The sequence below is a fragment of the Xenopus laevis genome, chromosome 7L (genome assembly GCF_017654675.1).
Source record: "Xenopus laevis strain J_2021 chromosome 7L, Xenopus_laevis_v10.1, whole genome shotgun sequence".
NCBI lineage: Eukaryota > Metazoa > Chordata > Amphibia > Anura > Pipidae > Xenopus > Xenopus laevis.
In genome coordinates this window covers 62,654,998-62,799,176 of record NC_054383.1, presented here as the reverse complement: position 1 = coordinate 62,799,176, position 144,179 = coordinate 62,654,998, and the positions used below count along the sequence as shown (strand labels likewise).

Here is a 144,179-nt window from a genome sequence, read left to right as displayed (position 1 = left end):
CGATGTAGTAGAGCGTGTCCCAAAATGGCCGCCACGGGAGTCGGCTATCAAGCCAGGGATCTCAGGGGATAAAAGATGCCAGAATCGTCAGGTAACCCTGCGACTGCGCTGTTAGTAACGTTGTCGTGCTGTTTACAGCCGGTTCCTTACAGGATGTGGCAGATGGCTCTTGATTTCGCTCGCTAGTTTATGGAGCTCTGTAAAAATGCAGCAGCTGCTTGGGCCCGCCTCCCGGAAGTCCATATGAATATAGAAAATATATATATATATATATATATTTTTTTTTAATTAGAGTTTTCATTTTTGTTTCAAATACTGTAAAATACAATACATTTTTTCTGTATTTTTTTAATATTACACAAAAATCAAATGCAGTATTTAACATAAAGAAAATGGGCAACAAGTTGGGTTTAAAGTTATATGTTTATTATTTTTGTATAAACAAATGTGAACACAACAGTTATGTTTATTGTTTTCTTTAACTGTTTCTAGTTCTTCCAATTTTTTGTGTAGCTCTGTCCTGCTAGGAAATCAATACTAGCCAACAGTATATAGTTAGAATCTTCGAGAGACCCTCTTTTGCCATAGACATACAAACAATTATGTAGAGTTTTTCTAAGGCTGTTGATCCTATGACGAAAGAGATGATAAACTTAGTCCCTAACTGATGGCCCGAGGTGCCCATGGTTGCCATATTTGTATAAATTTGCTATGAGTCCCTGATAGAAAGGAGGACAAGTTGTCATTTATCATTATCATTGCCGTTATATGTGCTTTTAATTTCGGAATTGAAAGTTATGGAGTTCTCCACGATTTAGCAATCAGTTGTTCAGCTGCTGTGAGTACAAATGTGCATGGGCATCCACAAATAGTGGCAAGGGGGAGAGTTGCCATCCCCGGACTTGTACTTAATAATAAATTACATTTGCTTGATATATATATATATATATATATATTTTTTTTTTTTGTTGTTCTTTGTTATACTGTATGAGGACATTTCTTATGATTCCAATTAAAGAGCTGCCACAAGGGCTTTAACTGCCAAGCATGTACCTAGTACATGCTTGCAGATATGGCCAGTTCTCTCTACATCAGTGGCTTTAGCTGCCTCTGCAGAGAGTTAGCAGCATTGACAGCCCCCTGGGCAACGAGGCTGGGGGGCTGTCATTTCAGTCTTGCGACAGGATTGTCGAAGGGCTGACTTAAAGTCGCAAGAAGCAGCATGTGCTGCACTTAAAGGTTTACTCCTACTTGTTCTTGCTTCCTCCTTCATCGGTGATGCCCACACCCTTCCTGCTTGCCGAGACTCTGCGTACATGCTGCTCCAGGACTTCTCCAGCCATGAGATTGTCCTTCCTGCTCCAGGAACTGTACGTGGCCTTCATTTACACACTACACACACATTTATACATTCTTACACACTCATTTTAGTAAAGATTATTTTTATTTTTTTTATTTTGCAGACAAATACTCAAATATGCACTTATATACACGTATATATACACTTACACACTGTCACACAACTTTTAGAAGTGTATAAACATGGATACACAAAAAAATTCATTTTACCAATTTGTGTTTTTTTTAACCCTAAAAACTGTTTATTTTGGCAGTGTGACTATTGGATAATCTTAATATTTTGGCCTGCAATTATGCTCTAATTATGCTGTTGGATCAATTATTTTGTTATTTTATTGATTTACACAATTTTTGTGGTTTTATTGCAATTTTATCCCTGCATTATTGTTCCTTATGTATCTTTAGCATAGTATAGTATGTATAGTCTTTTTATAGTTTGAGGGTCTTACGGCACATAACATACAGTTGGGGCTCTGTTTTCAGCAGCTGAGTTGGCGAGCGTGAAAATTCATATGCACGTTTTTTATTTGGGGTCTGTAATTACCGTATACTTTGGTAAATCTATGCATATTGGGCATCAAACTATTTAGTAGACCTCTGATGTCCATATTTAGGGTGATTATTCTTTGTATGTAAAACACTGTGTGAAATTTTTAGGCGATTTTCAGAAATGTTGTAAAAACCTCTACATTTAGAAAAGCTTTGCAGTTTGGTAATTTGGTGTAGAAAGACGTCTTTATCTTTGTTGGATTTGTCAGAATGTGAACTTTCCAAAAATGTATGATTTTGAGATGTCGCAGCAGAGAAAATCCATATGCACTATTTTTATTTGGGGTCCATACATGCCAGCTGCTTTGGTTTATCTATGCATCAAACTGTTCCATAGACCATTGGCATCTATATTTGTTTTACAATTGTATGTAAGAAATTGGGATAAATACGGCCAATTGCAATATTTTAGGTGATTTTCAGAAATGTCATTAAAACTGCTGCCTTTAGCGTAGCTTTGCAGTATCATAGTTTGGGGTAGAAAAACATAATTACCTATTTTTGATCCGTCAGAATGTGTACTTTCCAAAAATATATGGTTTTTGGGATCTTTGTTCTGTTAGGAGGGTCTTGTGGCACATAATATGCAGTCACAGGGCTTTGTTCATAGAAGGCGAATCGGCAGTGGAGAAACTTCTCATGCACTATTTTTATTTGGGGTCCGCACATGGGCATATTGGGCATCAAACTGATCAGTAGACCATTGGCGTCATTACTAAGGGTGTTTCCCAGTTGTATGTAAGAAATTGGGTGAAATAAATGCAGCCAATTGCAATATTTTTAGGCGATTTTCAGAAATGTCGTAAAAACCTCTACGTTTAGAAAAGCTTTGCAGTTTGGTAGTTTGGTGTAGAAAGACGTCTTTATTTTTGTTGGATTCATCAGAATGTGTACTTTCCAAAAATATATGAATCTGGGGGGTCTTTGTGCAGTGAGGAGGGTCTTGTGGCACATAATACGTAGTCACAGGTCTTTGTTCACAGAAGGTGAATCGGCAGCGAGGAAAATTCATATGCATTATTTTTATTTGGAGTCCGTACATCTCAACTGCTTTGGTTTGTTTATCTATGCATATTAGGCATCAAATTGTTCCATAGACCCATGAAGTCAATATTTAGGGTGTTGTCCAGTTGTATGTAAGAAACTGGATGAGATAAATGCGGCCAATTGCAATATTTTTAGGCAATTTTCAGAAATGTAAAAACTGCTGCCTTTATTGACAAATTCAGGTTTGCGGCTTGATGCTTTGGAGTAGAAAGACATTCATACCCAATTTGGATTCGGGGAATTGTGTACTTTCCGAAAATATGTGGCTTGTTTGGATGAACGTACTTTTTTCTACCGTTGCCCCCCCAAACTATGTAAATGTGTTGATTCTGCAGTACCTGAAATGACAGACCATATAGGGGTTTTTCATTTTGGGCCTCTATATGCCACGTGCTTAGGTAAACCTATACATATTAGGCATAAAACTCCAGGACCCCAGGCTTATCATATTCAGGGTGATTTTTCATGATACCTAAAAGTATGTGTGGAAATACGATGATGCAGTGTGGAAATTTTAAGGTGATTTTTGGAAATTTCAAGGTGATTTTTGGAAATTTCACCAAAATAGCCATTTTAGGAAAGGTTTGCGGCTTGGTGCTTTGGAGTAGAAAGACATGCATACCTAATTTGGATTTGGGGGATGTGTACTTTCTGAAAATATATGGTTTTCTGGGGTGGACGTACTTTTTTCTACCTTTGCCCCCCCAATACTATGTAAATGTGTTGATTTTGCAGTATCTGGAATTACAGAAATGATAGCTCAAATGGGGTGTCTACATTTTGAGGCCCCTATATGCCACATACTTAGGTAAACATATTGGGCATGAAACTGTTCAGTGGACTCCTGCCAATAATATTTGGGGTGTTTTACATTGGTACCTAATGATGTGTGGGAGATATGATGCTGTAGATTGGAAGCTTTCAGTCATTTTTCAAAAAATGTACCAATTACTATAAAAAATTACAAATTTAGGAAAGAATTGCAACTTGGTAGTTTGGCATACATATATATATTTACCCATTTTTGATTTGCCAGAATCTGCTCTTTCTAAAAATGCATAGTTTTCTAGGGTAAACCTACTGTTAGTGAAGTGTTTGGCCTTGAAATCAGAAGTATGCCGTTTTGTGGTGCTTTGGAAAATTGGTAGTGTACTGCTTAGAAATTTTGATCTATACAAGTGAGAAATTTCTATAAAACGATATATATTTGGAAAGGCACGTTCAGGAGACATAAACCTTTCCAAATCTGCTGTGTTATCATACAGAAAACACATTTTATTTCTGATATATGTGATTGTACTATGTAAAGCATGATTTTTTTTTCATTTTATTAGACACTTAGAAGCCTATGGGGCAAATTCACTAAACTACGAAGTGCCTAACGCTAGCGTTAATTCGCCAGCGTATCACATTTTCGTTTATTCGCCGATTCACTAACGGACACTGGCGTAAATTCGCTAGTGTTACTTCACACCCTTACGCCTGCCGAATTTGCGCAACAGAAGTAACTACACAAATTCACTAACGTGCGGATTTTTCTGAACGCTACCTTTTACGCCAGACTTCCTTTGCCACCTCAGACCAGGCGAAGTGCAATAGAGTAGATAGGGATTGCTTCAAAAAAAGTAAAAAAAATGTCTAAGTCCCTAAAAACGCTGGCGTTTTTTAATTTTTTATGGGTGATAGGCTGAAAAAGATCAAAAATTTTTTAGGGGCTACCCTCCTTCCCCCCTACATTTCCTAACTCATGGCAACTTAACTATACAGTGGGGACATGTGTAGGGCAAAATAAAAATGTAATTTGCTGTTTTGAAGGTTTCCCAGGCTTGTGTAGTGCTGCTACATATACCTCCATTGTAACTTGAATTTGGCGCCGTATGCAAATTTGCGTAGCGCTGGTGAAAATACGCCTGGCGAAGTGTGGCGAAGGGACGCTGGCACAACTACGAAGCTTTGTGAATTTGCCCCCATATCGTTTTACATAAGTGGAATTACACCAACATTGTTTTCCTGGGTAAACTAAAAGACCCCCCCAGGAAAGGCCCTTAAAGTGAAAGAATACATAATATCTGGCAGTAGATGTTTGCATTTAGGCCAAATCAGCTGGCAGGGAAAGGGTTAAATCCCGGGGTTAGCAACCCTTCAAAAATGGACCAACCCTAAAGCTATTCAGCTAAGTTTGCTGCCTATTCTCATGCAATTCTGTCGTAGCTCTGCCCCTTCCCTCAATAAGCTTCCTGCATCTGTGTGAGGAAGAAGAAAATCAGAGCAGGTGGACATATGACAAAGTGTGTGCGTTGTGTGATAGTGAGTATAAATTAACTTGTGTATAGATAGCTGTGTAAATACTTATTTTCACATTATAGGTGCAAGTTAGGTGTTAGTTTGCCCACAACCAGAGGCGGGCCCACACTGGGCAGGCACCCTAGGCAACCTGGGCCGACGCTGCGCCTGCTGAATGTGCGCATGCGCAAGTTGACGCCAGCGCGCATGTGCAAGTTGACGCCGGCGCGCATGCGCAAGTTGACGCTTGTTAACGCCAGCGCGCATACGCAGAAGCGGTAATCGGCGTGCGCACATGCGCAGAAGCATCAATCGCGTGCAAGAAGACAGGGAATGAGAGGACCGGACATGGGGTACGCAACAGAGCAGGTATGTGCCTGGCGCCCCCCAGCTTTGCGCCCTAGGCACGTGCCTACTCTGCCTACCCCTAGTTCCGGCCCTGCCTACAACCATTTTCCCTAGGACATTTGCCATAAAGCAGATTCACCCCTTCAGTTCCTTGTCCGTCTCATTGAATCTTTTAACTCAATTTGCTTTTCATATTTATATTGATATTTTCACTCTGCTGATTCACCTCTCAGTTTCTAATACCCTTATGCCTCCTCACTGCTCTTTATATTTGTATAGCTGTACATATCTATAATAGTATATTTATAATATTAATATATCTATATATTTGAACCTCAGCCCCTCTCCTGCTTCTGTCTTTCTTCGACCTCTTTGTTTTTGCTTTAAGCCCACCTTTGCCTATTCCTCCCCACAATGTAAGTACTGTATTATCATGCCTTCTATTTTGATCTTTTAACCCTTTGCCTTCTAAACCACCACACCAGACAATAACACACTAGTTAGTGTCAGCACACAACAGGGCAAAACAGATAATCCTATCTATTTCATTACAGAATATAGCACACAATACAACAGCATTAGAAAGATTTTTGAAAAGAATATAAATATACTCAGAATAGATTGGGCTTTTGATGAAGTTTTGGATAAGGGCTACAAAACAGTAACTCGCCACACACGTACAATAGGCAACCAGTTGGCCCCTAGTTTGCTTCAAGTACCCACTACTAATATAGGTTGACTCAACACCATAGGCATGTACAAGTGTGGGGCAGTTAGATGCCTTACTTGTGCACATGTCAAAAAAACAAAAGTATTCACCTCTAGTGTTACTGGACATGAATACACCATTAAGTGGCACAGAAACTGTAACACCACATTTGTAGTTCATCTTTTGTAATGCAGAGTTTGCCACATTGGCAGACTCTGCTTGTAGATGAAGTCGCGAAGCCCCCTCCACGGAGTTCTTTTTTTATACTAGTGTAACAATAAAATAATCAATATTACAAAAATGACAGAATTTGGTCATTATCCTAATTGTGGACATATACCAAAATAATGGCACTATGCCCAGAACTGTTTCCATGAGAATGACCACGAGAATGAAAATAATTGCTGTATACCTAAAACTATAACCATGTGAATAAGATACAAGAAGGAATTATTATATTGAAATAATAACAAAGTAATAGATGGCTACACGCCCAGAAACATGACCATGAAAATGGCCATGTTTATATGTTTACGAGTTAATTAACTCCTGCTGTTCCCTTATTCCAACCAATGCTAATACATCCATATAACAACTAAAGAGCCATATTGGATACACTTGATCACACTCTCATTCATACATAGCATGCCATGTCACATTTGTATCACACCATGTAGCCAAACATTTTCAGGAATGTAATCGGGGGATGTTACCAAACTAGCCATCCTGGGCATAGATAAAGTAGTGAGTTGGAAGACGGGGTGGAGATATTATACCTAACTTACTCCGTTTGGAAACAAAATGGATTTTCCATTTACAAAGCAGAAGACCTCTTGGTCTTAATAGTGAGTTCGATGTCACATGCTTCTTTAAATAATCAGTGTTTTTCAGTATACTATATTGTCATATTTACCTACACTGCTGTAAAAAACTGTAAAGCATATTACTCCTCCTGATCTTAGTAGTCCTATGGAGTGTGTCAACTACCATTTTGACCGATATGTTTCTATTTGAGTATAATAATACATGTATTAACACTCTATACTCAAACCTATAGTGAAATGTATATATTATGTTCCCTGACCTCTTCATTAAATATGAGATTTGAGAAAACCTTTTCTCAAGTTTCTGTGCTATTAACTTTTTAATAGGGATGCACCGAATCCAGGATTCGGTTCGGTATTCGGCCAGGATTCTGCCTTTTTCAGCAGGATTCGGACGAAATTAGGATTCGGTTCGGTATTCAGCCGAATTTTTCATAAAGGATTCGGGGGTTCGGCCGAATCCAAAATAGTGGATTCGGTGCATCCCTACTTTTTAATACAAATTTTATTGTATAATTTTCATTGTAATTCTTCATTAATTTCGTTCAAACACTTATTTTTTCAGTTAAAGTTTAAATTTTCACTTTTTCAATTTCCTGTCATGTTGTTTGTCTTATTTTTTTGTCATATTTTTTATTTTCATTCATTGATTTTCACATTGATTTTTTCATTATTTAATTTTCTTAGTTTCCTTATTTTCTTTCTTCAAGTTTCGTGATTTTTTTAATATATTTTAATACATTGGCTAAGTTAGCCTTTACTATGTAACCTTCTCATGAATATATAGTAGACAAATTAACCTGTATGTAAATAAGCATTTAAACCACTATATGTCTCCTTTGATTGTGTTAAGAGGCAACATGTGTCGTTGTTTTTTGTGATTGGTTACAGCCCCTTTATATTCTGTGTACAGGGGTGTGCCATTTAGCCTATGAGTAAGTGCCCCAACAGGCATGAAACGCATTAGGTCCCAGTCTAACATGTCCTAATACTAATAAATATTTTTTTTTTTTTTTTTTTTTTTGCATTTATTGTTTACTTTATTTTTTGGAGGAACTCACAATTATTGGAATGAAATAATACAGCTTTCCCTTAGATAACAGAATGCTTAAACATAAATTCTACACTCCTAGAAAGTAGGTTGTTGGTAGCCAAAGTCTTCCTGCTATCTTTACTTTAAAAAGGTGATTAATAATCAGTTTGTCCACTCTCAGTCCACAAGAACATTTTTATTTCTCATGAATGTAAGGCACTGCTTTGGTTATGCACAGACTAGCAAGCTGGCTATGTTATCTGATGGACTGACTCTCTTTGCTAAAGGTAAATGCCAAAGGTACTGATGTGACTAAAAAATATGGCTGTATTAGTGCACAATAATGTGTGTGTAGGTATAATGCTGGCTAGCTTTGTAAAATAGCAAAAAGTCAAAATGAAGATTCAAAGAGCACCCTTGGCCCTTACTAGACTAGGGTTTAAAAAAATACTCTTTAAATTATAGACAGTTATGAAAGAATTCAAAATAACCTTGCAACCTGTGTGTTGTTTGGTCTCTTATACAATTCCTGCGAATGCACTGAATACAGTTAAGCTGGCGATACACTGCAATATACTCTCGCTTTGAGAGGTCACTAAATGAGCATATCTAAGGCTGATTAGGCCACCCACATGCTGGGCCAAATTGGAACGATCCAATTGATAGTAAAGTGTCAGTAACAGAATGAGAATGCTATACGTATGCAAATTGTACCACTTTATATATTACTAGACATTAAGCCCGTTAAATTAACGGGCGCTAGAACATATGTAGTCAAACATTTATAAAAACAGAATTGTTCTAGTCTAAAAAAAATTCGCCAGAGACGGTCCGTGGGGCACATGTAGGGTTGCCACCTTTTCTGGAAAAAAATACCGGCCTTAGCCCCGCCCAAAGCCCCATCCCCATCCCGCCCAAAGCCCCACCCCCAATCCCACCCAAAGCCACACACCCTGTGCCTAGCAAATTCTGCTTTTTTTTCTGTAGGTGCCAAAAGCGTTCTACCTTTTTATTTGCATGTGCTGCATTCTCTTAAGAAGTTGCAACCTTTTACTCCATCTTGAAACATAACCCTGTATTCCCTCACTTGCTAAACACCATCCAACCCCTTCTTATACCTATCTAATGAATCAGTATAACTATCAGTATAACTGTGGGTGGGAGTATAACAGTGCTGTTAGGAGTGATAGTTATGGCATAATTATAATCTAGTGGTAGATTTCCCAGTAGAAAGGCAGAAATGCACCTTGTGTGGCAATGGCTGATTAATGCTAATAAAAAGGTATAACAATGTGCAGGCTCCTCCACAGCAATGTGAATTTCTCTAAAGCAAGCATAAAAAAAGCTTAATGACAACTGCATTTGCCATTCTTAAATACATACTGCCCACCAGTTCCTGACAGCCAGCAGTCCAGAATTCCACATTCACTTTTGCGCAGGCTTCAGTCAGTAACCAACCACGCCGTCCATTTACTTAAGTAGAATTATTGCCCAAGTACACAGGCAGCCCACCGCAGCCCAGAATCGCCCACTGTCCACACAGTCACTCGGTTTCCCAGGCTGTTCTGTTCCACACAGTACTGTTCTGTGTACTACTGTGTGTGTCCGCAGTCCAACTTCCAACTGAGCCAGCCCAGCACAGCCGTCAGCCGCACACACACTCGGCTCTCCAGTCCCCCTGCAGAGTCTGCGAGCGGACACCGCCCACACATTTCGTCACTACACGCTGAGGAATTTGGAGCAGCAGGGAGGGAGGAGGGAGCAGCCAGGGAGGGAGGAGGGAGAAAAGCATTGTAGATTCTGAAACCAAAATATTGGTACAAGTAATTTGTGCAATTCCTTTGTCTCCTCGCCCCCCCGTAAAATTTTCTGTGGACACAAATGTGATTTTCTGGAATAACCATTAGTATTACTGTAGGTATCCACAATGAATTTTAAATGAAATAACTCAGATGAAGTTGAACTGCAGACTTTCAGCTTTAATTCAGTGGGTTGAACAAAAAGATTGCATAAAATGTGAGGAACTAAAGCCTTTTTTTTTAACACAATCACTTCATTTCAGGGGCTCAAAAGCAATTGGACAATTGACTCAAAGGCTATGTCATGGGCAGGTGCGGGCAATTCCTGTGTTACCGTATATACTCGAGTATAAGATGACCAGAGTATAAGCCGAGGTACCTAATTTTACCTACGAAAACTGGCAAAACTTAAGAATAGAAAGGCTATATTGGACTTTGCTAAAAAAACATCTAAAAAAGCCAGCACAGTTCTGGAAAAACATTCTTTGGAAAGATGAAACCAAGATCAACCTCTGGAGAAGGTGTGGAACAGCTCATGATCCAAAGCATACCACATCATCTGTAAAACATGGCTGCCAGTGGCACTGGGAAACTAGTGTTTATCGATGATGTGACACAGGACAGAAGCAGCCAAATTCATTCTGAGGTGTTCAGAGACTGCTCAAATCCAGCTAAATGCAGTCAAATTGATTGGAAGGCGTTTCATAATACAGATGGACAATGACGCAACCCAGGAGTTTAAATTAAAGTGGAATATTCTTGAATGGCCAAGTCAGTCACCTGATCTGAAACCAATTGAGAATGTATTTCACTTGTTGAAGACTAAACTTTGGACAGAAAGGCCCATAAACAAACAGCAACTGAAAGCCACTGCAGTAAAGGCCTGGCAGAGCATTAAAAAGGAGGAAACCCAGAATCTGGTGAAGTCCATGAGTTCAAGATTTCAGCAAAGGGTTTTCAACCAAGTATGAGAAATGAACATTTTATTTTCAGTTTTTTAATTTGTGCAATTACTTTTCAGCCCCTGAAATTAAGTGATTGTGTTAAAAAAGGCTTTGGTTTCTCACATTTTTATGCAATCTTTTTGTTCAACCCACTGAATTAAAGCTGAAAGTCTGCAGTTCAACTGCATCTGAGTTTTATTTAAAATTCATTGTGGTAATATACAGAACTAAAATTAGAAAAAAACTGTATATGGGTCATCGTTCCTTCCTCTCCATAGTTCCTAAAGCCAACCGAGGATTGGGATGGGAACATTTTATGTAACCTGAAGGAGTTACAGTAAGTACCATTGGGTAAGGACTTTATATGAGGTTTCAACTTGTCCTACATTAATGGAAAACTGTTTTCCATTTCGCTACTCTCCAAGTTCTACCCCATCAGAAGCCATTTTCCAATATCTTGCACTGATGAGATTTAACAAGATTGAAACAGGCTGTCTGCAAGTTTGCAAACCTATTCATGAGGTTTTTGTAACATAACACATAGGGGCAGATTCACTAAAGGGTGAATTTCTGTCGCCAGCAACCACTTCGCACACACCGCACTACTTCGACAGGTGCAAATTCGCTACCACTACTCTAATTCACTAATATGTGAAGTTGCACCCTGGGTGCAGAACAATGGCGACTTTTCGCTTGCGTTACTTTGGCAGTGCGAGCATTTCATAGCGAAGATGCGCTTGCGTTCGTTTGTGCCTAGCAAAATTTCACTAGTGATCTTGCACTTAGGTCAATTTGCATACGGCGGTTAATTTAATGTTGTATGGATTTAATTATTTAATAATAAATGTTAGTGCAATTGCTTGAAGTTAACACTTTTTTTTACAAATGTCCAGGGAACCTTAATAAAGACAAGAGAATTTATATAATGCCCTAAACATGAGCCCAGTGTAAAATGAATGTTCCATGTGTTCCAAATGTCTGGAGAAAACCGGTTACCCAAAAAAAGTTTGTTAGGCAATCCCGTTTAAAAAAAGGAAAAGTCGCCAGCGTTTTTTGAACTTTAATGCATTTTCGGCACAAACTTATTTTGAAAGGGTAGATGTAAAAGCTGTCATAGCAAGCAGTATTTATAACTATATGTGGTTGAGGAACATTCTGTGTGGACAATTCTGTAGAATAAAAAAGATTTGTAGTGAGAGGGAAGATTGCATGTCAAACACACTGGTGCACATTTACTTAGGGTCGAATATCGAGGGTCGACCTTCCCCATAGGCTAACATTGAGGTTCGGTAGGTTTTAGGTGGCGAAGTAGGGGATCGAAGTTTTTTTAAAAAAATGGTCGAATAGTTGAACGATTTTTCGTTCGAAACGTTTGATTCGAAGTCATAGTCGAAGGTCGAAGTAGCCAATTCGATGGTCGAAGTAGCCAAAAAAAACATTCGAAATTCGAAGTATTTTTTATTCTATTCCTTCACTCGAGCTAAGTAAATGTGCCCCACTGTGTGTAAACATTGTGTATAAATATACTACACTATAAAATTCTGGGGTTTTTTTTTTGCCCTTTTCTAATTTTTCCTTTTCTTTCATTGATTTATTTTCATCTTTTATTATTTTTTTATTATTATTCTTTTCTCTCCATATATGTATTTGTTAAGACCTGGGGGTATTCCAGGGAAATTCTGCAACTCTCCATTCATTTCTATGGGAAAGATAAAAGAGTATTTATCAATGGGTGAAAGTGACAGTTCATACTTTGATAAATACGCCTTTCAAAATCCAATAGAAATGAATGGAGAGTGGCGGAATTTCACTCTAGAGGACTGTGGTGATCTCTAACTTCACTCTTTGATAAATGTACCCCCTGGTCTGATTGTCTTCTAAGATGGGGTATTTCAAATTGAGAAGGACTATAGCATTTGCAAAACACGAAGAAGTGGGAAGTGGGTGAATTCATACGCTTTTATATGCATTTACAAATAAGTACAATATGTTCATAAGCAATATGCATTTCATCATGTATAACAAAACTTCACCAGAAAGGGCTCTTTTTCATTACATAGTTACATAGTTCAGTTGAGTTGAAAAAAGACCAAAGTCCATCAAGTTCAACCCCTCCAAGTGAAACCCAATATCCATATGTACACACCCACTCACACTGACACCTGCATATACGCACACAGCGCTGCCATCAGGGGGCACAAGGGGTACAACTGTACCGAGCCTGGGCCTGAAGGGGGGCCTGGATCTACTGCACTTTTTGAAAGAACTGGGCCCCCTTGACAACTCCGAAGTCCCGAACCGCCAAAAAGGCGAACAGCCGAAGTCCCAAAGCAGAGGAAAGCCCGAAGTCATGGAAACAGCCGACATCAGCGAAAAGACCCCAAGTCACAGAAACAGACGAATTTGAAGTCCTGAAGCGGCGAAAAGACCAGAAGTCACGAAAACAGCCAAAATTGTATTTTAAAAAATATTCTGTGGGGTCCCAATTTTTCTTTACTTGTATAAAAAAACTTTTATGGGGGGCCCTGTTGCCAATGTTTTTTTTTAACTTTTAGGGGGGCCCTGACCACTAATTTGTTTAAAAAAAACTTTTATGGGGGGCCCTGGTGCCACAGTTTTTTTTTGTAACTTATAAAGGGGCCCTGACTATCAATAGCTTTTTATAACTTGTGTGTGGGGGGGGGGTTAACGTTTTTAGCACTGATGTCTGTGTGGTGTTTTAACTGTAGTGTGGGTGGGATCTGGGGTGGGGCTTGGGGGCTGGGGTGGCGTGATTTCTAATGGCGGCCCTGTACTCACATAAACTATAAACACCAATATGTAGACTAATTGTAGATTAAATTTTAGCCTATGATATTATGCTTGTCCAAAACAATCAATAAACCTGTTCTTGTCCTATAGATTGAAGATTTCTTGGGTGAAAAGGCAGATTATGATGAAGAAGCTGAAGAAAAGAGATATTACCGGCGCAAGAGACTTCTTACAGTGAAAAGTGTTGTGTTTGCAAGCCTTGGAGCTGCTCTTACATATGGAGTATATTTAGGTGCGTCAACATTATCGGATAAAGTTTTTAAATGGTTTATACTTTTAATTTTTTCACTCTATTCAAACTGATACATTAACTTATATATGTATATGAGGTGTCGGGCAATTTTATTTTATTTTGTAAATTTGAAAGAGTACTTATGTATCAGTCTGATTCTAAATTTATATCAGTCTTGTGTTACTATTAATTATAAATTACAACAAAAACATTTTCTCTTTTAATTAGCTTATATTTTAGGTTACCACAAGCAGTGTTATACATTGTTTGACTGTTCTTTATGATAAAAGTTATGTTGAAGCATATATAAATAATTACAAATACCAAATGGTGCAAGACCAAATTTGTACCCCACTACCAGCACACCCTGTAATTATTCAATTGTTGTGTGCCAGTAGCAATTTGTATGTGTGTGGTATTATAAACCATAATGCATAGTGAATGTGTTTAATGCAATTGATTTGTATTGAAAATATTAGTTACTGAGTGTAATAAGACTGCATATCACAGAAGCTTTCTTTTACTCTTTACAGGACTTTTGCAGATGCAGCTTATCTTACATTATGATGAAACTTACCGTGATGTGAAGTATAGTAACATAGGTCTGCAAGACATTGACAGTAAGATGCTAATGGGAATAAACGTAACACCTATAGCTGCACTGCTTTACACCCCTGTTCTCATAAGGTCAGATATATTCGTTGCTCTTTATAATGTAGTAATCACTGTAAATATCCTGGGGCATGAGTCTATTAGTAAGTGCCCCGGCAGGCACGAAACATGTTAGGCTTTTGTGTTTCTTGTCCTAATTAATGTTTTTGCAATTTTTAACTATTTTTCTTTGATTTTCTGGGATGCCCAAATTACGCTGCTTTGGTCAAAATTTTGCAATGGGGTGAACTGTGGAAGCTTTCCTCAATTTCTTATTTATATTTATCAGATGGACTTGTTTTATAGTTGGAGTCACCTATGCTTGTTGCGCTGACATGTGGCTGAGTATATTGCTCCCACTTAACAAACCTGTGTTTCCATGGCAACTGCTAACTTTTAAGAATGCCTCACACGCTTTTGCCTACCCACTATGTTAGCATTACCATTGCAAACCATTCCCTCATTCTGTTCCTGTCTCCCCTGATATCAGTGTCGCCTTCTCAACCTAAAGCTTCTTGGTCTGTCTTAGCTCTCTACAGTTGCGGCTCTGATTGGGGGCACTCCTTTACTTCTGCTCCCGAAGTCATAACTCTGGTGTTTGCTGGGTCTCTGAGTCCTCTAGCCATAGCTAAACAACATGCAGCACCGTGAGCCTCAATGCTCTGTGACTAATACATCAGAACTACTGCTATTCCGTTCTAATCAGTGGCCATTCTTGCTGATGGGGGAAATATCAAGGACATTTCAGGTTCTGTAAACCCTGCATGGCCTGGGTTGTAAACCCTAAGAAAAATGAATGCAATGTCATCCCTCAATACAATGCAATACAATACAGCAGTCCCTCGATAACCAAGTACATTTAAAAAGGAGGCAGAGATCACTATTCATATTTGATATCATATCCTGATGAGGCCTCCAAGCAATCCCCAATTTCACAGGACTCTGATATTGATGCATCTCTATCAGACACTGACAGTTTTCAAATCCATTACACAGAACATTGACACAGAGTTGGAGTGGAAAATAATCTCAGACCTAGCTATGTCAATGCTGCAGCTATTTGTAGACCGTCGCACACTGCAGCGAATCCAGCAAATACAACTAAGTTTTGGACCCAAAAACTTTTAAAAACTATGCACAGGATTCCTTCCTACAAGCAGAACCTAACCACATTGCATCCACCTTGGATTTCATAAGTGACTCTTTTATGGAAGTATGACTGGTGGCCAAGACATCCTCCAATCTGGTAGTAGCACACAGGGCCCTCTGGCTTTGAGTGGGAGACAATGCATCCAAGGGAAAACTCTTATCTCTCCCATTTTCAGGGGATAACTTTTTTGGCCCTGAGGTGGAGAAGCTTATCACTAAAGTTACGGGAGAAAAGATCACATTACTCTGGCAGTGAGTCAAAAGTCCATTTAGGATGACCGGGCAATTAAAATTGTAAGGGAAGGGTACAAGAAACCTTCTGCTTCCCTCCCCTCCTGCAGAGCATTTGTGCACTCATTAATTCCCCTGCAACCCATTAAAGAACTATCAGGGGGCCTATCGGCTCCCAGTGTGAGAAGTCCGGACCAAGGAGGAAGCTTCGGGTAAAAAGTACAAGTTCAGTGGTATCCAAAGGGGTCAGACGAAAGCATAGTCAAATTCAGGCAAAGGTTCAAAAGGCAGGCAGCAAGAATCAGAATCAAGGTCAAGGCAGAATTCAGGAATCCAGAAAACAGCAATTTAGGTATTCCGTGATCTGGAAGTTCTTTTATTTTCAATTTTCTTGCCAGGCGTGTGATGTCATCAGGCGGCGGGGTGCTCCTGACAAGAACGAGCACTCTTTTCAGCGAGCACCTGGTCACAGTCATAGCCATCAAGGCCACTTCAAAAAACCTAGTGATACATCATGCACGACAGGTGCTTCTTTAGCTCAGATGACTCATCAACCTAAAGTATATTGCCCTCCTACCAGTACAAAAAATCAAATTCATCAGAAAGATCTTCAACACCAGGGAGCAGACAATCGTACTTCCAGAGGACAAAGTAATCAACTTTCAAATCTCAACCCAAAGATTCCTGGCCCAGTCAGGAACAACAGGACCATACTCTCACTTTCATATGCAGTGGCATTTCTTCTCAAGTTATACATGTCAACAACTCAGTCCCAGCTCACATGGTTTACAAATATGACCAGCCTCTCCCAGGGTTACCTCTGGTCACTGTCACCATGGAAAGTGATCAGCATGGATACCAGCCTGACAGGGTGGGGTGCAGTTATGAACAGATGGAAAACAAACCCCAGGAGAGAACAAACCTACGTATCAACACCCTGGAGCTCAGGGCAGTGCTCCTAAAGTCCACTCCAGTCCAATTCCAATTGGACAATGTCACCATGGTAGCTTATCTCAACCACCAGGGTGATACCTCGAGCAAGTGGAGATGGCAGAAGAAGGTGTACAATTTGGAGGCCGATTACCTTAGCACAAAAACAGTAGGTCAGGCAGAGTCGTCCCTTCACCCAGAGAACTTCCAAGTCGTGGTAACCAAAATGGTTTGCCTAGAAAGAGACCTCATGGTGTTGTCCCGGGCGTCGAACGCTGGTGACTTTTCACTAGCGTTACTTCAGCTGTGCGAGCATTTCATAGCGAAGATCCGCTAGCATTCATTTGTGCCTAATCAAACTTCACTAGTGATCTTGAACTTAGGTCAATTTGCATAGGGTGGGAAATTTAAAGTTGTTTGGACATATTTATTATAAATGTTGCTGCAAATAATTTAAGTTACTGGTTTATATTACTCATGTCCAGGGAACCTTAAAGGAATTGTGTAAAAATAAAAACTGGGTAAATAGATAGGATGTGCAAAATAAAAAATGTTTCTTATATAGTTAGTTAGCCAAATATGTAATGTATAAAGACTGGAGTGACTGGATATCTAACATAACTGGATATCTAACATATCTAACATAACAGAGACTTGAATGGGGACCACATGGGTCATATCTGTTGCTTTTGAATCTGAGCTGCTTGCTGAAGATCAATTGCACACTCACTGAACAGATATGTACCATGTGGCCCCCTTCAAGTCGCTGACTAGCTCAGCGTTAGAGAGCTGAAAAGCAGGAAGTAGTGTTCAGGCTAACTATGTTAGAAACATTTTTTTATTTTGCACAGCCTATCTGTTTACACAGTTTTTATTTTAACGCTGAACTATTCCTTTAATAAAGGCAAGAGAGTTAATATAATGCCCTACACATGAGCCCACTGTATAATGAATGTTCCATATGTTAGCAAATGTCTTGAAAAAAACGGTTCCCCAAAAAGGGTTTGTTAGAACTTTTGCAATCATGCTGAAAAAAGGAAAAGATGCCAGCGTTTTCTGAACTTTGATGCATTTTCGGCTCACAGGATATGATGTTAGTGACAGAAGATTGAGGAAGATCTAGCTGCTTTATAGAACTTTGCCTGGTCTGAGGTGGAGAAGGCAACTCTGGGAATGATGTAACGTTCAATAAAATCAGCATTTTAGTGAATTTTGTTGTTACGTCTGTTAGCCAGAGCAAAAAGTTGCCTGGTGATAGAGTGCGAATGACCTTTAGCGACGGTCTGTTTCGCTAGAAAATTGGCGCCTCCGTCTGTTAGTAAGTTGGCAATATCCCTGCAGGTGGCAATGCTGGCGAAAAAGTCGCTAGTGTTAGCCACCTCGCTCTTTAGTTAATCTGCCCCATAGACTTCAGTCCTCTTCAACACTTCCAATTCCAATGGGCCATACTAGAGGTAAAACATTTTTTAGGTGGCTCTTCATATCAAACCTCCTTACAGGGGGATCATGGGATCTCAACCTAGTACTTCTGGCTTTGCAACGTGAACCTTTCAAACCGATGAAGTCATGCGAGATCAAATCACATGGAAGGTAGCCTTCCTATTAGCAATATGCTCTGCATGCAGAGTTTCAGAGCTACAGGCCTTATAAATCAATGAGCCATGGTTAGTATTCCACAGGGATAAAGTTGTTCTCATAACTTCTCCCACATAATGTATATGCCCAAACTGGTCTAAGTGTTTCATATTAACCAGGAGATAGTGGTTCCAACCCTGTGTCCAGAACCAGAAAATTACACAGAACAACACCTTCACTCCCTGGATGTGGTATGGGCTCTTTGAATATATGTCAACCATTCCCTGCTACTCAAGAACAGCCTCCAGGCTTCTACCTGCATAATCGCTCAATGACTCAATTGCCTACAATCAGGCCAAAAAACTACCACTCTTGTGGGTGCAAGCCTGTTCTACAAGAGCAGTTAGCATGTCATGAAATATGGTTCCCTGGAACAGATCTACAGGGCAGCCACTTGGTCCTTGTTGCACACGTTCACCAAATTTTACCGATTCCAACACATTTGGGAGAAAGGTGCTTCAGGCAGTGGTTACTGCACAATCTTAATTCCCTCCTTATCTGGGTCAAGACTGCTTTTGAAAATCTGCACTAACAGGATGGGCCGCTCTGGGAAAATAGGATTTTCTTACTGGTAAATCCTTTCCCCCTGGGACATACTCTCAGTGCAGTAAGTCCCTCCCCTTTTTCCTTTTATGGTGGTGTTGGTGGTTTGGAGTTGCACGGTTACTGTTATCGGTTGTTATTGTCATCTATGCTCCCCTGTCACCCTAGTTCTATCTTTGTCACAAGTGGGAGGAGAAAATCAAGTGGATAATAGAGGAAGGCGGAACCATAGTTCTTATTCTATTGTCCTGCCTCCAGATATGTCCAGGTTAGACCCCAGATGTCTACACTGAAAGTACAGGCCCAGGTGAAAAGGTTTTACAGGTAAGAAAATCCTGAATAACTCTACTGTTTGCTGCTGAGGAATAATTTTAGGGGCCTTGATAGCTATACCACTTTACCTGGAATGTAGGTAATAATTTGAATATTTTTTCTTTTGTCTCCTGTAGGTTTTTTGGCACAAAGTGGATGATGTTTCTCTCTTCTGGGATTTATGCTCTGTTTGTTTCTACCAATTATTGGGAAAGATACTACACGCTTGTCCCTTCTGCTACTGTCATTGGTGTAATGATTGTTCCCTTTTGGGCTTCACTAGGCAATTATATTACCAGGTAAAGTTGTAAGCATACAGCTGAAGACACTGGCTCTCATTACAAACAATATTCAATGTTTCAGTGAAACATGTTTTATTTATTATTTTCGGTTCTGTCACACAACAGTATGTTTACGTAATGTGATCCAAATGTGATAACACGATTTCATTTGGAAATGTCACAGCTATTCAAGTATGTCATTTATAGATATAAGGCATATATATATATATTTAATATATATATTAAATATATATATATATATATATATATCTCGCACTCACAGGTCTTACAAAGAAATAACGGTGTTTATTAGTCAAAAATAGGAACTAAAGGCTAGCACTCTAGCCTTTGTGACGAGAAAGGCTAGAGTGATAGCCGAAATGTTAGTTCTTATTTTTGACTAATAAACACCTTTATTTCTTTGTAAGACCTGTGAGTGCGAGTTTCCTTCTGTTATATACTTATCTTTTTGGGCTTTATTTGCACCCATGCAACTTACACCTCTGCACGAGTTGTGCCGGCATCCAGACAGCCATATATATATATATATATATATATATATATATATATATATATATATATATATATATATATATATATATATATATATATATATCCAGGTGCCAACCAAAAAATATATAATTAGTAGGAAATAAAAGTAGGGAATCTGCCGTGAGTGCTTTAATTTTTTTTGTGAGTGCTTTCATTCCCTACTAATTATAAATATGTAATGCACTTAATACACATCAATGTTTCTAATCATGATGGTGAATATGTTAATTATGTTTAGACTCACATATAATCATATAGACTCACATATAGTCATGTTTATTTGATTTATAGTAATATGAATACACTTAGGCCTACTCTACATAGCCGAGTAGGAGTAACACTGTTGGTTTATGGTACACATTGCATTTAAGAATTATAGGTGTAGGGGGTACCTTTATAATGCTACACTTAGCATGAGGGCTACACACACTTAGAGTCCACAGTCCTTGGTTATATGTATAGGAGGAAATTGATACACATGCCCTAATAGTTATAATAGCCACACTTGCAATTTATGGGTTAAGTTCACACAGTGATACTAACTCTAAGGGTTCCCTGAAGGTGAGGCAACACCCTTAAAAGATATTCATTTAGAAGCTTGGCCCACACCTGATGATTAAAATATGTGAATAACCGCAGGGACTATTATCCCACAATCTGAGTGGTAGTTTTAAATATTAAAAAAATAATCATTTATAAAATAAATATTATAAATGATGAACGAGTATCCACGCAGGCCTGTCAATCTAACTAAATTTTAAGATATTTCTTGCAACAGTGTTTAAAGATACTCTGAACAATCATTTAGTTATGGTGTTACTAAGTGGTTGAAACATAGTTACACAATATCTTGTTTTTATGTGTAGAATGGATACATTGTTTTAAATGTTATTGTCTATAGCTGCTATTTTTTTATGTGCTTTGTAGACTTTTGACTTGTCTGTATAGAATGAGCAATATATATATATATATATATATATATATATATATATATATATATATAAATATATATATATATATATATATATATATATATATATATACAATTTTTTTTTCCATTTTTCCATTGTACTCATTGTTGCCAATTTACTTAATATTTCCGTTCATATTTGTTTGTTTCCCAAAATTTTTAGCTCTAAAAATCATAGACTATGCTAATTACTTTAAACCATGAAAAATGTGTACAATTACACTAATACAAAACTACGCCATCTAGAAGTCAATTAAATTTGTCCTTTTCCAATTGTTAGGCTGTTTTAATAAATGACTTGCAATTTGTGGTTTAAGAGTGGGGGGCGTGCCTGCAGCTCAACGTGTGCAGATGTGTTTCAGAGCGCTCCTCTTCCAGGGCCCTCAAAATCCAAAATAAAGCTCAAAAACAGGCAAAATTGGCAGGTACACAACTTGCAAACGAAGTAGAAGATGCATGTAATCCATTACCATGACAAATACAAGAGCTGCAACAGCTGGCGGCCAACTGTATTGTGAAAGCAGACAATATGGAGAACCAGATCTGCTGCAACAACTTCTGTATTCTCATATGCTTAACAGAGCATTCAAGGGGGGATAAGTCAGAGGAATTTGTAGAGGCCTGGCTGACAGAGACACTTGGCAGCCTCAAGTTTTCCTTCTCCTTTGCAATTAAACGGGTGCATCACTTACCTACCAAAAGCCCCATGTCCCCTGATTGCCAGACTCCTCAATGTGAGAGACTGGGACATTATACTGTCCCTGTCCAAATTTCACAAATGTAAAAAGTGCCTAAGAGCTGTCAAATTGGATTATGCCATGTTATTTCCTGCACGTCTGAGAGTCACCACAGATGTACCTAATTTTTCACTGCGCTGCAGGACCCCCAAAATTGGCTTGGAATGTGCCTGCACCAACATAGACTGGAGCAAACTCCAGGATGCAGGCTACAATAAGAAGGACCTGGAAGAAGAAGGATCTACAACCAAATTCTCAAGCTTGCCTAGTGTGCTCCTGGCACCAGAACAACCTACATCCATCACTGTCTCACATGAGCCAAGTGGCACCCACTACACCACCGCTGCCAAGACAAAGCCATTATCATACAAGGCTTTTAGCATAGCTGTGACTGTCCAATAGGGATGTAGCGAACTGTTCGCCGGCGAACTAGTTCGCGCGAACTTCGACTGTTCGCGTCCGCCGCAAGTTCGCGAACGTCGCGCGACGTTCGCCAATAGGCGTTCGCGTCAAAATCGGTCGCCCATTCGACCATTCGATCGCTAAAATCGAACGATTTTCGTTCGATTCGAACGAAAATCGTTCGATCGAACGATTAAAATCCTTCGATCGTTCGAATCGAACGATTTTCGGATGATCGAAGTTCGCGAACAGTTCGCGAACAGTTCGCAAATTATGCCGGTGTTCGCGAACGGCGTTCGCGAACACATCGGCGGCGGTTCGCTACATCCCTACTGTCCAAATGCGGTCCCAAAATGGAAGAGGTCCCCAAGCCCCACCCCAGATCCCTCCCACACCACGGTTAAAAGACCACACAGACATCAGAGCTAAAATGGTAAACCCCCCCCACACAAGTTATAAAAAGTAATTGATGGTCAGGGCCCCCCTATAAGTTAAAAAAAAACATTGGCAAGGAGGCATATGCGCGAGACTGACCTGGCATGACGTGCTAGTGAAAGCTCTGCTCCTGACCTACAGACAATATGCTATCCTTCAAGGGACTCTATATGATGAAAAATACATAATTATGTGCACCTACTCACCAACAGACGACCCCTTTTGAATTCTTGTTTCTTAACAAACAAGCAATCTTCTTTATAATCAGACAGACTGATATGGGCAGGAGACTTCAATCTCCCTTTTAATTCAACGATGGATAGGTCACAAAACACACCAAGTCCTTTACCAAACAAAACTTCCAAAAAAGTTGAGCAGCTTCTACAAACAAATGGGCTAATGGATACCTGGAGAGATGCAGAAGGAAACAGGCGTGACTACACCTTTTACTCACACTCCCATAATAGCTATTCCAGGATCAACTACCTCCTATCTAAAAGAAAGATGCAGCAGCTTTACGAGACTCCCATATTTTACAATGCACGTGGTCCGACCATGACATGGTAGAAACTGATTTAAAACTCCAGATACCCTCCACCACCCACCCAACATGAAAATTAAATGACAGATTACTAGCGGATCCAGAATGCATAAAATATATATCCCAAGAAATGAAAAACTACTTTTAGGAAAACACACAAAACTAGGAACAACATGGGTAGCTTGAACATGGGTAGCATATAATGCATATATTAGAGGATGCTAAATCCAATATGCCTCAAGCAAAAAACGGAAGAGAATGGCATTACAGCCCCAACTAGAGAACGAACTAATAAGTCTAGAACAAGCAAACAGGGCAAACCCTACCATTAGGACACGTCTGCAAATTCAAGAAAAGAGACAGAAACTGAGAGCATGCCAGATAGAAAAGGCCATACTTAAAACGAACCACAAATTCTACCTTTATGCAAATAAGCCAGACAAAATGTTGGCTAACCTATTGCGCATCCAAAACTGCCTACAAGCAGTATATAAGATTAGAACAATGGATGGCAAGATCTCCTCTAATCCTGATACAATAGCCAAAACATTTGCTTCCTACTACCAGAAACTTTATACAGAAATAAAAAATGGGAAAAAAGAAAGGCTGGAATCCTACCTAAACAAATATGCACCCAACCCAATTAGCCCAGAAATTAAAAAAATGTTAGACAGCGAAATAACCCACCAAGAAATAAAAGACACAGTCAAACATCTAAAAAGGGGCAAAGTACCAGGATACACTAGTCTTTACTACAAAAAAATCCAAAATAAACTTATTCCTCAACTTCACGAAGTTTTCAAACATATCACTTTGGGTTTACCTTTACCACGTGAAATGAATGAGGCAAAAATCTCTGTGATTCCCAAACCCAACCGAGACTCATTATCCACAAAGAACTTCCGGCCAATCTCACTACTCAACGTAGACATAAAAATCCTAGCAACCATAATGGCCACAAGATTGAACAGAGTTTTAGCTACAGCAATCCCCAGGGACCAAATTGGGTTTATCCCGTCACGTCAAGCACCGGTTAATATAAGAAAAATCCTCAACTTAATAGACCAAGCTAACAAATCCAAAACCCCTGTGTGTTTGCTTGCTTTAGATATAGAAAAAGCGTTTGACATGCTGAACTGGTCATATCTATTCTCCATAATAGACAAGATGGAACTAGGAACCAATATAAGCAACATGGTCAAAACCTATTACCAAAACCTAAGAGCTCAAATTAACTTAACTACATCCTCTTCACCTGATACCATAGACATCCAACGTGGCACGAGACAAGGATGCCCGCTCTCTCCAGGATTGTTCACTATAGCTATGGAACCATTAGCCAGAGCCATCAGACAAAATCACGACATCAAGGGTATTACAGTGAAATTAAAAGAATACAAGCTTTCACTTTTCACAGATGATCAACCTCACCAGTCCTCTTATATCTCTACCAAATCTTTTCAAAACACTACAAGACCTAAGTCTTGGCTTAAATATCAATACGGAAAAATCTGAAATGCTACCCTGCAATATACCCACCCATACAGTAAAACTGATAGAACTAAATTTCAACTTTACCATACAAACAGGCTACCTAAAATACTTAGGAATCAAATTGACAACAAACTTAAAGGAATACTGTCATGGGAAAAAAAAAATTTTTCAAAATGAATCAGTTAATAGTGCTGGTCCATCAGAATTCTGCACTGAAATCCATTTCTTAAAAGAGCAAATAGATTTTTTTTATATTCAATTTTGAAATCTGACATGGGGCTAGACATATTGTCAATTTCCCAGCTGCCCCAAGTCATGTGACTTGTGCTCTGATAAACTTCAATCACTCTTTACTGCTGTACTGCAAGTTGGAGTGATATCACCCCCCCTACCCCCCCCCAGCAGCCAAACAAAAGAACAATGGGAAGGTAACCAGATAAAAACTTACCATTAGCACCTGGTCTAATCAGACTTCTCTACAAAACGATGACTCAACCCAGCAAACATAATGTGAAACTCCTTATATATGAAAAAATGGGAAGTGGATTTAGGATCTTCACTCACAACAAAACAATGGACATTATGCAGTCTTACAGCCAATAAAGGCAGCACTTGTATCTCAATTCGAGAAACTTCTATAAAGTTACTGCATAGAACCTACCTAGTACCAGCCCTCCTACATAAAATATATCCCTCCTGTGATAAAAACTGGTTCAGGGGATGTCAAGAAAAACAATGAAACACATCTGGTGGTCTTGCAAAACTGTTTCAACATTTTGGGACTCAGTAGTTAATCTTCTATCTAGGGTACTTTATATAAATTTTCCCAAGGATCCCTTTACATTACTATTAGGGAGAAAACCAGCCAAATTTACTAACGCAGCACACAAATTGAGCCAACACAGAGGGGCAGATTTACTAAGCTCGAGTGAATAGTTCGAATCCAAAAATATTCGAATTTCAAAGTCATTTTTTGGGTACTTCGACCATCGAATTGGTCAAATTTGATCGAATTGAATATTTCGAAGTAAAAATCGTTCAACCATTCGATAATCGAAGTACTGTCTCTTTAAAAAATCCTTCGACTCAATACTTCGCCAAATAAAAGCTACAGAATTGAATGTTAGCCTATGGGGACATTGTAGATAGGTTTTGGGCACTTTTTATGATCGAATAAAAATCATTCGATCGATCGCTTAAAAACGTTCGAATCGTTTTGGTGTGAAAAGGGGTACAACCCCTAAATTGCCCTTCACATAAACAAACAAAGGACATATCCCAGTCACCCACGAACACACTTGTTGGACACTGAATTTACAGCGAAAAAGATTGTTGTTTTTTATTTTCTTTTATTATTGTACTTTGATGAACTTTTTCTTTTCCCTCCCTCCCTTCATTCCTTTTCTTATAATTTAGACACCGAGGTGTATGATTTTATATTTGAAATATGCTTAATAAAAATTTCAGTTTAAAAAAAACATTAGCGCCAGGGCCCCCCTATAAATGTTTTTTTTCTTTTAAAAACATTGGCACCAGGGCCCCCTTACAAATGTTAAAAAAAACATTGGCGGGGGCGGAGCTTGGCGGGACTGGAGATGGTCGCACACTAGGTAGAGCTCCGTGCACATTTAAGATTAAAGCCTGCTAAAAGCTGACAGTAGAGCCTCCATTTGCACCGGGCACTATTAGAGGCAACAAGGTACCTGAGTGGCATGGGCAGAAGAAACACAAAAAACTCGATGGGCACTTTATCGCCGTTTCTGAATCGCAAAGCTTCGCACCGCGCTGGGAAGGAAATCCAAGATGGCGCTGATCAGTCTTCTAGTGCGTCAAGTTCCCCGAGTCACACATCTAAAGCAGCAACGCTGAAGCAGACGGAGCAACTGAACATGGCGGACACCTATCCAGATATACAGGTGAACCCTCTTCCTATTCCACAGACAGCAATCACTGCGGACATTTTATCTGCGCAGCTCGAATCCTTACATGATAAACTATCACATAGCATCACAGCAAAAATCAGTAGTGGCTGAGCTCAGACGGGAAATCTCATCCCTGGGTACAGATAAATTAGAGAACACCTCAGATGAGATTATACACAAGATGACATATTTAGAGAATGAAAATACCTCTTTAAGAGAAGAATTACATCTTGTAAAACTGCTTCAAGAGGACTTGGACAATAGGGAGAGGCGCCAAAACCTGAGAATTAGGGGGTCCCTAACTCCATCACAAGTCAAGACCTTAGGGCCTATTTGAGAGGCCTGTTCTCAGCGATTAACCCTGATCTTCCACCGGAAGCATGGAGGATGGACAGAGCTCATAGAGCCCTGGGGAATCCCCCAGCAAATTCCAATCTACCGAAAGATATAGTGGTGAGATTGCATTATTTTGAAAGTAAGGAGTCCATCATGTTAAAACTGAGCAACCAATCCCACTATACACATCAGGGAGCTAAGATCCAAGTTTTTAATGACTTATCCCTGCTTACACTCTATAAAAGGAGATCAATGAGACCAGTCACACAGAAACGGAGGGAAAATCGGATTCCATACAGATGGGGCTTTCTTTTCCGTTTGATAGTCAACCACGAGGGTTCTCAGTTTATCATCCAGGATCCTGACAGGGCCTCCCAATTCCTACAGCATCTGGGACTAGATAATGATGATATCCCCTCGGGCCTGCATTCCCCGCAACAACAACAGAGCCGACTATCTCGTGGAGCACGGTGTCACCAGGACCCAGACGGCAACAAGGATCTCCACACACCTTTTCGGTGCCTCTTACTCCACAGAAGGAGCCCACCTGAATTTCATCAGATCCACTACAGAGCTGAGTCCCCTACCAGTTGAGAGATCCACGGGGTTGATTTACCAGAGGTACATTGAGCCCATATTTTCTTTTGGGCCACAAGTTTTTTTTTTCTCCACCGTTGTATTTCACAGTTCTATTTGCCATTATTAATGAAAACAGTTATGTTGCCAAAACTGGTTTTTGGGAGGAAAAGGAGCACGAGCTGGTGAGACTTTTTTCCTGATCTTCCTTCTTCTATACCCCACTACGGGTCAGGCCTGCATATTATCTATTCTGGGCCTATTTCTCTGCCGGCCAGATTGGATAGAAAGACCGATTGGACCAACGATAAGTTTGAAATTTGATGGTTGTTTAATTTTTTTATTTTTATTTTTTTCTTATGGGCACTCTTCAGGTATGCAAGGTGGTTCTGGCTTTACATGTGGCTCCCCTTCTTTGGGTATGTGCTAACAGTGGGGCATATGTGTTATTGCAGAATTTTGTTACCCGGACGGGTTCGCACCCAGATAAGCTGCAATTTAGGCACTAAAATGGCTAAAATAATATCATTAAATGTCAATGGGTTGAACTGCCCATTGAAACGTAATCTCCTGTATAGGGACCTTAAATCCTCAGGTCCCAGTATTATCTTCCTTCAGGAAATGCACCACCGCAAAACAGATCCATGGAGAATTCAATCCAAAGATTTTCCGTTAATCCTGAGGGCCTCAGGACCACAGAAAAGAGCGGGTGTGGCGGATCTTATCCACAGACAGGTGCAGTTCACTGTGCAGCATACGGTTGCGGACCTGCAGGTCAATACAGACCAGGTAGGGTTTAATCAATACAGACCAGGTAGGGTTTGTACTGGGCAGAAGGGTGGGTGACAACATCAGAAGGGCTGCCAACCTCATAGATATAGCAAACAGGAGAAAAATCCCACTGTTAGTTCTTAGTTTAGATGCCGAAAAGGCCTTTGATCGCCTTAGATGGGATTATTTGTTTTTGATATTAAGGACTATGGGCTTCCAGTGCTCTTCACTCCCTTTACTCCTCTCCACAAACTCAAATTAAACTGGCAGGCATCCTCTCGGTGCCTCTTCAAGTGCGGAATGGGACCAGGCAGGGCTGCCCATTATCCCCGTTACTTTTTGCCATCAGTACTTAACCCCTAGCACAAGCAATTCGTCAATGTCCGGACATCAAAGGCATTGAACTCAGGGACAAAACATACAAATTGGGCCTTTACGCAGATGATATTTTACTTACGATGACACATCTTTTGACCACTCTCCTAAACCTTCACAACATATTGTCAAAATATGGCCAGATCTCGGGGTATAAAGTAAATAATGATAAATCTGAAGCTTTACCTAGTTTGCAATATCTACAGTTGAGACATTTGGCCCTATCCCTATGCCCAGATGGTTTGATGCCAGAAAACAACCTGGTGGTGCGTATATGTAGGGGGGCTACTCCCAGAAAAAATTAATTTCGCAATGGTATTCACTGTTTAATGAAAAAAATCTCACCACTGCCCGCCATACATATATGAACAAATGGGAAGAAGCTCTGGGTCACCCTGTGGATTAGAAACTTGGCATAATATCTGGGAAAATGCAACTAAAACTCCACTTTGTATTACTTTGAAAGAGAACATATATAAGATAATGATGGGCTGTTACCATACTCCCTCCCTGCTATATAAGATGTTCCCACTGACAACTTCCCCAAATTGGTGGAGGGGTTGTAACATGGAGGGGACATTATTGCATGTGTTCTGGTCCTGCCCAGGCATTCAAGCATATTGGACAATGGTGCGAATTTGGCTACAAAGAGTGCTCCTTCTTGACATACAACTTGATCCTTTGATCTTTATAGTAGGGAAAAGAGTCCCCAGCCTTAAAAATCCCATGCAGAAATTGGTGAATGCTTTGCTTACTGGGGCAAGATGTGCAATTGTGGGGAAATGGAAATGTACCCATCCCCCAACTGAAACAGACTTTTTGGAAAGAGTCCGCTTCATCAGGAGGATGGAATACCTAACGGCACTTCGTAATGATACAGTGGGCAGTTTCAACAGGATTTGGTCTGCTTGGGACTCTACTCAGATTGTATAGGGGCCTATCGGAGCTGATCTGGCCAGGTTTAATCATTTGGTCGTCTTTTCTTTTCAGTGCAACTCCCATGTCCAAACGGAACAAGATCTTGGATGGAAAGGGTCAATAAAGGGGGGAGCCACAGCCATAACTATAGCCACCAATATTTCAGCACAAATTTCACAGCCATACCTTTGTAAAGGACTTGCCCAAGGAGGAGTTTTTTTTTTTTTTTAAATTTGTTTTACTATTTGTTGGTTTACATTTTCCTTACTTATATCCTGAGTTAGCTGCCAATTCTTGAGTATGGATGGTTTACCCATAGCCCTGGGTTAATTGCTTGAGTATGTTTTTCCCTGGTAAAGATAAATGCCTTATGATTGTACCAATTATGTGAAGTAACACAGGTTTATTGGATGTATAATGTTGGTTATATTGTAAATGGCAATGTGGAAATCCAATGCTTTATGTAAAAGAAAATTTGAAAATTCCAATGCTTTATTGTAAATGAAAATGTGAAAAATCAAAAAGGAGAAAGTTAAAAAAAAATAAAAAATCATTGGGGCCCAGAGAATATTTTTTTAAAAAAACATTGGTGGCAGGGGCCTATAGGATATTAAAATAATACATTGGTGACTAGTGTTTTAAAAAAAAAATTTGTGGCTTCCAGTCTTTTTGCGGCTTCGGGACTTAGGCTCTTTGGGACTTTGGCTGTTCAGGACTTCGGCGTTTTGGGACTTCGGAAGAAGCTATTGTTACTATAGTTACTTTGGTGAATCTTTATTTCATCCCTCTTCCCCCTCCTGACCTTTTTCTTTTCACGCCCTCCATTCATTCCTTTTCTTATAATTTATACACCGAGGTATATGATGTTATATTTGAAATATGCTTAATAAAAATTTCAGTTGAAAAAAAAAACATTGGAGTCAGGGCCCCCCATAAAAGTTTTTTTTCTTTTAAAAACATTGGCACCAGGGCCCCCCTTACAAGTTAAAAAAAACTTTGGGGCCCAGAGAATATTTTTTTAAAAAAAACATTGGTGGCAGGGGACTATAGGATATTAAAATAATACATTGGTGGCTAGTGGTTTAAAAAAATTTGCGGCTTCAGGACTCCTTTCGTGGTTTCCGGTCTTTTTGCGGTTTTGGGACTTCAACTTCAGCTCCTTTCATAGTTTCCAGTTTTAATTGCGGATCTTCGGGACTTCGGCTGTTCGAGACTTAGGCGGTTTGGGACTTCGGAAGAGGTGGTGCGGCTTCAGCGCCGTCAAGACGCCGTCAAGAGGGTCCCGGCTATTTCGAAAAGTGCAGCACAGCCGGGGGGGGGGGGGTCCTGTACAGCAGTACCCCCTCTCATGGCCCAGATGTTGAGCCCTGCTATTGGGTCACACCCCACATACACCACTGTTTTGAATTATGGGTTTAATTTAATTGGGGTAGAAGGGGAAATGTTACAAATGTATTGTATGTTGATTGGTTTATGCTAAGTGTACTTGCATAGGGTGGTATACTGAATGTTGAATGCAGGTGTAAAAATTCTTAGCTAGAATGTAAGGGGGCTATACTGCCCGAAAAAAAGATGGCCATAGACCTTAAGATTATTGACCAATTTTCATGCAATCCGACAAAACCGACTACATATCATTAGATTAGCTGGCACCGAATAATCATGCATCTAAAGATTTTCATCCGACATCCATCAAACATCAGAAAATTGATTGGTCAGGTTAGAAAATTTTCATTGGTCACAGTGAAATTTATACATTGTCCAATTGTTTGCATGGCCAAATAGGCAGCTACCCACAATTTCCTAGCTTAAACTAGACAATATCACTTTAAATGGTCGTTTTTGTTGATGGACAAATCATGCATTTAAACGATCATTTTGGGTCATACTATGGGTATGGGACCTGTTATCCAGAATGCTCAGGACCTGGGGTTTTCCGGATAATGGTTAGATTCTCCAACCATGGCACCCACATATAGAGAATTAAGAGAAAATAGTTTTTAGGAAAAAAGTCAGTCCTTTAGGTTCAGCCTCTCTTGCCGATCTTCCCACAGTCTCTCGACTTTTTTCCTAAAAAACAATTTTCTCTTAATTTGTGTATTACTCTCAACAAGGAAGGATGTTAGCCTATCTCCATAGGCGCTGATCTATATACAATTTTTTGGACACATATAGAGAATTCTATAATTTCCTCCAAGGCTATAACAGAGGTCATAGATTTCTTCCCCAACTGCAGGGCCCCAAGGGCAGACTGGTTGCCAATAGAACTGTATAAGAGGAGTTCCAAAACTCTACCACCGTACCTATTATGTAAGGTGTTTGCATATGCTAGGCAAATAAACAAATTACCTTACTGTACTGTATGTATGAAGTGGTTATAGCCCTAAACTAGTAAAAGATCTCCTACTATCTTATTTTAATAATAACTTGACAATATTGAGTAAGTCTTAGCCAGGAGGTTAAGAAAAGTAATCACCCAGGTAGTGTCAAGGCTATAACAGAGGTCATAGATTTCTTCCCCAACTGCAGGGCCCCAAGGGCAGACTGGTTGCCAATAGAACTGTATAAGAGGAGTTCCAAAACTCTACCACCGTACCTATTATGTAAGGTGTTTGCATATGCTAGGCAAATAAACAAATTACCTTACTGTACTGTATGTATGAAGTGGTTATAGCCCTAAACTAGTCAAAGATCTCCTACTATCTTATTTTAATAATAACTTGACAATATTGAGTAAGTCTTAGCCAGGAGGTTAAGAAAAGTAATCACCCAGGTAGTGTCAGCAGACTAAACAGGCTTTATATCTTCTAAAACCATTGCCCTAAATACCAGGCGCCTGTTCTTAAATATGACTCTTCCCCATGAAAACAGTGGAATCAGGGCAATAGTGGCATTCAGCATAGCAAAGGCATTTGATACAGTCAAATAGCCAGATCTGTGGAAAAACTCTTACAAACTATGGCTTTGGTCTCAATTATATAAATCTGGTACAGCTCCTGTATGCCTCCCCACCACCTCCCTATGGGTGAACTCTTCCACCATGCCCCCCCTATTACCCTCTCAAAGCTTTGGGTGTAGGCACAGGTAAAGGCTCATACCAGCGTAGGAGCTGATTAGCCACATTTGCCATTAGCCTAAGCCTTGATATCACTGTCTCTCTTATCTCACCATGTGTGATGATGTTTATAATTTTGTGGATAAATATGATGAAATCTCTGCAGAGAATACTAATAAACCAATAAACCTGTTGCATTTAGCACCATTATCTATTTTGGTGTATTTTTATAAAATTCTAAAAGTAGTTAACACATTTGTAAAGGGACATTTGTAGTACTTGGTGGGAAATATTTTTAGAGTGATTATTATGTGTGTTCTCTTTTTTACACCCAAGTTAATATGTGCTCATTTAATACAATTATATCAACAGACTAAACTCTGGAGCGGTGGCATAAATACTTATTAGTTTCTAACAATACAGACACTGAGATGAAATTGAATATTTTTTTCCAACAGTCTAAAATGTGGCATTCTATGTGTCTGTTGTACACAAAGCATATAAGGCTATCCTTATGTGTACCTAAATAAATTACTTTAGTTTTTTATATGCCTCTTTGGGAGATTGCTTCTTGAGTGCCTGTCTTTATCTTACATCTACATGGTTTTAATAACACTCATTCTATGTTTTTTACTTTAAGGGCTAGGCCACACGGGAAGATTTCAGGGAGATTGGTCGCCTGGCGACTAATCGCCCCGTGTTTGAGGCGTCTAATCTCCCTGAAATCTTCCCGTGTGGCCTAGCCCTTAGCAGACGACTTTAGCGCTAGCAGGTGCAAGATACCAGCAAGCCATTCAGGGAGATTAGTCGCCTCAAAGACACGGCGATTAGTCGCCATGCACCAATCTCCCTGAATCTTCCTTTGTGGCCCTAGCCTAAGCCTATTCACTCTTTTATACATAATTGGAGTTTCTGTTTTCTAAAATGTGAATGTCCTGATTGAAAGTTCTATAAAATACTTGGCAAACCAAACAGATGAAAGCCAGCTTGCAGTCTGTTAAAGGAAAACTATACCCCCCAAACAATGTAGGTCTCTATTAAAAGATACTGAGTAAAACAGCTCATGTGTAAAACCCTGCTTCATGTAAATGAACCATTTTCATAATAATATACTTTTTTAGTAGTATGTGCCATTGGGTAATCATAAATAGAAAATTGCCATTTTAAAAAATAAGGGCCGCCCCCTGAGATCGTAAGATTCACTGTGCACACATACAAACCACATGTTAGGTCACATGAGCCAATTAACAGACAGAGTTCTGCCTTTTGCTTCCTCACTTCTTCCTATTACAGTTAGTGTTGTAGTATTTCTGGTCAGGTGATCTCTGAGGCAGCACAGATAGAGTCATGAAATGGTGGTTCAAGGCAAGAGATGTAAAAGGGCAATATTTATGTAAATATATATTCCAGTTTGGTAAGATTCTTTAATATGTCATTCAATTTGATATAAACTATCTGTTGCTTAAGTATTCATTTTGGGGGTATAGTTTTCCTTTAAAATACTCACACTTGACTGCTATAGGCAGTATCTGTGTTCCAGGAAAAGTGCTAAGTTGCCAATATCTATTTGGCCATTGTTTATACCTTAAAGGACAGTATACAGCACTTTTCAACATTAGCTCAATGGATAGAACATGTGCCAAACATACTCTTTGCCAAATGTTAATATCTATGGTTTCTGTTACTTCTGGCACTAAAGAATAAGGCCATGGCCTAATATGTAATAAAAGGCACTAAGTTTGCCCAGGAGCAGTAACCCATTGCAATCAATAAGATGATTGCTTTTAAACAAGTCACCAGTAAATGATACCTGCTGATTGGTTGCTATGAGTTGCTGTTCCTGGCCAAACTTAGAGCTTTTTATTACATAACCCAGGAATATTGTCACACCCAGTCTGTTCTCTGCCGCTCTTCTGCTAACTACCTGCAACCTGCTTGCTCTCTCCTGCTGCAGTGCGGACCTGATTTCTCTAGTTCACAAATCTGCACCTGTTTTTTTTCATTTGTTTTAGTCAGCGTCAGTGTAGGTCGAACAATAAGTTAATTAAAGGTGAACTGGTATAATAGGTAGTATACCATCAGAAGTATACATTTAAATAGCCAGGACACCTAAATGTGTCCTAAATTTAATTCCAGTGTTTAATTCCAGTCAGTATCTGGCATCAGATTTGGTGCTCACTTATAATCACTGGGCAAATTTGCTCCTGTGCAGTAACCCATGGCAACCAATCAGATGTTTGCTTTCAGTGTTCAACCTGCAACTGGATGAAAATAAGCTAATTGCTGACGGTCACAATGGCTTATGCCCAGGTGCAAATTTGCCCAGTGTTTATAAATGAGCCCCAATAAAAATATATAAAACTCTGTTGAAGTTATATAGGTATGGGAACTGTTGCGCAAACATCCAGAAAGCTCCGAATTACGGAAAGGCCGTCTCCCATAGACTCCATTTTATCCAAATAATCCAAAGTTTTAAAAATAATTTTTCTCTGTAAAAATAAAACCGTACCTTGTACTTGACCCAAACTAAGATATAATGAATCCTTATTGGAAGCAAACCCAGCCTATTTGGTTTATTTAATGTTTACATGATTTTCTAGTAGACTTAAGGTATGAAGATCCAAATTACTGGAAGATCCATTATCGGAATACCCCAGGTCCCGAGCATCCTGGATAATAGGTCCCATACCTGTACTATTAACATTTTCAAGTTTTCATTTTGCAAAGCCTTATCCACTTAATAGTATATCTCAAATTCCAATCATGCATATTAAAGGGGTTGTTTGCCTTTAAATTAACTTTTAGTATGATGTAGAGAGTGATATTATGAAACAATTTGTAATTGGTTTTCTTTTTTTTAAATTATTTATGGTGTTTGAGTTATTTAGCTTTTTATGCAGTAGCTCTCCAGTTTTCAATTTCAGGAATCTGGTTACTAGGGCCTATATTACCCGAGCAACAATTCAAGGATTTGAATAAGAGACTGGAATATGAATAGGAGAGGGCCTGAGTATTATGATGAGTAATAAAAAGCAGTAATAACAATACATGTATAGCCTTACAGGGCATTTGTTCTTAGGTGGGGTCAGCAACTCACATTTGAAAGCTGTCAGAAGAAAAGGCAAATAATTCAAAAACTATAAAAAAATTAAGGCCATTTCGTAAGATGCTTAGAATTATTTATTCTAACATACTAAGGGGTTTATGTAATAAAAGGCCCTAAGGAGCAGGAGCAGTAACCCAGCAATTAGCATTTACTGTTAACCCATTTAAAAGCAAACATCTTAGTGGTTTCTATGGGTTACTGCTCCTGGGCAAACTTAGTGACTTTTATTACATATGTAGGCAAACGTTAATTTAAAGGTGATCCACCCCTTTATTACATTTCAGTCAGTTTCAGTCAGTTTATATTGTTATATTGATATATGCCCTTGACTAAAACTCTGTTATAAATTTTGCTATGAATCTTTGCTTTATTGAGTATGTGGATCCTATATTGAATATATTTTATACTTAAAATAGGCAGCTTTGTTATGTCAGTTAATAATATGTAAACAAAGGTAAGGCAATGGGGCACACCAGTAAAAAACAAAGCAAAAAATGTTATAACAGTGGACAGTAAAACTATTCTTTGCCTTTTCAGGATGGCTCAGAAGTATTATGAGTTTGTGAACTATAAGGAAGAAAATGTGCGTGAGCAGCGCAGGGCGCCTCGGGGGGCTAGCCACAGATATATTATTATATTTCAGAGCATCTTCTACTCCATCTTCCATGTAAGTCTCTGATTACAGCATGTCTGTTCAATATAAGTTGTTTTTCTGTTGTGTATTTTTTATTGTGTTTTCAAAGAGGATCTCAACATCCCAAAAGGATGTGAAAGTAATCGTCTGAACACTGTTACAATTTACATTTAATTTCTATTTCTTTTCATTCATTAATGTCATGCTTTTGGCAGTAGCTCTTAGCACATATGGCTGCTTAGACTGTTAAATGACTGATTCTAAATATTTAAAATGTAAATGAGGGAGATCAAGAAATGTGCATAAAGGCATCCAGATATACCACCTGCATCCTCCTTCACACCCAATACCCTTCTCTGAATGATGTACATGTTAGCGATGACATGCAGTAAGGACAGTGCTGCTCTCTGCCTGCCAATGCTGCACTCTCTGGATTAAAAAACCTGTGTGAGGTACACAGCACTGTCATTACCCCAGGCAGAAGTGCTCTGTGCATGTGCACTACGGGGCACACTGCGGTGTTCCATAGTGCTCTTGCATTTGTGCCTGGGAAAAATATTCCCCCACTTAGTCTCTGGTAGGAAAGTGTTTTAGCTTGTGTACCAAAATATGCATAGCAGACTACAGGCCTACAGAAAGCTGGAGCCCTTTTAATGTTTTTGTCTTTCCTTTCACACAGATGAGCTTTGTACTGTCTCAATTACCAGTACATTTCTTCCTTAGCAAGTTCTTTTACTCATACAATCACACACTGTTCAACGTGCGTGACTGTGGTGAGTGTCCATTTTTCTTGCTAAATATATAGAAACCTGATTTTGACTAAGGTTTATCTACTAACTATTTATTCTTTACTCTAACAAGGAGCTGCCATTCAGCATGGGATCCTTCCGAATTTCAACTTGACTGTACTGCATACTTTGCCTCCAAGCCTAAATCTTATCTATGTGGAGAGTGCTCTTATGGGTGCTGCACTGGTGTCGATGTTGCTGGTAATAAATATGTATAGGAATTGATTGATTAAAACAATGAGTTTTATTAAACAGCGGGTGACTTCTTTCCTTTTTTGTTTATCTCAAAAAGATTTTGTTGCTCTGCGGTTCGGCTTACCGCCCTACAGAAGAAATTGATTTGCGCAGCATTGGATGGGGAAACATTTTTCAACTGCCCTTCAAACATGCCCGTGACTATCGCCTGCGCTGTCTAGCACCATACTTTTTTTATAGTGGCTTTGAAGTCCTTTTTGCCTGCACAGGATTTGCTCTGGTAAGTGGCTGCTATAATAACCTTGAATAAGAATCTGGATCATATTAAAGGGGACTTGTCACCATAATAAATCATTTGAAATCCTTTTCTATCATGTTAGTTGAGCAAAACAAACTTTATTTACACACTATAAAAACTATTTAAATGTTATTTTCTTCAATCTTGAATTACACAACCAGCAAGCAGGCCTACTCAATTTTGCCAAATGTTAATATCTATGGTTTCTGTTATGTCTGGCACTAAAGAATAAGGCCATGGCCTAATATGTAATAAAAGGCACTACGTTTGCCCAGGAGCAGTAACCCATTGCAATCAATAAGATGATTGCTTTTGAACAAGTGACCAGTAAATGATACCTGCTGATTGGTTGATATGAGTTGCTGTTCCTGGCCAAACTTAGTGCCTTTTATTACATAACCCAGGAATATTGGAACACCCAGTCTGTTCCTTGCCGCTCTTCTGCTAACTACCTGCAACCTGCTTGCTCTCTCCTGCTGCAGTGCGGACCTGATTTCTCTAGTTCACAAATCTGCACCTGTGTTTTTTTTCATTTGTTTTAGTCAGTGTCAGTGTAGGTCGAACAATAAGTTAATTAAAGGTGAACTGGTATAATAGGTAGTATACCATCAGAAGTATATATTTAAATAGCCAGGACACCTAAATGTGTCCTAAATTTGTCTTTAATTCCAGTCAGTATCTGGCATCAGATTTGGTGCTCACTTATAATCACTGGGCAAACTTGCTCCTGTGCAGTAACCCATGGCAACCAATCAGATTTGCTTTCAGTGTTCAACCTGCAACTGGATGAAAATAAGCTAATCGCTGACGGTCAATATGGCTTATGCCCAGGTGCAAATTTGCCCAGTGTTTATAAATGAGCTCCAATAAAAATATATAAAACTCTGTTGAAGTTATACAGGTATGGGAACTGTTATCTGCAAAAAATTATCCAGAAAGCTCCGAATTACGGAAAGGCCGTCTCCCATAGACTCCATTTTATCCTAATAAACCAAAGTTTTAAAAATAATTTTTCTCTGTAAAAATAAAACCGTACCTTGTACTTGACCCAAACTACTATATAATTAATCGTTATATTATACTTATCCTTATACTATTTAAATGTTATTTTCTTCAATCTTGAATTACACAACCAGCAAGCAGGCCTACTCAATTTTGTTTACATTGTTATTAGAGCAAGCTTTGCATTATCATGCCAAAATTTTGTTTATGTGACAGAATACCCATGCCAAACACAGGCTACACTATTATAGACCATGAGGAGGGGTGGGAGGAATGCAGTGACATCTAGAAATTGCTGAATGAAAAGTTAAAGTAATGCATAGAGATGGGGCAGGCAATATATGATTGATAACTCAGATATACATTTATAACAGTTATGGGTGTTTTAATTTAAAAAAAATGGGTTTCATGTGTATTTCATTTTATTAAACAGCTTTTTATGTCTACGTGAAAGGTCTCCTTTAAAAAATCTGTTTATTGTGAGCTGAAGAGGTTCTTCACCCTCCCCCCCCCAATGTTTTTTACATGATGAAAGATCTAGTTCTAATCAGCTTTCTAATATGTATTAATTAAGAGTTACCAATGATTTTAAAGTTATTTGTAAAGGCATTTGCAGTTAAAAGCAGTGTTTATGCCATTATGTTCTCTGTAACAGGATTGGGTTAATCAGTTTACTGAACTGCAAGAATTTATTTTCGAAGAGATGCAGTCTTTCAGGTGCAAGTGATCTTTTCTTGGGTGCAATTAAACTGAACCAGTTGCTAATTCAACCTATACTTATTATAATTTATCTTTCTATACAGGCCTGCTCCTATTCATATTCCAGTCTCTGATTCAAAAATAGCAAACAGACCATGCACAGAGCTGTCAACACCCCCTATTTTTTCAGGAGTTACCAGATTTTGGGCTCAGTAGCCCAGTCTTCCATCACTGTTAAATGTTCCTCACCATTTCTGAAGATTTTACATGATTTCTGACGATCTGATGCCAAAAATCGAGTGCAGTGCGGAATCTGTGGCTTCAGAAGAGGTTTTACATGTGACGTCATTTCACTGACGTTACTTCCTGATTGGCAACATTTTTGCGGATCCCCTGGATCTCAAATTTAGAAAGTTGACAGCTCTGCATGCACCCTAGCAACCTGATAGCTGCTGAAATTCCAAACTGGAGAGCTGCTGAAAAAAAGCTCAATAATTCAAAGGCCACATACAATACTACTACTACTACTATTATTATTAATAATAATAATAAAGACCAGTTGCAAATTGTCTCAGGATAGTGTAATGTTGTTCCATTCACTCCTTTTTGGTTTTACTGCATCCTACCCATGATAGCATAATGCAGAATATTTTAAGAAATGATGATGGAAAGTATACATTTATTACACTTTACTAGATAGGAGCACAGTAAATTGGACTTGTGATGAAAGTGTACTATAGAGATAAAGCTGCAGCACTCATTTTACAAAGGGTAAAGAAACAGTAGCACCAAAAAATAAAAGTAGATAAAAAAAAGATAATGTACTTTTGCTCTGCACTGGTAAAACTGATCTGTTTGCTTCAAAAACACAACTTGTTTGTGTATATAAACAAGCTTCTGTGTATCAGTGGAGGCTTTTGAAACAGGGCTAAATGGGATAGGTCAAATGGCAGATAACATAAACTCTGTAGAACACTATAGAGCGTATCTGCTATGTAACCTGAGCCTTTTCCTTTGAATGGCTGTTCTGCCAGCTTATGTACATACTGCTATATAAACATAGTAGTGTTTCTGAAGCAAACATACCAGTTTTACCAGTGTAGGGCAACAATACGTTAAATTTTAATTACTTTTAACCACTTTCCTTTTTGGAGTTACTGTACCTTAAACTGCACTATAATGTCATCATCCCATTGACAATGCATTTCATTCATTAGTAGTTGAGGTTTATCAGTATTTGGAGTCAGGATTGAATTTTTTCCCCCTCTGAGACAAATTGGAGAGGCTACAGAATTTTTTTTTTTTTGCCTTCTTCTGGATCAACTAGCAGTTAGGCAGGTTAATATAGAGTTAAAAGGTTGAACGTGATGGACGTTTGTCTTTTTTCCAACCTAACTTACTATGTTACTATGTATTACAAATACATGCTCACAAAGTCTCCTGTGACCAGTACTTGGTCTTAGGAGAATACAACATCTAAATCTGATGATGTTGTTCACTTTTAATTCTGTACCTCCCTATATGATTGTGCACCCAGGTAGAGCATCAAAGCAAATCATTTTTTTTTTCATATGCAAATATATGTTTATTGAGACATAATATTTGACAATTCTGTAAATGACCTGCTGTTACATGTATCACATTGCACAAATAAACACTATTCCAGTATTTGCAGTAATACTCGTCAATACACAATACAAATATACATTTCGTCAATAAACAATATAAATGTGTACCAAATAAACATGGGGAGAAGGAAAGGGATAAGCAAAATTGAAATCATAATATTACAATAGAGTCACCAAATAAAATGATAAGGCAAGGCATTCATATCTATATAATGTAATCTAATATACAGAGTGGAGTTCTCTAGGCGTGACTATTCACTGGGCGAGTGTATCCCTTTTATTTTCTATAAATTGCATCCAAAGGAACCATATAGCCGCAAATCTCTTATGAGTATTATGAATATGTGCTGTCAGCTCTTCCATTCGATAAATCTCATTCACCACTTTATACCATGCCTCTCTAGAAGGTGGTAATGGACTTCTCCAGTGTATTGGTATCAGTGACTTTGCTGCCATCAGCAGCTGTATCAATAATTTATTGGAGGAGTCATAAGACCTAATCTGATGTAACAACAGTGTGGTCGAAAGGGGATTTTGGATAGTTGGTTTCCTTTAAAACATAATTGCCTAATGCTTAATCAACTTGTTCTTTTTGGGCTAATATCTGCCAACAGCTGTTAAAAGTCAAATTGCATCTGCTAATATCCTTACCTTTGATATATATTTCATTAATAAACAGTATCCTTGATTATTGTATCATAAAGTGGTAATTTCCCTCTGATGTATATATTTTTTTTTAATTTTGTTCTGTCCTATTTAAACATACTTTGCCATTGCTATTTTCTTCTGTCAATTACTGTTCTATATTTTTCATTCCCTTTCAGTGTTATGGTGTTTGCTCACTTGGTTTGGAAAGCCTTCCCTTTCTTCTTACTGCCTATGGCATTTCGGCCTCTATCTCTTCCTTCCTTGCCCTCTGCATGCTTCGCTTCCCAAGACAGATTCCCTTGGTAGGAGGAGCCGTGCTACATAGTTGCATCTTGATTGGATTGTTCTTCTGGAGCCCAACGCCAAAACTGCAGTCACAGAAACCCCTTCTGTATTTAGTGGCTGTTCTGTGGGGGATTGGAAGTGGACTGAACAAGAGCGGTCTCAGCAGTAAGTGTTTTGGTCAAAAGACTTGAATAATAGTTAAGAACCAGTAGAGAGCAGTGTGGTCCAACTTGTGTAGTAGCGAGGACTGGAATTTTTCTGGCCTTTATAGTGGAGGGTCGATAATGGAAGCCAGTGTTGAACACTTCCTGTTTTTAAACTACACCCACTTTAAACCACACCCATGTTGCCACATACCATTTTAAGACCATATCCACATTAATGGTGGTAGCATAACGAAAAACCAAATGTATGGTGCTCACTGCAAAATGTAAGTCATATTAAAACATACTCTTAAATCCATATGTCTCCTCCCCTGTGGATAACACAGCAACCCCCCAGTACTTGTGTGCCCTTAGGGCCCCCTAACGACAATTTCCAAATGCTAGCAAAACTCCTACCAGGCTCACATGCCACAGGTAGCATAGGGCAGACAGAGAAGGGCATACACAGGGAGCATAGGGCAAGCAGAGTATGGCACTAATAGGCAGAGTAGGGCAGGCAGAGTATGGCACACACAGTGAGCATAGGGCAGGCATAAAATGGCACATACAGGCAGCATAGGGCCGGCAGAGTATGGCACACACAAGGAGCATAGAGCAGGCAGTGTATAGCACATACAGGGAGCATAGGGCTGGCAGTGTATAGCACACACAGGGAGCATAGGGCAAGCCAAGTATAGCACACACCGAGAGCATAGGGCAGGCAGACACAGGGAGCATAGGGCAGGCAGAGTATGGCACACACATGGAGAAAATGGAAGGCAGAGTATTGCACACAAAGGGAGCATAGGGCAGCAGACAGAGTATGACACAAACACAGAAAGCATAGGGCAGACAGAGTATGGCAGACACAGGGAACATATGTCAGGCAGAGTATGGCACACACAGGGAGCATAGGGCAGGCAGAATACAGCAGGAGACAGGGAAACCTATCAGGACCACTCTAAGATGAACAGTTCCTACTGTTCTACATACAGTGACACAATGCTGGTACCCCTTTGTCTGAGGTGTGAATAGCCCGGGATTTGTTGGGGCCAGTTAATCTCAGTACTGATACATTTTAAAGATTACACTTGGTAAGCAGTCACAGCAGGCAGACTTTCATGTGGAGGGCCAAACAAGGGGGGGGCACCACTACTGCAGTAGAGGAATGGTGAATACAAATATGCGGAAATACATAGGTTTTACAAACTGTAAAGCTTTATAAGAATCTCATACAACTTTGATAAGGAAATAATAAGAATTGGTGCTGACTACAGTGCACATGGACATTACTGAAGCATATCATACAGTTATATACCATTTGGATGTGTTATATTTGTTTTAATGAATTAAGAGTCTAAGGATAGACTCCCCACACTCTCTCAGATGTAGCTACAGCTCCTCTAGCTTTATAGGTGAGCTTCATGGGAGGGAGGGATACATCTATTAATTGTCTCCAGAAAGTGAAAGATGGAGGAGTATGCCCCATCCTGTACATGTTTTTTTTTTTTGTAAATCATTGAAATTGATTGAAAAAATGATAAGCAGAATCTGTAGGATCTTCCCACTGATCCTTGTTGAGACCAGGGATAACTTCCACCCAGATGTGTTAAGATTGGTCTAAGGCTGGTTTAATGGTTTCCATAAACTCTTTGTATATCCTAGACCAGGGCTGTCCAACGGGCGGCCCGCAACCCCCCTTATGTGGCTCTCCACATCAAAATCTGCCTGCTGTGTCTGCTTACCATATGTAATCTTTAAAAGGTATCACTACAGAGATACACTGGTCCCTGCATTGTTTAAACCTCAAATTCACACTCTAATCCCCTGTATTGTTCACACCTGTGATGCCCCTGCATTGTTCACACCCTAAAGCCCTGTACTGTTCACACCTGAGACCCAGGCTGAAACTGCCCACATTGTTCACCTGTTCACACCTTATTCAAAATGCTAATGGTGCACCAGCACTGTGTCACTGTATGTAGTACAGCTTAGTGGTCCTGATTCCTGCTCTGTTCTGCCTTACATATGCTCCCTGTGTGTGTCATACTTTGGTATTTGTTCTGGGGGTTTATTAGCATTTGAAAATTATTGTTAGTGGCCCCTAAGGTGTTTAATCATATGCTGGGGTACTGTATTAAACACAGGGGAGGAGGAGGCATATGGATTCATGGTTATGTCTTAATACGACTTAGCTTTTTTTACATATGAGTGACATCCTTGCCAGGGCAGGCACAAGGTAGTTTGGCACCCTAGGCAAGAGCTTCAATCAGAGCCCCCCTGTCCAGCATTACCATTATCTTACCATGATGGTTTTTAAATAAATAGAGCAAGAAAGCGCAAGAACAACACTTTTTCATTTATATTACTGCGCCCCCTGTACCAGCAAGCCCAGCAGCCATCCATCATACAGCCCTCCTGCAGCCATATTGCCCCCAATCTTTAACTGTGTCAGCAGCAGCCAAAAAGAAATTTGATCACATCATATTGCCCCCAAGTATTTATGTACCTGTGCCAGCGCCCAGCAGCAACAGCAAACATTTGGCCCCCAAATCTGTACCTGGCTGTGCCAGCAGGAAGCTTCACACTTTACAGTAATCAAAAGAATGTCTTGAGTTCACTGCAACTGTGCAAGGCTGAGAGCAGCGAGAGGGAGCCACACCAAGCAGGCCGCCAGCTCTCTGCCTCTCTTTGTCATCCAACATATCAGTGACGTCATTGACGCGTATACGCACGTCGCGGTACACCGCACAGAAGGAGCTATTACTTGCCGGCAAGAAGGGGAAGGAGATGGATTCCATCCAACTGGGTGACCATGATTACTGAAACTAATTATTAAATAAACACTTGAAAAAAACGAAAAAATTAAAAAAGAAAAAAAATCCCCTTAAAAGTGCGCCAGTCTAAAACAGGGAGTGGTCTAAAACAGGGAGTGGCTAACACTGGCTTCCGTTATCGGCCCTCCACCATGTAGATTACCATAGAAGTTGGACAGTAATTTAGCTGGGGATAGATTCTAAAGTCACTTTTACCAGTGTAGGTGAAAGGATTCGATATTGTGCCTGGAAAGCATGTCTAAGCTGCTGATATCTAATGAACTGAACATGCTGGTTAGGAGACTGGTCTGGCATGTTTTATATTTGAGTAGTTGTGTACTGGGAACAAGGTCAGATAGTATTTTGAAGCCCAGCTGCAGCCCATTATAAGGTGAGGAAGGAGCAAGTTGCACCCACAACAGGAGGAGCGGTGATGTGGCAAAGGGTGACCAAGAAGTTTCATGGCCATGGACCAAGCTCTGTGTGATGTATTCATAGTGTCAGGAAACGTGGCCATGTCTGTAGGGTGTCTATAGGAGTAATTGCCAAGGCCCTCATTGGAATATAAACTAGAGGCCTGGAGGGCTGTGTTGGGGTTTGATGTGAGGGTATTATATTATTGTATAGAGAAATATTTTGCTGGGGCACTTACATCTTTTGTACCTAATATCGAGGATGACATGACACTGCAAGCAGCAACACTTTCAGAAATGTGATAAACGCTAACTTTATGCCTTACCAAACTTTGGAAGTTTGCATTAGAAAGACATATTTACTCATTTTAGATTCATTTGATTGTACACTTAAAGGGAAACTCCAGCTTCCAAACCAAAATTCGATAAAGAGGCCCACATAACACAGAAACCCCTAATATACACATCACAGTTACCTGTTTCTTCAAAAAGTATGAATTAAATGCCATTTTCTATGCTGAAATCCAGCTGTTTAACAGTTCTTCTCTTTCTGCATCATTTAAAATCCTGACAGGGAAGGAGGCACCAAACATTGATGTTACAAATTGTAACAACTTTTCCACAGCTTACAGACAACATGCAGGAACTATATAACCCACAATGCATTGCACTGTGATGTTCTGTTCCTTATTGAAATTACGTGTGCAGAGAATTGTGGGGTTTGGAGGACAGATGGCTGCTGATACAAAGTAACAGTAGTCAGCCAGATCAGCAGGAGAGCAGGGGGCTAGGCTTAGGGAACTGTTCCAAACCATTAAAAATCGTGAAAAGTCTGCATATTTTTTAATTGATGTATATAGCAAAGTTGCTTGAAATTATTTTTACTTGCCAAAAAGCTCAAGTTATGTTTGCGTGGAGTTTCCCTTTAAAAATATATGGCTATTTGAGCGAATATATTTTTATGCCTTTTACAATGCATAAAATGCAAGCAATGTAATGATTTTTGCAGCAGCTAAGTGAGAGCCATGATGATTTGTATCCTTTATTTTAATTCTGGGAATGGCTACATGCCACATACTTGCATACTGGTTATCAAACTGTTCAGAAAACCTGTGGCATTCATCATTAAGATGTTTCACCTCTGCACCAAAAGTAAGATACTGCAAACTGTAAATTTTGAGGTGATTTTCAGAAATGTCACACAAAGGATCGCAGTTTGGAATAGAAAGACATAAAATACTGTATATTGTTTTTGGAAATTAACTTACTTTTTGCACCTTTTACCACACATAGGATGTAAGCAATGCATTCATTTGTCATGACAATTCATATGCATGTGCATTTTTGTGGATCCTTTATATTAACTCTCATATTGTATTTATTCTTCTTTCAAATCGAACTGTACCCCTAGTTATTATAGGTATGTTTTATGAAGATAAGGAGCGACAGGACTTTGTGTTTACAATTTATCACTGGCTTCAAGCACTTGCAATATTTATTGTGTATCTGTGGTCTTCGATTCCTGTGACGGTAAGTAAACAAGCCACTGCTGTTTTTTTCCCTTCAAATACAGTGAAGTGTAAAGGAGTGAATTTACAGGGGTAGTAAACAGAATATAATTGAATAAAACGTTTTGATTTTATTTATGCAGGATACATTTTGAAAGTGCTAAATATTTTATATTGTTGCCAAGCAGGATCTCAAGAGCTATAACTAGGAACCAGGTGAATGTCCCAGTCAAAGCTCTGATCTTAATCCACATAAAAATATGTGGGTATTATGATGGTGTATTATTATGAAGTTAATGAGCACAGACCATTTTACTTGCCAGGGCTTACTGCTGGAAATTCCAAGGCTATAAGCTTAATTATATGCCTATGTCACCATGGGTGTGACTTAAATAGCTGTGTTTCACTAAGCTGAAGCAGTGTCTTGACATTTTACAGGTACAGGATATGTTATTCAGAATGCTCGGGACCTGAGGTTTTCCAGATAAGGGATTTTTCCATAATTTGGATCACCATACCTTAAATCTGCCAAAAATAATTCAAGCATTAAAGCAAACCCAGTTTTGCCTAGTCCTGGCCATACCTCTCAATACAGACCAACTGGAAATGGTGATACAAATCTAATACAGTGCCAGATTTTAAGTCTTTTTAAATTGGGGAGCAAAGTTGCTTTGCACAGGACTAGTGAAAACTGGGGATTGGCATTTTCACTGGTTAAATTAACATATTATGCCCATTTTTTTATTTTTATAAGGTATTCAGTGCATTTTAATAATAATAACACTATTTTTTATTGCTTTTATTTGCTCCACCTTGCACTTTCTAGGCTAAGCTGGGCATCATGCTCGCCTCTGCATTAATCTCTGTTCTTTCCTATCTGTGGATGGAGCATAAACTGAGCTGCAGGGTGCCCTTTCGTGTTCCTAAAATTCCAGCCCCACGCCACAAAGTCAAAGGATACCGCTATATGGAGGAGGAAAACTCAGATGAATCTGGATCAGAGGGTGAGGAAGAACAGAGTCATGGTGGAGAAAGTGAAGAGGAAGATCAAGCAGGTCCACGCTGCAGGCAGCCAGGCAAGAGGGAATGCTATGAACAAGCAGTGGGAGACGATGAGTAATTTTGGAAACCAAAAAGATAAAAAACTGGACTATTTGTCATTTACCCTATATATACTAAATTGGTCCACTGGGTGGCACAGTGGTGCCGTGGTTAGGATTGTCACATTGCTGTACTTGGATCCTTGGTTTTTAGGGTCACTCTCTGGTTTTCCTTTCACTGCGCAATTAGATTAATTGAGTTGTAATTAAAGGTCAAGTAATGTCATAAAGTGAAAAAATCTAAATATATATTTTTTACATTTAGTATTATGTATTTGTTTCCCCAGCACTTACAAATATACTATTTCTTGTCAACAAATATCTTGAGAGGCTTTTTTACCCAGGTTATCTTTTATGTGCCCTTTAGTCCTGTTTCAGCTTGAATGGCTGCCTCTGTGTCTGCACAGCAACTTATAGTAGCATATATGTACATGTAGGTATGTTTTTCCCCAAATCCAGTAAGTAAAATCACTTCTTAATGTTTTTAATAAATTCCTTAAATGCTGTGTTTGTGTGAGTCTAAAATGGTATTTAAATTTATAATTATAGTTCTAAACCATAATGTGATTTTCAACTTTCATATTCTGAGGTTGGGTACCTAAAATTACAAACTCTCTAAATGTATCAAACATATTAATAATGTATATGTATATTAGACCACAACGCGTTGATGTCTAAATTTGTTATAATGCAATAAAGCATTGTTTTTGCTACAATCATTACTTCTGCCTTGAGTGCTTTCATTCTCCACATTTTGTATTGTTTCTTTGTTAGCACCCAGCTTGTGCCATGTGTCTTTTTTCAACCTAAAGTACTATGAAATGGTGTAACCATTGCATTGTACCATAAAACAACGTTTCTTAGGTAATATCACTTTTGTATTCATAACATTCATGTATTCATGACATCCCCATATTCAGTCCATCCCAGGTACCTGCATTATCAGTTCCTAAACCAGTGAAACCAACAGATCCAGACATGTACGTAGGGATTGTGTTTGAGACAATAACTGTATATCATGGCTCAGTCAGACACATGGCCATGGCAGCATTAGCAACTTCATACCATATAACAACACAATCTTCAGCAAATAAATCTGAGCTCATATTAGAGAATGGGTAAAAAGAGAAAGAAAGAGCAAAGAAAAAAAGCAACCAATGAAGTTAGTGACAGCTATCAATAAATACGTATAGCATATATTTATCAAAATCCAAGCAGCATTGTTGCTAAGAATATGGCAAGCCCATTGCAAAGATATATTGAACAGATAAAGGTGTGATCAATAGATAACATATATCCTAGTCTAGGATACATATAGACAATATACTATTATGTAACATTTCAATGGAAAAAGACTGGCCAGCAGAGAGTTCATTCAGTATTTCAAAATTGTCCAGACTAATAAGTAATTTTTAGAAAACAGTTAATCTTATTTAAACATTTAGGTGCAAGAGTATTCAATGGGTATATCCATTTGCCTTTCCTTTGTAGGGCAGATAAACTCCTTTAACCCCCCTTACCAAGGGAAGGCAATAGCCGAGCACTTGAGGGATGGGAGGAGTGGCCCTAGTCCATGAAGTGTCTGGAAACAGATTTGTCCTTGTCTACATGGACAAATAATATAGATTGAAAAGTAGAAATGATTGAACCAGCATGTCTGAAGTTCTGTCCCTTCTTGTATCCTATAATTGGTGCCTGATAGTCTTGCAAAGTTTTAGCAGTTTCCACAATACGCAATACAGTTGTCCTTCACAACCTGTATGGCAGCATCCACACTTGGAAAAAAATGGAATAGAAAAGGGGGAAGGGAAGAAGGGGGGGAAGATGCAAAGTTGCATCCATCAATGAATGGAATTAATGAGCAATTCAAGCCATGGGGGTAAAGATGCTGTTGTAAAGCTTATATAGTTCCAGTATAGTTCCAGTTGCATCCATCAATGAGTGGATGTGGTGGGCGATTTAAGCCCAGACGCTGTTTAATTTTTCATCCTCTGGTAAGATAAGCGAGCTTGTGCAGTGTCAGTTGCGAGTTAAGAATTTCTTTTTATCAAGGAACAGAGGAGATGGGCTCATCTAGTGAAGGGTCACTGTCTTTTGGCATAGACCAGGAACAGTTGCATTAGGTGTCTAGCAGGTCTGGACTGGGAGTCAAAATAAGCCCTGCCATTTCAAGTACATAGAGGCCCAACCAGCCGTCAACCAGCCCACTGAATAGTGACTTTCTATGGCATTGTACAGCAGCCCCCACAGATTGCCAGTCCGGGCCTGGTGTCTAGTATGTGTTCTGGGCACAAGGGAATCAAGTAGATGCAATAGGCATGTGGCAGGACTGAGCATCTGTGGGAGGGCTAATTCTGGGGCCATGAAGTTAAGTTATTGTCTGGACATTGGGGTTGCAGTAGATGTGATCTATGTGGATTTTGCCAAACTGTTTGATACAGTGCCCCATGAAGTACTACTTTCTAAACTGACTGTTGGTCTTAGTAAAGCTATTTGTACGTGGCTAGGTAACTGGCTACAGGGTCATGTACAGAGGGTGGTAAGGTTCTTAGTGAGGTTTAATAATAAACTTGGCTGTAGCAAGCAATGTCAGTTAGCAGCTGCAAGGGCAAGCAAGATTTTGAGCTGTATTAAAAGGGGCATATATTTGCAGGAGGAGAGTGTCATTCTTGCACTTGTGCTGGCAAGGCCCTTTGTAAAATATGCTGTGCAGTTTTGATCACCAGTGTTTAAATGGGATATTATTGAATTAAAGAGAGTCCAAAAAGGGCAACTAAGCTGGTAAAGAATTAGGAAAGTCTTAGTTATGAAGTAAGACTGGCCATGTTGGGGTTGTTCACATGGAGAAGAGCGCTTAAGGGGGAATAAGATAGCTATGTATAAATATACATAAAATATATCTTAAAATAATCTCTTTAAAGCTTTTTTTACCAGTGGGTCATTCCAGCTGACATGAGGGCATCCATTCCGATTAGAAAAAAATAATATTTGGAAAGAGTTTGTTACAGTGAGAGTTGTTGTGAAGTTGTAGAATTCTCTCAATAAATCAGTTGCAGATACATTAGATAACTTCAAGAAGAGGTTGGATGACATTTTAGCAAGTGAGCAAATACAGGGATATTCAAAATAGTTCTCAGTACAAGTATGGCACCTGTTATCCAGAATACTTAACACATGGGGTTTTCTGGATAAGGGATATTTTCATAATTTGGATCTCCATACCTTATAGGGGTGGGTAACTTTTATTATGTTACAGAATGGCTAATTCTAAGCAACTTTTCAATTGGTTTCCATAAATTTTTTTTTATAGTTTTATAGTTATTTGAGTCTGCAGCTTTCAATTGGGCGTCGCTGATTCCCTTTTAAAATACAAATGTAAGGCTACAAATGTATTGTTATTGTTCCTTTTTATTATTGATCCTTTTATTCCTGTAGAGTTTATCCAGGGATTAGTCCGATTGCCATTTTGGAGGCAGTAAGGATTTTCCCCCCTCTGAGGCAAATTAGATAGGCTTCAGATGTTTTTTTTTTGATCAATTAGCAGTCAGGCAGGTTTTACCTAGACAGAAAAGGTAGAACTTGATGGACGTGTGTCTTTTTTTAATCTTACTATGTTACTATAATTTTGGGTCTACTGCTTACTAAGGGTTGCTACAGGTTGTCTATAATTTCTTACTAGTCATCAGAATCCACTTGTACTTTCAGTATTTTCATAGTTTTCTTAAAATAAAGTGGTAAATAATCAAGAGCCCTCATGAAAGATACATAGATCTAAAAGATTATTAGTGTCCCTATAGTTTTTTTATAATTTCTGACTTGACAATCAAAATCGTAAAGATGGTTAACCCGGGCAAATAGGCTTTTCTCTTTGCCATTTGCCATTCCATGCAACAGATTATCATGTGACCCTGCACTTTACCATGCAACCTGATTTGGATAAGACAGTGTGGTATATTCCCTCTATATAGTTTGTATATATTAACATTTGTTTGTCCCTGATATGGAACAACTTGGTTGAAAGCCCAGGGCCATAAAGGTATGCCCCTGGTATCTTTCTCTTAATTAAAACTTGCTGAGCACTTAATTGACTGGTGGTTGCCATCAATCAGTGGCAGAACTACAGAATGCAGCAGGGCTCGCACCCCCTCAGGGTCTGCCGGTGGTTCTCGCAATTGGGAATCCTCCGAAATCTCTGCTTCCAGAGGGGGTGCATAGCCTGCACCAGGGCCCCATGCCTTGTAGTTCCGTTACTGCCATCAATAAACTCTAGCTGGGATAAGTTTAGGAGCCCTGCAGATAACTCATTACCGTGGTGCATCTAACTCAAAATGTATTTGCAATGCACTTACTGTATATAGTTACATTTTTATTTAGGTTGAAAAAAGCCAGTAGTCCATCGTGTTCAACCCCTCAAAGTTATTCCCAGTGCACCCCCCCCGTACATATGTTAACTGTAGATCTTGATATCCACTGTAGCCTTGGATATAAATGCATTGATGCATTCTGCTATCCCAACATGACTTGGCAGGGTGTTCAACAACCTCACTGCTCTTATTCAAGGTAAGATCTTTACAGGGATTTATAAAATGGCAAAAGTATATGCTCCTTTTCAATGCAAGACAACACTTTATACATAGGCAAGATGCATCAAAGTTTTACATGCCAACATGGGCGCTCCATAGAAGAGCTCCGCACCAACCGAGCACCACAGCAACGGGAAATCCCGCCACCAATCTGCTTAACACCGGGGGAATCTTCCTCCTGAAGCTACCGGCAAAAAAAAAAGACCCGACACAGTCAGCCTGCTCCACCATGACAGCTACAACACGGCGGGGTGCACGTGGCTGCTGCACACTTGGCTTCTCCCAGCACAACTGACCTGCCGCGGCAGAGACTGCAAGGGATTAAGCTGCCAGACCTGAGCGAACCACTGACCTGGCGATTGTCCTTAGGGTCTGATAAGGCCAGATCTGAATCCGGATCTGCAGTTTGTTGAGTCATAGGCCCGCTCCCATAAAAATGTAGGGACCTTAAGGGGCTAAGGGCCCCTCCCCTGAGCCTCATGGCTAGAGATACGGGTTTTCTGCCTGAATTTTCCAGGGACAGAGCCTTTGGATTGGTGCAGCATGGCTGATCCCAAAAGGAACCACAAGATGGTGCTGTGCAACCATATAAAAGGGGATGCCATGTGCTCTGTCAGACATTACAGTTTTAGGTTACAGTGATTGCTGTTATCTGCTTCAGAACTTTGTTTCACTTTGGACATAGTGACAACACCGGCAACATGTAGGCTTTCAGTGGAGTGCAATATGCCTGCCAAAGGCTGGGCAGGATCCTCCAATGCCTGGATAACTCAACTAAGATGGTTTGGAGTTTGGATGCCGGATTTCTGTATTCACCTTTGGAGATGGGTGAGAGATGCAGTTCAGCATGGATGTCATTTTGTGCTTGCGCTATAGATAAGTCTGGATGCCTGCTTCATCTCTATGTGAGTCTACCTGGAATGGCAGAAAAAGAGGATCCAGCGATTTCCTGTTTATGGAAACAGGCTGTTTGTGAGCCTGCCACGTGGGAGCAACTCTTTCCTGTGGGAAAGCATGTGGGCAGGTAGCGCTACCTAGAACTGTACTTTTTTGGGGACAAGGGATGGAACTCTTGGGCTGCCAAAAGGAGTGGTGCGGTACTTTGCCTGGCGGGGAATCACCAGGACTGGACTGCAACATGTTCTAGGGTAGTGGGTCATGCTTTAAATGCATTTATGTGTGAAATGTTACCTTTTACTTCTCCTTTAAAATTACACTTATTTTATATAAAGTTATATTGTTATATAATAAAGTGTGTGAGTGATTTGTTTCCTAATGGGAATATCCTCAGGAGTATTCCAGGACCCCATTAGGTGGAGGCACTGCCAGAGAAGAGTTTTCCCAGTACCTTTCACCTTGCAAAGGGAACTCAGGACCCGAGTTGGTAAGCTGGTACAAGCTTGGCACCAGGGGGGTCGCCAAGAGGGTGTTACACAAGCTAACACAGGCACGGTCACTGGCACAGAGGCCTCGCAACCCACTCTGCAACGGAAGACATCCTAGATGAAAAGGCTATCTGTAAAGGAGCATACACAGGCCCATATAACACCAGCCCCATACACTTACAGAGGCAAATCCACGCTCCGAGTCAAAAGTCAAAACTGCACAGTCACAGTCAGGGAGGCCAAAACATAATCACAGTTCCTGAAACTAACATACAGGCCTCATAACCCACACGGCAATGAAGGATGACCTAGCTGTTATGTTTTGGTAGCCGAGGATGAGTATATCAGTGCTTTATTAGCAGGCTCATGCAGCCATTACACAAAAGTAAGCAACTCTAACACCACAAGCTGTATTGAAAGTATGCATAGTATAAGTCTTGAGCACAGTGACATCTACAGGCCATTTGTATAAACACCACATATTCCCCCTATAGTAGGAAAGCATTTGGACAACTATTATAAACAGCAACAATTAAACATTATGCATTTTAAAACAATATTATACATTCTTCACATCACAAAGTCCTTGGTCCATGCAGGTAGTTTTCTGAATCTCTCAGTACGCCTTATAGGTTCACTTTCTTCAGGCATATTGCAGTTGACATCAGGAGTAGGAAAATGTCTTTCATCAAATGGAGCTTCTCCAAAGTCATTCCTAACAGGAGCAAGATGACTTGCATTCCATATGCGTCCATCAGACAGTTCATATGTGTATGGTCCTTGCTGACGTCTCACTTCAAGTGGTGTAGTAAATTTAGATTGTCCTTCTTTCAGTAGTCCTGGATTCTTAATTCTGACTAAAGATCCAGGCTGAAAGTGTACTTCTCTGGCACCACGTTTTCTGTCAGTATAAGCCTTGCATTGCTTGTTGACATTTGACAATGTCAGCAGTAGATGATTTTGTAGGCACAGTATTTTGTGGAAGTTTGATGTCTGCAACATATAACTTAGTGCGCATCTGTCTGCCATATAATAATTCAGCTGGAGATGATTTGGTTTTTGCATGGCATGTTGCTCTGTATTATGTAGGAACTCTAATAAATCAATGTTGCTAGTTACCTCAAACAAATGCAAACCAAACTTTCGATCGAAACCTTGTGATGCACCTCCGCCGTGCGTGCGAACGTATCAATCCACAAAATAAAGTTTTCCAAGGAACGATCCAGACTGCAGGATTAACTGCTCAATTAGGTGTTTATTGTTCAACACAACATGTTTCGAGTCTCAAAGGACTCTTTGTCAAGTGTATGATGTGTATACACTTGACAAAGAGTCCTTTGAGACTCGAAACATGTTGTGTTGAACAATAAACACCTAATTGAGCAGTTAATCCTGCAGTCTGGATCGTTCCTTGGAAAACTTTATTTTATGTAGGAACTCTGTTGTAAATACTTTCCAAGATTCCTCAGAAGATTTGCTGTCTGTAGTGTTTCTTTCAGACTTCTGTTGAATCACTTGATTTCTTTATTTGCTTGTGGGTAATACACTGAAGATTTCCTATGCACAATATTCCTCTCTCACAGAAATAATTCAAACTCAGATGAGACAAACTGTGGTCTGTTGTCTGATATTAACTCCTTTGGATTACCTTCTTTGCTGAAGACTGTAGACAGAAATGTTATTATTGTAGCTGATGTTATATGAGAAACAAGTGTAATTTCTGTCCATTTACTGTAATAGTCTATCCATTTTTATCCATGCTGAATTAGGCAATGGTTCTGGCTGAAGTGATGGTGTGATAGCTGTTTTGTCACGATTCTGACAAGTAACACAAGAATGAATCGCAGTTACCACATCGGCAACCATTTTAACTTTGTGTACAAATCTGGCTGTGTGGCAGGCATTGGTGCTGTAATAATGGGACCATCAACTAATTGTAGGTTTAATGCAGCAAAGAGATCCCTTCCAAGTATAGCAGTACCCTTATTCACAATGTAAAAGTCACATTTTGCAGTATTTGATTCAAATTGTACAGTCACTGGCAAGCAACCAAGCACAGGGATTGGATCCTTTAAGTAACTGACCAGTATCAGGGCAGGTGCAACAAGCGGACCTTTTGCAAAGTTTTTCAAGAAAATATCCTTTGGTAGTATAGAAACAGCTGAACCTGTATCAAGGTTAATAGAGTGTCCCTTGTCAGCAGTATTGACACTGACAGTGCATATAAACTTGTCTGGAATAAATGTACCAGCTTTATCCACACTTAATACTGTGACATTTGTAGTAGTGACTTAATGAACATCTTTAGTAGAACTACGGCAGATCTTAGCAAAATGTCCTACTTTTGTGCATGTGCGGCACTGTACAGCTTTTGCTGGACATGTAGCATAATTTGCAGTGTTGAACCACAGCGAAAGCAGTATTTTTTATTTGTACTTGCTCCACAGTTTTGAAGTGAATCCCTTTCCTTAGCACTGTATTTTGCCTGTGACTGTGCATTATTAGGTCACAATTCTGCTCTAGGAGCAGTCTCTCTCTAATGCGAGGTTAGTTTGTTTTTTCCACTATTTGGTCTATTAGCATTTCATCTGTTAGATTCCCAAAGTCACAGGTAACAACCAGCTCAAAGCTGCTACAAATTGTTCTGTGGATTCGCCATTACACTGTCCACGTTGGTGGAATTTATATCTTTCAGCTATTTACATTTACTCTTGGCATGAAAAAGTTCTTTAAAGCAGTAAGTTTCATCAGGTAATGGTAATGTATAGAATATCCCTCTGCTCCCAAGCAGTGAATAAGTAGCAGCAGAAATCTCCCCTTGGTCAGCAGCAATAATGTAATTTTCAAACATACGGATCCAAGCAGTAAAAGGTATGGTAGGCCATACACCACACTAGCAATAAAAGCTACCTATAAAAGGGCCTACATAGGTCGATATAATAATAACCTCATAAATTTACATAAAGAGGCAAATCCCTCTAATTGGAGACATTCTCTGGCCAACTAATCGGCAAATCACCCTGTGATTATATTAGACCATAGTCTTTTAGTGACCCAACAGCAAGTCACAACTCAACAAAAGCCAGATTGGTAGGTTAAATAAACCTCAAAGGGGTCCACGAAACAAACACTCAAAACTACCAACACAGATGGACTCATTTTTCTCCAAACCCAGGCCCGGATTTGTGGAAAGGCCACCTAGGCCCGGGCCTAGGGTGGCAGGATTTTAGGGGGGTGGCATGCTGCCCAACCACACCCACATTGGTTCAAAAACACTGGGGATGCGCTGGAGATACAATCATTTTTTAAATTTCCCGTGTGCCAAGCCCCATTGCTCCAGTCCCCCTGGAGTGGACAGGGGCGATGAACGGTAGTGGCCTAGGGGCGCCCCCTATGTAAATCCGGCCCTGTCCAAACCCACTCAACAGCCTACAGCAGAATCTGAAATGACTTCAGACGCTGAATCTACACAAAACCCATTGGATGATTCCCCACCAACTTCCTTATCTATATGGGCCCATAAAGAACAGGATCTGCTACAAAGAAACTCAGTTTCTGAGTTGGAGGCTACCTCAGATAAACTCATGAAGTCAATCTCAAGTGAAATAAAGGAACTGGGCCAAAGTACTGATGCCCTGAAAAATAAAATGGACAACACTATCACAGTTCTAGACGGCCATGAGTCTGACATTATCAATCTCAATAGACAAGTAACAAACCTCAATTATCACTAAGGCACTATTGGTGCATTTATGGGGCCCCTATACCTCCCCTGCTTCTGGTACATTTATTACAACATGGCAGGTATGTGTGGCCTGCCCCATTATTGCTCTCAGCTTACACAGGAAGAGGGAAACATGAACAGGAGTGAATCATAAGACAATGGCAAAACAGCAGGAATGCCCTTAACCAAAATGGCCACACAAGCAGGTTACTACAATAAGAATAGCCATATCACCTAAAATTATCATATTTATGTTTTGCATACTTTTCTTTCACTGCAGCATTATATTTCTCAGCCATTTGTAAGAACTTCCAATCATGAATCTGTAGTGTTTAACAGCAGCCCTTATAGGAAATGTTTGTTCATGTTTATTACTATGCAGCACAAGAGACATTAGAGGGCGCCCTCTATAGCAGGCCAGATACTATGCCTTAGGGATGATGCAACCATGTGGAGCAGAGCTGGCAACTTCTCATCTTGTTTGTTATATGGCAATAAGCTTTGTTCTTATTGGCTCATGAATGTGACTGACAGTATTCATTCACAGAATGGATATTTTATCTGTTTTGTGAAACTGAGCTTTCATTTTGTGGAAAGAATTAATCTGTTATTTTAAAATCTTGCTTTTTGTCACAAATATCTATTTTGTCATTCAAATCTACCTTGTCATGCACTAGTTAGTTACACTATTATATAATATGTCCAAGTTTTTTTTACATTATACATTCTGTAAGTAACTTTGCACATAAGTGCGTCCATTGTGACAGTCAAGAGGGGAAGTAGGGGACAGAAGGGTAGGTGGGCTGGTCCACAGTTTGTCCAAAACAGCAAATTCGCCGTTTTGGCTGAAGATGCTGGGGAGGAAAACTTCGAACTGGCGTGTATGGAGCAGGCTGACTCTCGGAGCACCCCGGGAGGCAGTGGCTCTAATACGGGTGGTGGGTGTGCAAGGAAGGAAAGGCAGGTTCTAGTTATAGGGGATTCAGTTATTAAAAAGGGTAATCTGGGATAGGGTAATCTGTCGCAAGGCCCCTACATGCCGAACAGTCTGCTGCTTGCCTGGTGCTAGGGTTTGGTATGTGGTGGAACGAGTGGACAGATTATTGGGAGGGGCTGGGGAAGACCCAGCGGTTTTGGTACACATAGGTACCAATGACAAAGTCCTCAAAAATTATTTTAAAAAACTAGGTGCAAAGCTGAGGGCGAGGACTTCCAAGGTAATTTTCTCAGAGATATTACCTGAGCCACGACCAACACTAAGGAGACAGCGAGGGAGATTAATGCGTGTTGAAAGAATGGTGTAGGGAGGAGGGTTTTGGATTTTTGGGGAACTGGGCTGATTTCTCGGGTACAGGCTCTTTGCTAGGGATGGGCTGCACCTCAGTGATGATGGGGCAGCTGTTTTGGGAGAGAAGATGGCTAGACAGTTGGAGGAGATTTTAAACTAGGTGTGGGGGGGGGAGGGTTCAGTAAAAGATTCAGTGGAAGACAGGTTAGATGAGATAGTGGGCAAAGAAAGGGAAAATGGGGGAGGAGATTTGGCTGGGGGTACTGTTAAGGATAGGGAGGACCACATGTCATATGTTCAATATGGTACCAGTATTAAATGTATGTTTACAAATGCAAGAAGTCTGACTGGTAAAATGGGAGAGCTGGAGCTGCTGGTGTTGGAAGGAAAATATGATGTGATTGGTGTGGCCGAAACATGGCTGAATGAGTCGCATGACTGGGCAGTAAATATCAGTGGCTATACTTTGTTTCAGAGGCAATAGAAAAAGGAGGAGGGGTATGTCTGTATGTTAGGCAGGATTTAAAAGCTCATATAAAGGAGGAGGTTATGTTAGAAAATGAGGGGGCAGAATTCGTATGGGTGGAGTTCTTCACCAATTGTAAAGAATCCAGAAAATTAATTGTAGGCGTATGCTATAGACCCCTAATGTAAGTGAGGAGGAAGAGACAAAGCTCCTAATGCAAATAGAAAAGGCTGCTAGTTTAAGTAAAGTAATGATAATAGGGGATTTTAATTACCCAGATATTGACTGGATTAACAGTACTGCTAGATCAGTTAATGGGAACAAGTTTATAAACTTATTGCATGACAATTTTTTAGCACAGGTTGTTGAGGAGCCTACCAGAAAAAATGCTATTCTTGATTTAGTGATCTCAAATGACCCAGAACTTATAGCAAATGTGCAAGTCATTGAACCCCTGGGTAATAGTGACCATAATGTTATATCTTTTAATGTCTGGTGCAAAAAACAAAAATATACTGGAGCAACAAAAACCATGAATTTTGGAAAAGCTCATTTTAGTGCCTTGAGGGCTGCCCTATAGAGCATTGATTGGAGCAATAAGTTTTCAGCTAAAAACACAGAACAGAAATGGTTGTCATTTAAAATTATATTAAATCATTACTGTTCTCAATTTATTCCCTTAAGGACTAAACGTAGAAGCTCTAAGAATCATCCTGTGTGGCTTAATACAGAAGTAAAGAAGTTAATGGGAAAGAAGAAAAAGGCATTTAAAAACTACAAATCTTTAGGGACAGAAGCTGCATTTCATGAATATAAACACTGTAATAAATGTTGTAAATCAGCAATCCGGAAGGCTAAGAAAAGAAATGAAGAGTTAATTGCGGTGGAGGTGAAAACTAACCCTAAAAAGTTTTTTAAATATATTAATAGTAAAAAGATGCAGGTTGAGAGTGTTGCTCCATTAAATAATGGTACCAGTATGGTTGTAACAGATACAGAAAAGGCAAATGTGCTAAATCAGTTCTTTTCTTCAGTGTATACAATAGAGGAGTCTGAGTTCCCAGGCTCACTTTATAACTGCATGAATGGTTCAGCTCAATCTAGTCAGTGGCTGACTCAGGACATGATTCAAAAATCATTAATACAAATTAATGTAAACAAGGCTCCAGGGCCTGATGGCATACACCCCCGGGGGTTCTAAGAGAGCTTAGTTCAGTTTTAGACCAGCCCTTATTTCTGATTTTCTCAGATTCACTGTCATCTGGTATGGTGCCTATGGATTGGAGAAAAGCTGATGTTATTCCAATATTTAAAAAGGGATTACGATCTCAGCCTGGCAATTATAGGCCAGTAAACTTGACATCTGTGGTGGGCAAATTATTTGAAGGCTTGTTAAGGGATCACATTCAAAATGTTGTCCTAATGAATGGCATTATGAGCAACAATCAGCATGGCTTTATGAAGGATAGGTCATGTCAGACGAATTTGATTGCATTTTATGATGTGGTAAGTAAGATTCTGGACAGTGGGGGGGCAGTAGATGTGATCTATTTGGATTTTGCCAAAGCGTTTGATACTGTGCCCCACAAACAACTGCTTTCTAAACTAAGGACTGTTGGGCTTAATGAAGTCGTTTGCACGTGGATAGGAAACTGGCTACAGGATCGGGTACACAGGGTGGTTGTTGATGGGACATTCTCTACTTGGAGTAAGGTTCTTAGTGGGGGCCCCCAGGGCTCAGTATTGGGTCCACTTTTATTTAACTTGTTCATTAATGACTTAGGGGAGGGTGTTGTAAGTAATGTATCCGTGTTTGCAGATGACACAAAATTATCCAGCTCGATTAATTCCATCCAGGATGTGGCATCCTTGCAACATGATCTTGACAAACTGGCAATCTGGGCAGCTAAGTGGCAAATGAGATTCAATGTTGATAAATGTAAAGTCATGCACCTGGGTTGTAAAAATATCTAAGCCACTTATACCCTTAATGGGACTGCACTAGGCAAATCCATTATGGAAAAGGACCTTGGAGTCCTTGTAGATGATAAACTTGGCTGTAGCAAGCAATGCCAGTCAGCAGCATCAAGGGCAAATAAGGTCTTGAGCTGTATTAAAAGGGGCATAGAGTCACGGGAGGAGGGGGTCATTCTTCCACTGTATAGAGCACTTGTAAGGCCCCATCTAGAATATGCCGTACAGTTTTGTCTCCATCACTCAAACAGGACATTATTGTATTAGAGAGGGCACAGAGAAGGGCAACTAAGCTGGTAAAAGGTATTGAAAATCTTAGCTAGGAAAGACTGGCCAAATTGGGGATGTTCACGCTGGAGAAGAGGCGCTTAAGGGGTGATATGATGACTATGTATAAATATATAAGGGGATCATATAATAATCTCTCTTTATTTACCAGTAGGTCTTTCCAGCTGACACGAGGTCACCCATTCCGATTAGAAGAAAAGAGGTTCCGCCTAAATATTCGGAAGGGGTTTTTTACAGTGAGAGCTGTGAAGATGTGGAATTCTCTCCCTGAATCAGTTGTACAGGGTGATACATTAGATAGCTATAAGAAGGGGTTGGATAGCTTTTTAGCAAGTGAGGGAATACAGGGTTATGGGAAATAGCTCAAACAACTCTATTTTCTTTTATTAAGGTTTCCCAGGCTTGTGTAGTGTAATGTATTTGCTGCAACATATATGTCCATTGAAATGCAAATTAGCCGACATTAGCGAAACTTCGCTTTGCTGGTTGAATTAATGCTAGTGAAACTTCACCATCGTTCGGCGCCCTGGACGCATTTTAGTGAATTAACGTTGTCCCCAGCTCTGGAAAAAAAACCAGATGAGACACCCGGACAATTGTCAAAGATGTATCGGGAGAATACATGCCTTTAAAGTGTCTTTCTTACCTAAATTGCTATACTACTTTAGGGCACTGCAAATCCCAATCCCTGATCATGATCTTCAAGCCATGCAGAGAAAGGTATTTCAATTCATTTGGGCAGATAAACATCCCAGAATCACTAGACAAACCGTGGACAGGATTAAATGCCAAGGAGGTCTAGTCGTCCCTAATTTATTTTACTATTATATAGCAGCACAACTGGTACCCCTCATACATATGCGTGCATCTATACCACCTAAATGGGTAACAATGCTGAAATATCAACTACATCCAGTTACCCCACAAGCATTACTATGGTGCCCTGCAGTAAAATGTCCAGAAATGACAGATTCCTTCCTAAATCATTCCCTGAACATCTGGGATAAATACAAATACCCAGCCAAACTTATCTCAAATTCCTATCCAGCAGCACCGATTCTTGGCAATCCTTTGTATCCCCCTGGTTTATCCCCCACATCTTTCCAAAGGTGTACATCTAATGGTTTCAAGTCTATTTACAATTGTTATTCTATAACCTGGTCCTAAAACCTGGCTCGCTATACAGAAAACTCATAATTTCCCCCTATCAGAGGTATTTCAATACTAACAAATAAGCCACTTTATACATACCTACAATAAGGAATAAACGCCTATAACCCCCACCTACTTCAATTACTCCTTGATACACAATCCCAAACCCCTCTGTCATACGTCACAGCATGGGACATGGATCTTAACACTAATATAGATAAAGAAACCTGGGACAAGATATGGGAAACTACAGCCCACTGTTCTAGAAATGTTTCACTACTGGAAACTGCATATAAAGTTCTCACATGCTGGTATATGGTCCCTTATCATTATTGTTCCTGTAATTGTACTATAATGACTATATAGAAAGAGATAAGTGTTCAGGCCTGGATTTGTGGAAAGGCCACCTAGGCCTAGGGCAGCAGGATTATAGTGGGGCATGCTGCCCAATCACACCCAAATTGGTTCAAAAACACTGGGAATGTTCTGCATATACAATAATTTTTTAAATTTCCCATGCACCAATCCCCTTTGCTACAGTCCAGATGATGAAAGTTTGCACGTATAAAGGGGAGGGGACAGGGGCAACAAACTGCAGTGGGCCTAGGGGTGCCCACTGTGTAAATCCGGCCCTGTAAGTGTTTTGCTATACCCCCTTTTTTCATAGTTCAAGAATAGCTAATATTAACAGGTTGTATCTCAGGTAAGTCCTACAACTGTGAGACCACAGAAGTATTTTTTATTATAATGTACAGGCCCTCACTAGTCCGAGATAGGACCGATTCTATCTTTACCTTTCCTTTTCTTTTTCATTCTTCCTTTTCTAAGCAAATAGCTGACAATTTAACGTGAATGTAACAAATGCTTATCTCTCTTATTATGATCATATTTTATTACAAGTAAAATAACTTTGTTTATGTAAGTCTTGAGTAATCTTATTTCCATTGTAAACATATCTTATGTCTTATTACTAGGGATGTAGCGAACGGCGGAAAAAATGTTCGCGAACATATTCGCGAACTTGCGTCAAAAATGCGAACGGTTCGCGAACGTCGCGAACCCCATAGACTTCAATGGGAAGGCGAATTTTAAAAGCTAGAAAAGACATTTCTGGCCAGAAAAATGATTTTAAAGTTGTTTAAAGGGTGCAACGACCTGGACAGTGGCATGCCAGAGGGGGATCAAGGGCAAAAATGTATCTGAAAAATACATTGTTGACACAGCGCTGCGTTTTGTGCTGTAAAGGGCAGAAATCACACTACATTTCTAAACTTGTGTAATAAACTGCTTTAAAACGTCCGGCGTCTACATGCCAATCAAGTCGTGTAAAGGTTACAGCCTGTTCACACGCAAAGACAAAACGCGGCGCTTACTGCAACGCAAAAAAACGCAAAGAGCTTTCATGAATGATACCGTCAAGTGAGCGAATAATAGTTTTTAATTACTAGTTGCTTGTCACCTCCAGGATGTTCGTCCTGTTGGTGGCAATATTTCTGTAGTGGTGTGTTTAGCAGTCACCATGCTTGTGCGCACGTGCACGGTCAGGCAGAGGTAATTCAATGTACAGTGAAGTGAACCAAAAAACACTGATTCTGCAGTGTGGGCCCAGTTTTGGTCTACTTTATTGATCACCTGCGGTGACCATAAAAGATGCGATTTTGCCACTGTTGCAGAACCCTGAAAATTAGGCATGTGTACTTTCCTGAAAAATTATGTTTTTTTTGTAGCAGCCACTGAAGCACAGAGGCCAGAAAAATATGCCATATGAATGCTAAAAATATAAAAAAAAATTGTCGCAGCCACTGAAGCACAGAGGCCAGAAAAAATATGCCATATAAATGCTGAAAATATGAATTTTTTTTTGTCACAGCCACTAAAGCACAGAGGCCAGAAAAAATATGCCATATGAATGCTAAAAATATACATTTTTTTTGTCGCAGCCACTGAAGCACAGAGGCCAGAAAAAATATGCCATATGAATGCTAAAAATATAAAAAAAAATTGTCGCAGCCACTGAAGCACAGAGGCCAGAAAAAATATGCCATATAAATGCTGAAAATATGATTTTTTTTTTGTCGCAGCCACTGAAGCACAGAGGCCAGAAAAAATATGCCATATAAATGCTGAAAATATGAATTTTTTTTGTCGCAGCCACTGAAGCACAGAGGCCAGAAAAAATATGCCATATAAATGCTGAAAATATGAATTTTTTTGGTTGCAGCCACTGAAGCACAGAGGCCAGAAAAAATATGCCATATAAATGTAACGGTGGCAGAGGGAGGAGGACGCTAAAGGACAGCTGTGTGTGGAGTCATGCGGCGTGCAGAGAAGGACAGCTGCATGGGGAGTCAGAACAAGTCTTCCGGCGTGCAGTAACCCTCCGAGATCCATGCCTCGTTCATTTTAATAAAGGTCAGGTAATCCACACTTTTGTGATCTAGGCGAGTTCTCTTCTCAGTTACAATCCCTCCTGCTGCACTGAAGGTCCTTTCTGAGAGGACACTTGAGGCGGGGCAAGACAAGAGGTTCATGGCAAATTGTGACAGCTCTGGCCACAGATCAAGCCTGCGCACCCAGTAGTCCAGGGGTTCATCGCTCCTCAGAGTGTCGATATCTGCAGTTAATGCCAGGTAGTCCGCTACCTGCCAGTCGAGGCGTTCTTTGAGGGTGGATCCAGAAGGGTTCTGGCGCTGCCTTGGACTGAAAAACCTTTGCATGTCTGACGTTACAGAGTGGCCAAAGTGCATTGTCCTTGCAGGTGCGCTTGTGGCAGGATTACTGGCACCTCTGCCCCTGGAATGTTGATGAGTTCCTGAAGTGACATCACCCTTAAAAGCATTGTACAACATGTTTTGCAGGCTGGTTTGTAAATGCAGCATCCTTTCGGACTTGTGGTACGTTGGTAACATTTCTGCCACTTTATGCTTGTACCGAGGGTCTAGTAGCATTGCGACCCAGTACAGGTCCTTCTCCTTAAGCCTCTTGATACGGGGGTCCTTCAACAGGCATGACAGCATGAAAGACCCCATTCTCACAAGGTTGGATGCAGAGGTATCCATCTCCGCTTCCTCGTTATCAAGGACTATATCATCCACGGTCTCCTCCCCCCAGCCACGTACAAGACCAGGGGTCCCCAAAAGGTCACCACAAGCCCCCTGGGAAGCCTGCTCCTGTTGGTCCTCCTCCTCCACAAAGCCACCTTCCTCCTCTGACTCCACTTCTGACACCTCTCCCTGCGTTGCAGCAGGTGCCTGGGCTCGTTCTGGTGATTCCGACCAGAAATCGTGCGCTTCCTGCTCCTCGTCACGCTGGTCTACAGCCTCATCTGTCACTCGTCGCACAGCACGCTCCAGGAAGAAAGCAAAGGGTATTAGGTCGCTGATGGTGCCTTCGGTGCGACTGACCATGTTTGTAACCTCTTCAAAAGGGCGCATGAGCCTGCAGGCATCGCACATAAGCACCCAGTAACGGGGGAAAAAAATCCCCAGCTCTGCAGATCCAGTCCTACCACCCAGTTCAAACAGGTATTCATTGACGGCTCTTTGTTGTTGCAGCAGACGTTCAAACGTGAGGAGCATTGAATTCCAGCGAGTCTGGCTGTCGCAAATTAAACGCCTGACTGGCATGTTGTACCGCTGCTGAATGTCAGCAAGGCGTGCCATGGCTGTGTAGGAACGTCTGAAATGGGCCGACACCTTCCTGGACTGCCTGAGAATGTCCTGGAATCCTGGGTACTTCGAGACAAAACGTTGGACTATTAAATTCAGAACATGTGCCATGCAGGGCACATGTGTTAAATTGCCCAGTCTCAGTGCTGCCAACAGATTGCTTCCGTTGTCACACACCACTTTTCCGATCTTCAGTTGGTGTGGGGTCAGCCACCGATCGGCCTGTGTCTGCAGAGATGACAGGAGTACAGATCCGGTATGGTTTTTGCTTTCCAGGCACGTCATCCCCAAGACAGCATGACAACGGCGTACCTGGCACGTCGAATAGCCTATGGGGAGCTGGGGGTGCACAGGTGTGGAGGAGGAGGACCCAGCAGCAGAGGAGGAGGAAGCAGAGGAAGAAGACGAGGTAGAGAGCGAAGGAGGAGTAGAGGTGGTGGCAGAACCGCGTGCAATCCGTGGCGGTGACACCAACTCCACTGTTGTTGTTGAGCCACGCATTCCCTGCTTCCCAGCCATAAGCAAGTTCACCCAGTGGGCAGTGTAGGTGACATACCTGCCCTAACCATGCTTGGAGGACCATGCGTCAGTAGTCATATGGACCTTTGCCCCAACACTAAGTGACAGAGATGCGGTGACTTGGCTCTGCACATGGTGGTACAGGTGTGGTATTCCCTTCTTGGAGAAAAAATTGCGGCTGGGTACCTTCCACTGCGGTGTCCCAATTGCTACAAATTTGCGGAAGGCCTCAGAGTCCACCAGCTGGTATGGTAAAAGCTGGCAGGCTAAGAGTGCAGACAAGCCAGCTGTCAGACGCCGGGCAAGGGGGTGACTCGCAGACATTAGCTTCTTACGCTCAAACATGGCCCTCACAGAAACTTGGCTGGGGGCAGATGACTGGGAACTGGTGGTCAAGGTGGAAGGCGGAGTGGAGGGTGGTTCAGACGGGTCAAGGACAGCAGAGGTAGAGCAGTAAGATGCTGGACCAGAAGGAGGGTGGCTTTTAGTTTGTCTGCTGCCTTTGAGGTGTTGCTCCCATAGTGCTTTGTGCTTGCCGTTCATGTGCCTTCGCATAGAAGTTGTACCTATGTGGGTGTTGGGCTTCCCAAGACTCAGTTTCTGACTGCACTCATTGCAAATTACAACGCTTTTGTCAGAGGCACACACATTAAAAAAATCCCACCTTGCTGAGCTTTTTGAAGCTGGCAATCTGGCGGTAACAGTAGAAGTTGGCGGCAATGGTGGGTGCGTTGGCCGGCTGACCACAGGTGCCGATACATGTTGTTGCCCTACTGTTCCCTGCGAGCTGTCCTCCCTGCTTCTTCTAAGTCTTATTCTCCTCCTGCCTCTCTGACTCTCCGTCTCTCCATCTGAACTATCCTCCTCTTGCTCTCTTCTACTGGGCACCCACAAAACATCAATCTCCTCATCATCATTCTCCTCAGATGCATCAATTTTTTCTAACAGCTCACAGAAGGAAGCAGCAGCGGGGACCTCCTCATCACTCATTATGTCCATCTCTGTTGTGTTGTCTGCCAGAATTATATCTGGTGTAACGTCCTCATCTCCTTCATCTTCTTCTGCCAATAATGGTTGCGCATCACTCAGTTCAAGAAACTCATGTGTAAATAACTCCTCTGACTCCAGTGAAGAAGGGGCGCCGGTGGTGGAGGAAGTGTTACGTGGGGTGCCCATAGCAGAGGAGGATGAGGATGTTGTGGCAAAGTTAGAAACGGTAGAGGATGGGGTGTGCTGTGTAAGCCAGTCAACTACCTCTTCAGCATTTTGGGAGTTCAGGGTAATTGCCTTTGTAAAACTGGGCAATTTCCTAGGGCCACAGGATAGCATAGCAGCACGGCCCCTAGTGCCTCTGCGTGGCGGCCTGCCTTTGCCTGGCATTTTTTTTAAAACAACAACAACAACTCAGGTGGTGTTTCTGGAGACGGTATTATTATTGAAATTTAGACAGAATGTGAACAAGCTCACACAGCTAGGCGGCAGTTGTTTGAAGAACACACTGGGCAAACAATGCCTGCAAGGTCAACGTATACACTACAGCAGTGGATACGGAATATATTATTGCTGCTTGGAAAACGTCACTCAGGTGGTGTTTCTGGAGACGGTATTATTATTGATATTTAGACAGAATGTGAACAAGCTCACACAGCTAGGTGGCAGTTGTTTGAAGAACACACTGGGCAAACAATGCCTGCAAGGTCAACGTATACACTACAGCAGTGGATACGGAATATATTATTGCTGCTTGGAAAACGTCACTCAGGTGGTGTTTCTGGAGACGGTATTATTATTGATATTTAGACAGAATGTGAACAAGCTCACACAGCTAGGTGGCAGTTGTTTGAAGAACACACTGGGCAAACAATGCCTGCAAGGTCAACGTATACACTACAGCAGTGGATACGGAATATATTATTGCTGCTTGAAAAACGTCACTCAGGTGGTGTTTCTGGAGACGGTATTATTATTGATATTTAGACAGAATGTGAAAAAGCTCACACAGCTAGGCGGCAGTTGTTTGAAGAACACACTGGGCAAACAATGCCTGCAAGTGCACTACTATTGGTGCACTACTATGAAGAACAGCAAACAGCACTAGACACGTTAAAGAACAGTAAGATAAGTAAAATAAAAATATATATATATGTATATTAAAAAAAAAAAATTACTCTGGTTGGTGCTGAACTACTAGGAGCAGCACACCAGTCCCACTCCCCAACACAGCTAGACTAATAGCACTGGGCTCTTATAGTAGCAAAGTAAAAAAACAAAAAAGAAAATAAAAGCAGTCCTTACAAGGACTATTGGGTTACAGGCAGCAGTCAGCAGATGAGAGATCAGCAGCAGGACAGCTGCCCACAGCAGCTACATACAGAGCACTGTAGTAGAAGGTAGATTACTAGCCAGCAAAGCTACCTAACCTAAAATGTCCCTCAAATCCCTGCAGAGTTCTGTCCCTACAATACAGAGCAGTATCAAGTAGATTACTAGCCAGCAAAGTTACTATCAACTGTCCCTCAAATCACTCAACAGCTCTCTCCCTACACTAGCTCTTCCAAGCACACACAGGCAGAATGAAAAAACGCTGCAGGGCTTCAGTTTATATATGGAAGGGGAGTGGTCCAGGGGGTGTGGGGGTGGTCCAGGAGGGAGAGCTTCCTGATTGGCTGCCATGTATCTGCTGGTCTGGGGTGAGAGGTCAAAAATAAGCGCCAGCTAAGGCGAACCCAAATTGGCGAACGTCGCGCGACGTTCGCGAACATTCGGCAGATTAGGAATTAGTTCGCGGGCGAACAGTCCGCGACATCCCTACTTATTACACCCTTTAAAAACTTTCCAGTCTTTTAGTTTGCAGGCTGAGACTGGGGTCCCTTTTTGAATAATAGCAATATATTAGTAATTCACATATCTCTTGGCACCATGCTAGACATCAAAGAATCCTGGAAAATTAAACAGAATGGTTTGACAATCACAAAGCTAAGCTCTTTTTTGATGTGTTGTTTTATTTGTTCAAAATTACAAGCTTTACATTAATGACATGCAAAGATATGCCATGCTGTAACATTTCAGTTATCCAAGTATATCAAATTTCCAAGCCTTCGGGATGTTTTTGAGTATCAAACATGTTTCTAGCAACAACCTGTTACTTGAACTACTAAGCTGATATCTGGACACAGAATAACAGACTATTATGGGGTAAAACTGAATGTCTGATTATCCAGTGAATTGTATTGATTGCTCAATTTATTATCTATAGGAACAATTAATTTAACATAATCCATTTTTTCACCTGCCCTATTAGGAGTTACATGATATAGTAATGCAACAGATCCTGGGGGGGCATATTATATCTGCTTATGAATGGTCTATTATGGTAAGCTTCAGGGAATTCTTTCCTTGTAGGCTTTACAGATCATCAAAGTATTTAGCATTAATTGCCTGATATTTGGGGAGGGGTGCAAACAACCCTAATATGCTTTTAGTGTCATATTGGTCAAATTGGCATATATTTGTAAAAATAACTTCTTTCCTCTTATTTCTTGTATTGCATTTCCATTTTTTGTTTCTTTTGTTATATAATGTCTCATTTTCAGAAACCACTTCTACTCACAGTCTTTATTTCTGGTGAACAATCTGAAACAATCTGAACAATCTGAAACAACTGAACTGAAAAAAGGTGTTTGTTCTTCTGATATTTAATTTTTCTTACTGTTTTAATATATTTACTGTGTTTATGGCAAGGTTTAAGCATTGCAGCATTAATGTTACACTATGGAACAGCATGCACAAAAGCTCTCTGACAATCAGATGTAAAACCAAAAGCAATAAGTGATTGTGCAATACTCTATAAGGTGCAGATTAAGTAGACTTTTTTATTTATTTTTTTATTTTAAATTCTTTATTATATTTTATATTTGTACATATAGCAATAAAATGAATACATCATCTTCAATTTCGCGTACATTCATGATTTCCATATATAATACTGTTCATACATGTATATATCCGATATTTGTTATGGGTAAGTATACCAGGAATCAGTTGTAGTTGATATTATCCAATAAACTAAAACAATTCATAAGACAGGTAACCTATCGCATATAATCAATTATATGTTATATTTTATTCAATTCACTTTTAATTCCATCTTTTCCTTATTTCAACCATATAGATCACTACCCTAATAATACCAATGGGTATTTATTTGTCCCTTTTAGATATTTAAACCACCTTGACCATATTTCAACATATTGTAAATATTTATTATTGGCTAGTGCAGTTAGTTCTTCCATCTGGGCTATTTCAGTAACTACTGATATCCACTTTTTTTTTTAACATGGGTGGATGTTTATCTCTTTAATACAAAGGTATTAATGATTTAGCTGCAATAAGTAGTTGTAACAAAATATCTCTTTTAGTTCCTTCAATCCTTTCTAAGCAACCATAAAATAATATCATATTTGCAGCATTTAATTGTGGGATTGAAATTCCTATCACTCCAAAAATCTGATAGCACTGGGCATGTATACCAGAGATGTAATAATGTACCTTGCGCTTTCTCGCATCTCCAGCAATTATCCTATATAATAATCTTCAAGTGTCTCTGCGTCCAGTCCCTGTGTCCGTGGAATTGCGCTACTGAGCATGTGCCCCACGGACCGTTAGCTGCTGGAACTGCACATATGCCCCACGGACCGTTAGCTGCTGGAATTACCTGCCATCTGCCGCCTGCCACCTGAAGAGGATCCACTGCCGCCTGAAGAGGATCCACCGCCGCCGCCTGAAGAGAGGATCCACCGCCGGCGTCTGAAGAGAGGATCCACCGCCGGCGTCCGAAGAGAGGATCCACCGCCGGTGTCTGAAGAGAGGATCCACCGCCGGCGTCTGAAGAGAGGATCCACCGCCGGCGTCTGAAGAGAGGATCCACCGCCGGCGTCTGAAGAGAGGATCCACCGCTGTCTGAAGAGAAGATCCACTGACGCCGTCTAAAGAGAGGATCCACCGCCGTCTGAAGAGAGGATCCACCGCCGCCAAAGGAGAATAAGAAGCCACCGCTGAGGAAGAAGACGTCACTAAGGAGAAACTGCGTGAAAGGGCCCCGGCAAACTGACAGGTAAGTCCCACTGGCCACCAATGTTAACCCCCCCTGGCCACCAATGTTAACCCCCCTGGCCACCAATGTTAACACCCCCTGGCCACCAATGTTAACACCCCCTGGCCACCAATGTTAACCCCCTGGCCACCAATGTTAACCCCCCCTGGCCACCAATGTTAACACCCCCTGGCCACCAATGTTAACCCCCCTGGCCACCAATGTTAACACCCCCCTGGCCACCAATGTTAACACCCCCCTGGCCACCAATGTTAACCCCCCTGGCCACCAATGTTAACACCCCCCTGGCCACCAATGTTAACCCCCCCTGGGCACCAATGTTAACCCCCTGGCCACCAATGTTAACTCCCCCTGCCCACCAATGTTAACCCCCCCTGGCCACCAATGTTAACCCCCCTGGCCACCAATGTTAACACCCCCCTGGCCACCAATGTTAACATCCCCCTGGGCACCAGCATTAACCCCCTGGCCACCAGTGCTACAAAGGGGGCCCTGACTACTAATGTTACCCATTCTGAAATGTTGGGAGGTATGTGACGACATATGTTCTAGCGCCCGTTAATTTAACGGGCTTAATGTCTAGTCATTCGTAATTACCCCCATTTGTTTCAGTAACACCATTTGAGTCCGATACCACCTAGATATTAACTTATAAGAATATTCCTTATATTTGTTGCTAATCGTACAGCTAATATTAATTTTAAATATTTTCTCCCATTCTTTATCTCATATAACAAGATCAAGATCTCGTTACCATTTCCTTGTATAATTTGGAAGCACACTGTATTTTCCCTTTTGTAATACTTTATATAGATTGGAGATTACGGGCCCGATTCACTAACTTCGAGTGAAGGATTCAAAGTAAAAAAACTTCGAATTTCGAAGTGTTTTTTGGGCTACTTCGACCTTCGAATGGGCTACTTCGACCTTCGACTGCGACTTTGACTTTGAATCGAAGGATTCAAACTTAAAATCGTTCGACTATTCGACCATTCGAGAATCGAAGTACTGTCTCTTTAAGAAAAAACTTTGACCCCCTAGTTCGCCATCTAAAACCTACCGAACTCAATGTTAGCCTATGGGGAAGGTCCCCATAGGCTTGGCTAAGTTTTTTTGGTCGAAGGATATTCCTTCGATCGTTGGATTAAAATCCTTCGAATCGTTCGATTCGAAGGATATAATCGTTCGATCAAAGGAATAATCCTTCGATCGTTCGATCGAACTATCTGCGCTAAAAGATTTTAATTCCCAGTCGAATATCGAGGGTTAATTAACCCTCGATATTCGACCCTTGGTGAATTGGCCCCTAGATGTGATTTATGATTTTCCAGACTGCATATTTCCTCTAGTTCCGTCAGATCTCTTATTGCATTTCCTTCTTTTTGTATTGCTTTTACAAAATCCTGTATCTGTAAAGCTCGCCAACTATCTCTTCTGTCCCAAAGTTCCTTGGGGCAAATTCACTAAAGCGCGAAGCGGCTAACCCTAGCGCAAATTCGAAGAGAAAACGTTTTTTTTTGGAATAATCAGTCCTTTAGGTTTTTCCTCCTTGCCGTTCTCTTTACAGTCTCTCCACTGTTCCAAGAAGAATCCAATATATAATAAGTAAGACCAGCGCCTATGGCAACAGAAGTCAGAAACTAATATGGTGCAGTATGTTTGATAAAAAAGGCAACACCTCGTGTTTGATAGCACTTAACTTAAGGGTGCCTATTATTCACTATTTCCCTTTTCAGCAGGATTTATACTACTGTTAACAACTGTTAGTGGTGAATTTTCTAGTCCTAGGTCCTATAAACCACAGTGAGCCTTCACCAAATAGCCGAATTTCCTACTCACAAACTGAGAGATTTGGTAGATCATATAATGTGGGCTCTCATTCAGGTTTCCCTCCAGCTGCACACGTGTCTCCTAGCTCCAAGGCAGGAAGAGAGATAGAAATCGAAAATAGTGTAGTCCTATTTTATTTAAAATAATAATTTAAAAACAATTACACTCACGTTTTCAGTATAAAAACAGTAACATATAGTCCATATAGGGCGCTGTGCTTTCCCTGAAGTGACTCTGCCGGCTATTTTTGCTGTTCACTCCGCGGTGCTTTCTGCAGCCCTGGAGAAGTGTCCTTATCAAGTTTTCCCAGTGGGCACATGTATAGGGCAAAATAACAACTCTATTTTATTTTATGAAGTTTTCCCAGGCTTGTGTAGTGTAATGTATTTGCTGCTACACATACGTCCATTGTACTTTAACTTGGCGCCGTATGCAAATTAGGCATCGCTAGCGTAACTTCGCTTTGCTTGACGAATTAATGTTAGCGCAACTTTGGATTTTAGTGAATTAGCTAATTAGCTTCGGATTTTAGTGAATTTTTTATCCCAAAATTTACCCACCAAATGGCTAACACGTTCACATACTAAGGGGCAAATTTACTTATAGTCGAATAAAAAGGGTTAATTAACCCTCGATATCCGACTGCCGAATGGAAATCCTTTGACTTCAAATATCGATCAAACGATTAAATCCTTCGAATCGTTCGATTCAAAGGATTTTAATCCATCGATTGAACGATTTTTCTTTCACCAAAAAAAGATTGCAAAGCCTATGGGGACCTTCCCCATAGGCTAACATTGACTTCGGTAGGTTTTAGGTGGCGAACTAGGTGGTCAAAGTTTTTTTTTTAAAGAGGCAGTACTTTGACTATTGAATGGTCGAATACTCGAGCGATTTTTAGTTCGAAACGTTTGAGTCAAAGTCGTAGTCGAAGGTCGAAGTAGCCAATTCGATGGTCGAAGTAGCCAAAAAAACATTCGAAATTCTAAGTTTTTTTTATTTTATTCCTTCACTCGAGCTAAGTAAATGAAAACGAAAAAACACCTTCCTTAGAAATGGATTTCCCTGCTTAATTTGTTTTTTTTGTAAAATGTTTTTTTTAAACATTCAAAAATATACAAAGTTGTCAAAGTTTTCTGGTGTACAATTTCTATATTTGTTAGATTGATTACCATCGCATATTTAAAATAGAAGGGTCAAAGAAAGCGCTGCTAATAGTCGGGTTAATTGGTGACTCCGAGAGGGCCCAGTTTGTGATGGGGTCTCTTGAAAAAGATAGCATGTTATTTTATGTTTCCGTAAGGAGTGAATTGTTCTGTAAAAGTTCAGTGTCATACCAGGCAGTGTTATGTAGGGAGTACATTGTTAAGCATCGGGTGTGTTCAGGCAGAGAGGCAATATAGATTGACAAATGTGAAAAAAATGTTGCTATGTTTTGTTCCTTATGTACCATTGTCTCTAGCTAGTCTATGTAAAAATGTAATGTGTTTAAGTAAGAATATTATGTTTAACTCTTTTACTGCCAGCTGATTTGGCCAATTTGATACTTTTATTGCCAGGCCATTTTTGAACATTTTGCACTATTTCATTTTAAGGATCTTTCCTTGGGTGGGTCATTTAGTTTACCCAGGAAAACACTATATTGGTTTTTTAGGACAACCTAAGCTTTCAAAATATTCTAGAATTTTGGTGTAATTCCACTTCTGTAACAAGATATAGGATTCTAAAAAATTAAAATATAAATCATGTTTCCCATAATATACACACATATATTAGAAACCTGAAAGGGAACACAGCAGATTTGGAAAGTTATATGTCTATAGTTTTATTGAGATTTCTCACTTGTATAGATCAAAATGTCCAAGCAGTACTTTACCAAATTATTTGTTATTTTAATGCCAAACATTCCACATTTTATAAAGATGTGTAACATTTTTGAAAAATGACCTGAAAACTTCCACCTTGCAGCATCTTATCTCCCACATACTATTAGGTACCCAGACAAAACAACCTAATTATAAATGCATGGGGTCCGCTGAACAGTTTTATATCCAATATGTATAGGTTTACCTAAGTATGTGTCATATAGGAGCCCAAGATGAAGACATCCTCATTTGGTCTATCATTTCAGGTACTGCAAAATCAACACATTTACAGCCTTTTTTGAAGGGCAAAGATAGAAATAAGTATGTTCACCCCAGAAAACCATATATTCATACATTCCCCTTAATTCAAATTGTGTATGCATGTCTTTCTACTCCAAAGCACCAGCCGCAAAACGTTCCTAAATTTGCAGATTTTGTGACATTTCCAAAAATCACCTCAAAACTTCCAACTTGCAGCATCCTATCTCCCACATACTGTTAGGTACAAAGATAAAACACCCTAAATATGAATGCCTGGGGCCTGCTGAACAGTTTTATGTCCAATATGTATATGTTTACCTATGTATGTTGCATATATGGGCCCAAAAATCAAGACACCCCATTCTAGCTATCAGTTCTGTAATTCCAGGTACTGTAAAATCAACACATATACAGCATTTTATGAGGGGTAAAAATACAAAAAAGTAAGTTCAACAATATATTTTTGGAAAGTGCACATTCTCCTGAATCCAAAATAGGTACACATGTCTGTTCACTCAAAAGTACCAAACCGCAAACCTTTCCTAAATCTGGCGATTTTGGTATCATTTCCCAATATCACTTTAAAGCTTCCACTTTGCAGCATCTTATCTCCCACATATCATTAGGTACCAATAAAACTGTAACACTCCCCGCTGGACCTGTGCGCTCTCTTACCTCCTTGCGCTCTGGATGGCAGGTGCAATATGACGATATGCTCATCGTCTCGGTTCTGCATTTTGAAGCCGACGCCTCCATCTTTGTTTTGGGCTATGTAATAATATTTTACTTCCTATTTCCTATCTTTTTGCGGCAAATCTCGTTATTTAAACCTGATCACTCATTCATTCCTTGCATAAGCTGGCTTCTGGTTATCTCAGATCCTGCTCAAGCCCTAAGGTGTATTTCATTCCTGATTTTTGACCTTGGTCTCCGCTTGACCTTGAAACTTACCGCCTGTCCAGACCTTTGCCTGTTTTTGACTCCTCTTTGCTTAACCCTTGCCTGTAACTCGTTTTGGAATTTCTGAACTCTGAAGTTCGTAGGTTCCCAGCTGGAAACACCCCCAAAAGGGCATCTGTGAAAACCAGGACTAGCTGGGCTCTCCTGCTTTATGGAAGAGCCAGATCTGCACCAGCAACCTTATATTTGGTTCCAGCTTAACAAGTTTGGCACAAAAGCACCCTAAATGTGAACAACTGGGGTCCACTGACCATTTTGATACACAATGTACATGGGTTTATTGAAGTATATAGCATGTAAAGAGCCTGAAATCTACATCGTACATACTTATTTGATAGCTTACATTTACACAAATTTATAAACACTGCCAGTTTTATGTGGGATAAAAGCTACAAACAATTAGGTTACCCCTGAAAACCATATATTTTTGGAAAGTACACATTCAGGCAAATTCAAAATGGGTAATTATGTCTTTCTGTTCCAAACTACCCAACTACAAAGCTATGTTAAAGGCAGAGGTTTTTATGACATTTATGAAAATTTTCGAAAAATATTTCAGTTTGCTGCATTTATCTCACCCAATTTCTTACAAACAATAATAACACCATAAATATAAATGCCAAGGGTCTACTGAACAGTTTGATGCCCAATATTCTTAGATATATCAAAGCAGGTGGCATGTGCAAACCCCAAATGAAAATAGTGCATATGAATTTTCTCAGCTGTCAATTTGCCCTCTGTGAATGAAGCCCCCTGGCTCAGTATTATATGCCACAGCAGTACCTAACAGTACAAAAACTCCCCAGACACCATATATTTTTGAAAAGTACACATTTTGATAAAATTAAAAAAGTACATATGAATTTTCTTGCCTGCCAATTCACCTTCTGTGAACATAGCCCCCTGACTGTGTATAATGGGGGCTATTTAATGTGTACTGTGTGACCCCCTCAACAGTACAAAGACTTCCCAAACATCAATCTGACAATATTTGAAGAGTACACATTCTGATGAAATGAAAATAGTGCACATGAATTATCTCACCTGCCAATTAATGTTCTGTGAGCAATTTCCCCTTACTGCATATATGTGTCGTAAGGATCCCTAACAGTACCAAGTCCCTGAAAACCAAATATTTTTGGAGAATACACATTCCGATGAATCCGAAATGGGTAATTATGTCTTTCTACTTCAAACTACCAAACTGCAAAGCTACGCTAATGGCAGTGGTATTTATGACATTTCTGAAAAACACCTAACATATTACAATTTGACACATTTATCTCACCCAATTTCTTGCATTCAATGGTAAATCACCCAAAATATGAATGCCAAGGCTCTAATGAACAGTTTGATGAACAATATGCATAAATATACCAAATTAACTCTGGCTTTTGGTTGCTTGTGTTCACTGTTCATTTTTAAATAAAGCTTGTTTTAAAAAAAAAAAAAAAAACACACACACGTACACTCACGCTCACACACAAAACACAACTTTATCCAAAGTGCCACAGGGTCAGAGTGATTACAGTGAAATGGGACTGAGGTATGTGCTAAACTAAGCTGTGGAGGCGGCAGTAGTACAGCATGATATTTAGGTACTATTACAATTAAGCTTTTCTGTTTGAATTAATCTAGCCTAGGTACAGTCCCTGTTTGAAGGGAGAGGCTGGATCTAGGAACTGATCATCTACCATTGCTTAATATGATTTAGCAAATTGCCAAAAGATGTCCTAAAATGGACAGCATAATCAATAATTTACCAGACTGTAATTTTACTGTTGCTGAGCTGCTGCCTGGAGGCGGGCAGCAGGCTAATGTACAAAGATAGAATGCTTGTAGGAAGAGCAGCTACTACAACAGAGAGGGAGGTAGTAGTAATGTAGCTCTTAGCAATGGCTTAACTATCCAGCATTTATCTTGTCCTTGTATTTAGTGGCACTGTGTATAATGGTTCCCCATTTGTATAAAAACAGTAAAGTAACATGAAACGTCTGGCACTATGCCTTTTATTAAGCCACAGACTTACTAGTTTCAGGGTGAATAAATCCTCCCTTCATAAGAAATTAACTTTTAAACACATGTGAGAATTTAAAAGCACAGACAGTCCATATGTGACATTTCCATATGTGCAATATTCAGTTAGCAGAGACTACATTTCCCATGATCCCCCTAGATGAATGAAGTACAGAAATAGTGTTGTTTTAACATCATAGGTTATAGTGATAATAAAATCTACATTTAGTATATCTATATATATATATATTATTTATATATATATATATATTTATATATATATATATATATATATATATATTGTGAGAGAAGTGCTGGGCAGGTAGTTGATGGTGTGTATATTTCACCAATAATGAAACGGTATATGCATTAGCTCCAAGGAAAAGTTGTATTGTAGCAGCTAAATGCTACATTTAGTTTGCTGGCTTGGGAAAGCTGGATAAGGGATCCCTGGAGCGAATGGAGGGAGAGTAGGGTGGGCCCTCCATTCTGTGTTCTATATGCTGACCAGAGTTTTGCAGCTCATCAGCCAGGTAGTTGCTTAATTAGCATGCAGGTGTGCAGGAGGGGCTGATCCCTGCTAATAGAGGCTTTCAGTGAGAGAGTCTGTCTGGCTGTGCCTGGGGGAAGCAGGAGCTTCAAACACATGAGAGAACTTTTGTGAGTTTTTCAACAAAACTGTATTTTCTTTGGAAGGGCTGGGCTCTAGGCCTTCCCCTTTATAGAGAGGGGTGATTCTCTGTATTAGATAGCGCCAAGATGGCCTAGGTTTTGTTATTTTCTGTTGTGTTTTTCCTTCTGAATAAAACTGACTGCGAGTCAGTTGTACCCTATTTTCGGGAATTGTGTTGCTTTGTGGGGTGTTTGAGCAAAAGTGAGACCGGTCTGCCCCAGGAGACCAACATCCTGCTACCTGAAATCCCTACAAGTGGTGGAGTTTGCTCTGGCATAAAATTTGTAAGCAACAAAACTGTTTAAAATTTAAAGGGCCAGACACCCATTAATACTGGAGTAGCACAGGACTGTTTTGCTGCTGTGTTTTTTTGCTACCACAATGGAAGACGTACTAAAAGCTTTATTACAAGCTACTGCTGTGCAGCAGGAGACTAATCAGAGACTGATAGAGCAGCTGCACGTCACACAGGAGGCGCAGCACCATGATCGAGAGGAGCTACGAAAGGACCGGGAAATTATTAAGGATATGATGCTACAGTTGTCTACAAAACCCTCGAGGCAACACAAAGGGCAGCTGCTGGTTCAAGCACCACACATCCTAGCAGAATCCTACAAAAAATGACACCAACTGATGATGTAGAGGCCTTTCTCGCTACATTTGAGCGCACGGCTGAACGAGAGGGATGGCAAAAGGAGCGGTGGGCAGGAATATTGGCCCCATTTTTGTCCGGAGAACCCCAGAAAGCTTATTTTGACCTAGACAGTGCTGATGCTGCGGACTATGAAAAGCTCAAAGCCGAGATCCTTGCCCGGATGGGGGGTAACACTGGCCGTGCGTGCCCAGCGAGTTCATGCCTGGGCCTATCAGATGGACAAGTCTCCTCGGCCACAAATGCATGACCTCTTACACCTAGCAAAAAAATGGCTACAGCCAGAGAAGTTAGTTGCAACACAGATTGTGGAGCGTGTTGTGATGGACCGATTCCTTAGGTCCCTACCTTCTGTTCTGCGTAGATGGGTCAGCCATGGAGACCCCGCAACAACTGAAGAACTTGTGCAGATGGTGGAAAGGTATGTTGCCGCTGAGGAGCTCACAAGTTTGCCACAACTAAAACTCACCCCAGCTCTAAAGATGAGGTCTTCAGGAAGCGGTAAGACTGTTTCAAGGGAAGGGGTGCTGGGACAATGATTAAGACTGTTTATAAAGATGGCGAGACTGCGAGCTCTCGGCCTGGGACCTGGCAGAATGCATCAGGAAGGTTTTCACCTCCTAAAAGACTAAATAAAGACTTGATAAAGTGCTTTAAATGTCACACATTGGGGCATATTGCTGCTAATTGCCCCTTGAATGATGAACCAATGGAATGTGATGTTGCCTATCCAGGACGTAGGCTCTCTCTTTTTGCAAATGTGTCATGTACTGCTATGCCTCAAACAGGGTCTAACAAGGCAGTATGTGTGGTCACTGTAGAAGGGAACCCAGTGAATGCTTTACTAGATTCAGGTAGTCTGGTTACCTTAGTAAAAGCGAGTCTGGTAAACCCAGAAAAATTGCAGTCGAATACCATAGGGGTAATTTGTATTCATGGGGACACCCGCAACTATAACACTGCTAATGTGTGCATAAAAACCCCTTTTGGTGCTGTGACCTTTTTGGTGGGTTTAGTTCCCTCCCTGATACATGAGGTTATTTTGGGAAGAGATTTTCCCCACTTCTGGGACTTATGGGAAAAGGGAATGTCTACTAATGTGTCTGCAGAAAACGAAAGTAACCCGGAGCCATTTTGTGATGGTAATAATACATGTGTCCCTGTGGAGGTAGCCTCTGAGAAAGAGGATAATTTCCCCTTGTCTGTGCTTGTTGGGGAGACTGAAGAGCCTAATTCTGATACAAATGGTCAAATTGAAGGGCAAAGGGAAGGTTTGCCTGACTTAGAAGTAAAGAGAGATGACTTTGTGTCAGAACAGTTGAAAGACCTTACCCTTGCTAAAGCAAGAGAAAATGTCAAAACCATAGATGGGAAGCTAGTAGAACCAGGTAGGGCATTGCCCTTTCCTTACATGGCACTTAAACAGGAATTACTATACCATGTAGTTAAGAAAGGAGAGGATGTTGTGGAACAGTTGGTAGTTCCCCAGCCTTACCGTAGGATGGTTCTAGACCTGGCTCATGGTCACTTGTTGGGAGGACACCTAGGGGTAGGAAAAACTACTGAGCGTATTGTGCAAAGGTTTTTCTGGCCAGGGCTTTATAAAGATGTGGCTGATTACTGTGCCTCATGCCCAGAATGCCAGTATACTGCCCCTAAAGCAAACTTTCGAAGTCCCTTAGTTCCTCTACCAGTCATCGAGGTCCCGTTTGAAAGGATTGGAATGGATTTGGTGGGGCCTATGGTAAAGTCTGCTAGAGGGCACCAATACATTTTGGTCATATTGGATTATGCTACACGCTATCCAGAAGCGATCCCTTTAAGAAATGCTACTGCTAAAGCTATATCTAAGGAGCTGGTTCATGTGTTCAGCAGGGTGGGTATACCTAAGGAAATATTGACAGACCAAGGCACCCCCTTTATGTCAAAAGTTACTAAGGAGTTGTGCAAGGTGTTTAATGTAACCCAACTGCGCACCTCTGTGTACCATCCCCAAACAGATGGTTTGGTTGAAAGATTTAACAAGACCCTCAAGAGTATGTTAAGAAAGGTCGTTGACCAAGATGGGCGAAACTGGGACCATCTATTGCCATACCTCATGTTTGCCATAAGAGAAGTTCCTCAGTCGTCCACTGGTTATTCTCCCTTTGAATTATTATATGGCAGACATCCTCGAGGCTTGTTAGACATAGCCAAAGAAACTTGGGAGGGGCAAACAACTCCTTACAAAAGTGTTATTGAGCACATTTCTCAAATGCAGGACAGGATAGCAGCAGTGATGCCTCTGGTGAGGGAACATATGGTACAAGCTCAGCAAGCACAGCAGAGAGTGTATAACCGCAATGCTCAAGTTCGTACGTTTGCACCTGGTGACCGTGTTCTTGTTTTGATCCCTACAGTTGAAAGCAAATTCTTAGCCAAGTGGCAAGGACCTTTTGAAATACTGGAGAAAGTTGGAGAGGTGAATTATAAAATTCGCCAGCCAGGAAAGAGAAAACCAGAGCAGATTTACCACATAAATCTCATAAAACCCTGGAAGGACAGATTGTCTCTCCTTGCCAAACTTGCCCCACCACCATCTTCAGGGGCTTTGATACCTGCGGTTCAGATAGCAGAAACCCTGTCCTCTGTTCAAAAGAAAGAAGTCAAAGATTTTTTAATAAGAAACAGGGATGTATTTTCAGAATTGCCTGGCCGTACTGCAGTAATTCATCATAAAATCATTACTGAACCAGGTGCAAAAGTTAATTTAAAGCCATACAGAGTACCTGAAGCAAGAAGAAAAGCTATCTCTGCAGAGGTAAAGAAAATGCTCGAGTTGGGCGTTATTGAAGAATCACATAGTGACTGGTCAAGCCCCATCATACTAATTCCAAAACCAGACGGGAGTTGGCGTTTTTGTAATGATTATAGGAAATTAAATGCTGTCTCCAAGTTTGATGCCTACCCAATGCCCCGGGTAGATGAATTAGTTGAGAGACTTGGGGAAGCAAGGTATTTAACAACGTTAGATTTAACCAAGGGCTACTGGCAGGTACCTTTGACTGGTAGTGCCAGAGAAAAGACCGCCTTCTCTACACCAGAGGGTCTTTTTCAATATACCGTGCTACCTTTTGGGCTACATGGAGCCCCGGCTACGTTCCAAAGACTAATGGATAAGATCTTGAGGCCACATAGACGGTATGCTGCAGCATACCTAGATGATGTGGTCATTCACAGTTCTGATTGGCTGTCACATTTAGCTAAAGTACAGGCGGTACTGGACTCTATTCGTGAGGCTGGGCTAACAGCTAACCCTAAAAAGTGCTCTATAGGGCTTGAGGAGGCAAAATACTTAGGGTATACCATTGGAAGAGGTTTGATAAAACCTCAAGTCCATAAGATAGAAGCTATCCAAAACTGGCCAAGGCCAGCAACAAAGAAACAGGTTCGTACCTTTCTAGGTATCACTGGTTATTACCGACGTTTCATACCAAACTTTGCCACTACAGCAGCTCCCTTAACTGACCTCACCAAAGGCACAAAGTCTGTAATGGTCAAGTGGACTCAAGAGGCAGAGATAGCATTCCAGTCTTTAAAAACTGCTCTCTGTAGCCAACCAGTGTTGATAACTCCTGACTTTGAACAGGAGTTTGTAGTACAAACAGATGCTTCTGATGTAGGTTTAGGGGCAGTACTGTCCCAAAACAGAAATGGGGAGGAACATCCTGTGGTTTATTTGAGCAGGAAGTTGAATAGCCATGAGACAAAATATGCAATTGTTGAGAAAGAATGTCTGGCAATCAAATGGGCATTGGAAGCCCTCAGATACTACCTCCTAGGACGACAGTTCAAATTGGTGACAGATCATGCCCCACTTAAGTGGATGTGTGAAAACAGAGAGAAAAATAGACGGGTCACTAGGTGGTTTCTGTCCTTGCAGAACTATAAGTTTACGGTTGAGCACAGGCCAGGTAAGCAACAAGGAAATGCAGATGCCCTATCCCGGGTACATTGTCTGGGGGCTACATGTGTTCCGCCCCCTGGGTCGAAACAAGGAGGGGGGATATGTGAGAGAAGTGCTGGGCAGGTAGTTGATGGTGTGTATATTTCACCAATAATGAAACGGTATATGCATTAGCTCCAAGGAAAAGTTGTATTGTAGCAGCTAAATGCTACATTTAGTTTGCTGGCTTGGGAAAGCTGGATAAGGGATCCCTGGAGCGAATGGAGGGAGAGTAGGGTGGGCCCTCCATTCTGTGTTCTATATGCTGACCAGAGTTTTGCAGCTCATCAGCCAGGTAGTTGCTTAATTAGCATGCAGGTGTGCAGGAGGGGCTGATCCCTGCTAATAGAGGCTTTCAGTGAGAGAGTCTGTCTGGCTGTGCCTGGGGGAAGCAGGAGCTTCAAACACATGAGAGAACTTTTGTGAGTTTTTCAACAAAACTGTATTTTCTTTGGAAGGGCTGGGCTCTAGGCCTTCCCCTTTATAGAGAGGGTTGATTCTCTGTATTAGATAGCGCCAAGATGGCCTAGGTTTTGTTATTTTCTGTTGTGTTTTTCCTTCTGAATAAAACTGACTGCGAGTCAGTTGTACCCTATTTTCGGGAATTGTGTTGCTTTGTGGGTGTTTGAGCAAAAGTGAGACCGGTCTGCCCCAGGAGACCAACATCCTGCTACCTGAAATCCCTACAATATATATATATATATATATATATATATATATATATATATATATATATATAGGGCCGTCATCAGAAATCGCAGGGCCCATATGAAAAAATTTCCTGGGCCCCCTGGGCTGCACCCACCACAAGCCCCACCTACAGGTCTGCCCTCCCCACCCCACAGGTCCACCCCCCACCACACACTAAAAAAAAAAAACATTGGTGGCTATGGTTCCAACATGTTAATAAAAAAAATATTGGTGGTCAGGGCCCCCTTTTGAAAAAAACATTTGTGGTCAAGGGCCCCCCCATTAAAAAAACATTTGTGGTCAGGCACCCCACATTAAAAAAAAATTTGTGGTCAGGGCCCCCCATTAAAAAAGTATTGGTGGCTAGGACCCCACATGGGGAAAAATTGGTGTCCAGGCCCCCCCCAGGTTATAAGAAGATTGGTGGCCAGGGCCCCCCTTAAATGTCCCCTCCCCAGAAGTTTAAAAAAAATTAGGTGCCCAGGGCCCCACCACACAACAGGGAGCACAAAGGGTTGCCTTTAGGGGGGCCCTGCCATGTTACACTTACTTCATTAGTGTGGCCCATCTGCTGTAAGTGAGCTGCCAACTACAGAAGGGAGGAGGGGAGCACAGGTGGCTGCATCTTCTTTCAGTACAGCATTTTCTTCCCTTATTGGTCACAGAATTGCAAGTCCTGGTAAAGCTGCATGGTGGTTGGATGAGCTGGAGGAGAAGTTTATACCTCAGCTATCCAATCCCTGAGCAGCTCAAACGGGACTTAAACTCAGTGACCAATAAGGGGAAGTTATGGACAGAAGATACCTCCCCTTGTGCTCCAGCCCTGCCTTCCCGAAGTCAGCAGCTCTCAGAAAGCAGGGGGGCCCGGATAATCAAGAAAGTGCGGCGTGGCTGGGCCCCCCTTACCCTCGGGCCCCCTACAATACTCCCCCCTGTTTTTTTTTAGGGTGTGTCGATTGGTATGAATGTGCACTGGGGTTCATTTGGAGGGGTTGAACTTAATGGTCTTTTTTTCAACCCAACTTAGCCATGTAACTATGTAACCTTCACCCCTTCTCTTGAGTATATTACCCCCAAAGCCTATGAGCTTATCTGTGGCACCCAAGTGTCTATTTTAAAAAAAAGTGTTTTGCCAGGTAAGTCTCTATTTTGTATTTATCTTTAAAGGAGACATATTATGTAAAAAACAAAAAGGTACCAGTGCATTAAACTCATTTAGAAATAGAGGGAATGTGCTTTAAAAAGTTGTGTTTCTGGATACTTTATAGAAAATTTTTGCAAAATCCCCAATAGTCTCGCCCATCTGTTCCACTTCCTCCTTTTCCAGGCTGTGCAGGGGAGCCGGCGGCACTCAGCACTGTAGGACCATTCTCCCCCCCACACACACAACATCCCCTCTTCCCAACCATCAGTCTTGCCCCCCCCCATTAATTTGTCAGATATGAAGCAGGGAATCCAGCTCTGTATCTTATTATCCTGCATGTCAAAAGAGTTACATGCTCTGTTTTGCTTTTTCCCAGTAGATGACCAATGAAGCTGCAATGCATCTTGATTGGTTATCTACTATGGTGTCCATTTTAGGACATCTAAAGCATTTTCTGTTACCTCTTCTCAGTCATCTTGGTTGAGTCCTGAAATTTTAGCAGATCATCATTCCTGAGCAGAGCAAAAAGGTTTGGGGCCAGAGAGGAGTATATTTTAATGTAGCCTAGATATTAACTTGGAGGTACTAGGGGTGTGGAGAAGCTCCTCCACAGTGACAGATGGGGTTTTTGGAGTATATGTAGTGAATTGGCAATAAAAAGTGTGCAGAAGCTGGAAGTCATTTAAAGAGTGGGGTTTGAGGTAAGTTGGCATTTTTGTTGCAGTTAGGGATAGGTGGGGAGGATGGAATTTTCTATCAGGTCTCCCAGAAATTAAATTATTGAGTACCGTATATACTCGTGTATAAGCCGACCCGTGTATAAGCCGAGGTACCTAATTTACCTAAGAAAACTGGAAAAATGTATTGACTCGTGTATAAGCCTAGGGGCCCCATGTCAGATTTCAAAATGTGAATGTGTAAATGTGTAATCATGTTTTATGGCATAGAAATCTATCTAAAACTATTTAAAAGAGCCTCCCCATAATTCCATCAGCAGGAACATGACACTGCAAAAATATGCTTACCCTGAGAAGGATCAGTGTGGGCCAGGTTATAAATAGGACACAGTTCTCTAGCACAGACGCATAGTGATGCCACTGCTGATCCGACGGGGTGAAAACATCAAAATCCCTCATAAAATGGCTGGAGAAATGTTCCCCTTTACACCCAGCACCCTGCGAGCCCTGCAGAGACAGAGGAGCAACTGGAGAGCGAAGATCGAAGGAGAGCGTTGAGCATCGAACTCTTGTCCCGCAGAGCTTTGACTTCCAGCCCAGCAGTGCGACCCCCTGTGACCCGGCCCCAGCAGGACTGTCTGTGACTGACTGTCACGATCGCCGCCCGGAGCAGGTCCAGGAGCTCCGGGCGGCGCGTCCTTCCCTGCCGGCGTTCGCTCCCAAAATGGCGGAGCCCATGGCCGCCACGTGGCAGGGAAGGACGCGCCGCCCGGAGCTCCTGGACCTGCTCCGGGCGGCGATCGTGACAGTCAGTCACAGACAGTCCTGCTGGGGCCGCGGAAGGAGCGTATCTACGGTATGACCCGCGTATAAGCCGAGGTTGAGTTTTTCAGCACATTTTGGGTGCTGAAAAACTCGGCTTATACGCGAGTATATACGGTAAGTAAATTAAGTCCTGTAGATGTCTAAGATGGGGCAAAAAGGAATTCCCCCAGAGAGGGAGGCATACCTCCCAACATTTTGGAAATAAAAATTGTTGTTGGACCACGCCCATTTTGTGGCCACGCCCCTAATTACCATGTTCATTTTACAAAATTTCGCAGGTTATAAAAGTTTGAATATATTTCTTTGTTTCTTTTCAGTTATTACAGTTTTGCTAATGACGGTGAATTGCCCTTTAAGCTGTGAGTTTAACTTTTCCCAAGGGACCTGTTATACTGTTACAATTACTTATTTTCTTATCTACATTGCTTATCTAGATACATTTGAATTGTTGCAAATGTATCTCACCTTCTATTGTGGCTGTTCTGGGCTCTCTGCCAAAAGGTAATTAAGTTAGAAACGTTGTTTCTTTTTGTAGGTGTTCAGTGCAGAGAAAAACGTGACTTTCCAGTACAAATGAAGGACTGCAGGTTGAGCTGTCAAAAGAGGGACTGTCCCTCTAAAAATCCGACAATTGGGAGGTATCAGGTTAATTGGTTTAAAACTTCAAGAAACATTGACCAGGCTTTGTACGAGATAAGCTAGCATTGTAGGTAAAGGGGCAACATTTTTGGGATGGTGATAGGGAAAATTAAGGACCTCCCAGGAGGCCACGGAATGCCTAGCGTGTGCTGGGGTGTTAGTGGACAGGAACAAAACACCAGTGGAGTTAGTAGATTGGTGATGTTAGGTAGTAGGTAGACTAGCCCATGCCTGTTGCTTGCCTGGCGCTAGGGTTTGGCATTGGACTGAGTCAACAGTATATTGGGAGAGGATGGGGAAGACCCAGTGGTCTTGGTACACATAGCATTTGGGTTTGAGTTCAGACATGTCTTGCTGTTATGGCTTCTATGCTGGAAGATGGTTTTCTTCATATGGTTCTATATGTTTTTTTTGTTGTTTTTTTTAAAGACTTTCGTACTTTTGATTAATGTATCATGCTCATTGGTGAGGTGTGGGTATATTTTCTTTATATGGTGTGTTGTTTGTTTGACCCATGCTTAAGTGTCCAGTGCACAAAAAAGCACAAGGCTATAATATGTACTGCATTTTTTTAATAACATTTGCCTGGTCATGGTATCTGTGCATGCTTGATGAAATGTTTTCTAGAATGAATTCCATGTAGGTCTGGGGCATGTACACCCAGGTCCCACAAAATTACTGGTGAGCTCTTTGTCTCTTTCGGCCACTGTCAGGAAAATGACAGCTACAAGTGACTCTTGGGTTTGGCTACAAGTTGTTTCACTCAGTCAGACTAACATTAAACACCCCAAAACATACCAACACCCAGAAAATTAATTCACTGCCACCCTCTATCATTAACAAGTGCAGAAACCTATTGTGGCTATTCCCCTGCTAAATCACAATAAACCAATGCATCAAGCACTCTTTCCTACGGTAGATAGTCAGGGTTAGAGCCTATTAGTTCAACAAGCACTCCAGCAGCCAAAGGGTTACATTACATTTAAACACACTCTCCTGCTAGCCGTACTAGTTAACTACCATATAAATAGGTGACTTACCTATTCCACACACACACCAAGAGTTAAAGGGGTGGTTCACCTTTAACTTCGATCTGTATGGCGGCGCACTCAAGGGTCCAAAGAATCGCTTCATTCAAAAGTTCTCATAAGCTTAAAAACATTATTTTATTAAATAAATTGTGATGCTAAAAACAGCGTCCGAGGTCTGACGCGTTTCGTGTCACTGCACTTCCTCAGAGACCTCAGATCTCATTGGTATACACATTATTTAAACCCATAGTTACCCACCCAGATAGTTTGACCAATTTAACCCTTTCTAATGCACACAATTGTAAATCATTATAAGTCGACTCTATGATTCTGAAAACTTCAATCAAAAATTATCGCATTCAGTTCATTATACAAATTCATAAAATGCCTCTTTAAGTTCCCAAGATTAAATAGTTAATATAGTTAATATTGTCTACTTAGTGTTAATATTAATTTATTACAAACTCTTAAATCAATGGATAATTAAGTTGATAATTTTCCATATAGTAAGCATATAAAACAATTATCTTATTTTCTTATCTCATTTCCTTTGGGTAATAGATACTAAGTTATAATAATCAATTAACATGCTTTTACAATGTTGCGATTCTCCATACATGCTAGAAATTCTCTAGTTCAGGCTAAAAAATTATGAGCTAAATTCAATTAAGCTAGAAATAGCAACTTATATCGAAAACTGAATTTAGACCCTGGGGTTGTCTCGTGCATAATTTGTAAATCCACTTCACTTCTTAGTAATTTCGTCTGCAAATCCCCTCCTCTTGGACCTAAATTCACCCTTTCTATACCTTGCACAGATACCTGTTGCACATCTCCATCATTGCATTCTTTGAAATGCCTCGATACTGGTGTGTTTTCACTCTTTGTTTTTATGCTGTTAAGGTGCTCCCTAATTGTTTTTCAACTTTCTCATTGTGCATCCCATGTACTGCTTCTAGCATTTCTTACACATTAAGAGATACACCACAGCTTTTGTATTACAATTTATATAGCTTTTTATCTGATATATCTCATGTGTTACCCTACATTCAAACGTAATCGAAACTTTAATAGCTTTACACGCTACACACTTGGTAGCTCCACAACTGAACAAGCCTTTACTATTCAACCAAGTCTCAGTCTTAGATTTTGTATTAAATAGACTGGGAGCCAGCGTCATTCCTAACGTTGGGGCTTTCCTTGCCACAACCCAAACCTGAACCTGGTTCAAGTATGTGTTTAAATGTTTTGTCCCCAAGCAGTACTGGTAAATGTTTATTAATAATACCCTTTATCTTGTTAAACTGTAAGCTATACTTCATACTCATTGTTAGTTTGGACTTATCCTCTTCTTCCTTTGGTGTTCTCTCAGCTTGATCTCTCCTTAAATTACATCTACCTTTCTTCGTATCCTGTTGTTTCATAATTAGTTTAATTCTGTCTGAGTTTAAGGCTGTTTTGAAGGCATTTTGCATTGTTTTTAAATTATATCCTTTTTGCAAAAATCTGTCCTGTAATTTACAGGATTCCTCAATGTATTTGTCTTCGGAACTACAGTTTCTGCGAAGACGCAAAAACTGCCCCCATGAGAAAGTTGAAAAACAGAATTAGGGAGCATCTTAACAGCATAAAAACAAACAGCGAAAAACACACCAGTATCGAGGCATTTCAAAGAATGCAATGATGGAGATGTGCGACAGGTATCTTTGCAAGGTATAGAAAGGGCTGACTCTTTGCAGCTTTCAAATGTGCGTTGCTGACTCCATTCTAAAAAGTAAATGCTCTGTAAAGCTACAAATGTATTGCTATTGCTGCTTGATATTCCTGATCTTTCTATTCAGCTCCTCTCCTATTCATATTCCAGTCTCTTGTGCAAATCAGTGCATAGTTGCTAGGGGAATTTGCACCCTAGCAACCAGATTGCTTAAAATGCAAATTGAAGAGCTGCTGAATAAAAATCTAAATAACCCAATTAACTCAAAACCACAAATAATAAAAAATAAAAAACAATTGCAAATTGTCTCAGAATATCACTCTCTACATCATACTTAAAGCTATCTCAAAGATGAACCACCCCTTTAATACACCTAGGCACAAGCTTTCATATGAGCGATGAGTTCTTTAGAGCATAAGGACCAACCTTATTCAATTTTATATTTAATAGAAAGTAGCAGTGCATTTATAGAAGAAAAGACATACATAAAATACAGAAATACAAACAGTAGGTAAAATAAAAGGGATAAAACACTGAAAAACCCTCTACATACCAAGATAGAATTTATTTGTGTCCCCCTGAGGCAGGAGTTGGAAATTTGGGCACATACTCCCACAAAGGTGATTTCTCAAGTATGAGCTACCATGGTAACATCCCCCAGGACCCATACCTCCTATCTGGTGGGTATAGGCTGGCCCTGTTTGGTATCATTAGGAAGCATGTGATCTCTTCATAACCAATATGTGAGTTATGAGGATGTGAATTATATGACAGGAGATATAGATATAATTCATATATATTCTAATAATCTAATAATCAACTGACTGGCCCAGCTTCCTTGCCCAAATGGTGGGACTCCAAATTGTCTCCAGAAGGCAGATATGGATAGCACCTTTGCATAGCCCCCCCCCTGCAGAAGTGTCTAATTAAAGGTCTTTTTGTGGACCTAAAACCAAATGTCTTCAGTTTTAACAGTTTTTACAATGCCAGCACAATACTGTTCTGACATGACAGTCACACCCTGAAAAGCCTATTCTGTGATTTTAGGCAGTTTATATCTGTCCCAGGTTTCTGGGCCGTGCAACCGGGGTACAGGCACATTTACACACAGTGGGAGACAGTGGGTACTGGCACACCAGGCACATTATACACAATATGATGAAATGGCTACTGGTACATTATCAAACCTCCCAAATGTCCTATTTTTTGCGGGACAGTTCCGATTTTGACAGCTCAACCAGCAGTCCTAAGTTTGTTACTGAAAAGTCCTGACCTTCTCTTTGAACTCCTGCACTGAACAGCCAGAAAAAGATACAATGTTTCAAACTTAATTGGCTTTTGGCAGAGAGCCCAGAATAGATACTTAGATAACTTTGCAACAATTTAAGCTAAGCAGGTCTCTTGGGGAAACTGTTATTTGCACCAAATTTTGTAAAATGAACATTGTAATTAGGGAGTGTGGCCACAAAATGGAAGTGGTCAAAAAATATTCACCGCACTCCGCGTGGCAAATCTTTTTATCCCTCTTTCTATTCCCAAAATGTTGGGAGGTATGCAATATACACAGTGGGAAACAGTGGGTTCTAGCGCATTATACACAGTGGGAGACAGTGGGTACTGGCACATTAGCAAATGTGCAAGTCATTGAACTCCTGGGTAATAGTGACCATAATGTTATATCATTTAATGTCAAATATATACTGGTGCCACAAAGAACATGAATTTCAGAAAAGCTAATTTTAGTGCCTTGAGGGCTGCCGTTCAGAGCATAGATTGGGGCATTACGTTTTTAGCTAAAAACACAGAACAGAAATGGTTGTCATTTAAAATGATATTAAATCGTTACTGTTCTCAATTTATTCCCTTAAGGAGTAAATTTAGAAGCTCTAAGAATCATCCTATGTGGCTTAATATGGAAGAAAAGACGTTAATAGGAAAGAAGAGAAAAGCATTTAAAAACTACAAGTCTGTTGGGGCAGAAGCTTTATTTAATGAATATAAATACTATAATAAATGTTGTAAATCAGCAATCTGGAAGGCAAAGAAAGGAAATGAAGAGTGCCTTGGGGCGGAGGCTAAGACTAACCCCAAAAAGTTTTTTAAATATATTAAAAGTAAAAAGACGCAGGTTGAGAGTGTTGCTCCATTAAATAATGGTACCAGTATAGTTGTAACAGATACAGAAAAGGCAAATGTGCTAAATCAGTTCTTTTCTTCAGTATATACAATAGAGGAGTCTGAGTTGCCAGGCTCACTTCATAGCATCTAGTCAGTGGTTGACTCAGGATATGATCCATAAAGCTTTAATGAAAATTAATGTAAACAAGGCTCCAGGGCCTGATGGCATACACCCCCGGGTTCTAAGAGAGCTTAGTTCACTTTTACACCAGCCCCTATTTCTGATTTTTTCATATTCACTTTTATCTGGTATGGTACCTACGGATTGGAGAAAAGTTGATGTCATTCCAATAGTTAAAAAGGGATTACAATCTCAGCCTGGCAATTATAGGCCTGTAAATTTGACATCTGTGGTGGGCAAATTATTTGAAGGCTTGTTAAGGGATCACATTCAAAATGTTGTCCTAGCAAATGACATTATGAGCAGCAATCAGCATGGCTTTATGAAGGATAGGTCATGTCAGACTAATTTGATTGCTTTTTATGATGAGGTAAGTAAGATGCTAGAAAGTGGGGGGAAGTAGACGTGATCTATTTGGATTTTGCCAAAGCGTTTGACACCGTGCTCCACAAATGACTGTTTTCTAAACTAAGGTCTGTTGGGCTTAATGAAGTCGTTTGCACATGGATAGGAAACTGGCTACAGGATCGGGTACAGAGGGTGGTGGTTAATGGTACATTCTCTACTTGGCGTAAGGTTCTTAGTGGGGTCCCTCAGGGCTCAGTATTGGGTCCACTTTTATTTAACTTGTTTATTAATAACTTAGGGGAGTGTATTTTAAGTAATATATCAGTGTTTGCCGATGACAAAACTATCCAGCCTAATTAATTCCATCCAGGATGTGTCATCCTTGCAACACGATCTTGACAAACTGGCAAACTGGCAGCTAAGCGGCAAATGAGATTTAATGTTGATAAATGTAAAGTCATGCACCTGGGATGTAAAAATATCCAAGCCACTTAATGGGACTGCACTAGGCAAATCCATTATGGAAAAGGAACTTGGAGTCCTTGTAGATGATAAACTTGGCTGTAGCAAGCAATGCCAGTTAGCAGGATCAAGGGCAAATAAGGTATTGAGCTTTCTTAAAAGGGGCATTGATTCACGGCAGGAAGCGGTCATTCTTCCACTTTATAGAGCACTGGTAAGGCACCATCTAGAATATGCTGTACAGTTTTGGTCTCCTTCTCTAAAATAGGACATTATTGTATTAGAGAAGGTCCAGAGATGGGCAACTAAGCTGGTAAAAGGCATGGAAAATCTTAGCTAGAAAGACTGGCCTAATTGAGGATTTTCACGCTGGAGAAGAGGCGTTTAAGGGGTGATATGATAACTATGTATAAATATAGTGTAAAAATAAAAACTGGGTAAATAGATAGGCTGTGCAAAATAAAAAATGTTTCTAAAATAATTAGTTAGCCAAAAATGTAATGTATAAAGGCTGGAGTGATTTAATGTATAACATGTCAGTCAGGACACTACTTTTCAGCTCTCTTGGTTTACACTGACTGGTTACCCTGGTTACTAGGCAGTAACCAATCAGACAGTGGCGTAACTAGATGTTACTGGGCCCCATAGCAAATTCATTTTATGGCCCCCAACATAACCACAAGTTGCCCTTTTTTACCAATATATTTTGAAATTGCTCATTAATTAGGGCCTCATGGGGCCCCTATACCTCCTGGGCCCCCCTGCAGCCGCAGGGTCTGCTTCCTCTGTAGTTACGCCCCTGCAATCAGAGACATGAGGGTGGGCCACATGGGTCATATCTGTTGCTTTTGAATCTGAGCTGAATGCTGAGGATCAATTACAAACTCACTGAACAGAAATGTACCGTGTGGCCCCCCTTCAAGTCACTGACTAGCTCAGAGTTATAGAGCTGAAAAGCAGGAAGTTGGATTCTGGCTGTTTTATTAGACATCTGTTCACTCCAGCCTTTATACATTACATTTTTGGCTAACTAACTATATTAGAAACATTTTTTATTTTGCACAGCTTATCTATTTACCCAGTTTTTATTTTCACACTGAACTATTCCTTTAAGAGAGAGAGAGACTGCCCAAGGACCACCATTTGTTTAAAGAGTGGGTACAGGGGTGCTACAATTAGGGTTGCCACCTTTTCCTGAAAAAAATACCGGCCTTCCTATATGTTTGTCCTTTTTCCCTATTATTAACATTGGGATCAATCATCATTTTTACTGGCAGGCAGTACAAAATACAAAAATGGGTGGTTGTGGGTGCACTCCAAGGTTAAGTTCAAATGTGTTTAAATACAATGGACTACCAAATTATACATAGTGGGAGACAGTGGGTATTGGCACACCAGGCCATGCCCTGGCATTTGAAGTACACAGAGGCCCAAACAGGCCCCACCAGCCCAATAATTAGTGACTGTCTTACAGCAGCCCCTCTGGCATTTGCCAAAATCCATATGAGAGGCAGAGGGAAATTAGGGTTGGGATGCATCCAGAGTAAATGAATTGCTAATTACAATTATAATACCACCTTAAAAAGGACAGGATAAAGTAAAGTTATTATCAGTTTTAGCAGTGATCATCAAAACATAAATTAGGATAAATTAAGTGCCTACTTTTACATAAGAGAGTCTCAAATGGTATGTATAACACAGTGCCAATTCCATGAAAAAAAACAATGAAAAACTATTAGAAAGCAACCAGAAAAGCAGCAAAAAAGCTGGCTGAGAAAAGGCATGTATTTATTTTAGCTGGTGGAGAAGCTGTGAATGTGCCTGAGAATGTATATAGTACCTATCAGAGTGTAATGAAAGTTAATGCAAATGTTCCCAGTTGGATATTTCTGCTTCTTCAGATCAGTCTCACTTCTGCCATGCCTTCAGTCTGCAAAGTTTTTCTAGCTCTGCCTAATCTTTAGCTGGTTGATACATATGCTGCCTGTAAAAACAACTGTGCACTGATTGGACAAGCTGCAAGCTAACAAATATCCAATCAGAGTGCATCTGATCTCTTCAGCATCGGGTTTGGATGCAGGACCTTAGCTATTTATTGCTGATTAAAGGATTAGTGCAGTCAGCACAAGAACAGGTTTTTTTTGTCTCAGGTGTCAGATATGTTTTGGGAGGCTTAACCTCCCCTAGCCTTAAAGGACCAGTAACATCAAAAAATGAAATTGTTTTAAAGTAATAAAAATATAATGCAGTGTTGCCCTGCACTAGTAAAATTGCTGTGTTTGCTTCAGAAACACTACTATTGTTTATATAAAATATCTGCTGTGTAGTCATGGGGCAGCTATTCAAAGGAGAAAAGGCTCAAGTTACACAGCAGATAGCAGATAAGCTCTGTAGAACATAATGCTATCTGTTATCCATTATTTATTCTGTGCCATGTAGCCGTTTTTTAATTTTCGCCATTGCTACTCAGCAGCTTGTTTATATGAACTATAGTTGTGTTTCTGAAGCAAACAGAGCAGTTTTACCAGTGCAGGGCAAGACTACATGATATTTTCATTACTTTAAAACACTTTCAGTTTTTGGTGTTACTGTTCCTTTAATGAAAATCTTCCCATGAAAACAGGTTAGACGAGGAAGTGGGCATAGGAAGGGAAATGAGGCAGCTGTAGACTCATGGGTGGAGCTTTTGTAGCAAATTAATTGTAGAGGTATGCTATAGACTCTCTACTGTAATTGAAGAGGAAAATGATAAGCTACTGTTGAAAATACAAAAGGCAGCTAGTTTGGGGTAAGTAATTATAATGGTGGATTTCAATTTCCCAGATATTGACTTGAGCAATAGTACTACCGGGACAGTTAATGGGAATACGTTTATAAATTTGTAGTATGACACTTTTATGTCACAGGTTGTTGAGGAGCCAACCAGAAAATATATTATAATGGATCTAGTGATCCCTAACAACCCATAACATATAGCAAATGTGCAAATGGTTGAACCCATGGGTAATAGCGACCATAATGTGATCTCATTTAATGTTTAGTGCAGAAACCGCGAAACTGAACCCTACATATGGTGGATGGACAACTTCTGTTTTTTTTTTGCACCTGAGAGAGGAGGGGCTGGAGTAAGGCTCTGGTTGCCACCTTAAGAATTAGCTGTTAAAAACCCACAAAATATATTTATCTCTCACTTAGACTGTAAGCTCTTCAGGGCAGGGACTTCCTTTATACGGTTTCATACCACATAACACTTAAAGGAACAGTAACATCAATAAAAATGAAAGTGTTTTAAAGTAATAAAAATATAATGCAGTGTTGTCCTGCACTTTTCAAACTGCTGTTTGTTTCAGAAACATTACTATTGTTTACATAAATAAGCTGCTGTGTTGCAATGGGGGCAGCCATTCAATGGAGAAAAGGATCAGGTTACTCAGCAGATAGCAGATAAACTCTGCAGAACATAATGGTTTGTCTGTTATCCACTATTTAACCTGTGTCATGTAAGTTTGACATCCATGGTGGACAAATTATTTGAAGGCTTGTTAATAGATTACATTGAAAATTATGCTCAGGAGAATGGCATCATCTCAGAAAGAGACCCTTAAAGCAATGACACATAGGGTGCTTTGACTCCAACATGCCACTTCCATTTGTATTAGCCCTTCATGATACTTTACTCAAAATACATTGCACAAAATCTTGCACCCAGAGTCAGGGCCACCATCAGAAACTGTGGGAGCCCATACAAGTTATCTATATGGGGCCCCCATGAACACAAGCACACAGTACCAATTTTTTTGGCCACACCCTTGTGTGTGCTAATCATATGATTAACAAACAGGTATGTAGATTTTACAAGGACAAAAGGTTGAACTTGTTGGATGTATTTTGTATAATACATACCCACCAAGCATTGAGTTAATGGCAGATGCTATTTTATTATCTTTTATTGGAGTATTCAGTAACATTCTCATTTCCTAACAGTAACAGTTCTATTGTCTGTGAGCTGCATGGCTTTAGCCCATTGTCCTTTCACACAGGTGGGAGAGGTTGGATACTTAACTTACCTTCCTTCTCCTTTCTGCCTTGCTCCTATCCCTTCTCCTCCTATGGGTCTTTTTGGTGGTGTGAGCAGGCCCCAATATCAGCTTTAACAGAGTTTGGAAGCAGAAAGACAACATTTGTCATTAGAGGTAACATAGCAGTCAGCCATTGCCAGTTTTTAGTTGGGCACTTTCTGCTACCTTGGTAACATGCTAGGTGGGGGAAGAGGCCATCAGTCCTACTTTGTTTGGATAAAATATACAATAAGCAATATTACAACATAACCTTCCTCCTCCCCGCCTACCTCATGTCCCTTCTCCTCCTCCAGACAGTGGCGTAACTATAGAGGAAGCAGACCCCGCAGTCACAGGGGGGCCCAGACTGTGGGGTCTGCTTTCTCTATAGCTAATAAAAAACCCTCCTTGTCCATCTGTATTATGAAACTCCTCCCAATAAATTTTACACCTCAGAATTCATTTGGCTGCTTCTGTCCTGTGTCATCATCGATAAACAGTGTCCCAGTGCCACTGGCAGCCATGCACGCCCAAGCCATCACACTGCCTCCGCCATGTTTTATAGATGATGTGATATGCTTTGGATCATGAGCTGTTCCACGCCTTCTCAACACTTTTTTCTTGCCATCATTCTGGTAGAGGTTGATCTTGGTTTCATCTGTCCAATGAATGTTTTTCCATAACTGTGCTGGCTTTTTTAGATGTTTTTTTTAACAAAGTCCAATCTAGCCTTTCTATTCTTGATGCTTATGTTGGTGAGTGGCTTGCACCTTGCAGTTCACCCTCTGTATTTACTTTCATGCAGTCTTCACTTTATGGTAGACTTGGATATTGATACGCCTACCTCCTGATGAGTGTTGTTTACTTGTTTGGCTGTTGTAAAGGGGTTTCTCGTTACCATGGAAATAATTCTGCGATCATCATTTTGCGTTGCTGAGTTCACTAGTGCTTCTTTCTTTCTCAGGATGTACCAAACTGTAGATTTTGCCACTCCTAATATTGTAGTAATTTCTCGGATGGCTTTTTTTTCACCTGGATGGAGAACTCCTTTGGCCGCATACAAGCACCCCCCCCCCACTCAAATCAACTCCAGGGCTTTTACCGCTTTATTGATAATGAAATAACAAAGGAATTGCCCACACTTGCCCTTAAATAGCCTTTGAGTCATTTGTCCAATTGCTTTTGAGCCGCTAAAATTAAGTGATTGTGTTAAAAAATGGCTTTAGTTCCTCACATTTTTAAGCAATACTTTTGTTTAACCCACTGAATTAAAGTCTGCTGTTCAACTGCATCTGAGTTGTTTCATTTAAAATTAATTGTGGTAATGTACAGAACCAAAATTAGAAAAAAGTTGTCTCTGTCCAAAGATTTATGAACCTAACTGTATATGTGTGCGGAATTACATTTGGAGATGTTAAACTTTATGGACTATTGTCTTTTTTCAAGCCAAATTAACTATGTAAGATTTCTCTATCTACAGGGACTCTGTGCTTGTGTATACATCTTTCTACAGAGGATTCTGTGGTGTATCTACTTTTCCCTGTGAGATATTATCGACTGAAACAGAGAGGCGATGTCGTAAAGTGTTGAGTCGCTCTATGGTCCCTCCAGTGGCATCAGCAGGAGTTCTTGTGACGCTGTGTACCTTTAAAGGAACTCCGTCATTCCTTTACACATTGCGATCCCCTCAGCTCAGAGGAAGACACAAGGGCGATGTAAGGTATGTGCATTGTTATTTGATCACTTAAGGAATATTCCTTCTCTTTCTTAATTGGCTGAAGTTCGTAAGCTAAATAAGTGAAATTGAAAGTCCTCCACTCAAAAATAATTTTCAGAATTTTTTTGTATGAAAGAAATGATAGATATTCTTTTTGGAATTTTCAATGGTTTTAAAGTAATTTGCAAATGTAGTTGCTATTGTTTATTCCTTTCTGATCTCTGGGTGTGAATCTAAAACAATGTAAATGGAGTCAGGTCTCCCCCGGAATTTTCAATCAGCTGGCTTGCATTGAAATTAGCAATTACAATTTTAAAACTCGCATATATTGGAAACTTGCTTTCTTTCATTATGCAAAAGATTTATGTGTGGAGGACACTGTTAAAATAAAACGGCAGTCCTATTTCTTTGTTGAGGCCAATGTCAGAACAGGGGGAGAAATGGCTAAACTGCACCTGCCTCTTACCATAGACTTAATGAAAACTGTCAGACACACACAGAGGCATAGTTGGCTTTCAGCCGAAAATCACAGAAGACCCCAAAGAGCAAAACATTCATCAACAGTAAACTATTTTACTAGTTTGAAGTACATATACAATTAAACAGAAAAGTATTAAGTGATAGTACAGAAATATCTTACTTTTGTTACTGATGCTTCAGAACGAAAGTTACAGTGCCTCCATAATTTTTGGGAAGAGGACACGTTTTCTTTGATTTAACCCTCTGCTCGTCAGTGTAAAATTTTAAATCAAACAAATCAGATGTGATTAAAGTACACAATTCAGACTTTAATTTATTTGGTTATTCAGACTTTAATTGTTTGGTTTAAAATTTTTAACTGAGGAGCAGAGGGGTAAATCAAAGAAAATGTGTCTTTGTCCCTAACATTATGGAGGGCACTGTATATAGTTCAAAAACAAGTTTGTATTGAAGTTATATAGGCTGTTATATCTCAAAAATCAGGTTACTTTTATGTTTTAATAATATTGAATTGTTGTTTTAGTTTCCCAGGTGGGAAGCATGATGCCTCAGACAGGGATATCATACATACAGCAATAAGAGAAGCGGAAGAGGAACTAGGAGTATCACTTAAGGCCATTGCAGTATGGGGAGCCCTGAAGCCAATCACTGACTGGGTAAGATTTTGTGAAATTAATCACTGTTTAATTTTAGCTATGAAACATGTACACTTGACATCTAACATCAATGAACTAACTCACAAGGACTGATTTACTGTGGTCACATTACAATCTTGTAATGGCAGCACCTGTCTCCTTTTTGTTTATTTCATTGCCCACATTACATGGCCAGGGCATATGCAGTATATGTACAGAATTTTAGTCAATTTAAAAGTGACCAACATCGAAAGTACATAATGGAGTTTTTCTGGATGTAGTCTAACCTTCAAAAATGCTTCTATAGTAACGAAAATAAATTACATTTTAATTACCTCAAATATTCTGTAGTAGAATGCCAATTGATACCGAAAAGCAGCTGTGTGGTTGGAGTGATGCATGTACTGGTATCTAGATAACTGGTCATTTGATGTGGCTGTTGCAAGGTATCTGCCTTCCAAAACTAGCTTGTGGTGCTTTGAGGTCACATAATTAAAGCAAAAAGTATAAGTATATACAGTAAGTATTTGAGTGTATACTGCAAATCATTACATAAATAAATAGTAATACAGATTTGTGTATGTTCACACATAGAACATTAAAAATTATGCCCTCTTTGAATGATAATGGGTCAGTCTGATATGAACTGGACCAGCTGGAGATCCCATTAGCTAATGACTGTATTTGGCCATGGAATGTGATAATCACCCCAGTAGGTCTGCACATTTTCCCCAACAGAATGTGGTAATTTCTCAACCACATTAGCATGAAATGCCCACTATTTGGGTGGTTAACGGAGTTTGCCCTTTATACATTGCTTATCAAATATGGTGTGGGGAAAACAGTCTAAGGAAAAAACACATTTTAGTTTGCTTAAAGGTAATAGGCCTGGAAGCCCAAAACTGTAACACATGCTCTTTCCTGTACTTCAGAAAACAATAGGGGTTACTATTCCATCAGTTACTTCAGGGTTATAGCCTGTACCACATATAAGAATTCCAAACCCATCAAATCCTTTAAGGTTTCAGTATAGACAATTGTCACATTAGTTTGGACGTTTAACTAATAACCAACCATTTAGTATAGAAGGTAACCATCATGATATTTATAAATTGTATGCCAAGTATACCCTAGCTGTGTAAAACAGCGAAACATTGGGAATCAGAACTGGCAAATCACTCTGACAGAAGTACTTGGACAAATGCTTCCTACCATCAAATAAAAAGAAGCATGTAAATCCTGTAAAACTAACAAATGGTATTGGTGTTGTGTGATGGATATATGTTCATGAAATGTAAGCTCATTATACCATTATAACACATAAAGTTGCCAATGGGGGCTTTTTCCTAACGATCCTGTTGTTAAGGGGTGGTTCACCTTGGTATTGATACTTTTTATTACTCATCTTTCTATTCAGGCCCTGTCCTATTCATATTCCAGTCTCTTATTCAAATCAATGCATGGTTGCTAGGTTAATTTAAACCCTAGCAACATATACTGCAAACTAGAGAGCTGCTGAATAAAACTACAAATAATAAAAGGAATACCTAAAACAGCTTAACCTCCCCCATGTCCCTTCCGGCATGTATACAATGCTAGAACCGCCATTTACTAAAGAAGAATTACAAAAGGTAATAGACAATCTTCCAACCAACAAAAGCCCTGGCCCAGACTGTTATAGTGCTGGTTTCTACAAGGGATTCCAACAATATCTGTTAACCCCATTACTTAATCATTTTAACTTGATTTCCCAAAATAAACTTTTTCATAAACAAGCTCAAGAAGTCCAGATCACTGTGCTCCATAAACCTAATAAAGATCTGGCTCTATTTGGAAGAAAAACTTGCTGTAAGTATCCCTGTAGCCCAAGCTTCCATTATCTCCAAATCCTTCCCATTGAAATGGGCACCTACTACCTAGGGCAGGGGTCAGCAACCTTTACAATCAAAGGAGCCATTTTGCCCCCTCTTCCACTATAAAAATAGTTTGGAGCCGCAAAACATAACACAGCTTATAAACTTTTAAAAGTTTTAAACTTTTTTTAATTCTAACTGTTACAACAACAGAATACAACAAACAGAAGTGCAGTGTGTATGTGTAGGCCTACTTTGAAATAAATTAAACACTGAATAGCCCTATTAAATGCTGGTGTCCTCATCTGTTTAATGTGACTTCTGTTTCTGAAGCTCCATGCTGATCTTTCTTTTCTTGTCTTGAATGTGCGATCGTGGTAAAGACCATGATGAATCATTGTGATGCGGCTCAGTCTTTCCTGTCACTCCTGGGATGTCTATACAGCCCTCGCACCTGCTGGCTGCTATCTGAGTGTTCGACCGCAGTAAGTTAATCATTGGCTTACCGCGGTTGCACACTCAAGAAGCCACCAGCAGGTGCAAGGGCTGTATAGACAATGTGACAGGCAAAGCCGCAAGACAGAGCCGCAGCAAGCAGGATGAAGAGCCACATGGGGCTCCTTAGCCGCGGGTTGCCTATCCCTGACTTAGGGATAAATGTATCCTCCCATAGGAATTGGGAACCATTTTAGATAAATGGAATTCTTAAGCTTTATCATAGTTTGGGAGATTTAGGGGCCTAATTATTAAACCTCAATTCTGGTTGAGTTTTTAAAGAGGAAAATTAAAATTTTTAGAGAAAACAAAACTTGAATTTTATTATACACCAAAGCTTTTAAAAATCAAAATCCAAAAATACCCCAGCTAAAACCTGTTGAGATCATGTAAAAGTCAATGGCAGATGTCCCTAAAGATGCTTCTTGACATCGTCATCTGCGCTGGTTTTCATCCAATCAATTCAAGTTGTCGCAGTGACAATTCAATAAATCCACATTTTTGGAGTGTCCATTCGAAAAACTTGTATTATTACAAACTTTTTCTATAAGGATTATTGATAAATTAGTTAAATTAATGGATGGGCGTTAGGTCTACTTTGTTTTGATAAAAAAAAATTAGATACATTTGAGTTTTATTAAATACCCCTTAAATGTCTTAAAAAAGACTGGGAACAGTTTTTTACTTTACTACACTCAATAGAATAGTTTTATAAAAAACTAAGCTCTGATAGTGTCTACAAGAAAATAGCTTATATAACACAGAGTATAAACTGACAGAGTCTGAACTGAACATAACTATACCGGAAAAAAATCCATGATTCATATTTCATGGTTTGTCATTCTGTCATTCAATGAGTAAGATATAAATGCTGCACTTACAAAAATTTACAATTTTGCTTCAATTTTGTAGAAATTTTATAAAAATTCATAATGTTAACAAACATTTGCAGTTTGGTATATATACAATACAGTATATACTTGCCTAGTTTGACAACAACACAGATCTGATTAATTGCAAAACTGCACTAAAGCAAATGTGCAGATTGCTAGTAATATAGCCAAAGTGTTTTTTGTCAATCATGAAATGTGTCTGCATTATTTATGTTTTGAGGGTTCTGAATACAGTTCAATGTGATTACTTATTTCCATATGATTATTTAAACTGTTCAGAATGGCAGAGCAGTATTGTGATAGCATTGTAAAAGGACATTTGTTTTTGGGTCCACAGAGAGACCCTTAATTAGATATTTCCATAAACCGCTATGCAAAGGTGCTATCCATATTTGCCTTCTTAGACAATTTGGAGTCACACTATTTGGGCAAGGAAGCTGGGCCAGTCAGTTCTTTCGATCAGTTGATCAAAAGAAAGTAGCCGGGAGCCTAAGCTGCAGGGGGAAAATTTATTCGAAAATATATGGATTATAGAAAAGGATCCATATCTCCTCTGTCATAGGATTTGCATACTCATAACTCGCATATTGGTTATGAGGAGTCACATGCTTCCTAATGGTACCAAACAGGGCCAGCCTATACCCACCACTTAGGAGGGATGATTTGTAAACCCAACAGTTAGCAGGGATGATTGGAACATGAGTCATCCCTCCAGCTTTATTTAATTGATTGGAGTATGAATTGTACTTAGTATTATTAAATACCAAGTTTGGATGTGACTTGTTCCGTTTAATGTTACCCTGTGCCTTTATCCTGATTATAGAAAGAGCCTGTTCAAGAACATTCACTGGATAGCCACATTGTTTTAATCACTCCCACATATCAGTAATTTGTGATTCTGCTAATTCAACATTGGAATTGTTCCTAAACAGCCGGCAGAACTGTGAGATGGGTAGTGACCTCTTCATAGACATTGGATGGCAACTGTTAAAATGCAAAAGGACATTTTTGTCCATAGGTTTACGAAAAAGAGTATATTCTATATGATTGGTGCTAATCCAAATTTTCACATCTAGAAAATGTAAATATTCCTTATGAATTTCAAAGGTGAATTTTACAGGATTGTCAAGAGTATTTAGGTCACTAACCTTCTCACAAAACTCTGCTTCAGTAACACACCAAATTATAATGATGTCATTGATGTAGCGATGAAAGAACAACATCCTGTCACCATATTTAGGTTTAATCATATTTTGTTAATATTGGTGCATAAACAAATTGGCATATGAGGGTGCCATGACCGCACCTATCGGTCACGTATCTGTTGGTTAAATATTTATTCTGGGGCAATTGTTTTCCTTTAAGTCAAGTGACTTGTGTGCTTGCTAGAAATATGCTACTCTTTTTTTTTTTTTTTTTAACAGACTGGGATGGTTATAGTTCCAGTTATGGCAAATATTGGAGCCCTGGAAAACCTGGCACTAAATCCCAACCCAGAGGAGGTGAGTATGACAGATATGTATCTATCCTTTTTACAAATCTGTCATATTTTGTGATGGTTCAACTGTCACCACAAGACGGTATTGAAACAACTGGCCTCATTGTCAATGTTTTCCAGTAAAATAGTGTATTGTTCGTCTCTGCTGAATCAAGAAATATGTTCTCTTTGTCAGGATAGGGGATTCACCAAAATGTTTTGGTTTTTTTTGTCGAGTTCCACTCTGTGTGAAAACTTTGTGCCCAAAAGCTTTTTCTTCAAGCATATTATTAATGTTTTTTTATGGTGGGAAATAACACGCTGCCTTTGGTTTACAATCAGTATAAATCATATCTTTCACCCATGTCCATACAGACAGCAATTTTGATCCACAGGTACGCTTGCATGCTCTGCTCAAGATGTTGCACATTGCCTAGTAGAATGTGCCTTTAGCTCTTCAGGTACTGGTTTACCAACTTTAATGTAAGCCATGAACATGGTCATTGGTAATTTCGTTGGAAGCACCTGAAAATATGTTTTTTACAGGACAGAGCTTGTTAACATATCCTTTTGACTGATGCAAAGGCCAATAGGAAGGCTGTCTTCATAGACAGGTGGGAAAAAGTGGCCAAAGGTTCAAATGGTGGTTGACACAAAGCCTTTAGAATTAACCCTAAGTCCCACTTTGGTAAACAAACACGGCCGGTGTTCAGGTTAAGATTGGAAATAGTCTTCACAAACCTTCTTGTGAGGAAATTTTCCTCCAAGGCTTTGCACCTAAGGACTCCCAAAGCGGACTCTTGTACTTTAATTGTATTAGGCGCCAGATTCTTGGAGAGTCATTCCTGTAGAAAATCTAAAATAACAGCAATTTGGGCTTATTCTGGAAGAACATAATGTTGTGTATACCACTGTTTTCAAATTCCTTCAAATACTGTATATAGTTAGTGTTTTTTTCCTGCTGTGCAGAATAGTGTCAGTTACCGCAGAGGACACCGCCAAGGCAACCATCACGTCCGTCTCATTTTCCAGGAATGTAGTTGAAAGGCATTTGGATAAAAATCAGACCGTGCAGGAGAAGGTCCTGTGTCTGTGGCATTTGTCATGGAGTAGCTATTGAGAGCTGGACACGGTCTTGAAACCATGCATGCCCATGCTTGAGCAATTAGAATTCGAGTACAATTGTGCTGTGTTTCCTTATTACTGTTGGTATCATAGGTAGAGGGGGAAACACTTAAGCCAGTATCAAGGGCCATGAATTTGTAAGTGCATCTATCCCCATTTCCCCTTGTCCCAGGGAAAAAAGACTTTGGCAATTTGCAGTGTTGTCTTGAGGCCATCAAATCTACCTGAGGCACGCTCCAGCAAGCACAATTTTTTTATCCCATTCATCTGGATGTATATCTCTCTGATCTAGGTTGTCTGCCTAAGAGTTTGTTACATCTCTTATATGTATTATTGCCTGCAAGCCTAGAACGTTTTCCTTAGCACATGAAAATACTTTTTGAATCCTTAGTATAAGGTATTTGCGCCTTGTTCATTCCCGGTGCTTTATATAGCATGCTGCTAAGATATTGTCTGTTTAGATCTAAAAAAAAATTGCCCATTTATCTGGGACTTGAATGAAAGGAGAGCCCTCCAAATCCAGGGAATTTGCATGAAGTTCTTTCATCTGATGCTCCCATCTTCCTTGATTCAAGATGGTGGTTTACGTAAGCTCCCCAACCTTTCTGACTGGCTTCTGTTGTAAGTATCACGGGTTGACTGTAAAAGAGAGGTGCTCCTTTTTGTTAGAATACTTACCTGGAGCCGCCACCTCAGAGATTTTCTTAACAGGGAATACTATTCTGTCTAAAGATCCTTCCTTCTGGTCCCAAGTACCTAATAGGAAATTAAGTAATTGTTTCAGATGGCTTTTTGCTATATAGCTTCTATGGCTGTGGAAAACAGACCCAACACCTCCAGGATTTGTCTGAAAGATGGTCATCCTCTTTTGTAAAGATCTTTTACACTGATTGTAAAGAATCCAGCAAATAAAATTAATTGTAGGAGTATGCTATAGACGGTCTAATGTGAGTGAGGAGAAGGAGGCTAAGCTCCTGATGCAAATAGAAAATGCGGCAGGTTTGGGAAAAGTAATGATTATGATTAGTGCTCTATTTGGATTTTGCCAAAGCATTTGATGATGTGCCCAACAAATGACTGCTTTCTAAACTAAGGTCTGTTGGGCTTAATTAAGTCGTTTGCACATGAATTGGAAACTGGCTACAGGATCGGGTTGTTAATGGTACATTCTCTACTTAGAGCAAGGTTCTTAGTGGGGTCCATCAGGGCTCGGTATTGGGTCCACTTTTATTTAACCTTTTCATTAATGACTTAGGGGAGGGTATTGTAAGTAATGCATCAGTGTTTGCAGATGACCAATTAATTCCATCCAGTATGTGACATCCATGTCATCCACCGCTATGGAACAGGACCTTGGAGTCCTTGTAGATGATAAACTTGGCTGTAGCAAGCAATACCAGTCAGCAGCATCAGGGGCAAATAACGTTTTGAGCTGTATTAAAAGGGGCATTGATTCACGGCAGGAAGGGGTCATTTTTACACTGTATAGAGCACTAGTAAGGCCCCATCTAGAATATGCTGCAGTTTTGGTCTCCAGTGCTCAAATAGGACATTACTGAATTAGAGACGGTACAAAGAAGGGCAACTAAGCTGGTAAAAGGTATGGAAAATCTTAGCTATGAGGAAAGACTTCCAAATTGGGGATGTTCACGCTGGAGAAGGGGCACTTAAGGGGTGATATAACTATGTATAAATATATAAGGGGATCCTATAATAATCTCGCTAATGTTTTATTTACCAGTAGGTCTTTCCAGCTGATGCGAGGTCACCCATTCCAATTAGAAGAAAAGAGGTTGCGGCTTAATATTCGGAAGGGATTTTTTACAGAGAGAGCTGTGAAGACGTGGAATGCTCTCCTTGAATCAGTTGTACAGGGTGATAAATTAGATAGCTTTAAAAAGGGGTTGGATGGCTTTTTAGCAAATGAGGGAATACAGGGTTATGGAAAATAGCTCATAGTACAAGTTGATCCAGGGACTGGTCCGATGGCCATTTTGGAGTCAGGAAGGAATTTTTCCCCCTCTGCGGCAAATTGGAGAGGCTTCAGATGGGGTTTTTTTTTTGCCTTCCTCTGGATTAACTAGCAGTTAGGCAGGTTAAAAGGTTGAACTTGATGGACGTGTGTCTTTTTTCAACCTAACTTACTATGTTACTTTCAGAATGATCTCTTGACATTGTCTGTTTTGGTAGAATAATTTTGCTATCCCACAATTTATTTCCTATAGGATGGACACAGGAATAATTTTTCCCAGTTTATTAGCCAGCCAATAGAGTAGAAATTGAGGGATGAAGATCCTGTCTGAGGCGATCCACAGAGTTTACCTATAAAAGACAATTGTCTAGGTTTTGTAGTCTAAAATAAATCTGCTTTTGGACTGCTCTCCTCACTCCTTTGCATGTATAATTACAATTGTCTAGGTATATACCTAGAGACCTTGTCAGCTACAACTGTCAAAAATTTTGTGGAGTACTTTTTATGTCTAATGGAAGTGCAGCAAACTCTAGATGGTGGTGTCTTCGTGGATAGCAACCCTTAAAGGAACAGTAACACCCAAAAATTAAAGTGTTTTAAAGTAATGAAAACATCATGTACTATTGCTCTGCACTGGTAAAACTGATGTGTTTGCTTCAGAAACACTACTATAGTTCATATTAATAAGCTGCTGTGTAGTAATGTGGGAATTAAAAAAAAAAAGGCTATATGGCACAGGTTAAATAGTGGATAACAGATAACATTATGTTCTACAGAGCATATCTGCTGTGTAGCCTTAGCCTTTTCACCTTTGATTGCCTGCCCCCATTGATACACAGCAGCTTATTTATATAAACAATCGTAGTGTTTCTGAAGCAAATATCAGTTTTACCAGTGCAGGGCAACACTGCATTATATTTGTATTTCTTTAAAACACTCAATTTTTTGATTTACTGTTCCTTTAAATACTTCTGAGACTCTTATTGGCACATGTCAATACACATTTTTTTGAAGCAATAAAGTGTTAGATAATTCACAGTATGCCTAGCAAACAAGAACATGTGGAATAAGTCAAGGTTTTCATATAAGAAAAATAAACAGATGGTGATGTAAAACATTACAAAACTAAAAGAAAAAAAAAAAATCATGTAAAAACCAAGTGCTATCTAGGGTTTCATACTCAAGGTTGGCAGTGTAGCTCCTTAAAGCTACGAAGTGACTGATATTTTATGGTATTGGTCCAGATTGTTATCTGGTATCGATGATATCTCCATTAATTAGGGCTACGCATTCCTGAAGGGTTGTTTATGTGGAGGTTTTCCAGCATTTGGCAATTAGCGTAGCAACTGAGTTGAAGAAATAAATGTCATTTTCTGGTGGGTTTAGAACAGTTTGTTGGATATATTTGTAGGAGGGGCTAGTTCAGGGGGTTTGGACAATTGCTTTTGCAGTAGTTGTGATATCACACACCCTCGCCAACAGTAAATGCACATTTTGAGGTCTAAAGTAACCATTTAGTTCCCAGGAAGAAGAGACTTTATAGCTGAATTGACAGTTTCCATCTTGCATCTTTTTTGCTGATGAAACAATTGAAGAATCTTAGATCTAGAATAGTCCTGAATTTTCCTCCTGGTTTTGGAACAAGGAAAACAGGAGAACAATTTCCCTGAAATTCTTACATTTTTTTTGAGCTGGAAGCAGAACACTCAGTTCCTTGAATTTCTGGATAGCAAACATAAGGGCCTTTCTCTGCTACAGTTCCTGAGGCACTTTTGTTATAACCAAAAGTTGAATCTGTAGAACCCACGGGTCTGTAGTAGCTGCTACCCATGCAGGGTAGAAGTGGTTTAACCTGCCCCCTACATAGTTGGTGTCCTGCTGAAAAAGGTCTATCTCCAAAGGAAGATCTGTCCCTACCTTGTCTGCTTATCCTTTTGAGAAAATGTCTTTCTGATTTTTGCTATATCTCCAGTCTTGTGCTGCCATAGAGGATGGTGCTCTTCATGAACGAAAAAAGATATTTTAGAATTACACATATGTTGAGGAAGGATTTTACCTTATCAGATTTCTAGGAATATATATATATATATATATATATATATATTATATATATATATATATATATATATATATATATATATTTATCCCCCTTAAGCACCTCTTCTCCAGTGTGAACAAACCCAACTTGGCCATTCTTTCCTCATATACCTGGATGGAATTAATTGGGCTGCATAGTTTTGTTCATCTGCAAACACTGATACATTACAATACTATCCCCTAAGTCATTGATGTACAAGTTAAATAAAAGTGGGCCTAATACAGAGCCCTGTGGGACCCCACTAAGATCCTTACTCCAAGTAGAGAATGTACCATTAACAACCACCCTCTGTACTTGATTATGTAGCCAGTTTCCTAACCATGTGCAAATGAATTCATTAAGTCCTACAGCTCTTAGTTTAGGAAGCAGACGTCATTTGGGTGAAGAGTCCCAACTTTTACAGTCATCCAGGGAAAAAGCCTCTTAGGGGTGGAAAGTTTTTTTAGTTATACTTTTCCCATTCTGATTTATTCTTAATAGTATTCTCTAAAAGAAAAAGAAAAAAAAGCTCTTTTTAGCAATACTAGAAAAGTTTGCTTTTCTTTTTAGGGGGCTCAGAATCCAGATCTTCTCCCATAATATCTCTAATTGCATTAGAGAGGTTGTTCACCTTCCAAACACTTTTTTATTCAGTTGTTTTTAGATTGTTCCCCAGAAATAAAGACTTTTTTCAATTACTTTCCATCTTTTATTTTTTTACTGTTTTTCCAAAATCTAAGTTTAAAGTTCGTGTCTCTGGTGTTTCAGTCTGGCAGCTCAGTAATTCAGGTCCAGACTCTGAACTGTTACAATTTTGCAACATTTAGTTGATACATTTCTCCGCAGAATCTCTGGCGTATTAGTAACTATTGTATCAAGTCTAACAGCTGCCTTTAATGAAACCTAGAGATTCTGCTTAGCAGGGACAAAGCTAAGAAATATCAACTAAATGTACCCATTTAGAACAGTTTACAGGGTCGGTGACCCCCCCCCCCTCCCAGGGCTGCTTCACAAGGTGAAAAAGACACTATACACTTCAATATTAGAAAAACGGTCACACATAGAAAATAGAAAGTCATTGGTGATCTATCTGAAAACAACTAGTTGTTTGAAGGTAAACCACCCCTTTAAGAAAAATATCCAAATCGCTGACAGAAAAAAAACTCACTCAGAGCACTCCCTTCCTCAGGCTAAGAACTTTTAGAATAAGATGTACCTTGGTCTGGTGAATATTGTGAAGGAATATTATCACCAATAAGACTTTCACATACATTATTATCTACTGTAGAAGAACAGATAGTATTGAATAGATTCAAGGGTCTGAGCCATAGTACATTTAAAGGGGTTGTTGTTCACCTTTAAATTAACTTTTAGTATGATGTAGAGAGTAAAATGCAGAGACAATTTGGAATTGGTTTTCATTTGTGGTTTTTGAGTTATCTAACTTTTTATTCAGCTGCTCTCCAGTTTGCAATTTCAGCAATCTGGTTGCTAGGGTCCGAATTATCTTAGCAACCGTGCATTGATATGAATAAGAGACTGAAATTTGAATAGGAGAGGCCTGAACAGAAAGAGGAGTAATACAAAGTAGCAATAACGATACATTTGAAGCCTTACAGAGCATTTGTTGTTTAAATGGGGTCAGTGACCCGCATTTGAAAGCTGGAGAGAGTCAGAAGAAGATGGTGATTCATTTAAACACTATAAAAAATAAATAATGAAGACCAATTGAAAAGTTGCTTAGATCTGACCATTCTATAACATACTAAAAGATAACTTGAAGGTGAACCACCCCTTTAAACCAAGATTAAACATAGCAGGGAGCTTCGAGAGTTCCAGAAGCTACACAAGGTGCACAATTTGACAGAATCCTCTGGGGCAAGGAATGATGTATGATTGTTATAATGAGCTGCTGAAATCTGTCAGCACTTTACAAAGAACAGAAAATAAAAAACTTAACTATATACCATTTGTATCTAGGTCTGTGACCCTCTAGTGACAGATTTCATTGTCATTTAACATCTAACTAAAAAGCCATATATGCTAATTTCTACAAATCTTTTTTTTGGAACTTTTTGATGTACAAGCTCCAAGGTAAAACAATTTCATCATATTGGCACAGGGGGTGTATAGTCCACTGATTTTTTTTCCCCATCGGGGCTGTGTTAAAAGAAACAGCATGTCACTAGGAGTTACAGGTAGATTTTGACTGAAATGACCTTGTTGCTAGCTAGTATGATGCTTGCTTGCTTTATCTAAAAGTAAGTATCACATGAGAACAAAAAAAAGTATACTCTGCCATGAAAACAAGCTAGGAACTGCAATATTTCTTTTCTAAACTACAATACGGTTTTCTACAAACTTTACCTTTTTCCCCCCTACAGGTTGAATCTCTACTTACACTTCCTATTTCTGTTGCCTGCACGGATGCTTCCCGAGGGTATACCTATTTTCGTCAACGGGGACATTATTCTTATACCCTTCCAGTCTTCAGACTTCAGGCTTACAAAGTCTGGGGGCTCACAGCCATGATGACAGACTCTGCACTGTCTCTGCTCTTTCCCCAATCATACCGTAGCTTTCTGCATGCTTCTCACAAGACCTCATAGGAAAGCAAAAAAGCATTTAAATAAAGAAACCTGTTTTCAATTACAATTTTGCTGTTTTTTGTATAATTAAGAATATAATGCTTTTAAATAATTGAGCTGAATTCAGTATCCAAACTTTGTGGGCTTCCACTAACTTATATCAGTGAAAATAGGAGAATGCAGTGTATAACCAGATATCTTGACCCAAAGGCAATGCATGTTAAGAAACCATACCCTACCAATTTATTATGTTTATTACACGTACTGCATTATGGTTTCTCATCCCCCCCCCTCCAAGACTTACATATGGGTCTCCTCTCCCTATATATATGCATTCTGCAAATGAACTCTAGCTTATGTGAGAGAGGAAACATTAACACAATTCAGCATTTCACTTGTCTGGAGATTCTCTGAAGTCTAGCTCCAAGCCCAAGTGTCAATGAAGTTGAATAAAGTTGTTTCTTAGTACTTTTGGAAAGCTTTATTTTATTAACACACAAATGGAACACATCATGCAATGACATGTTTTGATAAATACGATGGGTTAGCCTTGGTGTCTTGCATTTCCTAAAATGTTTTGCTAGCTTGCTGTCTCTTTGCGGTGTCAAAAAGTTTCATGCGCTGCTCCAACTCAGGGCGGAAATGACGAATCAAACCCTGCCAAAAACAGAGAAAATTTTGAGCTATACAAAAAACATTAATAAATTGATTTATACTACAGTTAGGTCCATAAATATTTGGACAGAACTTTTTTTTTCTAATTTTGGTTCTGTACATTACCACAATGAATTTTAAATGAAACAACTCAGATGAAGTTGAACTGCAGACTTTCAGCTTTAATTCAGTGGGTTTAACAAAAAGATTGCATAAAAATGTGAGGAACTAATTTTTTTTAATTAATTAACTGAAAATAAAATGTTCATTTCTAATACTTGGTTGAAACCCCTTTGCTGGCAATGACAGCCTAAAGTCTTGAACTCATGGACATCACCAAATTCTGGGTTTATTCCTTTTTAATGCTCTGCCAGGCCTTTACTGCAGCGGCTTTCAGTTGCTGTTTGTTTGTGGGCCTTTCTGTCCGAAGTTTAGTCTTCATCAAGTGAAATGCATGCTCAATTGGGTTCAGATCAGGTGACTGACTTGGCCATTCAATTCCACTTCTTTGCTTTAATAAACTCCTGGGTTGCTTTGGCTGTATGTCTTGGGTCATTGTCCATCTGTAGCAGACCATATATCTGTGAACATCTCAGAATTAATTTGGCTGCTTCTGTCCTGTGTCACATCATGGATAAACACTAGTGTCCCAGTGCCACTGGCAGCCATGCACGCCCAAGCCATCACACTGCCTCCGCTGTTTTACAGATGATGTGTTATGCTTTGGATCATGAGCTGTTCCACGTCTTTGCCATACTTTTTTCTTGCCATCATTCTGGTACAGGTTGATGTTTTTTTCATCTGTCCAAAGAACTTTTTTCCAGAACTGTGCTGGTTTTTTTAGATTTTTTTTTTTTTTTTAGCAAAGTGCAATCTAGCCTTTCTATTCTTGATGCTTATGAGTGGCCTGCACCTTGCAGTGCACCCTCTGTATTTACTTTCATGCAGTCTGCTCTTTATGGTAGACTTGAATACCGATACACCTACCTTCTGGAGAGTGGTGTTCACTTGTTTGGCTGTTGTGAAGTGGTTTCTCTTCCTTATGGAAATGATTCTGCGATCATCCACCACTGTCATCTTCCGTGGAAGTTCAGCTCCCCCCCTCAAATCAACTCCGGGGCTTTATCTGCTTCATTGATAGACATAACAAAGGAATTGCCCACACCTGCCCATGATTTAGCCTTTGAGTCAATTGTCCAAATACTTCTGAACCCCTGAATTGAAGCGATTGTTTTAGAAAAAGGCTTTAGTTCCTCACATTTTTATGCAATCCTTTTGTTCAGACCACTAAATAAAAGCTCAAAGTCTGCAGTTTAACTGCATCTGAGTTGTTTCACTTAAAATTCATTGTGGTAATGTACCGACCCAAAATTAGAAAAAAAGTCTGTCCAAATATTTATGGACCTAACTGTATATATAAAATATGATATCCTTATATTTTACAACAGGGGGCAAATTATTATGTCACAGAGGAGTTCCATGACCATATAAATGCAAAAGGCCAGAAAACTCTGAGGGCTTATACATGCTTGTGTATAGAAATGTGTTATACAAACTTTTGAAAAAACAGGTTATTGTTACAATGCTTTACATTTTAATTCTATTTCCTAGTCACTTTCCATGGCAGCTTTGAATTCCCTTTATACTTATCTACATTTCCAAGCTACTTTACTAAGGGTGAGAATACATATGGTGATTGTTGTCATGGAAGGTGACCAGGAAAACAGAAGTTACTGTAAGTATTGCAACAGATTCCGGTTTTCCCCAGTCACCTATGGCAGTTATTCACCAATTGCATGGGGGGAATGCAAATCAAGTAAATAATCTTATTCAGAAGCATGGGGGGAATGCAAATCAAGTAAATAATCTTATTCAGAAGCATGCACAACAAACTGCAAAACAATTTTCCCAAATCTCATGTGCTGCTGCTACTACATCCAACTAGTAGTGTTTCATAAACTTGTTTAGGACATATATGTCGATATAAACACACTTTGGCTTCTGTCGGCTAATGGCTAGGACACACGGGAAGATTTCAGGGAGATTCGTCGCCTGGCGACTAATCGCTGCGTCTAATCTCCCTGAATGGCTTGCTGGTATCCCGAACCCGCTAGCGCTAAAGTGAGGCAATTTCAAGCGACTTTGAAAAATGTATCGCCGCGTGTGAATAGGCGCAGGTGACTTTAGCGCTAGCGGGTGCGAGATACCAGCAAGCCATTCAGGGAGATTAGTCGCCACAAAGACGCGGCGATTATTCGCCAGGCGACCGATCTCCCTGAATCTTCCCGTGTGGCCCTAGCCTTAAGCTCTTGATGGGTGGGCTTTAAACCACAAATGGACCCTCATGCCTGCTGTATTATATGCGGTTTTGTTTGGAACTTGACCTTTCCTAAAACCGGAAGGGATAAGGAACAAGAGATTTGATTATCTTCATCATTTAACATAAACGTTGATTGCTCTTAATAGGTCTAATATATGCGCCACTGCTTCTTTTTTTCTGTTCTCATATGAAGACAAAATTAAGGGAATAAGCATTAAATTAAAAAGAGGGTCTCAAGACTATCTTAACGGATCACTTTATGGTGCTCAAATACCAAAAAGTAGTCAGTTCTCCCACTTTGCCTGAAGATTCATGCACATTAAGACACTGAATGTTGCAAGTGAGGCCTTGTAAACACCACTGAGTCTGTCAAAGCCACTTTGAGCTGAAATTGAGAACATGGCCTACTGGGCCAAAGGGGATTATTGTAAATGCTTCTACTTTCTCTACTTTTGAGAACCTTCCAAATTAATTGGAAGGGTGGGCAAATATAGATAAGAGGTCTTAACAAGTCTTGTCTTAGGCAGGGCCGCATTTCACGGATGGGAGCCCCTAGGCCTCGCCCGCACTTCCCCCCTCTTGCAACGGAGCACTAGTGAGCTGCATGTCCCCAGTGCTCCCCAGAGAGCGGCTGGGCAGCATGCCACCCCTAATACAAATCCAGGCCTGGTCTTAGGCTGTCCTTTGCTAAAGCTTGCTTGCATAGGAAACTTGACAAGCTATTACATGAGCTACTACAGTAGTATTGTCTGGTCTCTTGACATTTGCATCAGAGGATCTATGAAAGCCAGAAGGCCTTCCCTTGTCCGTCTTAGCTCTACAATGTTTGATCTTGTATTTCTGCAGCTGAGCTTGGGCAAAATCTACCTCCACATGGGCACCCCAAGCAATGGTGGTTAACTAATCTGGTTCTCATAAAGAAAAAACTATTACCAGGTTATCATCTTTAGAACACCACCAAACTAGTTCTTTGTTTACTTCCTGATGTACCCATACCCATACTTTGATGTACAATCTTTACACTTCTTAGAGGCACATATTGTAGGTGCCTCACAGGTCATCTGGTCCACTTTACCACCTGTATACATAAAGACATCAATCCTAGGATCTTCATTCATCGACATACTGAGGTGGACCATTGCCTTCCTTTTCTTCCCATCAACATTTTTTGGCCTCACCAGATTTGTCCATTTTAAAAAAAATGCCCCTAAGAAGACAACTGTTCTCAAAAGACATGCGTTTCTCCTGTTTATGACTCATCCATAAACCTCTAGAGTATAGGTCACTCCTGCATTTCTGTTTGCCTCTGATCTTGAAGCACTCACATCTTGCTTAATAATTCATGCCGATGAGTCCACCAGAAGTGGATTCTCTTGTCCCAAATATGTATTAGGCTATTGGTGTATATCAATAGCAGGAGGGATGCCTTAAGGCAGGCATGTCCAAAGTCCAGCCTGGGGGCCAATTGCGGCCCGTTTTCAAATTTACACCGGCCCACAGCCTCCATCATGAAATTAATAATAATGCGGCCTGCCAGCACAGTGCAATCAGGAATCGCAAAGCCATACCAGTAATATTTGGGCACATTAGTGAAATGATCTGCCACTTGGTTTATACTGCTGCCTGTGTGCTGAAGGTGATAGCAATAGACACGTACTTGCACGTAGTTATGCGCCGCTCTCGCATACTTCTTTAGGGCTGAAGGTGTCAATAGACATACTGACGTGCCAGTACGGTAAACTAAAGAAGTATAAACTCTGACTCACAAAAGGATGTGTCGATCCGTGGCTAAGGCCACATATTGTATGTAAGCATTTATGACTTGAATGTGGCTACAAAGAAACAAACAGATAGTCCGCACGGTTGTTTGATATTTACTCTAGTAACAGCATCCATTTATTTTATTGAAAATTTTATAAAACAGTTATATTAAAAAAAAAAACTAAAGAAGTACGCGAGAGCGGCGCATCACAACGTGCCTGGACGTTATGATTCAACGGTCATTCAAAATCAGACTCACAACTCCTGCATGAAGAGGGACAGATTCTGAGCGTGAAGACATGGGTTTTAATTTACTATATTTAGAAAACTTATTTAAGTATGATGAAACATATACATTTTTAATTTTCGCGATAGTTCCCCTTTAAAATAATATTACCACATTAAAACAGTATTAACAGTACTCATATAGTTTAGGTAAATTTTACAGAAAGCCTTGTAATGGTAGGTTACCTGGACAGGCCAGGCAGCCCCATCTCCCAATGCACAAATGGTGTGTCCTTCAATCTGCTTGCTAATCTCCCACAACATGTCGATCTCATCTACATGGGCATCACCTCGACACATACGCCACATAACTTTGTTCATCCAGTCAACACCTAATGCATGTTGAAAACGAATTATTAAAACATTGTTATATAACCAAATTACCCTAATAATAACTACTTTAAAAAATGTTATTAACAAATTTTGTCAACTCTCACAGCTCTGCTCAATCACTGGCAGCAAACTTTCTTTGTACAGGTGTTTTTAACGCCATTCATCTTAGCCAGCACCCTCAATTCAAATTGTTACTTGTTACTTGAAACACACACAGCACAGTGCTCTTGAAATGGTGCGAACATATGTGCGTTTGTGTGTAAAAAAAAAATATAAAATTGTGTTGCGTGTGGTTGTCATTAGCAGACATTTCTCTGCCAGCAATGGATACACCCTCAACTGCTTAGAGAGCTTAGTTCAGTTCAAGCCACGTCACTTTTTTCTTGCTTTCTTTAGGAAATTGATTGATGTAAGTCTAATAATTAAAAAGGTTATAATCTAACACTGGTAATTAGCGGCCTGTTCGTTTGGCATCTTTTGTGGGCAAATTATTTGAAAGTTTGTTAAAGGATCACAATCAAGATTTTTTGTAGAATGGTATTATGAGTAATAATCCACATGAAGGACAGATCATATCAGATAATTTTAGTAGGAATTTTAATTAGGAACTTGGACAGTTGGACAGTTGATCTACTTTGATTTCCCCAAAGCTTTTTGAACAGTGTTGCAAAACTGGCTGCCTTCTAAACTATGATCTGTTTTAGTGGTGTGCCACTGGGTTTAGTTTTGGGTCCACTTTTAATTAATGATCATGTAAACTCTACCTCATTTTACCATGTATATAAGTTGGACACATCTCCCCCACCCAAACCAAATAGTTTGTACTATCTGTTTGTCAATGCCATCACATTTCCCTGAAAACCTATAGTAGCTTTCAGTTGGCCTTTTTCCCTCTGACACATCATCAGTGAAATTTACATTTGCTGCACAAGTACCTGTAAAGTACACACAAACAAGAATACATGCAAAAAGACAGAGCTTACTTTGACAAAAAGTCCTACTTAGGTTGAGCACTGTAGTGATTAAGCTAAGTTTGGAAGAAGAGGTCATGAGAAAATAGGAGCAGGCAGCTAGAGCAGAGTTTCAAAGGGAACCAGCAATGGCTTTTTTCACAGGCTGCTAGACTGGAGGGCGTTTTGAGTTGAGAAGAATTGAGCATGCTCAGTAACCAACAGCCAAAGTAAATTTCTAAAAAAAAAAAAAGGGATCTAAGCTGGTTAGAGAAGAAGAAGGAATTCTAAAAGATAAAGTGGATGCTGCAGCCTTACTATTAATCTTTTAGCAACCGGAGCAGCATGTATTTAAAGATTTCAAGCTCTGTTCACTGATTACAATTTTTGTGAGGGGATCTTTTAATTACTTCGGGGACAGCACTGTTTACATTGGAAAAAACTGCTTAAAGAATAAGTAAACAATAAAACAAAAATTAGGAGCTTTTGTAAGCACATTTGCAATTTTTTTTATCAGTAGCATTTCCTGTAACTGTACAGTAAAAGACAGTCAAAGACATATACCGTTAGAAGGAAACAGAAGTATTCTCATGTTGCTCTGCTCAAGAAAAAGATCAGAAGACCTTTCCCATCTCCTTCTTGTTTGGAGGAACATCAGAATACTTCTCCGATTTCCTTCTGAAGGTTTATCAGGAACTCAGTGAGAGGAGTACATTTTAAATAAGTAAACCTTTTTTTTTTTTCTCTCTTAAATTACTCTAAACAGCCCACCGAATAACATACCTTTCTCCCTGAATTCAGCTTTAATTTCTTTATTACAGCAAGTTCGACCGCAACTCTATTAGTTACTTCCTTGTCTAGGGTGAAGTTCTGCCCCTTTGGTTTCTGAGCACTCCTCTCTCAGACTTTGAAGACCTCCAAGAGGTGCCTACTGGCATTGGAATGGTTACATCGCACACCTGGAACTTTACTCACTTTTTCTGCTTTAGTGGTGCTGGTTATCCTCCGGCCTGACGAGGCCCTCCAATAGTAGCAATTTCAATTATGGATCCGCACACACCAATTTTCTGCAGTTTTCTTTAATTTTTATTCACCACCAATATCAACGTTTCGGGGGGTACAACCTCCCTTCGTCAGGATATACATTTAAATGTGAAAAAACACCTTTATAGGCTTAGCTCCGCCTACATTGTTACATGTGATCTAATTAACATTTTTCTTATATTTCCCCATCTAGGTTTCAAACTTTTAAAATTCTCATAGTGTATAAACAGTGATTAATTTTCTCGTGAGATTTTCTCTTATACAAAATAGTAAAATATTAAATACTTTATAGGTTGTTGTGATATTCCCCTAATAAAAAAAGCCCTATACTTCCACCCATACCATTTGTTTTCAAACAGTAAATCCTAAATTTAATATTTTACTATTTTGTATAAGAGAAAATCTCACGAGAAAATTAATCACTGTTTATACACTATGAGAATTTTAAAAGTTTGAAACCTAGATGGGGAAATATAAGAAAAATGTTAATTAGATCACATGTAACAATGTAGGCGGAGCTAAGCCTATAAAGGTGTTTTTTCACATTTAAATGTATATCCTGACGAAGGGAGGTTGTACCCCCCGAAACGTTGATATTGGTGGTGAATAAAAATTAAAGAAAACTGCAGAAAATTGGTGTGTGCGGATCCATAATTGAAAGTGCCTACTGGCATGCCTGATTGATTTGCACTTGAGCAGAGGCAGGGAGTATGTCCACTAGGCCTCTTTGACATCTTTATAGTCAGAGAGTGATGGAGTGCTCAGGAAGCAAAAGGGACAGAGCTTCACGCTGGGCAAGGAAGTAACTAAAAGAGCTGCAGTTGAACTAGCTGTAATAGAGAAACAAAATAAATCTGAATACAGAGAGAAAGGTATGTTATTCTGGAGGATGTTTGGAGTAATTCTAGAGGATTTTAAAATAAAAGGCTTATCCTTGAAGTAATATAGTTAATGTCTTGGTACTAAGTGATAGAAATGTTACAATTTGAACAAATTATGCCCTTTATATGTTGCATTCAAAGAATACAAAAGTAGATGTTTTTCCAACATAAAATAGCATGAAATAACCTTAAGCACTTAAAAGCAGCAATTTCATATCAATAGCTTTGTATCAAAATGGAACCTAACAATGAAATTGTGAGTTAATTCCTTACCTTCCCTGCAGGGAGTACACTGACCACAGCTCTCATGTTTGTAGAATTCAATAAGGCGTGCAATTGCACGGACAATGTCAGTCTATAAAACAGAAAGGCAAAAACAACCCTATGCATCTTTAAAAAGAAAAAAAAAAGCATCTCACATACACTTTTGTTCCTGAGAGTTAATTGATTTAACCCATTACTTAAAGAGAAACTATGAAAATTAAATTGTGCCAATTGACAGATAAGATACAAACATCAAATGTATTTAAAGGGATACTGTCATTGGAAAAAATTTTTTTTACAAAATGAATCAGTTAATAGTGCTGCTCCAGCAGAATTCTGCACTGAAATCCATTTCTCAAAAGAGCAAACAGATTTTTTTATATTCAATTTTGAAATCTGACATGGGGCTAGACATTTTGTCAATTTCCCAGCTGCCCCAAGTCATGTGACTTGTGCTCTGATAAACTTCAATCACTCTTTACTGCTGTACTGCAAGTTGGAGTGATATCACCCCCCTCCCATTTCCCCCCAGCAGCCAAACAAAAGAACAATGGGAAGGTAACCAGATAGCAGCTCCCTAACACAAGATAACAGCTGCCTGGTAGATCTAAGAACAGCACTCAATAGTAAAAACCCATGTCCCACTGAGACACATTCAGTTACATTGAAAAGGAAAAACAGCAGCCTGCCAGAAAGCATTTCTCTCCTAAAGTGCAGGCACAAGTCACATGATTGGGGGCAGCTGGGAAATTGACAAAATGTCTAGCCCTATGTCAGATTTTAAAATTGAATATTAAAAAATCTGTTTGTTCTTTTGAGAAATGGATTTCAGTGCAGAATTCTGCTGGTGTAGCACTATTAACTGATTCATTTTGAAAAAAATTTTTTTTCCCATGACAGTATCCCTTTAAAGGACATGTAAAGCCTACATTTCCCTACCATGTATATAAGGCATATATTCCCCACACAAGCCACATCATTTGTACATTTGCCAGCTCCATCACATTTTCCTAAAACAAATAGCAGCTTTCACCCGGCGGCCATTTTCCCTCTGACACATCATCAGTAACACAGATATCTGCAAACAGGACATGTATGCTGTAAAGTTCCTGCAATGCAGAATGCAGGTTTACAGAGGCACAACATACTTTGATAAAAAGTTCTGCTGGGGTTGAACACTGTAATTCAAATTTAAATAATTCAAAAACTAACTATAAAAAAAATAATACCAAATGAAAATTTGGTAAGAATACTTTAATACTTAAAGTGTTTAGTTCATCCTAATAAGTCCCTTCTCACAAACAAAGGGAAATCTTACAGCAGCTGTTCATTTTGCACAAGGTCATCTCTGTTCAGCTACTGAAGTATAGCCAGGGTTTTGAAATTAAAACTCTTGCAACCATAACAAACATTTGAAAGAACATTCTTACTGGCTTGTGTCACAGAAACAAGGGTAGGGATTCTCATGTCACAGAATGGGCCCTAAATTCACCATCTTATATATGCTAGCCACCCTATTCCATCCCTCTGCAGCTGAACACTAATTAATATTAATTAGTTTGAGCACCTTGCTAGATGCTGCACTGCCCTGGCTTGACAGAGCATAAGTCCTATGTTTACAGTGACAAAATGAAGGATTAGCATTGGTCATCGGGACAGGGAGAAGACAATGTGCTCTTCAAGCAGCAGGCTTCTCTGCTTTGTAACTTTAAATTTTGCCCTAGCAGAGCTGTGGTTTAGTCAATGCAAGGCTCTCCATACATACACTGGAAAAATTAGGAGACTGCTCTTATGTTAAAGGGGACATATACCATAATTTTTTACTCCTCATTAATCCATTCCTCAAATAATAAAATTGAAGGGAACATGTTATATTATGTACCTTTAGGTTCAATTTAAGGGGTTAATTGCTTGAAAACTGAAGTCGCCCCTCCCTCTCTCAAGACTTCCTGTGCTGAGATCCATACAGACTATGTGCGGCCGTCGGCCGTCTCTTGCTTTCCCCAGCTATCCACAGCCACTGAGAAGGACAGGGCATGCAGGCATGGGAGGGGCTATTTGCTGACGTCATCTTGACGCCTCGTCACATTAGGGTCCTTCACAGTACTGCTATTCTCCCCACCCTGCTTTGGATGTATACCCCTCCCTTGAGAAAAAAAAACGATTCCATCAGATTCCGGATCTTCCCTTACCAGCTCTCCCTCCCTGGCTATCGCTCCTCTCAGTTACGGCTCTTGCTTCCTCTCTCTTATCAGCTTTCACCCTGCCTGGCTCTCACTCCCCAGCTCGCTCATTCTAAGGCTAAGGCCACACTAGGCGATAGCGCCGCGATTTGACTCGCGGCGACTTTTAAGCCGCAATCGCTGGGGAAACTTTTGCGCTGGCGTCTATGGGGAATCCAGCGTAAAAACACACGCGGCGATCTTTTTTCTATTGTCGCTCGAAATCGCCTAGCGAGGCAATTTCGAGCGACAGTAGAGAAAAGATCGCCACGTGTGTTTTTACGCTGGCGATTTTTCGCGATTCCCCATAGACGCCAGCGCAAAAGTTTCCCCAGCGATTGCGGCTTAAAAGTCGCGGCGAAAAGTCGCCGCGAGTCAAATCGCGGCGCTATCGCCTAGTGTGGCCTTAGCCTAAGGCTCCCCCTTCTCCTTACAGCACAGATAACAGAAATGCTTGACAGGTCTTGATTTTTGTTGTTTCTCCTTTCTGTGTGCGTGCATGCGTCTGTGTGTAAGGGGGAGAGCCTTTTGAAGCAGACAGACCAGCAACAAAAATCAAGCGTTTCTGCTATCTTGTTATCTGTGCTGTGGAATTTGCGAGCTGGGGAGTGAGAGAGCTGTGAGGGAGGGGAAGCGAGAGCCAGGCAGGGAGAAAGCTGCTAAGGGAGAGGGAGCAAAAGCCAGTAATAAGAGGGGATTGAGAGCCAGGGTGGGAGAAAGCTGCTAAGGGAGAGGGGAGAGAGGTGGTAAGGGAGAAGTAATGAGAGCAGGTAAGGGAGGGAGAGTCAGAGAGGGAAGAAGATACCTTTGGCAATAAAAATGACACCCTGCAATAAAAAAAAATGTATATTGGTAGTGCAGCCACAATAATGCTCAGGATAGCATATCTAAACACCACTTAATTTTTTTTATCAACCCTCTGCAACCATTTTGTCTTTCTATATTGGTATCAAGTAGTGGAATTCCACATTTTTTAGTAACAACTCCATTCCACTTATTTCAGCACAACTGCTGGGGATTTCTTTCTGTTACAACTAGATCGGGCAGCAGCAAAGACAGCTATGTGCAGCTGGGAACAGACACAGGCAGTGGGAGGGGAGGGGTTCTCCGAGCTAAAGCAGATTTCAGCCTGTCAGTCAGTGATGTGACCATTTCCTGTGAGAGAATGAACAGACACTCCCACACCTCATTTCAGCTTAGACTCTGAGCAGTAAGGATCTCTCTGCAGCTCTGATATAGTGACAGTTTTAAGAGGTAAATTGCTATCAAAACACTTTTTTTTCTGCATCATTACACATTTGGGGGTTGGGTGACTACTATATCTGAATATAAAGATTATATGAAATGTCCCCTTTAAATTTCCTCCTTCTGTGCCCAATTCCTGTAGATTTATTCTGCAGAACAATACTGAACAAAGAACATTCCTTTTGTCTGCTGAACATGTTACCATAATTTACAACATCCAATAAGGGACACTTTTCTATGTACAGATTGTACAAGCACCAGTTAAATCATCTGCAGACTGCCACTGTCCAAACTCACCTTATAATAGGCTTATTTGCTGTTATGATGACAGCTTCAGCAGTTTGTAGGACTGTTATTCATTAAGTGTTTTTACAGTAGTTCTACAACAACAAAAAATCTAAAGAGGATCTTTATTATATCAAAGGAAATTGTCGTGTAGCTAATTATATTGAAACAATATTTAAAGAAAATTACCAGTTTGACTAAAAAACAAGATTATGATGACTATCTTTTCAGACAAACAGAATACATCGCTATTTTGGTCAGTGAGACTGTATTACTTAAGAAGCTCATATGGTGGTGGCACACAGGGAGATTAGTCGCCAAGCGAAGTTTTCAGAGATCACCCGAAGTTGCCTCCCGCCAGTGATTCACATTTTTGCCAGTGGGAAAACATTTCGGGGAGATTAGTTGCCCGCAGTAGCGAAGACAGTAAGTAAGTAAAAAAATATACAAAATATCACCACTTAAGTACTACTTACTGATTTATTCATGACAATGATCGCTGCTGTACCAAGACCAGTCTGAGCCTGGACTAGAGCATCAAAATCCATAAGAACTGTTTCACACACAGATCGTGGTATAAGTGGTGTGGAGGAGCCTCCGGGGATTACAGCAAGAAGATTATCCCAGCCACCAGTAACTCCTCCTAAAATGGCAGAAATATGTATAGTTCCAAAGAGACAAATACTGCAAGATAATAATATTTAGAATTAGTTCAGACATAAATATTTATAAAAATTCTGTACCTGCATGCCTTTCAATGAGCTCTTTAAGTGGTATAGACATTTCTTCCTCCACAGTACATGGATTGTTTACATGTCCCGATATGTTGAACAGTTTGGTACCAGAGTTTCTTTCACGACCAAAGCTAGCAAACCAGGAACCTCCACGCCTGCAAATGGTCGGGGCAACTGCAACAGTTTCCACATTGGCAACTGTTGTTGGACAACCAAAAACACCTGGTGAAAAACAGAACATATTAACGATAGGTTAGGGGTAAAAGATGGATTGTATGAATCAGCATTTCTTTATGGGAAAGTGCAATTATTGTATCCATCATTAGTTTCCAAATAGTATCAATAGAAAATCTGTTTTAATTAGAATGACAAAATGGTCAGTGCACATAATGTAACTATGTGAAATACACAATTAAAAATGGTGAATTGTTATAAGGCGGCGTTAAGTCATACCAACATCAGCAGGAAAGGGAGGCTTAAGGCGGGGTTTTCCTTGTTTTCCTTCAATGCTCTCAATCAATGCAGTCTCTTCACCACAGATGTATGCCCCAGCGCCTCTCACCACAAACACATCAAAATCATACCCTGAGCCACAGGCATTACGCCCAATAAGCCCCGCAGAGTATGCCTCCCGCACAGCTACCTAAAGGGAGAAATAAACAGATGTGCTGAAGATAAATATTCATCATACCAAGAAAGTTTTAAACGGTTTCCAATTATTTGCACACCATACAGTTAAGCTCATAAATCTTTGGACAGAGGCAACCTTTTTTTAATTTTGGTTCTATACATTACTACAATGAATTTTAAATGAAACAACTCAGGTGCAGTTGAACTGCAGACTTTCAGCTTTAATTCAGTGGATTGAACAAAAAGTTTGCATAAAAACTTGAGGAACTAAAGCCTTTTTTAAAACAATCATGTCATTTCAGGGGCTCAAAAGTAATTAGACAAGTGAAAGGCATGCTCAATTGGGTTTAGATAATGTGACTGACTTGGCCATTCAAAAATATCCCCCTTCTTTGATTTAATAAACTCCTGGGTTGCTTTGGCTGTATGTTTTGGGTCATTATGAAACGCCTCCCAATCATTTGACTGCATTTAGCTGGATTTGAGCAGACTGTATGTCTCTGAATACCTAAGAATTAATTTGGCTGCTTCTGTCCTGTGTCGCATCATGGATAAACACTAGGGTCCCAGTGCCACTGGCAGCCATGCATGCCCAAGCCATCACACTGCCTCTGCCATGTTTTACAGATGATGGGGTATGTTTTGGATCATGAGCTGTTCCACACCTTCTACTTTTTTCTTTCCATCATTCTGGTAGTTTCATCTGTCCAAAGAATGTTTTTCCAGTACTGTGCTTGCTTTTTTATATTTTTTTTTTAGCAAAGTCCAATCTAGCCTTTCTATTATTGAGACTTATGAGTGGCTTGCACCTTGCAGTGCACCTACTGTATTTACTTTTATGCAGTCTTCTCTTTATGGTAAACTTGGATATTGATATGCCTACCTCCTGGAGAGTGTTGTTCACTTGTTTGGCTGTTGAGAAGGGGTTTCTCTTCACCATGGAAATGATTCTGCAATCATCCACCACTGTTGTCTTTCGAGGACATCCAGGTCTTTTTGTGACCAGTGCTTTCTTTCTTTCTTAGGATGTACCAAACTGTAGATTTTCCCTCTCCTAATATTGTAGAAATTTCTCAAATGGGTTTTTCTGTTTTTGCAGCTTAGGGATGGCTTGTTTCATCCACATGGAGAGCTACCTTGAACGCATTTTGTCTGTTCACAGCAAAATATTCCACATACAAGCACCCCCCCTCAAAACAACTCCAGGGCTTTTATCTGCTTAATTGATAATTGAGCCCATGAAATGAAGTGATTATGTTAAAAAAGGCTTTAGTTCCTCACATTTTTATGCAATCTTTTTGTTCAACCCACTGAATTAAAGCTGAAAGTCTGCAGTTCAACTGCATCCGAGTTGTTTCATTTAAAATTCATTGTGGTAATGTACAGAGCCAAAATTAGAAAAAAAGCTGTCTCTGTCCAAAGATTTATGGGCTTAACTGTATGTTAAACAAGATATTACAAAGTACTGCAAAACATTTGTATGCAAAATAGGTTTTCTACATTTCAAGTGGAGCAGTCATTAAAACAGACTACCCAAAAGCTTTCAAGCTTTTCAACCACCTACACTGCTTCATATGAAAGTTATGTTCCTCTAGTCTAAACGGATTGCCTCTGGTGCGGTGATCCTCTTTATTGGAACAAAATATCCCAGCTATTGGTCTATAATGCCCTCTAATGTACTTGTAAAGACTAATGTCCCCCAACCTTGACAGTCTACCCTCAAAATGTAAATCTTCCATCCCCTTAACCAGCTTAGTTTCTCATATCTGCACTCTGTCTCCAACTCATTGATATCCTTCTTAAAGGGTTGCTTCACCTTCAAGTTAACTTTTAGTATGTTATAGAATCGCTAATTCTAAGCAACTTTTCAATTGGTCTTCATTGTTTCTTTTTTATAGTTTTTTAAATTATTTGCCTGAGCTTTCCAGCTTTCAAATGGGAGTCACTGACCCCATCTAAAAAACAAATGCTCTGTAAGGCTACACATTTATTGTTAATTTTTATAACTCATCTTTATATTCAATTTGGACCCTAGCAACCAGATGGCTGAAATTGCAAACCGGAGAGCTGCTAAGTAAAAAGCTAAATAACTCAAAATCCACAAATAAAAAAATTTAAAAAACCCCATTGCAAATTATCTCAGATTATCCGTCTCTACATCATGCTAAAAAAATTATTATAATTTTAACAACAACTTTAAGGATTGGAACGCAAAACTGCACTGCATACTTCAGATGAGGCCTTACCAGGGACCTAGAGTTCATGCTTTTTTCAATTTATTTGCTATTAAATAGTGTGTTTTGTAATAAACTCAGTAAAGGTTTATGAACTGAGGGGACCAATTGAAGTTTTGAATGTGAAACATTGTCCCATTTTTGCCTGATAAAGGATTTTAGCTGTTCAGTGTCTGCTTTGTTGTATTTTTAGTTTCATAATGAGCCAAATGTTTTCAATGTTGAATTACCACCCATTTCCGCAGAGTATAGCCAGGGTTTTGAAATTAAAACTCTTGCACCCATAGCAAACATTTAAAAGAAAGATGACACATTGTGTCACAGGAACAAGGGTAGGGATGCTCATGTCACAGAAGGGCTCCTGCCCTAAATTCACCAATTTATGCTAGCCACCCTCTTCCATCCCTCTGCAGCTGAGCACTAATTCACATTAAAGGGATACGGTCATGGGAAAACATGTTTTTTTTAAAAAAATGCATCAGTTAATAGTGCTGCTCCAGCAGACTTTTTTGTCTTTTTACAATCTTTTTTACAATCTTTTTACAATCTGAAAATTTATATAGGGTTTAATTGATTTGCAAATCATCTCCCTCTCTTTATTTACAATTTACAGTGTCTAATTTTTTTTCTAAATCAGAAGCCAAATGGTATGGATAATGGATACTACTACCTGTATATTACATAAAACTATTCATAGTAAGAAAATGACATGCAATATAGTGCCAACTGTTTTTAACAGAGGCAGTTTTTTTTGTTTAATACAGTATTACATTTAATGACTACCTGTAGATTGGATGCTTCATTGTAGAATTCTCCTCGAATGTAGATGTATGCTGCACGAGCTCCCATGCTACGTCCAGCAACTAGACAACCCTCCACAAGTTTGTGGGGGTCGTGTCTCATGATCTCCCGATCCTTACATGTTCCAGGTTCACCTTCATCTGCATTGACTACAAGATATTTGGGCCTAAGGATTATAAAACATGAGCCATTAAGATTATTAATTGTGACAGTAGAAAGGTTTATACAGCATTCTAAACTTCTATGAGTAGGTCACAGTACAAAGCAACTGGAGGTCCTTATTTTTATAAACTTTTGATGATTGCTGCATCTTAGTCGCTAGTTGCTTTGTTAGTGTGTACGGTCCAAGGTATAGGAAACCATTAAACAAAAATAATTCTGTGTACAATGGTCAATTATATAATTTATAGAGCAGACCTAGCACAAAGCCTAATCAGCAGTATCCTATGCACTGTGAAAATAGTTTACTCTTAAAAAACCATGGTAAAATGAGTCTCTTTATAATGTTTATTATGGAGTTCAAACACAACTTGTCAAGCTAGCTAAGCCATGTGTTACTCATGTAACTCGTGTTATGGCAGAATGGTAGTAAGGAAAATAAATTAAGCACATTAGACTTTCCTGTATAGAAAATATTTTTATTCTTTAAAAGGCTTGTTCATCTTTTCATCAACACTTTTTTCATTTTAATTGCTTTCAGATAGTTCACCAGAAATAATGACTTTTTCTATCAACTTTCTATTTGTGACCGTTTTTCTATTATTGAAGTGTAAAGTTCAATTTCATTCAATTCTGCAGCTCTGGGAGCGGGGGTCGCCAAACCTGTAAACTGTTCTAAATTGATACATTTAATTGATACATTTCTTATCTTTGGCCCTACTAAGCAGAATCCCTGAATTTCATTAGAGGCAGCTGTTGATACATTTGATACAATAGTTGCTAATACTCCAGAGATGCTGCTGAAAAATATATCAACTAAATGTTGCAAAATTGTAAGGTCTGCACCTGAGACAGGAAAAAAGAAAAAAGAAAGTAACTGAAAAAAAGTCTTTATTTCTGGGGAACAATCTAAAAAAATGGCTATTTGATATTTACAACAGAATGATACAATCACAATATGTAATGCCGATAAGGGAGGATGTGTGGTTATCTTGGATACGGATTACTATCTTAAAGAAGCATATTGCCAGATATATGATGTTAACACATACTGTAAGTTGAAGGGTGATCCTACCTCCAGCTATCGGTCTGCTCTCAAATCACTTGTGTCATATGGAGTATTACTTGGCATTTTTACTTTTTAGCTGATGCAGATTTTATCATTAAAGATCATCCAGTGATACCAATATTTCATCATCTGCCCAAAGTACACAAAGGGACAAAAATCTTGAGGGCAGGCCCACAGTAGTGGGAATAGGCTCATTCTATGAAGATCTTTCTATACGGGTCGGTAAATGTTTTCAGCCGTTTGTCTTCAAGTTGGACTCATATCGAAGAGATTTCACACGTTTTAAACAAGCTTAACAATATGATATGTGATAAACAATACTAGATGTTAAAGGGATTCCGTCATGGGAAAAAACATTTTTTTTAAAAAAAATCGTTTAATAGTGCTGCTTCAGCAGAATTTTGCGCTGAAATCCATTTCTCAAAAGAGCAAACAGGGGCCAGGGCAGCTGGGAAATTGACAAAATGTCTAGCCCCATGTCAGATTTCAAAATTGAATATAAAAAAATCTGTTTGCTCTTTTGAGAAATGGATTTCAGTGCAGAATTCTGCTGGAGTAGCAGTATTAACGATGACAGGATCCCTTTAAGCCCTTGTACTCGAGCATTTCCCACAGATTGGGTATAACATCAATTGATTACTATGTGAAACAGTTTTCCAACTATTCTGATGATCTAAGAATTTCTTGTGGAAGATGTGGGACAGCTATGGGGGCGAACTTTTTCCCCCTCATATGCCAACCTCTAAATAGGACAATGGGAGGAATCCCACATCTTTGGAGGTACATCAGCCTTTAGAGACGAGCTGATATAGTATGGTCAATATATTGATGAATTGCTATTAATATGGAAAGTTGGTCCTCTACCATCTCTCTGTCATCTGTGGCTTTCTTGGATTATGTAAATGATAATGATGTGAACTTGTCCTTTACAATGGATATTTCTCTTAAGGGTAAACATGGTAAAGTTATAGAAAGTGAATTATATAAAAAAATCGATATTGGGCAACACTTTATTACATTCTGATAGTTGTCACCCATACCATAAAATTAAAGCTATACCATGTTCTCAGTTTCTCCGTGTTAGGAGAAACTGTACGAATGACAATACATAACGCCAGCATGCAGATGATCTAAAGAATAGATTACTAAAAAGATCCTATCCTCAGGATATTGTCAAGCCAGTTTATGAACGGGCATCCGCACACTCTCAAAATGACCTTGTGACAGTAAAGAATGTAAAAAGAAAAAATATAGACAACACAAAAAAATGTAATGATAGTAATGTACTTTATTTTTCTACTGAATATATCAGAGTTTAATCAAGTAAAATCTGTTTTGTATAAATATCTACCTATTCTATATGGGGATTATAAATTAAAAACAATTTTAGACAATACAGAAATAAGATGCGTCTCTTGCAAGGCTCCAACTTTGGCAAATATCTTGTCACCAAGTCTCTGTATTACAGATAGACAGTGAAATAAAAAAAAACACGATGGGTAATACATGGTTGAATGTGACAGGTACTTTTCGCTGTGGAAGTAGATGTTTATGCTGTAATGTTATTGGCAACAACAAATAGTTTATATCCCACAGTAAAGGTGAAAGATAAGACATTAAAAGGGCATTTTAATTGTAAAAGTAGGTCTGTAATTTACTTATTGCAATGTACAAAATGTCAGTTTCATTATGTGGGACGCACCATCCGGCTATTAAAGGATCGTGTGAGGGAGCATATATATTCTATTGAAAATGAAAGGTGGGAAAAAATTTTTTTATATTAATGTGTGCAAGTAATAGAGAGAGTTTTTCCTTCAATAAGACAGTGATTTGCGAACAGTTATTAATCGTCGTGAAGCTTTCTGGATTTTTAAATTGGGAACTAGGAGTCCGTTTCCTTTGATCCCTTTGGGGAAATGCTTGAGTGCAGGTTTTTTCTGCTATTTGTTCTCCGATTGGACAGAAAATGTCATGTGATTTTATCATTGTGTATTTAAATGATCTTGTAAAATACATTATTTAGCCTATAATTAAGCACTAGTGTAGCTCGAAATGCGTCAGGCAATGATGCGGTCTACATTTTTCTAAATTTGATTCAAACAATTTAAAAACAATTGAACTCAAAAAAGTGTTTGGATCCACCCTATCAACTTGTTTTGCTATAAGTATAATAATAACCCTGGTATGCTGTAAATTAATCACATTTTTTTTTTTTTTAAGACTTGCCCAAACCCAAACAGGAGCTCAGTTGGGTTTAAATAATTTTATATATTTGATTTTCCCCTTTATCTGTTAGAAATGGCACGAACAAGGATAGTTATATATTACCTTCCATCTGATGGTTTATTCATAAAGCTCCATTTAAGACCTGTTGGGAAGCCAGCTCCTCCTCTGCCACGCAGGCCAGAAGTTTTAACCTCACCCTGAATCCAGTCTACTCCCTTCAACAAAATCTCCTTGGTCTTGTACCAGTCTCCTCTACTTAAAGCACCTTTCAATCTGAAATAAAAAAACAGGCAACTGTAAGGGGAAGAAAGCTGATGTGAGTTATCTTTCTGTTTTTTAATTGTGAAGAGTTAAAGTGTAATGTTTGGTGCACTCACTGACAAAAATAAGTAAGCAAATAAATACATATAGTAACATGAGGAAGTGTGGCAATAAAACATACACCAGTTTTTGCTACTGGCTGATAAAACCTAGCATGTATTCATTCACTTTTTTTGTGTGCACACAATGACTTTTACAAGAAAAAAAAAAAAAGTTGAACCTTGGGGGGGGGGGAATGGCATAAATTCAATTTGAGATTAGTCAGTACCATATATTATGAGAAAAATATATTTTGGATAAAAAAAAAAAAATTAAAAAAACTATACACAGATGTTGGCCACACACTGATCAAATGATCGAATACAGACTGATCATCCTGCAGGATGATCAGCCATATATTACTGCATTTTAGCAACACAAACCTGAATGGTCACTTTAGACTGATGAGGCCTATTAGACCGTAGGTCCAGTTGGCCACATCACTCAGATGTGTAGGCATGAACACAACTATTATAGCCTGACTTTTTCACTGCTAATTTAAAGGAACAGTAACATCAAAGTCATTAAAATATCATGTACTATTGCTCTGCACTGGTAGAACCAGCGTGTTTGCTTTAGAAACACTACTATAGTTTATATATAAAAAAGGTGCTGTGTAGCCATGGTGCAGCCATTCAAGTTGGAAAAAGGGAGAACACCATTGTATTTTACAGGGCTTATCTGTTATCTGTGCTATGTAACCTGTGCCTTTTCTCCTTTTTCCAGTTTGAATTGTGGTCCCATGGCTACACAGCATACTATAATATTACTATAAACTATAGTAGCCTTTCTGAAGCAAACACACAGCTTTTACCAGTGATTGCTAACAGTATATTATATGTTAATTACTTTAAAACAATTTCATTTTTTGGTGCTACTGTTCCTTTCAAATAATATTTGTTTTACAATAACTTAGGATTTAAAGTTTTGCAGAACAAAATATAAACTTATTCACTTTATTATTTTACATTTTATAATATTTATATTATATAGTAATGATGTATGAATGTTCAATTAAAATCTAAATATTCAAAATATGCATTATTACATGCAGATACAGATAAAAAAAAAAAAAAATACCCCCAGTCATGACGTCCATATAAGTTGGTAAATATTCGATCTTCGTCACTAAGAGGTCCAAATTTTGTCTTTTTTGGAGTCTGCAGAAGCAAAAGAAAGTTTTAACTTTTTTATTTTGTTTTTAAAATGAGGATGTAACCTCAAATCTGCCATACCTGATCAGGTCCACTAGAGTTGAATCTGGCAAGAACAATGGTGGAAGCAGGAGAGGGAAGAGGAATTCTCACTATATGTCTTAGGGAAAGCATCCTCGTAATGTGAAGGAGTCTGTGAAAGATATAAGGCACTCTTCACATGAAAACACCACATCATCAATTTAAATGTGGAATCAAAATGAGAAATCTAAGAAACAAAGTGTTACACAAGTAAAACCTTGACATACAATAAAAAACTGATTTTCAAAAAGAATTACGAAATGTCAAACAGTTAAAAGTATGAACAACAGCACAGTAAGTCTGATATGCAAATTCATATCGCACATACACAACACATGACTACCAAACCGACAGTTATAGGGGTCACGTCTTGGAATGTAGGAGGCATAAATAATCCAATTAAGAGGTATAAAATCCTCATACGCCTCAAGTTATTACATACTCGCATAGCACTTCTGCAAGTAACACATTTAACAGCAGATGAATACCAAAAGCTTTGTAGAGACTGGGTCGGTACATGTTACTCAGCAATGTTCCCATCACATAGCCGAAAAATAGCTATATTAATACACAAAAATCTAAATTGGAAGTTACTTAATAAAATTGAAGACCCGGAAGGGAGATTCTTGATTGTTAAAGAGCAAGTTAACAATGATTCATATTTAATTTGTAATATATATGCCACAAACTCTCCTACGCATAGCTTTTTTAATCAGATCTTGCAGCAAATAATAGACATCCCTACTAAATATTTATTGGTAGCAGGAGACTTTAACACAGTCATGGACCAACACCTAAACAGGAATAGCCTTGTACTCCAGTAACTCCAGTACTATTCTGGCAGGCGGCTAAAGCTGGCCATAGACGCAAAGATCGGATCGTACGAATCGAGGATTTGTACGATATTCAGACCGTGTGTGGAGAGTCCCGTAATTTTTCGTCTGGCGGACTATGGTCGTTTGGTCGATCGGACAGGTTAGAAAATTTCTGTCGGCTGCGTGTAATATCTCTGCGTGTATTGCCGATCGTAAGATTTTCAGAGGGAGACTGTCACTAGCTTTGTCAGACATAACTATCGTATGATTGCTGTCAGGGGCAGAACATCAGCTGATCTGTTCTTACTACTTCAGAATGGTAAGGCTATGATCTTTATGGTTAGTGGCAGGTCAGGAGATGGGAAAGTCTGATCGTATGGTGATTCATAGGATCAGATCTTTGCGTCTGTGGCCATCTTAAAGAGATATTGACACCAGAAATTAAAACTTTTTTACATCTATCATAATATTGGCTTTGCATGCTACTTATAATTGTCCCATAAAGTATTTACCCAATGCTTTTACATTACCTGTCTGATGCCCCATGTTCCTGTATGAGGGGGCTGCCATATTTGTGCAGCAGGAGTCCGTTAGCATTAGAAACTCTAACTGACAGGCTGAGATGGGACAGTCAGGTTGGCAAAACAGTCAGGTTTAGGAACTTTAACTAACAATTGCTTATAAAACAAACCTCTCAGCAAAAAAGATCAACATGACCTATAGGTAACTTTTAATGTACATTCATATTTTAAAAAGTAGTTTTTTAGTGTATCACTTTAAGGCAACACTACGCGGTCATAATATATCATACATGGCTAAACGTAAACGGGAACTCATACAACACCTAGCAATTAGCAACTAAAGCGTATAAAAGATACCACAAAACACCAAGTGTCCCCAATAAAATTAAATAAACAACAAAAGAAAGCTACGATCTAGCACTACAGGAGGCAATACAGCATAGAATTAATATAACATCAGCAAAACAATATATGGAAGGTAACAAACAAGGCAGACTGTTGGCAACCCTTAGCAAAGCAAAAATAAATGCAAATTTCCACAATTGAAGTGTGGCAAAAAGTCAGAACCAAATTACTCGGTACATACAAACGATCACTTTTTCTTCCCCTATTAATAATAATCATTTCCAAGATGCTAAAGCAGACCCCCATTTCAAGTTATGGCACTCCAAAGGTTAACCATGATTGGTTTACTCCTTAAACTTAACACAAACACAATATATAAATTCCCAGAACTACAATCCAAACATGGCCTCCCTAACAGCCATATCTTTGCATAACTGCAAGTCAAAAGTCATGCGGAGCTAATGATTCGGGGTATAAACCCAAAATTAACAAATAATTGGATGTCTTAAGCTGGCCATAGACGCAAAGATCCGATCGTACGAATCGTGGATTCGTACGATTTTCGGACCGTGTGTGGAGAGTCCCGACATTTTTCCTCCGCCGGAGATCGGTCGTTTGGTCGATCGGACAGATTAGAAAATTTCTGTCGCCTGCCGATAATATCTCTGCGTGTATTGCCGATCGTACGATTTTCAGAGGGAGATTGTCACTAGTGTTGTCAGACATAAGTATCGTACGATTGCTGTCAGGGGCAGAACATTGGGTGATCTGTTCTTATTTGATCGGAATGGTAAAGACTTTGATCTGAATGGTTAGTGAAGGGTCGGGAGATGGGAAAGTCCGATCGTACGTTGATTCGTACGATCGGATCTTTGCGTCTATGGCCAGCTTTAAAGGAAAACTATACCCCCCAAACAATGTAGGTCTCTATAAAAAGATATTGCATAAAACATCTCATATGTAAAATCCTGCTTCATGTAAATAAACCATTTTCATAATAATATACTTTTCTAGTAGTATGTGCCATTGGGTAATCATAAATAGAAAATTGCCATTTTAAAAAATAAGGGCCGCCCCCTGGGATCGTAGGATTCACTGTACTCACAAACATACCAACAAACCATACATGTTAGGTCACATGAGCCAATTAACAGACAGAGTTGTGTCTTTTGCTTCCACGCTTCTTCCTGTTATAGTTAGAGTTGAAGTATTTCTGGTCAGGTGATCTCTGAGACAGCACAGAGACCATCACGAAATGGTGGCTCAAGGCAAGAGATATAAAAGGGCAATATTTACTTAAATATATATTTCAGTTTGGTAAGATTCTTTAATATGCCACTTAATATGATATGAACTATCTGTTGCTTAAGTGTTCATTTTGGGGGTATAGTTTTCCTTTAATAAAGGCAAATAAAGGACAGCTGCTCACATCTGGAGTATATGCCATCATTAGACCAAATATAGACTACAACTCACGCACAGAGGGAATATTGAGTTGGCCAAACATCATACCAAACACAACAACTCAAATTGCAACATCATATATGAACCGCACAAAAGTCTTAGCAGTATACTTCCAAAGATGTGGCCCTTAGACTCCTCCACAGAGCATAGGTGTCACCCAAAATAGCATATAAAATAGACCTAACACAGACACCTAAATGTGCAGAGTGCAATCACCCCGATGCTACCTTAGAACATGTACTGTGGTCATATACTAAATTAAATGCTCTATGGAATATAGTCCTATCGCATATCGCAAGTTGGTTTAATATCACAATAACTCAGACAAACCCACAAATACTGTTGGGATTATATCCCACACCCACTGACAATACCATCAAAGGTAACATCAGAGTGGCAGATATACCTACCTAGCAGCTCAAGAACAAGAACGCAAAAAAGAGATTTGCCTCCTCCTCGTTCTCTCTCCCCAATGTCTACACCTAAATCAATGGAAGCTACCTCCTAACTGTCACAAACAACATGAAGAAGCTCTCACCCTTGTAACTTCCCTTCATAAACTTTTTTTTTTTACTCTCTCCCTTTCCCTTCTTTCCCTCTATTCTGTCTCCAGCTTCTGTCTATTTTCAAGTTTTATTGTACTGTTTTGACTTATAAGGAAACGGTGATAAGTGACTGATGTTGAACAACAAACTCAAGAAACAATGGTTTTTGTGTACCAATTATGTCACAACAAACATACAATGTACGATTTTACAGTTTTATTTTATTTACTTTTGGAAATACAATAAAAAAGTTGTTTTAAAAAATGTCGTTTTAATCTAAATAGGAGTTTGGGAAATTTTTGCATGAACCCGGAGTTCCCCTTTAACATTTTGAAATAGTGGTTGGGGGTCTGTTAAGTGTTGAAATTATGTTCTGGGGTTGTTGTGCTATTCATAGGGGAGGAGGAGGAATATGAATTGAAGAGTATGTCCTAATATGACAAACTTTTTCACATATAAGAGATGGGGGATATCCTTGCAGTGAACGCCAACTGTTTATTTTTTTGGTGTGCTACCAATGTTAATGTTGATGTGGTCCTAAAATTTCTTGATAACATGGGTGTGGTTTAAAGTAAGTGTAGTTTAAAAGGAGTGGTCAACAATAACTTCCATTTTCGGTCATCCACCACATAGGCCAGAAAAATTCTGGCCCTTAGTACCACATAACCTGGACTGCACTGACTTAAGGCAACAGAATTTATTGGAATGTCCCTTTTATAATGATCACACTACCCCACTTAACCACCTTATGTACAGTGTTTTGAACCCCTATACAGTCTACTAGACTAACAACTAGTCACAATCTTTGAGTGTATAGCCAACTTAAGGCTCAATAACACCTTTCTTTTAAAGGGGTTGTTCACCTCCAAACACTTTTTCAGTTTAATGGTTTTCAGATTGTTCCCCAGAAATAAAAATACTTTTTTCAATTGCTTTACATTTTTTACAGTTTTTTCAAAATCTAAGTTTAATGTTACCGTCTCTGGTGTTTCAGTTTGGCAGCTCAGTAACATAGTAAGTTAGGTTGAAAAAAGACACACAGCTGCCCCAAGTCTTGTGCTTTGATAAACTTCAATCACTCTTTACTGCAAGTTGGAGTGATATCACCCCCCTCCCTTTTTCCCCCCAGCAGCCAAACAAAAGAACAATGGGAAGGTAACCAGATAGCAGCTCCCTAACACAAGATAACAGCACTCAATAGTAAAAACCCATGTCCCACTGAGACACATTCAGTTACATTGAGAAGGAGAAACAGCAGCCTGCCAGAAAGCATTTTTCTCCTAAAGTGCAGGCACAAGTCACATAACCTGGGGCAGCTGGGAAATTGACAAAATGTCTAGCCCCATGTCAGATTTCAAAATTGAATATAAAAAAATCTGTTTGCTCTTTTGAGAAATGTATTTCAGTGCAGAGTTCTGCTGGAGTAGCACTATTAACTGATGCGTTTTGAAAAAAAAACATGTTTTCCTATGACAGGATCCCTTTAAGAAACACAACTATTGTTTAGTAGTTGCTGTGAAGAAACTGGAGCAGCCATTCAAAGAAGAAAAAGTTCAAGTTACACAGCAGATAAGATATGCAGAGCATAATGGGGTTCTGTTATCCACTATTTAACCTGCACCATATAGCCTTTTTGCAATTTCCACCATTGCTACACAAGCAGCTTGTTTATATGAACAAACAGATCAGTTTTACCAGTTTTTGGTGTTAGTGTTCCTTTAAAATGGGACTTTTATTGCTAACTTTCTTTAAAGTTTAAAAAAAACTAGACAAAGTAAATACTGTTAAGTGGTTTAGACTCTAAATATAGTTCATCATTTCACAAATCCACCAGTGTGCACTTTATGGGCAGATGCCATGCCTGCAGGTGCACACAGAACACAGAGTGGATGGACACAAGCAAATCACCTTAAAATAATATCAGAACATCTGCAAAGTCAAGAAAACCAATAGCCCAGTACAAAGCTTTAACAATGTCAAAATAATAAAAAAATATTATGCGTAATATGTGCATAATAAAAAAAACACCATGCAATGCTAAAGCCATATGTCCTCTATGTGACATTAGCAGGAACCTTGGCCTAACCCTCAAAGATATATGTATAATACACAAAAGCCATGAATATCTTGTAAATTATATCCTTATAAACGGTGCGTTCTGATGTTATCAGTTATAAACAGTGAGTTCTGATGTCATTTCTGTCACATGACTCAATGAAATTTGTGTATTATAATAAAGTACCCCCAGTTGCAAATGTGAGGATATTAGAAGTTACCTTGGAGTTCCATGACCTGTACAAAAACAGTCCGCCTTCGGCCTCGTGTTTTTATATAGCCATGAAACTCCTCAGTAACTTATAATATCCTTATATTTTACAAGAGGGGTACTTTATTCACTATTTATTCAGTAAGATGAAAGCACTTAGCAAAAGAGAATATACAGAAGCCAAAAAAGCAGAATGACCCGATTAAGTGAACAAAGTTATTGGCCAACACTTCTGGCTGGCTGAGTGATCCATCGAGTCAGCAGCTTGGTCACCTGTTCAATACCTGGACAGCAAAATGAAAACTGTACTTCTTGTCTCTTACCAAAAACGGAGTAAAATTACTTTATTTCTACAAACACAAATGGTAGATGCATTGCTACAAGATACATTGTAGGCTGTTTTTATTTTAAAGATTTATGCTGACATATGAAGACTATACATAGAAAGCACTCACTGACAAACAGTGAAATAAATGTACGTCTCATAATCACGTATGCATCACTCCTATTCTACTTCTGCTATTACTTTGCCTATTGTCATTTTAATGTGGTTAATTGGAAATAAAAGACTCAGGGCCGTCATGTGGCTGACGACTATCATCCCTCCCAGGTCCGGTGAATTTAGGTTTTTGTCTTGGGAGGGCTGGCTATACTTTCACCGACTACCAGGACCCTTGCTGCCAGTAAACTGCAGACTTCGAATGGAGGGCGATTGCTAGGGCACCAGCATGACCTTCCCCTAGACAGCTTTGTGCCCTTCTCGTTTTATCACATTAGTGTTGTGGGGGGGGGGTAAACTTCACCGTCTAGCTAGAATACCTGTGCAGCTCTACCGGAAGTAGGACATTCGTGACAAAGCAGGACAAAAAGCTGTGCAGGGGAAGGTCATGCAGATACCTTAGCTCCCGCCCTCCCTTCCTTCCTTCCTTCCGAAGGCTGCAGTTCACTAACAGCAGTGGGGCCCGGCTAAGCCAAGTAAATGCACGCTGCCTAACAGTCCCACTTTTTTTTTTTTTTAAACAAAGCACGCAGTCCCACTACTTACATCTCCAGCAAACCTGCAACTGCAAATCTCCTTAACTAGTGTTTTCAGAAAATCCCGTCGCCACAAGTCTAATCACGCGAGGCTGTGACGACTACACGTAAGCGCAGTGACGCGAGCTATTAGCTTTGTGGGCGTGACGAGCTCCGTTCATAGTCGGAAGCTGCCAATTTGTTCTTCATTTTTCTTGTGTTCAAACCTGTGACGTTGAAATTCTTCGTTGCCAACAGAAACTGCCTGCATCAGAGCCTCATCTATCAAAACAAAAAAAAAGGAAAAATTATTTTTTCATACTAGGGCATGGTTGAATTATGTCATGTCAGGGCTGATGGCAGAAATCACGGCCCCTAACATTTTCTGGGCCCCCTGATAAATAATAATATAGTAATTTAGGTTGAAAAAAGACACACGTCCATCAAGTTTAACCTTTTAACTCTATTTTAACCTGCCTAACTGCTAGTCTAAAAAAAAACATCCGAAGCCTCTCCAATTTGGGGAAAATTCCTACTGACTCCAAAATGGCAATTGGACTAGTCCCTGGATCAACTTGTACTATGAGCTATCTTTCATAACCCTGTATTCCCTCACTTGCTAAAAAGCCATCCAACCCCTTCTTAAAGCTATCAAATGTATCCCCCCCAATTTGGCCAGTCTTTCTTCAAAGCTTAGATTTTCATACCTTTTACCAGCTTAGTTGCCCTTCTTTGTACCGTCTCTAATTCAGTAATGTCCTGTTTAAGCACTAGTGACCCCTTCCTGCCGTGAATCAATGCCCCTTTATATAGCTCAAGACCTTATTTGCCCTTGATGCTGCTGACTGGCATTGCTTGCTACAGCCAAGTTTATCATCTACAAGGACTCCAAGGTCCTTTTCCATAATGGATTTGCCTAGTGCAGTACCATTAAGGGTATAAGTGGCTTGGATATTTTTACATCCCAGGTGCATGACTTTACATTTATCAACATTAAATCTCATTTGCCACTTAGCTGCCTAGATTGCCAGTTTGTCAAGATCCTGTTGCAAGGATGCTGCATTCTGGATGGAATTAACTCGGCTGGATAGTTTTGTGTCATCTGCAAACACTGATACATTACTTACAATACCCTCCCCTAAGTCATTAATGAAAAGGTTAAATAAAAGTGGACTCAATACCGAGCCCTGAGGGACCCACTAAGAACCTTACTTTAAAGGGATACTGTCATGGGAAAAAAACATTTTTTCAAAATGAATCAGTTAATAGTGCTGCTCCAGCAGAATTCTGCACTGAAATCAATTTCTCAAAAGAGCAAACAGATTTTTTTATATTTAATTTTGAAATCTGACATGGGGCTAGACATATTGTCAATTTCCCAGCTGCCCCATGTCATGTGACTTGTGCTCTGATAAACTTCAATCACTCTTTACTGCTGTACTGCAAGTTGGAGTGATCAGGGCTGATCCTATCAAATGTGGGGCCCAATTGGGACCATGTTGGCGGGGCCCCTAGACAAAGTGTTGCTGGCTACTGCCACACCAAGTATTTAGGAAAATAAGGGCATACAGGCACAAAATAGAAAGGAAAGGGGCAGACAAGGTAAGAGAGTGAGAGGGATGAAATAGGGGCACATAATAGGGGCACAAAGGGTAAGAGAGAGATGGAGGAAATAGGAGAGTGGACTGGGCCAACTAGTTTGGGGCAGGCTGGGCCAATTCAGCTTGGGAGCAGGCTTGGTTGGATTGGGGGCAGGGAGGGCCTATCAAGGTTGGAGGAAAGCTGGGCCTATGAGAGTTGGGGGCTCTCTAGACCTATGGATTTGGGTCGATAGGCTGGCTTATCAGAGTTAGGGGTGGGCTGGACCTATGGATTTGGGGATGGGCTGGACTCTCAAAG

General features: G+C 39.7%; 3 protein-coding genes and 2 long non-coding RNA genes across 10 annotated transcripts in view; 2 read left to right on the top strand and 3 right to left on the bottom strand.

Moving 5' to 3' along the window:
• LOC108696319 overlaps window positions 1-9,824 on the bottom strand; it is a 25,451-nt gene extending 15,627 nt beyond the window's left edge. For both annotated transcript variants that reach the window (XR_005962505.1, XR_005962506.1), the window contains exon 1: window positions 9,536-9,824. This is a non-coding gene — a long non-coding RNA (uncharacterized LOC108696319). The remainder of the gene's footprint in view (window positions 1-9,535) is intronic.
• Window positions 1-48,739, top strand: part of unc93b1.L (unc-93 homolog B1, TLR signaling regulator L homeolog) — a 70,896-nt gene extending 22,157 nt beyond the window's left edge. For both annotated transcript variants that reach the window (XM_018225575.2, XM_018225576.2), the window contains exons 3-12: window positions 13,797-13,938; window positions 14,472-14,625; window positions 19,527-19,688; window positions 36,398-36,527; window positions 37,174-37,267; window positions 37,356-37,483; window positions 37,575-37,757; window positions 41,929-42,202; window positions 46,821-46,939; window positions 47,744-48,739. In XM_018225575.2, the coding sequence (XP_018081064.1) occupies window positions 13,797-13,938; window positions 14,472-14,625; window positions 19,527-19,688; window positions 36,398-36,527; window positions 37,174-37,267; window positions 37,356-37,483; window positions 37,575-37,757; window positions 41,929-42,202; window positions 46,821-46,939; window positions 47,744-48,037 (1,680 nt within the window). In that variant the 3' untranslated portion in view covers window positions 48,038-48,739. The remainder of the gene's footprint in view (window positions 1-13,796; window positions 13,939-14,471; window positions 14,626-19,526; window positions 19,689-36,397; window positions 36,528-37,173; window positions 37,268-37,355; window positions 37,484-37,574; window positions 37,758-41,928; window positions 42,203-46,820; window positions 46,940-47,743) is intronic.
• A 29,824-nt stretch (window positions 48,740-78,563) lies between these two features.
• nudt8.L (nudix hydrolase 8 L homeolog) lies at window positions 78,564-113,685 on the top strand. 3 transcript variants are annotated; one of them, XM_018225574.2, is made up of 5 exons: window positions 78,564-78,639; window positions 99,787-100,026; window positions 101,027-101,159; window positions 105,804-105,881; window positions 113,415-113,685. In XM_018225574.2, the coding sequence occupies exons 1-5, from the start codon at window positions 78,629-78,631 to the stop codon at window positions 113,637-113,639; spliced, it is 687 nt and encodes a 228-aa protein (XP_018081063.1). In that variant the 5' UTR covers window positions 78,564-78,628; the 3' UTR covers window positions 113,640-113,685. The 3 variants fall into 3 exon arrangements, with proteins under 3 accessions (XP_018081063.1, XP_041425038.1, XP_018081062.1); XM_018225573.2 differs by having other exon boundaries at window positions 78,566-78,691; XM_041569104.1 differs by lacking the exon at window positions 105,804-105,881.
• Window positions 105,724-111,049, bottom strand: LOC108696316. The gene is made up of 2 exons (XR_001932231.2): window positions 110,871-111,049; window positions 105,724-107,737 (listed from the first exon to the last, which is right to left on the bottom strand). It is a non-coding gene; the product is annotated as an uncharacterized LOC108696316 (long non-coding RNA).
• A 391-nt stretch (window positions 113,686-114,076) lies between the features above and the next one.
• ndufv1.L (NADH:ubiquinone oxidoreductase core subunit V1 L homeolog) lies at window positions 114,077-142,349 on the bottom strand. Of its 2 annotated transcripts, none has more exon segments than NM_001086746.1 (11): window positions 114,077-114,275; window positions 118,825-118,970; window positions 122,120-122,201; window positions 126,339-126,505; window positions 126,606-126,818; window positions 127,050-127,239; window positions 130,244-130,427; window positions 133,818-133,988; window positions 135,156-135,235; window positions 135,311-135,422; window positions 142,312-142,349. In NM_001086746.1, coding segments are annotated over 10 exon segments (1,416 nt in total). In that variant the 5' UTR covers window positions 135,404-135,422; window positions 142,312-142,349; the 3' UTR covers window positions 114,077-114,185.
• Window positions 142,350-144,179: the final 1,830 nt, after the last annotated feature.

Coding starts and splice junctions, on each gene's coding strand:
- nudt8.L (XM_018225574.2), top strand. Junction 100,027..101,026: donor AGACACAAGGGCGATGTAAG/GTATGTGCATTG, acceptor TTGTTGTTTTAG/TTTCCCAGGTGGGAAGCATG. Junction 101,160..105,803: donor TGAAGCCAATCACTGACTGG/GTAAGATTTTGT, acceptor TTTTTTTAACAG/ACTGGGATGGTTATAGTTCC.
- ndufv1.L (XM_018224301.2), bottom strand. CDS start 135,403: ATGCTTTCCCTAAGACATATAGTGAGAATTCCTCTTCCCTCTCCTGCT. Junction 127,240..130,243: donor ATGAAGCATCCAATCTACAG/GTAGTCATTAAA, acceptor TTCTCCCTTTAG/GTAGCTGTGCGGGAGGCATA. Junction 114,276..118,824: donor GGGCTGCCTGGCCTGTCCAG/GTAACCTACCAT, acceptor TGTTTTTGGCAG/GGTTTGATTCGTCATTTCCG.